The sequence below is a fragment of the Pelmatolapia mariae genome, linkage group LG15, assembly GCF_036321145.2.
Source record: "Pelmatolapia mariae isolate MD_Pm_ZW linkage group LG15, Pm_UMD_F_2, whole genome shotgun sequence".
Lineage (NCBI taxonomy): Eukaryota > Metazoa > Chordata > Actinopteri > Cichliformes > Cichlidae > Pelmatolapia > Pelmatolapia mariae.
Window position 1 is genome coordinate 6,864,681 of NC_086240.1, and position 119,918 is coordinate 6,984,598.

At 41.0% G+C, this 119,918-nt stretch overlaps 1 protein-coding gene across 2 annotated transcripts; it reads left to right on the forward strand.

The window, feature by feature from the left end:
- Window positions 1–3,888: 3,888 nt before the first annotated feature.
- On the forward strand, window positions 3,889–117,956 carry nkain2 (sodium/potassium transporting ATPase interacting 2). Of its 2 annotated transcripts, XR_010096371.1 has the most exons (8): window positions 3,889–5,296; window positions 59,024–59,161; window positions 61,177–61,257; window positions 81,617–81,817; window positions 100,435–100,495; window positions 109,419–109,500; window positions 114,003–117,038; window positions 117,071–117,956. XR_010096371.1 is itself a non-coding variant. In XM_063495825.1 (7 exons), exons 1-7 carry the CDS (start codon window positions 5,243–5,245, stop codon window positions 114,010–114,012), a joined length of 627 nt encoding a protein of 208 aa, XP_063351895.1. In that variant the 5' UTR covers window positions 3,889–5,242; the 3' UTR covers window positions 114,013–117,956. The 2 variants fall into 2 exon arrangements, 1 of the variants encoding a protein (XP_063351895.1); XM_063495825.1 differs by having other exon boundaries at window positions 114,003–117,956.
- The last annotated feature ends 1,962 nt before the right edge of the window (window positions 117,957–119,918 follow it).

Sequence of the window (119,918 nt, forward strand, 5' to 3'; positions counted from 1 at the left end):
CTTTTAAAGTTTAAACCCACTATTTCACTGAATCCAGATAAACTGATGGAAGAAAAGCTGGAACCTGATCAGTGGGCAAACACCACACAGTCCAATGAATTTTATTTTCCATATGATTGATTACCCTCTCTGAAACAGCAAGAAATCTTGAAAAACAAATGAAATCTTTCTGCCAACATGGGAAAGATATCCTTGTAATATTTTGTTTACCAAACCATAAAATCAAATTCAACTCAAAATTGTTCTTGCTTTTCAGTTTTGAGGAAAAAGTCATGCAGACTTTTTCACAGTAAAATTGGCCTTTTCCCGTAGTTAAAGTCTGATGATATTGTTTTTCTTCATTAAGGTTTAATCTTCAGATTATTTTTTGCTTAATCAAATGATGCCTCTTGTTTTGTTTGCAGGTTTAAAACCCCAAGATATCCCATTTCCAATCAGAGACAACAAAGAACACCAGAAAATATTCACATTTAATGAGCTGGAATCTGTTGGGGGTTTTTTCTTCTTTTTTTCACAGTTTCTGCAAATAATCGCTTGCTGATGAATTTGTAATTTATCTCCGGATTAACTATTTCACAGCTCCTCATTTCAGACTTTACTCTTACCTCCCATATCTGCTAAAATCACATATAAGATGTGTACACACGCGCAGGGGAGATTTGTTATTTACTCACCCCTGAACCACACGGGGGCCTCGCTTTCAGTGGTCAGAGCCTCTGTGGGTACAGGCCCAACTGGCCCCGTCCAGAAGGCTTTTCTAAAGAGCAGATGATGTGTGACAGGGAGAATTAGGAAGGCCGACTTCTACAAAGGCCTCCGAAAAGACACGAGGAAAGGTTGAGAAGGAGCTGGGAGCGGTTAAGAAATAGGAGGCTGACTATAAGCGAGAACCTGAGTGGAAATATTGGTGGATGGAGTGATGGATGACTAAGTAAGTAAATGATAAATAGAAGGAGGACTGGGTGGATGAATGGGTGGATGCCTCGACACATGGCCCCAGGGAGTCAGCCATTATACATGCTACTGTCACTCAAGATTAGAGGCATAATTAAACTCCTGTCCCACTGCGTGTGGCTGGAACGAGTGTGTGTGTTTGCATTTGTTTGTGCATGCTTGTGTGTACCTGGATGTGTGTGTGTGTGTGTTGTTTTGGGTGCGTGTGGGAGGGGCAGACTGTGACAGAGATTGATGGTGAGGGGAAGGCGGGCCATTATGTTGTCTAGCAAAAGGAGTGATAGCCTCTCCACCTCTGTGTCTGTTTAAACTGCTGGCCATTTTATAGGCGTGGCACAAGCGACCCCACAACACACACGCACGCACGCACATGGACACACACAGATTCTATAAGCCTTTAATTAGGAACAAACTGCTTATTTCGAGGAGCTTCTTGAAGCTTCATTTGGCTGCAGTTGGTAGCTGGAAAGCCTCTGCTGGATTGCACAGGCACTGTGAAAACAACACAGAGTCGCTGAGCAGAAACTAAGTGTCATTTATAAATTAGACAATCACCCTCCGAAGTGTTCACCCAAGGCTCTTTCCAACAATTTATAGATATTTGCGAGTTATTTTAATAAGCTACATCATTTTCCTCTCCCCTTTAAAATGTTTAGACTTAATAGCAGGTTATCAGAAAACCATTCAGACTTCAATTAAGTGAATGAAAAATGAGGATAAAATGATTATCTTGACAGCTCAGAGAGGACACCCGACTGAGAGAAAGAGAGAGAGAGCAGCTTCATTCACGATGATGGTTAAAGGCCATGCTCATGAGCAGCTGCACACCGACCAGGGCTACGTCTCTCTCTACATGTTTGTGTTTCAGTGAGTGAAAGAACCGCGCCGCTCCCCTGCCGAGCAGAACATCAGCCTCATCAAGTCCGCCGGGCGCAGATACAGCACGGGGGCAGGATGGCTTAGGCTGCCTTCAAAATAAAAGTCCAATAAATAAAACCAATGTTTAAAAACGGGAACACATAATGCACTGAAATTTGTTGTACTAAGCAAAATTTACTTGAATGATTTCAACTTTTAAAATATAAAACAGAATAAATTATTATAATTTTATTATTATAAAATAATAACAATAATTATTATAATGACGAAAGAGCCCTTCCGTATACAGTATGCTTAAAAACATAAACACTATACTGGTTTTAAATTTTGGACTGACCGAAGCTGATTAAAAGTAATTAATGTCTACGCTATCACAGGTACTGTATTATAATGTATTATCCCTGTTATCGTAGGGCACGGAAGTCAGAGTCATTTTAAAAAGAAGGTGACATGCAGCCCCCTTTGATCTTAAGCGTGCAAGACGAGTGAAACTCCATTTTCTGCCAGAATAAGGCGTTTTACTGCACATTTAATAAGATATCTTAATATAGGATAAAGAAGTGCGGCTTCAACAGCATATCTCAGTATTTCTACATGATGAATGTGTAAAATTGCTGAAAAAAGTTCTTGCAGGTCACTGCACAAACTGTCCCATTTTAAAAACTTTTTTTTACCTACAAATACTTAGCAGTATATTCACTAGAATAAGGGGGTAACAATTAATACGTTGCATTTTTAGGGACTTTATTTTTATTTTTTGTTTATTTTTTGTCTTTTATTTTTCCCACAGCTGTTGAACTGTTGTGAAAGAAGAAAATCAAATCTCACTTGGATCTGTCTTTATAAGATCGAATGGTCCTATACCCATGCCCAATGTATGCTGGTGTTTATTTTTTATATTATTATAAGGAGGAAAGGAAGATCAGTCCTTACAACATTTTATATGTAATATAAAAGGACAGTTGAATAGTGCAACATCCATGATGCACATCAGTATGATGTACAATAAATATGCAAACAAAAGCAAAGTTAAGCCATTGCATAATACATACTACAATACAATACAATATAAGGACAGCATATTTACAATACAAGATGGGGAAATTTGTTTTTATACTAAATTAGCCAGATGTTATTCACTCTTTGAAATTACTTGCAGTATCATTATTTATTCTTTCTTGGAAATACTTGATACGTTACCTACTTATTTTAGTGTATATACTGGTAAGTATTTGCAGGTAAATATAATTACATCAGAAAATACATAAAATTTCCAGTTAATTCTTGGGGAATTACACCCTTAGTCGCGAGAATATTATAAAGTGCTATTAGCCCTGATAGCAGCGTGGTACTCCACCTGTTTTATATTAAAAACACTTTCATGTCCAGTGAACTGCTGAGTATGCAGGTTAAAGGTTGGGAATAGGTCATGTGAAGGACAGACAGTAAACAGTTTAAACTGAACCCTGCACTCTTACATCACTTAGCACACACTAAGATACTGTTTGCTTTGTGCTGTTTGCTACACTTTAACTGTTACCAGTGTAGTCTGATATTTGCTATGCTGTTTGCATTTAAATTGTGCTTTTGCTTTTTTGATCATTTCGCCAATTATTAGAAAGATGATTTAAAGTAACTTAAATTAACTGACTATCTTAAGTATTGTAAGTAAGTATTTGTCTCCGACCAGGCCCATCCCTTTATGACCACAGTGCACCCATCTCCTGATGGCTGCTTCCAACAGGATAAATCATCATGCCACTAAGCTCAAATCATCTCAAACTGCAACTTCACATCATGGATGTGCAGCAGGTCTGTGATGCTATCATGTCAATCCAGACCCAATCTGAGGAATGTTTTCAGCACCTTTTTGAATCTGTGGAGAATTAAGGCAGTACTAAAAGCAAGAGAGAGGCCAACCTGGTAATAACTACGTGTACTTAATTAATGGCAAGTGAAAGTTTTGCCAATTCTGTCCACTTTTATTTTGAAAATCCCCACCGGAACAGCACCACTGTACCGAGGTATTTGACTTGACAGATGGCAGGCGGGAGACGCTCCTCTCTCGGCTGTCTCTCTCGGTCCGTTGGTCCATCCCGGTTCCCATTGTCTCCCCTGTTCATTCCTTGAAGACAACCCCGAGACGACCAACTAAACTTAGCCGTTTTTTTTCCCGCTCACACCACCCACTATGCTTTACGTTTGGAGACTTACCTCGACCTGAAATTTTACCCCTTCCCTCTGTATGAAATTTGGACATGCTCTTCTGTTTTCTTGTTTTTGTTTTTGTTTTGTTTTTAAAAAAAAAAAACATTGTATAAACGCGTTGGCAGTAACGGCGACAGCACCGACTGAAGCAACCATCGGCTAACGGGCTTGACAAGACAGCAGTTGTGTCATGGATCTGATGGGGAGATGAACTGAAGGAGGAGGAGGACTCATTAGCCAAAAAGCGCCCCCCGAAATCAGCTTCCAGCGGCTGTTGACACCTCACAACATTTTTATCAATGACCGTTTTCTCACTGGATAAAACACCACAGCTATCGGAAGATATAAGACAGGTTTGGGACCTAAGTGTTGGAGATTTGAAATAAATATATAAATAAATAAAACGCGGTGTTTGGTGAAGGATGTTGCCGCTACATGTCCGTTACTTCCCCTGAGAGGAGAGGAGCTCGCCTGTGTGAAAAGAGGCAGGGACCACTTTCACTTGTTTTCTCCACCCTACAACAAATTAGGCTGTTTCACTCACACGAATGCAAGTGGCTCTTAATCGGATTACTAAACGAGGGATTTAATCGGGAGGGGAATACATCCATCTAATCTCACCGTCTCCCTTTCCCCCCCCAGCCCTTCAGTGTCTTTAAGTGGCTGCTGCTGGTGTGCTGGACTGTGTCACTTCCAGTGTGCTCAGCGTTGTGATGATGATAGTGATGATGATGATGCGACTAATCGAGGTGATCGCAGGTGATGTCTGGACAAGTGCAAACTGTGTAGAAATCACTGGAAAGTCGCTGTAACCTCTGCTGGATGAATGAATGAAGGAGCTGGATCTGACTTGGTTTGTGTCACATGTATTGAAATGCAGCTGATTTAGCAGGCTACGAAAGTGCCCTCAGTTGCTGAGGCTTGGAGAGGGTTTATCTACATATCCAGCTCTGTGGACTTGAATCATCCCCCTCCCCAAAGGACGTACCGTTACGGGCTTAAGTAGTTGCCTTTCATTCTTTTGAGCTCCAGAGAGTACAAGGGGGGAGCTGGTACCCTGTCCTCTGAGCCCGAGAAGGGAGTGCTTCTACCTGGGCTGGAGGCCAGCCAGACGGCCCTTTGGGAGCTTTTGGATTTTGAAGGAGAGATCTTGGGGAGTTTCTGCTCCACGTGGACCTCCAGAGAGAGCCAGGAGGACATCATGGGGTGCTGCAGTGGCAGGTGCACCTTGGCCTTCATCTGTGGCATGCAGCTGGTGAGTGTTTACGTTACTATTGATCCTGGAAGGGGAGGAAAGTCTGGGTTAAATCTTTGAAAAGCTCCACAAACAGACAGGTTCTGATGGGAAAGAAGAAAAAAAGGCATCTTTATCTGGAAATGGAGCAGGGGGAGAGGTGGGTGGCTGGAGAGAGGGAGAGATGGATTACTCAAAGGTCACATTTCAGAAGTTAATAAAAGGTCATGATACAAGGAATGATGTGCTTTGACGAATATGAGGACTGAATAGATGAATACTGTTGCCTGGAGCTCTGAGGCTGTACTAAGAGTCCATATAGAGGGATTGATGGAGGTGGAGAGTGATAGATGGAGGCACTGTAGAGAAACGAGGTATGGGTGGGTGGCAGATGGATAGATATATGAAGCAGGTACATGTAAAGCAAAGAAGGTAAAGACCCATTATAAGGTTGTAGCATCAGATGCTGCCATTCTGTGTCTGTCTGTCTCCCGGTGTATCTCTCTTTTACACCATCTGTGTCAGTGGAAACTGGTGCCAGGCAAGACAACTGGGAGGAGGGATGGTCTGTAGGTGTGTATGTGTGCATACATGTGAGGAAGTGTGAGGAGCAGCACAAACAGTTTTATTAGTTCTGTCTTGTAGCTTCTGCATAATATGAGGAAAATTTTTCCCAGGAGCAGAACGATGTAATGAAGCAGCAAGAGCTGCCAAATGGTTTAATGTGGGTGACCTGCTGGTAGATCATGACATTTCTTATTAAACAGGCATAGTGGATAACATTTTTTTTAGGTAGCATGTGAATAAACATTGTTGGAATTCAGTTAACGTTTTTTTGTTTTGTTTTTTAAATTAAATTTTATTAGATTTTCAGGCTTTTTTAGCCTTGTTTTGGTTAGTTTGTGACAAGCTTGTTGCCACCTTGGTTTCTGTATACCACTATATATAGTCACTACGCATAAACCTCCTGTAAACTACCTGTGGAAACCCTGCTTTTGCATTTTAATATGTCTTTTATCATTTCGTAGTTTTATTTCTGTGTGTGTGTGTGTGTGTGTGTGTGTGTGTGTGTGTGTGTGTGTACAAGAATACAGTCTATTTGCCCAACCTTAGTTAAGAGGATACTATAGGAAATATAAATATAGGCTGTTGTTTCTTCGGTAAGGCTGTTCCACTGTTTGCATCGCATCTCTTTCAATAAAGTTGAGGGATATGTAAACATTTTTCCACTTGGTGTTATTGCAAGCATCTCTTGTACCTACGGCATCTGTGTTACTCTTGGCAGCTTAAAGGTATTTATTGTGAATTTCTAAGCGAAACAGTTAAATCCTACTTCTGGTTCCTCCCTTTATTCACAAAGGGTCGCCACAACAGGTAGCTGTGCAGCTTTGATTTGGCAGATTTTTACATTGGATGCCCTTCCAGACCACCGAGGGCTGGTGTCAGGAAGGGCATTAAGAACGTGAACAAACTTTATGTTGTAAATGACTGAGTGCTGTGTTGTGGTGAAGAGATATCAGGAATTTCTAGTAGGACCTGGCTGTACGTTCCAATACCAATTTGTACTAAGGTTGACTCGATAATAGAATTTCAATATCAATACCGATGCCCAAGACAATACTCGATACTTGATGCCACTTTTGAAACCAAAGGGAAGATTTTGACCCAGTCGTGCAACTGCAGAAGTAGCAGTGAAGACTCGATCAAAATCTTGAAAAAGTTAACTTGTTAATTTTCAACTAATTTCCCCAATTATAAATTTGATTTAACAAAATAAGTATTTAGGATTAATTTTAGAGATTTTACTTATTTTATAAATTATTTAGATAATTTCACTACAGACCATGAAGTTAAAATGTATTTTATATATGTATTCCTCATAATAAACGAAGGGTACAACTAACAGCATAATACCTACCATATGTAAGTAACTTAATTGTTGTAGAAGAAGAGCATTAAAGAAAATTTAAAGATGAACTTTGGATAAAGTGTGGTATTCGTTCTGCTGCAAGAATTATTCATCTTTTATCTAGCTACAGTCCACAAGCTGCTGCATTAATGGTTTCAGATGGATAATGTGGCCATTGGGTAATTGCTAATAGTTAAACAGGTAGCACCAACGTGTGTACCGGCTAGGTTAACATTCACAATACTTGTTTAATAATTCAGTGCTGTAAAACGGGAGCTTTACTGACCTCTGAAATTCCTCCTAAAATGTTGTTCACTCTTATGAACGTTAACTACTTGAAGGGGCTGCATGGGTGACTGTGTGTGAAGATCGGCTGGAGGAGGCAAAGACGGCACTGTTTGTATAGAAACCGTTCCAAAAAGGACAGCAGGACACATCTAAAACATTTAAACACTTGCTTGTTAAAATGCTGCCGCTTGGTGGTGAAAGTTTGAGTTCAGTTTTGGAGATTGTAATTAAAAAATGTTCCTTTAAGAATAAGACAAAAAGAAACGCTGTCACTTTCTCCAAACTTATTACTAATGGCTCCCTTTTAAGTCCTCAAACAGACTTTTTAAGCTGAGAGCATGACTTTAATTGATCCCCAGTTGTGAGAAAGTAGATGCCTTTACTTTTCTTTCTAATACTGTTATATTTAAGCTGCTCATTCTAGCTACATTTTAAAATAAAGGATTATTATTGCTACTGTACATAGTAGCTATAAGACAGCCACAGCAGAGCAATAATTCCAGGCAAAGATTCTCCAGACGCTAACCCGGGGAAATGAAGGAAATCAGTCCCTTTAGGCAAAGCGGTACCACTCATCACAGGATAAATCCTGCATTTTCTAAAGATTTATGAAATGTTGCTGTTAGAGGATCTCGCTGTGGAGCTTTTGTCTGCCGCGTGTATGGTAGCCAAAGACAGGCTATGATATAGAATGGGACAGTGAACACGCATGTGAACAGAAATGCATAAACATGAGGTGAAACGCTTTGGCTGTTGCAGCCTTTGCAGTCATGTACAGTGAGTGTGTGCAAAAGTAAAAAGCTATTGTGATGATGAATAGGAAGCTGTTAGCAACAGCACGAAGCACTCTGTTTTCAATACAAAAGGAAAATATAGAGAAAAAAAACTACCCAATTTACCATAAAGATATTATGTGCATGACCCTCTTTGAGCGAGCGTGTGCTTGTAGGCCTATTGTGCTGTGAAATAGGACGTTGCTGTGCTCGTTTCCATTCAAGTAAAGACAGTTCTGTAAGTGAACACGTCCGCAGCAGAATGCCGATGAGTTTATCAAATGCGGTGCACACACTGTACGCGAAGAAACACACCACTGTGCTGTAAATGGGGATGCTGTGTATTTCCCTGTGTGAAATAAAGGCCACGAGTGACTCTGTGTGTGTGTGTGTGTGTGTGTGTGTGAGAGAGAGAGGGAGAGAGAGTGCTTGTGAATGAGATGCTGTCACAGAGATAGTCATTGTGTCTAATGCGGTGGAACTAATGCTATGCCATAGTCAACAACATGTTTTGCTCTGTTAACCGTTGTAATAGCTAAGCCAGCTGATGAGCTGGAGGTCTAACACTACTGTATGTTTCAGCTTGGCCATGCACAGTTAGCATCTGCAGCTATTCGAGCAGAGGGCTCGTGAAGCATCACAAAAAGTGCTCATTTCCACTCTTCAAAGACATACATTTGAAGATATTTCATTCCTGCGGTTCCCTCACCAGAAGGCACGCTGCTCGCAGTCCTCTCTGCTGTGTGTTAACCACATTGACCACAGATTAAAGACAACCTCTTACCCTGTCTCAGACGCCCCCCTGTTAGAAGTAATTGTTTTTGCTAAGTGAGCCTCCGCCTAATTGGGGAGCTTGTAGAGTAGGAAGCAGTACTGGTCCAACCCAGTATCACGGCAAAACATGTATTAGACACAGCGCTCCATCATGTCTTTTTCAGGCTTTGCCTCTCCAAAGTGTAAAAGAAAACAGTGGACCGGCATGTCTGTTGCAAGTTTTGGCGCAATATCGGGTTGACTGGTCAGTGTGTCTTATGTAGGGGAACTGATGTCTTATGTAACTCCTAGCAGCAGTTTTTCCTCCTGCTTCATTAGCTAGGTTAATTGCTAAAAGCTGATGTCACCACACCTGAGCAGAGATCAATGATCCAGGTTGGAGATATGTCTACTTCACAGCTGACGTCAAAGCGTGCAGAGTTTAATTGATTCTATCAGCCAAATGTATATATTTGCCTGATTGTTTTCATTTGTCTTGCTTTTATTAGTAATGTGTAATTTAATGTCAGCAGTTAGTTCAAAGAAAAAAGTGTGCTGCTTTTCTGATAGCGCTTGGTGCCAGTCTAAATCGTTTTCTTTCTTTTCCTCACAGCCACACTTAGTAAGTAAAGCTAAAGGGACTATTGACTTTGGGGGATTGAATAAATGGTTATATTCTCAGTGAATCAAGTAACCTTTTAATCTAAAGAAAAAAACGTAAAATGTAATTACGTCCAAGGTGATGGCTTCATATCCCTTGATTTGGCTGCACCCCCCCCCCACCAAAAAAAACAACAACAAAAAACAGCAAAAGCTACAATTTTCTTTTACAATTACAAAAGAGAGGAAACAAGAAAACAAACGCTCTCTTGACAAAGAGACCAGCACAATTAAAAGTAATATACACTCATTGGACACTTTATTTTTTACTTTGTACATTTAAGTACAGTGAACTTGCTATCTTCAAGAAATTATTTTATTAGTTGAGCTTTGTGACATGTTGATGTTATCCTGCTGGAAGCAGCTATCAGATGGTACCCTGGTCACAAAGGGACGGCCATGGTTCCTTCATGACCGCCCAGGTAGGCTGTGGAATTTAAAAGATGATCAACAGGTACCAAGAATATGTCCCCCATACCATTACACCACCATCACCAAGCTGAACTGTCAGTAGAAGACATAGAGAATCCATGCTTTTGTGTTGTTTACACCAAATTCTGACCCCACCATCTGAGTATTATAGAAGAAACAAAGATTCATCAAACCAGGCACCATTTTTCCAGTCTTTTAATGTCCAATTCAAATATGGTGTAGCCTCGATTTCCTGTTCTTAGCTGTCAGGAGTGGCCGCAGGTGTGGTCTTCTGCTTCTGTGGCCAGCTACTTCAAGATTCAGTGTATTGTGCACATTTAGAGATGCTCTTCAGCATTCCTTGGTTGTAACAAGTAGTTATTTGAATTACTGTACCCTTACTGTCAGAACGTCTGGCCATTCTCTTCTGAAGGCAAGTCATTTTTTTCCTCCCAGTCAACTGACACTCATTGGATATTTCCTCTTTTTTGGACAATTTTCTGTAAACCCTAGAGACGGTTGTATGAGAAAATCCCAGCAGAGTGGCGGTTTCTGAAATAGAGTAGTCCGTCTGGCACCAACAGGTCACTTCAGTCACCTTTCTTCCCTATTCGAGTTGAACTTCAGCAGGTCCTCTTCAACATGTCTGCATGCCTAAATGCCTAGAGTTGGTGCCAAATGACTGGCTAATTGTATATTTGCATTAACAAGTAGCTAAATATGTGTATCTAATAATGTGGCTGTTGAGTGCATATTTATTCTAAAGACAAGAGTGGTGTTGTCATCTTTACTGACTAAAAAAAAGAGCAAATGAGAGACTTTCTCAAAATAAAGTCTTGTTGACTATAAAAGTGGCGTCCTAATGAGCCCGTAGCAACAGCGTTGTCGTGTTGTATTACATGCATAAAGTTTCATGGTGCTGTGAGCAAGCTGTGTTATAAGAGGAAGATCATACAGCTGAATTGAACAAAACAGCCATAGAGTACACACACACAAACACAAACACACAGATACATGCCATGCCACTGGTGACTCACTGCCTGTGGCGATGGTTCAGGTCTATGTTGCTATAACAGCCCACAGCAACCATCAGCTGCTGCCACAGAAGTGATGACTAAATAATCTAAGGGCGTGACGGGTAACAGGACTGCAACCGTGGCCTCCCACCATTGGCTGGTTCAGTCGAGCTTTTGAAGTCGACCGGTGGGTGTTAATGTTGATGGAACGGTAATTATGTTGTTGATGTGTACGTTAATTGAATTGAGGTAATGGAGTAAAATGATGGGCTTGTAATTCAGTGTAGTGCACAATTACAGTGAGATAATAACTGGTAATCCAGAGAAATGTAATTGATCTCTCAGACTGTCACAACAGGAGAACATTAACCTAAAAGAAATTTTCCCAGAAACTGAGGTAAGTGCTTTTTCTTAAAAAAATTCTCTTTTACATGACTGGAATTGCAGATACTAAGGCACATACCAAGATTACCTATTCAATCAATCTAATTAATTTGACTTTGATCTCCTGGCAAACTAAAGTTATTTTCATGTCTCCTTTATGAGGCTGTGGGACAGTAAGCTTTCAGAGCTTTCAAAGCTGAGCTGTGCGTCCCAGCACCTTAGAATTAAACAGCAACAAAGAGCAAGACATCAGACATAAAATATTTAACTGGAATTAAAATGTTGATTGTTGAATGTTGATGTCGGTCTGTGTGCTACAGCACCAGATTAGGGTTTGCTGCAGCATTCATTTCTTGTCTTTTTTACAGTAGTTACTGTAGTACTGGTATATTTTTTATCATCTTTTTCATTTTTAATCACCATTTGATTTTGATAACATCTCTGGAGTGGGTGGCACTCATAGGGATCATTTTCTGTGGAAGAAAAGTCATATGATGCATGAAATACCCATTTTAGCTTGCTGCAAACAACACCCATTTCATTTGAAGTTTTTTTTTTGAAACATTTGACCAGAAACACATGTATTTTTGTATAATTTTGCAACTACAGTTGTATATGGAATGAGGTTATGCAGAGAATGACTGTAGGCTATCAGAGGCAGTGTTTATCTTACCGTGACAGTACGATCATGTGACATTTCCACCACTGAGGGACATACTGAATAATTTACCTTTTAGAAGCTGCAAAATGGATGCAGAAATGGTATCTCAGCATGTGCACCACGTGTTTGAAAAAAAGTGACTTTGTAACCATCAAAACTCAGAAACTAGTACTTAACCAAGATGTTTTGGGCAAGAAAAAAACAGTAAAATCAAAGATGACATGTTGGAGTTTTATAGAACTCATTTTATCTTGAAGCTGGCTTAATAACTTCAGCAGAACTGGTTTGCAGATTGATATAAACAGTCAATTTCACTTCAGCATTGCAATTTGGCAAAAATGCTCTCCCACTCAGTTTGATTGTATCGTATATCCCATTTTTTTTATTAGTGATCTTTAGTTGCAACTATTTTGCAGTGTGCACCATCTCCTGCTGTTGGTTTTTTCAGCATTTTAAAGCAAATCCACTTTTAGAATGGGTTGAGTGTTCAAAGTGAACAGAGCTCTGCTCTTTGGCAACAAACAATCTTCAGACCTCCTTCCTCATCGCAGCAACTCAGCGAGATAAAAAGGCTTTCCTATCCTTTATGTACAACACTGCTTTCAACAAAGGCCACACACAATCTCAGCTCTGAGTCTATAGATTTTCTGTCGCTCTTTCTTTTTCACACACTCTAATTTGTCAGTCTCTCTTGCCCCAGGTCTCCATCTTTTTATATATGCCCACCCTCTGTGCGTATGTCTTTCTGGCCATTTTCATTTCTTTATCTCCACCTCCTCTCGCTGTCTGGCTCTGCTTGCAAGAATGCGGCCATCACACCTTGGCCAGGGACTTGACTGACAGCTCATTCACTGTATTTCAATAGTCTGAACACAGAGTAAGTCTTCACTCACTGATCTGATGAGGTAGTTTCACTGTGCCAAATCAGTCCCACACTGAATCTCAGTCCTTTATTGATCAATCCAAGCTGCATCTGTATGTTCATACATTCAGGAATGATAGTGTTCCATTCTGTGATTTTGTGATCTGTGATTTTCAGCTTAAAACTTTACTTCTTCATAACACTACAGTTATGTCTGAATCAGGTGACCCTGAACCTTACCTTAGTTATGCTGCAATAGGCCTAGGCTGATGGGGGCTTCCCATGATGCACTAAGGGTTTCATCTCCACTCATCTCTTTTCACATCACTCTGAATTTAATAATTAATTAATTATTTCTGGCTTGGCTCTCTTCCACAGTGTGTCTTTTGTCCTGTCTTCCTCCCCTCATTCCCCGAGTGGCAACAGCAGATGGCTATCGCCCCCCTGGTTCTGCTGGAGGTTTCTTCCAATTATGAGGGAGTTTTTCTTTCCCACTCTTGCCAAGTCCTTGCTCATAGGGGATTGTGTGATTGTTGGGGTTTTCTCTCTATTATTGCAGGGTCTTTACCTTTTAATATGAAGTGCCTTGAGGAGACTGTTGTTGTTATTTGGCACAATATAATGAAAAATAAAATTGCATTGAACTGAATTAACAAAGAGTGACATATTTCTAAACTCTTTTGATATAGGGTATCGAGTATGTCAATAGGTTTTTGCTCTTTCTAGTCTACTGAATGGTCAGTTCCATGTTGTGTATGCAAAGTCTGATTGAGTGCATTGTTTGAAGTCACACACTTGAACTAGCGGATTATTACCAGATACATAATAACCTATATAAGCTATCCCAGTCCAGTTAATGTGCAGACAGTATAATGAAGGTACAGACAGGAAAACAACAGATCAGTCAACCAGCACTAAGAAATAGTGCGTATATTGTGAGTATTTTTTGCAACCACGCAGAAGTAATTTTTCTGCTGTAAGACTTACATCTGCAGTAACTGAACTCTCCCAGCATAATTACACTGCTACTGACAGTCAACCTCACTAACAGATTTCAGGGCACTCTGCACTCTGGTGTGATACAAATTATCTTAGGTCAGACAATGGATCAGCTCTGTTCAAGCAGATATTTTTAATTACTCAGTTAGAACCTCCACCTCTTATACAGCCAAACGCTAACACCCAGCATATCTACCTCTCCCTTTCTTTGTTTCCAGCATTGATCTTCGCATTTGTGCTTACTTGCATCCACCAAATGCTTAATTATTTTAAAGGCTCATCCTTTAGACACCAAATCACCGCTTAAGCTATGAAGAAATAACATTAAGGCGAAAGCAAGGTGGCCTGTTGTAACACTGCAGTAGCTCCACCAGAATTCCAGCAGGCTCACCACCGCCTTCTTCAATACAGTAATAAATAATACTTTCTGTACTAGTGTAGTACTTCTATAGTGTATATGTACTATATAGAGCTGGGCGATATGACCCAAAATTCATATCTCGATATTTTTTAGCTGGATGGCAATATACGATATATATCTCAATATTTTTTTTTAAAGCCATAAGGTAAGAACAAAAAGAGAGTTTAGTCAAAGCTGTGTCCCAGACGTCACACAGGCACTTTTATTAACATACAGCGTAGATGTACATGAAGAAATTACTCAAAAATAAATTATCAGCATTTATTAAATAATAATGCTCCATAAATAAAAGAACACAATGTTGTTTTTGTGCATAACAAAAAGCTCACAATTGTGCAGTCAAAATGTAAACTAAAAGACGATGAGCATAATAACAAAGACAGATTTCACAGCTGCTCTGTTCCCAACTTCTACTGCGTGACTGACAGCCTTGAGTTTGAAATCCTCTTTGTAAGCATGTCTCTTAACAGGTGCTATTTATGGTCCTTATACACACACAATACGGTAATATTACGTTGAAGCACAGTACGTATCACTCCGCGAGGCTCCACTACGGTAGCCGTAATGCTCCGACAATCCATCAAGCGGTGCAGCTCCGTAGCTTACCAAAGTCGTACTAAAATATTTTTTGACAGATTGCTGAGCGCCGTGTACCACATAAAAACGGTTCGCGGTCAGTAAGCACAGCCAGAATTCATACATAAGGTGCACTGTCGATTTTTGAGAAAATGAAAGGATTTTAGGTCGTTAGCGCGGTTAGCTCGCTAACACGTTGACGCCGTCCAGCCCCACGCACGGGGCGATCTGCATTTACTCGTTAACGGAGATTTGCCGTGTCCATCTTGTCGCTGCCTGCAGGTGAAGCGATGGGGGAGGGGGAGTTGTGTTCAGTGAAGGAGAGGCGAGGCCGAGTAACGCAGCGTAGAGACAAAAATGGACGAAAGAGAGGCAAACTTGCGGCTCCACAAGTATAATTATAACGTAACATAGACTATATCGATATAAACGATATTGTCACATCTTATATCTCGTATGAAAATATATCGATATTTTTAAAAAACTCGATATATCGCCTAGCTCTAGTACTATTTTATATCTGTTTTTTTGCTTCAATCTTTACTGACCTATTCAACTGTCTCTCCACTTAGGTAGTCTGATGTTGATGAACTAACCTTCTTGAGCTGTAGCTAACAACAGTTAGCAACAGAGTCCCTTCACAACAGGAAGGTTTTGGGTTCAAATTCACTGCCCGACTCTGGCCTTTTTGAGTTTTCTCCATGTTCCTGGGTAGGTTTTTGTCAAGTTGTCAGGTACTCAGTACTCACAAAGGCATGCATTCTAAATTATCCATAGGTGTGAGCGTGAGTGAATGGTTGTCTGTCTCTTTGTGTTAACCCTGTGAAATATCCAGGGTGTCATGGTACCTGGGTCTGTGACCCAGAGTTTTGCGTTTTGGGAATGTTTAAGTGTTTTCTAGTTTGTTATCTTTATTTTAGTTATTATTTTGTATTTGTTGTTATTCAGGATTTCATTATTAAGTGTTCCCTGTCCTCTTGTTTCTGGTTTCCTGTTAGTTATTTGTCTGTTCCCCCAGTCTTGTTTCTGTGTCTGTTTGGTTCCTCTGCTCTTGCTCTGTGTCCCCTAGTCTCTCGCCTTCGTACTGTGTCTTCTAGTCTTGTGTCTGTCTCCTCCCTCCATTCCCCTTATTTTGTTGGTCTGAGTCTTATTAGTAGATGCAGATTAGGCACCTTGTGACTAACTTAGTTATTGTATTTGGTAATTCAGCAATAAAGCTGCATTTATGTTCAGTTTTGCCTTTGTACTCTGCATCTTTGGGTCAATTCCTAACTGCCTTACACAGCATCATGACACAGGGTGTACCCTGCCTCTTCCCCTATGACAGCTGGGCTAGGCTCCAGCCCCCCTGCGATTCTAAATTGGATAAGCAGTTGAGAAAATGGATGGATGCAGCACCATACTTACATTTTACTGAAGTTGTCAAAATGAATGTGAAATTTTAACATCTGGAATTTTAGTGCTGTGAAAATTAAAAAGAAAGTAATTTTACTCAAGTGGTGAGCACCTGGACTATAATTTTCTATTTGGTTGTTAATGTGGGACGAATCTTTGTGGAGCCATTCATTAGCCAAAGAAGTCTATTAAATAGCTGTCACCAAACAGTACATCATTTTGCAAAATTAGTTTAGTTCATTAAGGTTTGGACTAAGACCAAATGAAAAATGTGTGGGTGCTCTGTGGTGGTCTACCACTCATCTCTTTGCTTATGTTGATTTAAGGGAAGAAGTCTCGTGGACAACATAAAAGAGCCTTTTAATACTATTTACATGTTTCTTTTTGATAAATATTTTCTGAAAGGTTGAAACATGTCGCTCTGCTTTCTGTCTAGATTCTAAGCTAAAGCTATTACATCTACTAGTTTACTGAATAGCAAATATTTTAAGCATTATTAAAACTTAGTTCACGAGATGCAGACTCACTCAGCATGTATAGCAAGAAGAAAGTGGGGATTATACTCTGTATGTTACAGTTGCAGACACAGACAGCTGCAGGCACCACAGAGGCGTAGTCCTTCCTGTTATACTTCTTTGAAGTCCACTTGAAGTCTTCTCGAAGAGCGACTGTGTAGTTGGTGCATTGTACTTTAGTGCCCGTCTCCCCAGACAACTCTACGCAGTCATACAAACAGAGCAGCATGAATCACTCGGACACAAGTGGACCCTAGCAGCTTCAGAGAAACTATAACACCTCTGAAAGTATCTGTAGTCATACTCAAATCTTCTGGAAGGATGTACTACTTACGCACACCTGTGTTTTGAGCTAAATGCTAACACTAATATCAGCACAAAAACAATGCGTAGATACTGTTTTAAACAGGCCTTAGCATGTTAAGCGTCTTACTTTAGAAGGCTTTGCTGGATTTCTAAATTAAAGTCGAAGACTGTATTAATTGCCAGATTTAGATGAGAGTCTAATGCTAGTAGACCTGCGGGAGCAAGGTGCAGCCACAGACTGCGAATACATCACACAGGCACAAATTCCTGTCAGTTATTGTTAAATAACATTCAGGTGATGAGTCCTGATGATGTTGAAATTTAATGTTGTCGTCAGGTCCGATGTTCAATAGCCACTTGATGTCAAGTGTTTCCAAAAGAAACTGAAAGAAACACTTTCTCAGTCATAGAGCTGGACAAAAAAAATATAAACAGAATTATTGCAAAATAACTTTTGTCCAATAAAGAAGCAGAGCAGCAAACTGTGTCGAAAGCATGTTTCCACAAAGGCAGGTGACATCACGGATCACAGCGCCATTCTCACACAGTGCACAGCTCATTGTTTAGCCGCACAATGCAAGATGTTGGAGTCTCACGCAATTTCTCCTGCAACATGCCTTATGACAAAAAACAAAGCAACATAGTGATATCACAAATGCAACAGACTACTTTATTGTGAAAGTCATTATGCCAGTGAGCACAGTCGAAAATGTTGGATTTTAGCTGCTTAATAAAGCAAGTGACTCTCCTAACCAACTGGCCATAAACATTTCTAGCAACTTGTTCATGGTATACTCCACCTCTCACCCTACGACAGCTGGAGTAAGCTTGATTTATATCGAGATATAAAGTTGTTGTCATGGTAATTTTTAACAATTTCTTTTAAACTGTTCTTTTTCGATGGTGGAATGGGTTAATGTACGGCATACATCTTTAATAAATTAATGACAAGTTTGAATTTATTTTGGATTTTCTGTAATCCATACAGGATCTAATATATACACTGTGACTGATGTTTGGTTAAATGTCCCTCAGAAAGTTGCACCTCAACCAGAGATTTTTGGTTGCCATCAACAAGCTTCTGCCACAATTCTGCCTGGATATTTGAGCACTGTTCTTGGCAGGATTGGTGGAGTTCATTTAAATTGATTGGTTTCCTAGCACAGACCCAGCTTTTCAATAGGATTGAGGTCAGAGCTTTGGGAAGGCCATTCCAGAAGCTCTCTGTTAAAATAAAACTAGCATAAAATGACAGAGTTTTCATTTCTTTTAAATGAGCAGAGTTACAAATTCAGCAGGGGAATAAATAAATATTTCTCCCACACTATGCTGTGAAATCATTCCACCCTGACCAGTGGTAACATTAGGAAAAAGAACAGCTCAAAAAAAATGATTAAAATTACCATGACATTCATGACCAAGATGCGTGGATGTAAACTTCTGACCAAAACTGTTTGTAAATATACATATGAAAAAATTGGTTATTGTAAAAAGCAGGGTTCTTCTCATAGTTGCGAACATAACATGTCTTGGAGGCTTAAAAAAGGAGTGCAACACAATGATAGTGTATCAACTCACGTTGTCATCATAACAAAGTCTGTGAAAGTGTGAAAGAATGGCATCAGTAAAGAGTGAATTTTTTTTGTTCGACTTAGAAAAGCTGACTCAATCTATATTCCTCCACAGCTCAGTGGAGGCTTTAAATTGAACTCTTACACAGTTGGATTGTTTGTTCTATAGTCTCACTGATACTGACATGCATATTGTGAAATCACAGCTGCAAACCAAAACTGAAATCCACTGTGTGGTGGGTTTGTTGTGGACGTTCATGTGGCCGCACGCTGTACTATAGCACAAAATGTTTTTTACTGGCATTGTTAAAAACACGTGACATTTACTGTAGAAGAGTAGTGAGATGGAGGAGGCTGTTGTTTCTTTTCTTCACTTATTCTTCTTTTTTCATATCAACAGTGCTCATCACAGAAACACACTTGTCTCAGTTTTAATATTTTGGGGAAAGCATGTGTTTTCAGCAGTTTGGCCATCATTTGGTTTCTGTTTTGGTTTCTCTACTGTTGCAATGGAGAGGAAGACTGTCAGAGGTGCAAATTGGAGCTACAGCAATTTTATAAAGCTTTCAGATAAAACTGGATCATTTTACCTCTTTTGAATTTTTTGTTCCACTTTTAAAAATTTGAAAGTTCCAAGCTGCAAGAAAAACCTCAGTTAACCATTTTAATCACAGTGATTCTGATCTTCATCTAAGTTTATGTTTTGTTTTTTTATTCAAAGAGAACAATGGAAATTCGTCATTATGAGCACTTAAGTTTGTGCATCGTTCAATATGCTAGATTTAGCCGTACATGCTAATTGTCATCTGTAGTCTTTGGCAGGTTGGCGGCGTTTATAGACACTGAGGCAAAACCAAAGATGTAAAGCACCCAAGCATAGGTTAGAGATGAAAGCATATGATTGATAAAAAATGTAACCATAAAACATATTACAAATTGAACATTAAAAAGCACATACAAAAACTCACACACAGAGACAGAAGCCCATTAACACAAGTACTAAAACAAAAGGGGTTGATGGAAAAATAGACTTTTAGTGACACTACTTCAGATAAGGAGAAAATGTATTTGCTTCTTTGGAGAGAAAGAAAAATATTATGTTCCTTAATTCTGGGGATGTATTGTTTCAGGTATGTGTGTTTTAATTGTGACTTAATTTATCTAAAGAATTTAAAAGCAGATCAGAAAGAATAGAAATTAACAAATAATAAATAGATTTATTTGGCCAATTATCGGCCAGTATTAGCTATTTGCTATGAGTATCAATATTCATATTAGTTGATGGGTTAAATTTTAAAACGTAAAGAGACAGGAGCAAAACCTTCAAACATGTTATTGTGTGATTACACTGCATAGTCAGTCCACCAGAGGGGACTCCCCTGTTGGTAACTTGGGACGTGACGAACACAACAACCAGCTGATCCTAGCACATTCGAGTAGAGTGTAAACAAGTACGTAAATCACTGCACATAACAAATTTTATGGAAATCTGCTTATGTTCGTGTGTCTGAAAGAAAGAAAATATTGGCTAGTATATCAGCATATCAGATTTTTAAATGACAAATATTGGTATTGGTCATAAAAGTCCTGTATTGTTCATCTTTACTTTCGGTGTCTTTTTCAATCACATTAATAATTGCTCACAGTCAAAACGGGGTTTTCATCAGCAGTGTTGAGATGTCTGTATTGAACAACGCTCTACACGGCTTGACACAACATTTAATCTGGACTCAGGATTCTTGATTCCATAATATATTTTTAGCTCATTCCAGCCGAACATCTAATGAACTAAAATTAGCAACAGTTCATCTAAGCCGCTGCTGATCATTAACCAGCCGCAACTGGCCAGAATTAGATGCTTTTTTCCAAAGTTCTTTGGTAATAAAAAATCATGTGGAGAGGTAAAAAGCTATTTAGTGGCACTTAAACACGACAAACATAAAGTTGGAAACTGTACATCCCTTGGTGCTCCAATTATGATTTTTTGTACACATGCTTGCGTCATTGATTTTTTTCTTTTTCTTGCTTGATTTAGCTTAATTTATGTAGCTTTTCTACTTATGATTTGAGCCAGAGAGTTTCATAGTCATCCAAGACAAAGAAACACTCCAACTGTGAGTCAGCTATTATTGTCTGTAGGGAGAATGATTGGAAACTGTCTAACTGAAAGTCCTTAGTGTCCATTGTTTCCCTTGAAACGTACATTTTAATTCCAGGTTTTTCCTTTTTAAAACCAGAGGTGATTATTTCATACACGATACAAGAAAGACAGAGGCAATGTATCAAAGATAATGCGAGGAACAGCAAAGTTCACAGTGGCTCACTGCTGAGCACAAAACTAGTCTGCAATGATATTTATTCACATCACTCCTCGGCAAACAAATTAGTATGTTCCTTTAGCGCATGAGGAAAAACAACAAATGGTGAATAATGTTTAGAATCCTTGAAAGCTTCCTTTAATGCAGAACATTAGCGAGTGCACTTATAGATCTAGATTTTCAAAGTAATTGTCCAAACCTTTCATCTTAAATTGCAGCTGTGGAAAACACTAGGAAGGCCACTGCAGCCAGTTATACTGGATTGCTGTTGTTTCTTCAGAGCAATCTGGTGGCCAATTTCAATCTCCCTGCATCATACTCCTGAGTCCTGACCCCATCTTTGAAAATTGCCGCCGGTTTCATATCGACACTCAGCAGTGGCAAGCGAGAGGAAAGTGAGGCGGCGACAGGCAACAAAGGTCATGTACTGGATTTGAGCGAGCGATATCACAGGCGGGCGTGCCTGCTGAGCTGCCAAGATCCGTATCGACGGCGCTGGAAGCTGACCTTGTGCACGACCACCGCTGACGGATGAGCCGAGATGGTGTTTGGTCAGATACTGCAGCCTCAATATTTACACTCAGGCAGACAGACAGGCCGCCACAGACACTTGCTTCTCTGTGCTTCATTTTAAAGCGCTCCAAATTGTTGTGCTGCTGACTTTCTGCTCGTTGCTGCTCCGGGATTGTTATTTACCCCTCAAGGTGAAACGCTCCCCATTGTTCTCAGAGAACTCATATCCTGTTGATGTAGTTGTTGCTATTGTTGTTACCGTGAATCCTGATATTCCGCCTGCGCAGTCGTTTTGATCTTATTACATCAAAGGAGTGCTTGAATTATAATGGCGAGCGGCTGCAGAGCAATGCTTCCAGCTTCATTTCACATAATTATAATGTGGAGATACGACCGGTGTCAGATTAAGAACTGCTATTTGGAGAGAAAACAACCATATTTTCGGAGTGACATTGGTATTTGGTCGAGTCTAATGGATTTTGGGGGAAGTTGCTCTGCACAGAAGAAACTAGAGTTATCAGCGCTCAATATTTAGATGAAAAAAGGTGAAAAATCAGTTACAAGAAGGAAGTGATGAAAATTCAATTTAGATGTTTTCTTCTGCTTTCTACAGAAGCGAATTCTCTTTCTACCAACAATGTAACCATCCTTTCATCAGCAACAAACCTACTCCTGATAAAACATCTTGTTATATTGCCTGAAAGCTTTATCTTATCGGCTGCAGCTAAACCTCTGCTACGTCTTCTTTTATCATATTCACCATTTGTCTTTCCTCTGGTTTCTTATGCTGTTTCACTCTTTTCTTTCTCTGTGTCATTGTTGGCCTTGTTGTCTTGTAATTTTTCTCTCTGCGTCTCTCAATCTTTCTCTCAAGCTCACTCTCTCTTTTATTCTCTCTGTTGCTGCTCTGCACAGTCTCCCGGGCCATTTGAGTTGCTCAGGGAGCTGTGAAAACGATGTCTGTGTGTCTTTGAGTCTGCATCCTGTAGGGACTGCCTTTGTGTGTGTGTGTGTGTGTGTGTGTGTGTGTGTGTGTGTGTGTGTGTGTGTGTGTGTGTGTGTGTGTGTGTGTGTGTGTGTGTGTGTTCATATGCAGGGACGGAGAGGTAGTGGAGCGTGTTAAGTCTTGCTGTAGAAGCCTTTCGACTGGGATAAGGAGTCAAGGGAGGAAGGAGGGAGAGCAGGAAGGAAGGATGGTTGGATAGATATATTCATAGTGGATAGATGAATGTTTGTGTGCATGGATCGATATTGGTATGGAGGGATTGAGATTTGGATGAATGAATGGATGTAGAGAGGGCAGAGAGAGAGATGAGTTGGGGCAGGAGGGAAAGAACAGATGATAACAAGAGAGGATGGATCGATGATGTATGGATACCCAAGATATATGGATGAACAGATGATTAAGGAATGAATAGGCCTTTTAATAGTGCAGAGTTATTAGTAAAGACCATAGATGGCAGACAGAAAGCCAAATATGTTGTGCATTGACTTTGTTGTAATGGAGCAGATACTGTCTGGAGACTCTAATAGTAATAAGGCTTACTAAAGTTATATTTAAGAATAAAATCAAGCACTTTAAGGCCCTTCGTGCTACTCTGTACACCCGACTAGATAATGTATTTAAACGTGAGTAATCAATAAGTATTACTAAGAGCAGTGGTGGAGGAAATAAATAAAAGCAGTAATCAGAGTAGAAATATTATCATAGAATTAAAAGTCATGCAGTCAGGATTCCAATTAAAGACCGACTAGCAGGTTGGCAACCTCAGTAAATAAAATTATAAGAAAGTTAAACAATACCTAGATTTTTTAGAGAAAAAAAAAGTTTATATATGCATTAAAAAAACTCAGAGCTTGGCTCTCATGTTATATGAACTGAGTGCCAACTCGTAGGCGAGTGGTTGCTGGAAGTTGTTAGCAGTTGCTGGCATGAAATCAGTCACAAAGAGGTATACGTTGCTGCAACAGTTGCTTTGGTGGTTAGCAAGTTGCCGTGGATACCAGTAGTTTGCATTAAAGATGATGAGTTTTCTAAGGACTGTGGTTGTCACGATATTAGAATTTCAAATTCGATACCGATACCCATGAAAATACTAGATGCTCAATACAATTTTCGATACTATGGGGAAGCTTTTGATTCTATTCTGCAACAACAGAAGTAATGGCAACGAAGTCACATCTTAGAAAACATTTTCAACTAATAAACTTATTTTCAACTATAACTTAATTATAAGTTAGCTTTAACAAAATGAGTAGTCAGGATTGAGTTTAGAGGTTTTATTTGTTTTGCAAAAAACAGATGATTGCACACAGAGTGTAAAGGTAAAATAACACAATACCTAACATCTAAATCATTTAATAAATGCAGCGTTACTCTCATTGTGCTCACTGTGAAAAACCTCACAGCTGGCTTCAACAAAATAAGAAACATATTCTAACAAGTTAAGTAGAAAAGTTAAGTTTTTCATCTTGTCCACATCTGCCTGCAGCCTGTCTCTCATTCACTGTTCACACTGCTCCACATCACTCTGCAGCTCTTCACATCCTCAGCTCTGCTCTGGATTTCACTCTTTATTTGCTCGGATTAGTTCTCCACACTCTGGACTCTGCTCAGTTCATCTACAGTTACCCCGCTGCTCTGCACAGCCAGCAATCTGCCAGGTTCTTCACGTGTCCGTAATCCGTTCTGTCACGGCACAAAATTCTAGCAGCGTGCAATAAGTATTCTGCTCTTATCTAACTGCAGCCGGCTAGGCCCTATGTTAATGATAACAGACAGCTAAAATTGCTACCATGTAGTTGTTAATAGTGAAATGGCTAATGTTACCACGTGCACTGGTCAGGTTAGCATACTTCAGTGTTGTTAAAATGAGAACTTTACCGACTTCTGGAAATTCCTCCTAAAGTGTTCAGTGTTGTTACTTGTTAGTGAGGGGAGGGACTATGTGCCTGCCTGTCTTTGTATGTCATCGGGAGGAGGCAAGTTTACTCATTGGCTGTTGCTAATGAGTAAACTATCAGTGACCACAGCAATCTGCTACTAACCAAAGCAGTCACAATGAGGTTTTTGGTGCAGGCCTCCTAACCGAGCTAATGTTGTGTTAGGAGATAACAAAAATGGCCATTTACTAATAACGCATGGCCTACAACCATACGTGATGTCATAGAACATCATCTGAATTTTACTGTCTTTGTGCTGTATAATGTGTAGAACTTAATTAACTTTTTAAATTTTTATTTTCAAGAAAAAGTAACCTGCAAGTTAATCTTTAAGCAAAAGTTCAGTGTTATGATCTAAATACAAGTCAAGGATATGCATAATTTTCCTACAGTAACTCTGTATTTTATATTATATTTAATATTATTAGTCCCAATCAGGAAAATAAGTACCTAAAGTAATCAGATAAAAGAAGTGGTATAAAAAGTATTTGGCTCTGAATAAATAAATTAATGAATAAAAGGTTGAGCAGTCTCATACCCTCAACAGTAGAGCTTGTCAGCTAACCAGTTTTGAGTTTATGGTCAAAGTCACATGTGTTCAAATCTGATGTTGTATCAACCCATCTGCATACCCTAACCCAGGGGTGTCCAACTCCAGGCCTCAGGGGCCGGTGTCCTGCAGGTTTTAGATGTGTCTTTGATCCAACAAACTGATTTAAATTGCTAAATTACCTCCTCAATGTGTCTTGAAGTTCTCCAGAGGCCTGGTAATGAACTAATCATTTGATTCAGGTGTGTTGACCCAGGGCTATATATAAAACCTGCAGGACACCAGCCCTTGAGGGGGCAGGGTTTCGCTTTGATTTTCTCCTTTGCAGATGACACTCTGTTATTCTTCATAGTCTCCTTTTGGTTGTAAAGGTTGTTTTTATTTTATGCTATTATTTTATCAATGCCTTTGGAAATGGTATTTGCAGAGCTGCGGGTGAGTTTGACATTGTAGCGCAGATATTATAAAATGTATTTATTATAAAATGTTACAATGAGTACGTTTCACTAGGAACTGATTATTGAAAATGTCATTTGCAGTCTTTTTTCTTTTCTTTTTTTTATCACAGCAGCATTCAACTGTATCCTCTTCATTATGTGATTTTTCTCTCAGCAGAAATCCTGAACAAAGCTACAAGTCAAACCTATAATAAAGAACCTTAAGAAAGTGAGGTGATATTAGAACTGCAGTCTTACAATCATCCTCTTACACTTTAGAGGGTTTGGATTAAGGAGAAGTGATCGCAGTGAGAAGCCACAACTATGGTGTTTCAAAACTGAACATAGGTGAAAGAATAAAGATTAGTTGATTTAACTTATTTGTCACTATGCATTGTTCTAATGATTTTCCAATAAAACGGCATTTTTGAGCAATTCTTTACTAATTAACTTCCTACAATCTGAGTGTACAGGGTAAGCAGACTTGTTCAACTGTCATGACTCATTTGTAAATGTCTAATATTTTATGTTGAGACTTTCCTTTAATGTAGTAACTGACAGTTTGAGCGAGTGAACTTTATCCACAAACAATAAAACCAAAGGTTGGAAATAGACTGGGCAAGGCCTCCTGGAAAAGATCGTTTTGACCTTAGCTGATCTGCTAATGTTTTACCATCATTTGATCAATGTAGACTTTGCTCAGGTTAAGAGGCTCGATGCACAGAAGAATCAGAGATCATAAACCTGCCTACGTCTTTTGTGTCTTTTCATAGAATAAGAGACTGCATACATTTTCACACCTCCCTGTTGTGGCACACACAGATCAGTAGTGATGCGGATTGTTCTGTTCTTGTGCAAATGAAGTATTAATCATTCAGTAATTCTAAATATACAATGAACACATCTCATATGACTTACGCAATATGTGTGCCACTGAGTGCACCCAGTGTTGATGGGAAGGAGGTGGTTGCTTTAGGCAACTCGAGAGAAGCATTAGAAGCATTAAGGCTTTTATCATAAAGAGAATATCCCATGAATTCATTCAGAAAATCATGTAAATAAGAAACTATCTTAACAGGCAGTTTCACACAACAAAATCAGATCTTGCTCTTACTTGAGCTTTCTCCGAAGGGTGGCTGGCCTCTCTGTTAGAGATAGGGTGAGGGGCTCAGTCATCCGAGAGGGGTTTAGAGTAGAGCCGCTACTCTTCCAAATCAAAAGGAGCCAGTTGAGGTAGTTTGGGCATGTGACTAGGATGCCTCATGGAGAGGGACTACCCCCACAACCTGGCTTTGGATAGGCGTAAAAAAATGGATGGATGGATGGATGTGTTAATGGGTCGATGGGAGACTAATTTTAAGACAAAACCTCTGCCCATGTATTTTAGTGATGTTATCTCAGGGTTATTGCTAAATAGCAATATCAGTCTAATTTCTGGGCCAAAACGCCCCCCTGACCTAAAGTATAGCTGCACTGGGGTAAGCTCAGATGGGAAGTGGCCCTGTAACTGGGGGTGACTGAAGCCTAAGTGTTAAAGAACATAATGGAGTGGATGGGTGGATATTTCATACTAATTAACTAACATTTCATTGTTTAATCTTGCTTATCATTATTTAATTAACACACCAGCTATACACAAGTCTGATAGAAAAAAAACCTTGTAAAAACTACTTTTCTGTTCCTTGTGATTCTCATATTTTTCAAATACTAAGGCATGCAGATTGGTTCCATTTTGACAAGCACTTTTGTGATTTAAAAAACAGAAGCCAAAACATCATTTTGCATCGCTGATTCTTGTTAGCCTCGCTGTTTTTGTTGCATGAAAAATAGCACAGAAGTTTTGACAGGGGCTGTCTTATCTGATATGGGTCACATGTTTACTGCTGCCCGCCAAGGTCTTCTGTCACTTCTCCAAAAGCTGCCATTATTCTGATCTATAAATATGTTACTTTGCTCTTTGTTCTCTTTACACACAAATGAACACACACTGTCAGGCTGGGCAGACTCATATCTATGCCCTACCCGGCATGTACACACAGACATGCAGATGCAGTTTTTCTGTACTTTCCTCTGATATGGTAACAGTAGGAATCCAGAGAGTCTTCACACATGACTCCTAAAGGCACGACAGAAGAACAGTTTTGATTCAGTTTTGAATCCCTTGAAGGAACAGAGAGGCGTAATGTGTGAGAGCAGTAAGAGCACAGCGTGTTACACTTTCATCTTTACCTGTAATCATTTTTTACCCTCCACCACTCAAAACCCTCCTCTCCCTCTTCCTCTCTCTCTAAGTATGGATTGATTTAGTCTTATTACCTTACACACCTGCCCTTTGGTTTGGCTCCACTCGTCTCCTTTTCACATAGACACACACACATACCAACTACTGCCTTCTATTGCTCTTACTGTCATACCCACACATACACAAACACACTCAGACACAGTAATCAGATCCGCCAATCTCTTGTATTTTTGAATACGGCAGCTAAAGTGAGATACGGATACAGTGTCAGCTCGCAGCCCGGCTCCGTATCAGCATATCAGCCAAACTGCAGTCACGTCTCACCAAAATAGGAGCTCAGTGCGCTCTTGAATGTAACAGACATTATGGTGGCAGTAGTGTTCAGTGTCTCTGTGTGTGGGGGAGTCTTGTGTAGAGAGAAAATGTTAAATGACTCACATTACTGTTTTAGACCATCTTACATGTCAGAGTCACTTATACCCTCCCATCTTCCTGCCCTTAAACTTTAAGCATCGTTGTAACGCCGCTGTGCTACATCGAAGTTTGCCAGAGACAAAGACAGTGCAGTCATTACTGAGTTGTGAAATGTGAGGAGTTCAGTCCTTTTCTCTATCCCCAGTGTTCGGTTGGATTGGAGCTTGGAACTTCGGTTATGTGCTCTGGGTAAATTGGACAGCCTTTAGGGGTGCAGTCACAATCCATGATGAACTGGATGTACCAGTTTTCCAGTTCTATACTGATACCGTACCAGCAGTTTATTGATCGGCTTGCATAATTATTTATTTTAAATGTTTATTATCTCGTCGGACTAGAGTAGAAGTGGGATGGCATTGCATTCGGCAATTGCACAGCTTTCCTGGTAGAAGGCAACCTGTCTCCCAACAATTAGGGTCTGACTCAGATTGACTGCACACTCAGACAGATTGGAAATAATTGCCGACAGACATACTGCCAACACATTGTAATCAATCTGAGTCAGTCTCCTGCAAAACATCTCTATGTAATAGGGGACTCGACTCAGGTTGTTGCCAACTGGTTGTATTCTGGTTATGTTTATATAAGGTTGCCCAGTGCCTATGTCATTTTGCAGTTAAACCACTGTGCTGCTCGAACTGGATCACTGTTCGTAGAAGAATTTCCATTTCATGTTCAATTTAGCTTTTTTATATAGCACCAAATCACAACAACAGTCACCTCAAAGCGAGGTGAAGACCTTACAATAAAAGAGAGACAACCCCAACAATCAGACAACCCCCTATGAGTAAGCACTTGGCAAAAGTGGGAAGGGAAAAATCCCTTTTAACAGGAAGAAACTTCTGGCAGAACCATGCTCAGGGCGGGGTAGCCATCTGCCATGGCTAGTTGGGGGAGAGTTGAGAAAGACACGACAAATCTACTGTGTGAGGTGCTGAATGTAAGTAGTTAATATGAATTTCTGTTTAATGTGAATTTATCTGTATGTATGGAGCAACATTTTTTTTTATTTTCAACAATGTATTACTGTTAATTGCCATATTATCACAAACTGCTTGCATGTAATTGCCAACTTGACCCCAGTTGTCACAATCTGATAGCAGAATGCCATCCATCCATTCATCCATTCGCTTATCCTTGTCTGGAGCCAATCCCAACTGTCATAGGGCGAGAGGCAGGGTACACCCTGGACAGGTCGCCAGTCTGCAGCAGGGCTAACACACAGAGACAGACAACCATTCGCACTCACATTCACACCTGTGGGCAATTTCGAGTTACCAATTAACCTAACCCCACTAACTGCATGGTTAAGTTTGACAGCAGAATGACTCGATCTTATTGTAGTCTTCTGTCAAAGTCACTATGCAGATGGTCCCCCATCTTTGAAGCAACCATTTCAAAGGGAACATATATATATATATAACAGGTTGCTTGTCAGGATGTAATCCACGTCACATTTCGTATGGTAACCCAACAGGCTGTGCTGTTATTTTTTACTGAGCATAGTCTCAGTTATTTCCTATATTTACAAATTTTCCTTCTCACCTTTTTCCTCCCATTCTGCTCAGTTTCAGAGGATGTGATGGTATAGGCTGCTTTTTAAATATTTTTTATGTGCCACTTTTGGCAACAGATTCTTGGTCTGCTAATTGTGCACGCAGCTTTTGAAACCAAAGATCAAGCTGCGTACATATCACCGTGTTCGTTCAGTGGCGTTGCCAACATTAGCAGCTGCATTTAATGATAAAAAATTGTTTGGCTAAATCGTCTTGAAGCATGTCTGCCAGTGTGAGGTAGTTATTACACAGCCCGCGTCTTTGCACGTTGAAGCAGTAAATTTGAAAAAAGTTTCTCTGAAACACAAAAAACCCCATGGAGCGTACAAACATGAACACAAAGCAAATCACTACCCTGAATCCGACATAATCATTCACCGGGTCTGATGAAAGCAAGCCAATATCATTTGGCAATCTGTAGGCCTTTTTGCAGCGGAGGACATGATTGATTGAAATAAAGGGAGACGATGCGTAATGCCGACACTGTCAGCTGTCCAATCCCCAGAAAGGATTTTATGATTGATGGCAGGCGGTAGCTTTTAGAACTCTCACACCTCTGCACTGCACTCTCAGCACTCACGGTGATTACATCTGAGTGTGTGCGCATTTGTGTGTGTGCATGTGTGTGTCAAACGAGAGACACAGGAACAAGGGGAACAGAGCTGTAATGTTTGTGCGCCGGTTTGCATGTGTGGGGTTGATTACAGTGGCAAGTGCCCGTCTGCTTGCATGCATTTATATGTGTGTGCGTTTGTGTGTGTGCAAAGGTGACGGTGCAGGCTGTCCATGTGTGATTCTCTGATTGAGTGTGTGTGAGAGAGAGAGTTGCTGTGGAAACCTGAGTGCTGGTGGTGATAATGTGGGACTAAAGGAGGGAGGAAGCCAGTGAAGGACAACTGAGGATGTAGCAAGAAAAAAAAGTGGAATAGATGGCAGCAGGAGTAAGTCAGGTGCTGAGGGATGCATAAGATGGGAAAGACAAATAAATACGTACCAGGCAAGGTCCAAAGAAGAAATGGAAGGAGGCAAGGATGGATGGATGGTTAAATAAAGCTGTGGCAGACAGGGACAGAGGGAGACAAGGTTATATAAAAGGGAGAAAAGGACAAAGAAGCATGTAAGGATGAAGTGAGGAATAGATGGAAGTAAATGAAAACCTCGACTTTCAGCCATGAAAACATGGGTCATGTACTTATCGCCACCACTACTGCACCAGTCCTGAATCTTTAACTGGTTTCACACATTTCCACTGGGAGAAAGTGGCAAAAGCCTGACACTCGCACAAGATTTGTTGGGTTCCAAAGTTTGAACCACTGACATTAACAAATGATTCTGCAACCCACAAATACACAGATTTTCTTCATGTGGAAATTAGTATAAACTTTTGCTATATCACAGTACTCAATGCTTCATATTTCTATCTAAAGCTACGTAAACGTCACTTCTAAACCCAGTCTAAATGTGGGTTAGTTCTGAAAAGGTAGTACTGGTTCCACACTGGCATGCTGTCTATCAATAGAAGAGGTAACAGTAGAGGGAGGGGGAAAAAGGTGCACAAGGTGTGACAGGAAAAAAAGTGACATGTGGAAACGGAGGGAAGGAAACACTCATCACATCTTTGCAGGAAAAAACTAGCACGAGTGATTTCAGCAAAATGATGTTTGTTTCCCATTTCCTACAGATACTTCAACCTTTTATAGCTGTTAGTGAATGTTGCTGAGCTTTTTAACCAGCAGTCCCTTCAGCTGTTACATGGCCATGAGATATGCTTAAAAGTTAGAGAATTAATATTTCCCTATGTGCTGTTAAACAGAGCAAGGAATTTTTAACACAGCCTCACAAACATCTCCTGTGCAATCCCAGATCATTCTTCTTTGGCGAATCTCTCAAGCTGCTCCAGATTTGAAGGTCTTCTGGCACGAATCTTCTGTTCACCCCACAGATCTTCAATGGGATTCAAGTCAGGGTTTCATGCAGGCCAGTCAGTAACGTTTACTTTCGTCTTCTGGCGGCAGTTCTTCACCGGGTTACGTTTTGTGTTGTTGACGGATTGGAAGGCAAAGCAATGACTCAGACTGAGTTTACCTGCTGACTTAAAATTTTCACAAATCCTTCTTTCTTGGTGATTCATTCCAACTTAAAGAGCTTCCTAGTTCCTGACCTACTGAAGCATCCCCTCAGTATAACTGTCGCTGTAGCTGTCAAACAAGGTGGTGTTCTTTGGGTTGCGCACTTCACCCTTCTTTCGCCATCTCCAGCTCTAGCTTTGTCTCATCTGTCCAAAGGACATGCTTCTAGTCTCCTTAGCAGACCTCAGTTTGGCCGAAGGTGTCTCTTCTGCAGCAGTGGAGAATTTCTTGGTCTGTAACCTTGCAGTCTATTCCTGTTCAGAGCTCTAGTGATTGCCTTCTTTGAGACTACAGTCCTACAGTTGGTAACTCATTCACTAATATCTTAGCATTTGTTCTTCAGACACATCTCTCTTTAGTTTTCTTCCTGGAGTCTTCAAAATTGTTTGCTTGCTCTGCCAGGCTTGTTCTGTACTATGCGTCCTTCTCTAAATTTCTCGATGATACTTTCAGTATTTTCAGTTCTTGACACTTTGTATATCTATTCCCTGCTTTGTAAGCATCAATAACTGAACTATCACAAGTGATAGCTCAGTCCCTTGCTGAAGTTTCTATACTGTGTGTAAATTGGAGGTTAACCCTCAGTTTTAACTTGATTTTACAAACTCTCAGCATTACAAAGTAAAATCAGGTCACTGCTATGGCTCAGAAAAAATGTCATTTTTTTAGGGGGCTAATAATAATAATGAACCTGTTCATTTTTGTTTCTCTGTTATTGTGTGCAAACTGAAATAATTTATGTTTTTTAAAGAAAATTTGTATGTTTAGAAAACCTGTGTTGCTCTGTTAAAAAAGCACTTTGAAAGATTTTGACAGAACCTTTCCCAAGTAAAGTTAATGATTTTGTCCTGATCTGTATATAAATAAATAAACCATCCTTTAAGCTTTGTCTCTGTGCTGCTGTGTGTCCTCAGCTATCTGAAGCATTAACCTCCTTGGAGTGGCTCTTTCGAATGGCAGAAAGCTTGTAAAGGAGTGTCGATGCTTAAACACTTAATGTAACGGCTAAGCGTGTCAGCAGATTGATTTGGTAGTAAATGCACCGTAAATCTGTGTAACACCTGTATACTGTATCCTTACACAAACTGACTCGTGAAGATTCCCACACAAGCCGAGAAAGGACGTGTCATCATGTTCGTGTTGTAGACAAAAGACAAATAATCTGACTATAATTTATATGGCGCTCTGTATTAATGAAAGTTTGTTCACAGTCATCAGAAGCTGTTTCGCATAGTTAAGTTTTCAAGGTCCAAATAATTTTTTCTTTTTCTTTCTTTTTTTTCTTGTAAAATCGTTTTTGCTTTGTTCTTTTGTGTCATAACAGCAGTCAATTGAATAATGAGGCAAAGTTATGTTTTTACAAACCCTCAACATTATTATTTTAGATTTCCAGTCACCCCACCACTACACACACAAGCACATACACACACTCCATCTAAAATGTAAAATGTGATCTTCAAAGGCACTGCGAGGGCATAAATCATCCTGAGCTCTGTGTGTGGGTATAAATGCATCATTGCGTGTGTGTGTATTTGTGTGTGTGTGTGTATGTGAGTGTGGTTTTAGATGTAGGGTCAGTGGCAGGGCAAACTGCAGGATAATCAAGACCGCTGTGTTTATGTGTGTGGTTTTTAGCAGAGTCAAGAGGACACAGCGGGCTAGGTCAGATGTTATTTGACTATTATGTGTCTGTGTGAGTGAGTACACCTGTCAGGTCACTGACTTCCAAGGTCCTAGTGCCAGGCCCACATGCTGTGTACAGACACCTGTATGTGCAAGCTATAAGAAGAGTTGTGGGTGGTTTTCTTTTCCATAGCTTGCTGGCAGGATACAAAGAAACCATATCACACCACACTCAGATATTTCCAGCACTGTTACGATACAGTGGTAGGAGTAAATTAATGCAATTTTATATTAATATCAGTGTTTTCAGCATTAGGTTTGATCACACTGTGCAGAGAAGGTTTGCAAAAGCTCCACATCCATTAGGTTGATGCCATCACTTCACAGTATGAAGGTTAGATTCAACGCATAAGTATAAATTATCTAGAGGCTACAATGTAGCCAGCCGAAGTTCGCGATGGTGTTGCCAGCATTCATACCTGTGTGCTTTTGCCACCAAAGCACTAGCTGGTGCTGGAGTTTCTCTTTTCGAGTTGATCACTTCTCTTCCAGGAAATTTGAAAAATGGCACAAGTAAATGCTTAAGACAAAACAGTGATTAATGATGAATGATCCTCATTAAAGTGTCTAAAAATAGACCAGTGTTATACAGTATGTCATTGCTGTTGTTCTATTCCGAGTTTTATTCAGTGTCTTTCTGACCACCTGTCAGTAGCAACAAAATGCCATCAAGAATGCAAATTTTAGTGACCGTTAATTTACATACTGGTGATGTTCGCTGAACGTGACACGTGAAACTAACATAAACAGAAAATGTAACATCGCATTCATGATGATGAACATCATAAATGCAAAAATCAAAACAACTGGGATTTATTTTAAAAAAATTAATTTTTAAAGGCATACAGCCGTTAATGATTGCTGTAAGTGTGGCAAAGTTCATGGAAAGTTTTGTTCAGATTGGCCCACCCCTTAGGGAGGAGACAGGGTACATACTTTCATACATACATTACGATCATTATAGTAAAGAAGGGGATGATGCTTGCTTTAGTTCTTGTGTTGTAAATCTAGCAGATCTTTTTTCTTTACATTGGCATGCTTTCATCCCCTCCTAAAAGCCCAACTCACTCACTATTTAATTGAGCTTGAGCCACTGTGACCGGAAGAGAGCCAACAAGGTCTACCTAGAAGAAGTAAGTCATAACAAGGTTTCTGTAGGTGAACTCGAGGAAACCTGCTGTCACTTACCGGTTGTCTCCTGAGGTGGGGATGTCTCCTGACAACAGACAAAGCCTCCAAGTGTAAAAGCTGCCCTTACAGGAAGGGCTTCACAATCTCCACCACCTCCACTTCATTTCTTGTCATTTTCTTATTTAGTTTTCACTGAAAGTGTATTCAAAGTATACTCATAGTTCATGAAAATAGAAAAAAAAAAATTCAGCCTAATAATAGTTGAGTTTCACACATTATGCCTCTGAAGTTAATCTTGCTACATAACCGTGATCTGAGTAATGACCAAAATAATTGTAATTATGATTTTTTTTAAACATAACCAAGCTTCTGTGTTTTAGCACGCATAAAGTGAATTTGTTTATGTTGTTTGTTTAAATGAACTGATTTATATTCATGTGGCTTTCAGGCGCCAGAATCACATTACGTTAGCTGGAGCACCCAGAAAACATTGCGATCCGTTTTAGAGATTGTCATTTTAGAGACATTTTTCAGTGCTCAACACTCTGTGTAATGCATTTGATATAAAGCTGGTGTGAGTGTCTGTCGGCTGTAATGCTGTGAACTTTTATTCGATAAAGAAAACGGAGCACTAACCCAGCAAACTGAGCCTGTTACAGCACTCCGATCCATGCTTTTTACTCGTAGCATTTAGCGGTAACAACTTCTGCATTTAATAAACGTTATAATCTGTTTCCCAGCAGTATTGCAAATTAGTGATTCAATATTATTCAGACTATTAATAGTGGACACTGGGCAGTGTAGTGATCAGTGTGATGGCAACGAGTGTTTGGCAGCAAGGTTAATACCAACGTCATTACAAACACCCCTCCAACCCTGCTAATGATCATTGATTTAAAATCACTAAAGTTACCAGTCCCTTCCCAAACTGCCACTAAAATGAAGTGCTGACGCTTTTGTCATGCCATTAGTTAAGTGAAAAGCACACACGTAGGGGTAGAAATGCACACAAAGACAAGTGCCTGTCCTTTCTCTGTGTGTAGAGAAAAGAAATGCTCTTTGAGTTTTTGTAAGAGCTTTCATTCAGCAGACAGACAATGCTAAAAATGAGATTTTTGTTTTTGAAGTCTCAAGAGAAATGCCTTTGTGTAGCGGGACAGTTGAAGTGGCTAGTTGGCTTAAGGGAAGAAACACACACACGTGTATGCACACTCACTTTCTAGATTGAAGTGGTACACAAATTACATTTGGAGGACCACGCACAAAAAGTACAAAAGGCTGCAACTCGACACGCACACAAATACAAAAACTTTATCAGGGTTTAAGATCAGTTCCAACTAAACCAGTCATTTAGTTTTTTCTAAAAACACTATTCATACATAATTTAATGTTTGAGTACTGTATTATGTTTGCTTTTTTCACTGAAATGTGAGGGCTTATAATTACCTTTTAGAACGAACTTTTCTCACACAAAACCTCACCTGAAAACCTCGCCTTTTGCTGTGAAGCTGTAATGCTTGAGAAAAAGTAATTAACTGTGGTTGCTCGTGCTAATGAGCATTCTAAATTTTTTCATGACAGTTAGCCTTCTTTGAAACTTATAGTTATATAATATTACCTATATCATGTAAAGGTAATATTATTTTTTGTGTCCAGGCTCTTCATTCACCTGGTCACCAGGTTGACCAAGAAAACAGTTTTAAAACAGAGCTGCTGGATTTGAAACCAAACCATGATATTCTAAAGATAAATGGGAACCACTTTGCAGCAACGTGGCAACCAAAGACCACAGTATGTCAAAGACATTCAAATGATGATGGGCGAAATAACCACTGGCAACACAATGTGCGCTGGTCCTGAGTTAAACTCCACCAATGACAGCAAAGAACATCGCAAACTGATGTATGAAAGGGTAGTAATTACTTTAAAGGATTGCCTAGAAAGCCTGAACTATAACTTGGGACAATACCAGAGGTTTAGTAGTTAGTACCAATACCAGTAGAATTACATTATTCTCTACACCCAACAAAAATGATTATCCCATGTGCTTAAAATGTTGAAAGGTCAGTGATAGATCCTTTATTTAAAATGTTAACATTATGTTTTATTACCAACTGGCTCATATTGCCTTTCTTATCAAGAAGTTTAGGTGGAACTATTGCGGTAGCTGTAGCTTTTCCTGTGTTTTAGGCACAACATTTAATGATAGACAAGAACACTTTTGAGAAAAAGCCTCAATATATGTATTGCCTACGGTGACTAGACTTGTACAAAAAACAAAAAACTAAAAAACCCCAAAAAATATTCGCATTTTTTAATTTTTGGCTTCGCTACTAGCCACTGACTGCCAACGACAAAGCAAGTGAGTTACCAGGGACTCCTTAATTAACCAAATATCTAACCAAGTCATGGCTGGTTCCTAAACCCAATCAAATCATTATTTAACAAGTTGATAAGTTGAAAATTGTATTTTTGAATTAATATCATAGCTAAAATAATATCATAATATAAGTGAAGTGTAACTTGTTGCTTGTGTAACTCCTACTATGCAAACTAAGCTGCAAAATAATCCATTCTACATCCCCAAATGTCATCTTTTTCGGGCTTTAAAAGTGGAACCTATTCACTTGGACGTGTACATGGACATATGAGACCTGTCATGTTCACAGACACGAAATTAGTGTGGGAAATTTGTGTCCATGAACAAGAATCAGTATTTTTAAAGTGACTATTTTATGATCTGTGTTTGATTGGTCATGTCTTAATGTTTACAGGCATTTTATAAGCTAATTTATTAATGGGAAAAACAAAAGATAGGTGGCAAGCAGTTCAATAATGAAAACAACTGCTTGTGGCAACCAAAGAACAAAATATTTCCTTGATATTATGTTTTATATTAGTGCACTGAATTAACCTTGCTATGACTCAGTAAGCACCTTCAGTTTTGAATATATGCCAGCACCAGCATGAAAAAAAAGAGTAAAAAATAAATCACAGGTAAATTATGGACTGCTTGACGGATAAACTAAGTTTTCTCAGCCCAGCCCAGAACAGTAAACATGCCCTTATTTTAAAGTCTCTTTGGCCTCTAGTAGCACGTAACCCTGCAATGGAAACTTACAGAGGCTCCAGATTCACTGCATCATAAATAGCTTAAGTGCAATCTGCTCGTGGGTGTTTCTGTACGGTAAACACACAGACGAGCTTTCGTGTCCACATGCACCGGGAGCGAATGCTGCCTGGATGTGCTCCACTGACACTGAATGGGCGATCAGCAATGCGGCCTCAGTGATAGCAGCCTGGGTAATATTATGGAAATATGGCCATATTTTCTGCTTCATAACAGTGAGCAGGAGGAAATAAAGTGCCTGGCGCCCATTGATGCTATGAGCGCTGTGAGCACAATGAAGCTCATTTAAATAAGGTGACAAAGATGGCCGGCAGTTCATTGTCAGCTGGGACACTGCGGGTTCTTTTCATGTCTCCCATTCAGCCCGGGACACAAAGTTAATTTAGTTTTGGCCCCGACACAGACACAATAAACCGCACTGATGCTATTGTCTACGGTCTTACTGAGGCAGCTGAAACATTTTGGGACACAGCTTGTGTTTAAAACCTCTACCTGGTTATTTTCACGCTGCAGTCAACCCTCATATAACACAGTACAATAAACTAACACACGAGTCACTTCCTTTAAGTTTTATATATTTTTCCTCAAAGTAATCCTTTTTGTTACCAGTTACACACGCACACACACACACACACACACACACACACACACACACACACACACACACACACACACACACACACACTCATGTTACATTCTGCTTGTGTGTATACAGACATGCACGCCACAACCACCAATGATGTGGTTGATTTCATTCGGCTCCCATGAGGTTATTCAGAGAGAGGGAGAGGCCAATATCTACTTACCATTCTGTGTGTGTGTGTGTGTGTGTGTGTGTGTGTGTGTGTGTGTGTGTGTGTGTGTTAATGTGTTTGTGCAGTCTTAATGTTTCTTAGCCCGCTGGGCGTCCATCTGTGGGTTTATCTGTTGTCATTTCCACTCCCGCTTTGTCTCGCTCTCTCTCTCTCTCTCACACACACACACACACACAGACACACACACTTACAATACAAAAAACTGCACTAAACGCACACTTCATGCACTGCTCTCACTTTCGCTCACGCACACACACATACACATGTAGAAACCTGACAAAACCGGGTCTCATACAGTGAACCACACACGCTGCATGCAGACATGCACTTAACACACAAGTGCACACAAAACGAGAGCCCCTGGGTACGATAGAGGTTGCCTTCTAATACTCCCTATTTATCATGCAGCAGTTGAACTAACCAACACACATGCACGTACACGCACACACACGTTTTATTCTCATGAAAGCACTGCCTGCATAGATCGGCCATTAAGATATCAGAGTCTACGAAGGGAAAACCATTGGTGGGCTGATAATTCATTTACAGATTGACTGAGGAGGGATGCTACTGCATTTGTGTGTCTGTGTGCGTGTGTGTGCGTTGAATAGTGACACAGAAACCGATTAAGAGAAGGAGGGAATGAGGTGTGGGGTGAATGGAGGAGGAGGAGAGATGAGGAAGATGAGATAATAGAAGCAGAGGCAAGGAGTGAGAGAGGGGAGAGAATAAGAAGAACTCATGGAGGAGCAAGGGAGACAGAAAGCCAAAGAAAGTGGAAGCAGAATTGACAAGCTAAAAGCAAGACGGAGAAGAAAAGTTTGCGATAAAGGGAAGAAGAAAGAGTGAGAGGGGAGAGCGGGAGAGAGCCACCAGGAGAGAAGATAAAGAAGGAGGGAGAAGGCAATAAGCAGGGAAAGCCAATGCCATTAAGGAGCCAGGAGAGGAAAAGCAGGAGAAGAGAGCCATTTGCACAAAACGTACTCTTGACATCAGTTTGAAATTACCGCAGCTGCACAATTACCTTCAAGTTCTTCAGTGTATAACCACGAGATATAACAAGGAATTACCCCTATTGGTTCCCAAAAAAACCCAGCTAAACTATCATGATACTGGAGCAGTGTATTGGAAATATGATTTCAAATTTAACCTCATCGCTTCTACAAGTTGTTGTTTTTTTTTTTTTCCCCCCAGCTCTGTTGTCTTCCCCCTCTCTTATGTGCTTTTGTCAAAGTCAGTCCAGTTTAGATCAAAGCGGCAGGGCAGATAAAACATATTGAGATAAATCCGAGCATTTCACTCTTTCTGGTCTCCTCTGATAATGTCAGCGTTTCTTTGGTCTGGCCGGATCAGACAGAAAAAAAAAAGGCAATCTGACAGACAGTTAGAGGAAGAGAAAGCTTTCAAAGGGAGCTGCAGGAAGACAAACAGATGGACAAGGTTTCCATCAAAGGCCTTAAATTCAGTACTTAATAGGTAGATTAAAAAGGATAGAGCATCAGAAAGAGGGTGACCGGACTGGGAGTTGGGGAAAAGGAGGCGGACGGTAAAGAAGTGGAAGATGTGGGGGGAAAGAAAGTGAGATGGTTGGGGAGAAGAGACGGTGGAAAAAGACGGGACAGGTGCATTTATTGAGTTTATGTGTATAATATTAATCATAATCAAATGGTCAATCACGCTAAATGACTGCAAAGAGCTTCGGCTGCAACCTGCAATTATGGCTAATGACACATTCAGCTCAGGATCGGCACACGGCCATCAAACAAGCACACACACACACACACACACACACACACACACACTGTCATAGGCACTCAGACACACGTGCACTTGTTTGAGGCAGCCTAATGATATCTGATTGATAGTCTAAGAGAGAGAATGTCCCCCCCAGTCGTGTGTGCGCCTGTGTATCCATGCAGTCTGCCTACCTGTGTGTGTGTACTCCGACTTGCACAGATGTGCCGTGTGCACCCCTCTGATATCGCTGCTATAAATAACCCTCATGCTGTCTATATTTTGGGAATTGGGATCAATTGTGCCTCACAGTTTGAGATTAGAATGGGCTTTTTTTTTTTCTTTTCTTGGCAAGCTGAGCTAATATACATTGTTTTATCTGTGTTATCCTACACTGGGATTTACTGATAATGGGCACAATTTGACTGTTAAAAAAGGAGATGATGATAACAGAAGCAAGAGTGACAAAAAACGTTTTCAGCCAGACCTTTTTGGATGTTGTTTCCAGGCAAAGAGAGAGAGAGAAAGAGGGAGAGCAGCACCCAGCTGACAGAAAAACAAAAGAGCAGCGGCAGAAAGAGGCAAAGACAGAAGGGTGGACAGTCACAGGCAGAGAGGGAAGATCTGTTGAAATACCAAACTGATTAGTCGGTGTTTCTGACATTTAAATGCCACGTTTACATAGAGAAATGTTTCCAAGGAATATTAATCACTCTAGTTAATTCACGAGGAGATGTGAACGGGATCTGTGGTGCTCGTGGCAGAAGAGAGGGGCAGAGGGAAGGGAGGTGAGGAATGAATTCAGGCGGAGCAATTGCAGAAGTTAATGATATTAGCAGCAATGCTACAAAAATAGAAACCAAGGGGAAGAAGTCACAGAGTAGCTCATGATACGGTAGCGTCTCATTTCATTGCCCGCACTAAGCAAATGCAGCAATTCTGCTTGATACGTTGCATTACTGTGTGCAACTGAAAAGGAATAAGCACCAATGAATGTCCTGCACTGTCATCCACCGCCTTTGGTAATTTTGCCCCACCACTGATAGAAACTACTGCAATGTAAGTTGAGTAGTCAGTTGTCTGCTGCACTTCTTACCCATCATATTATTATTATTATTAGGATAAAAGGCCAGCAATACATAGAGGGGGCTCAGGTGGTGGTGTGGGTGGTCCATTGATTGCAGGGTTAGAATTTGGCCAGTGCTGGAGAGTCGCTGGACAAGAGACTGAACCCCAGTTGCTGGACAATGCTTGAATGGCTTTGTGGAAGCTCTGGTTCAAAGTTGTAGTTATAAGAAGTCCCACAGTAGAGTGCCAGTGCAGGTCTTTTCAGCGTTGGGAACGTCATCTTTCAAATCAGTGGTCCCAATGTGGAACAACCCATTGAGTTAACAGGTGAAATCATGTACTGCAGTCTATCTAAGAAACCTTTATCTTGACTGCTGGGATGAAACAGCTTCCCAGCAAGTGGCTCCGTGGCATCTTGTATGAAGTGAGCGAGAACCTGAATGTATTTCATCACTGAGGCACTTTGTCAGTGCCGCTCTGAGCTGCGAATAAAAAGTGACAAAAAGAACAAAACGAGGGAAATCCCCCCTCGGTGGTATTTCTGATGATGTTGCAGAAATATGATTTCAGCACCGTCTATCTATCTGTCTGTTTTTCCAATGATGTTCCATTTTGAGAATGTCAGATGTCCGTGGGATCCAAATTGCAGTTACAATTTGCTCAGGTGCTGGGGCTTATTACTGCAAATTAGGTGGGAAAATGGATTTTTGCCTGTGGGCTAGTAGTTACTCATCATATTTCCAGGTAGCCTGTCTTGAGCTGTAGTATGAAGATGAGTGACCATAATAACAGCCTACGAGTGCTCCTCGGCAGCGCAGCTTTCATTAACACACTGCCATCTTGATCCATCTCAGTTGTTCCACATGACACATCAGAGCACTTACATCGTGTTGCTAACTGGCTAACACTGCTCCCGTCCTCTTTTTCCATCTGTTGACAGCCACGGCAGCCAGATTTATAAAAACTGACATTATGACAGGCCAACAAAAGTGCAAAACAGATGAACCAAATGCATATAATTTGGACAAGAATCTATGAGTCGTGACAAGTGTTGGGCCAGTATTTTTAATGTGAGATGCTGGGCAGTCGTGCAGCACACTTTTATTATGACTGCTGGCCGTCTGTGACAGGTAAAACAGTTTAGTTTATCTAAACTGTGATATTTTAGATACTGCATTCATTCTTTGTGAAATTAAATCCCTCATTAAGCTGCAATAGATTAACAGTAGACTTATATAACCATAGTTGGCCATATAGTTTGAAATACTTACTCTTGAGTTCACAGTGACGCATGTTTTTGGGAACACTAATCATCGATTAATGGGAACCCTGGAGCCTGAAACGTACTACTACTGGTTTTTTTGGGCAGGTCAGAGCAGTGACATTTAAACTCGGTGTAGAAACTGCCTGAAGTCAGTGGTCTTGAACCTTTGCCAGTGTACTCGGTTTCTTGTGGCTTCTTCTGTGTGCACTGTTTTACCACCCACATTTTAAAAAAATATCTTGTTTCAATAAGGAGAGATAATTTGGAAGAACTCAACATATTTGATTTAAGTACAAAGCTTGAGTAATAAATTATTCGGCAATTAGACTCAGATGAAACTACGCAGCAGAGCGGAGTCCAATGATGAAGAAATAGGACAGCGCCCCCCAGAGTGCTGATGCTAATGGTGGGAGAGATGAAGCAGTTGGCGATGAGGTGGAGGTGGGGACAAGGATGATCACATGAATGAGCCTGAAAGGGGAGAATGAAAGAGGAGCGCTGAGATTTAAGGCACATGGAATAGGGGTTGATCGGCTTGCAGAACGTGTGCGAGAAAATGACTGATTGCCAGAAAAATGGTGAGAGAAATGAGTCTGAAAGCGTGGGAAAATGGAAGTGATGTAAAGAATAGTCAAGCAGTCCACACATCCAGGTAGATGAGTGACTGCAGGTCTTCCTTGTGCTACAGTTACAATAGGGAAAACAGTGCCTGAAAATTGTGGGACGACCAAAATAATTCCAATCACGCTCCAAGAACTTGTGATCTCATCTTGGAAATGGCCTCAAAAACAGCACATAAAACAGCATTCAGATGCAGTCAATCTGCTACTAGTTTGAGATTGAATGGGGTCAAAGTTGACATTAAATCTGTTTGTTACTAAGAGATTGACCGTGGTAAATCAATGAAAATCAAAAATTTCATTGTCCTCATAGATGTAAAACAGAAATTCCTCCACAAATACTGTCATAGTTGTTGGAGGATTGTGATTTTACTGCAAAATGACAACCTCAGCTAACTTTGCTTTTACATACCAAAATAATCAGAACACAACACAGATTAGTTACCTGATTTCATCGGCACAAACTAACTCAGATCGATTGCAATATGTTGTCAAACCTTCAGTAGTCTGTTTCAGAGAGGTTGCAGTCAGTCCGACTCAGGTTGCCTCTCACCAGGTAATCTGTGCCGTTACGTTTGATTGAATACCTTTTGCTGCAACTACTTGTATTTAGTCACCAGATGCATAAAACTTCATTGGGCAACCACTGATTTATCCTGGTCACAAGGAAGTTGTGGTTGCATTTTGTTGTTGTACACATTATGATGTCCTTTTTGTTTCTTGTAGCCTGTCTTTAATAAAATTAATTGATTAATTTCTAGTCTGTGGTCACCAGAGAAGACCTTTAAAAGACTAAAGAGGTGTGCACACAGGAAGAAACCAGAACATTAATGGGCGAGAGACCATGACCTGATGTGATGACCGGTAAAATAACCACTGGAGTTGCTAAGTAAGCAGGTCCTGAGTTGAATTAATAGAGTGATGTAGTGCAATTGCAGCAGGAGCCCTCTGCAACAGTTAATTGAATAAATGGAAGAGGATGGATGGTTCAATCCAATAGTGCGTATCAATACAAGTGTTGTACACTTCTGACTGACATTTGATGGCGTGTTGCCTGAGCATGGAGAGTCTGAAATGCCTCCTGGAGACCAAACTACCAGTTCTGAGCAAATCACTTCATATGTAACGGAGAGCCACTAATGTAAACCTGAGCACTTTCTGGCATGGAACACCCCCCCCCCCCCCCCCCCCCCAAAGAAAACCAGCATTAAAACATTCGCTTGGACCTGAAACTTTCTCTTGACTTTCATGCAGTGTCATTTCCGGCATCATTCCCAGCCAAGGAAATACGCGGACTTATTGTGTCACTTTTCGATGAAGGTTTGGACTCCTCCTTCAAGCTTTTTCTAGGATGTTATTTAAATGGTTGATTTGTACGCGCTCCTGTGAGTGCTGGCCTTTCACCCCACCTTCAGGTGTGACCAAACCGCTCCAGACACTTTTCCAGTGTGCCCAATGACATTCCACTGTATTCATTTCAAACTTTATGTGGCACTTAAATCTCTCATGTAACCATGATTATGATCTGTCGTCTTGGCTGTCGATAATATTTTGAATTCTTTTAGAAATTCTTGTGATCATTTTTAGAGCTCTGTCTGTAATAAGAGACGCACCAAGGCCTTGTAACACCAGTAGATCTCTGAGGTCATTGAATCAAGGTTTTCTGCTTGCCTCCTCGCTTCAGGCTCAAAGGAGACTTTGTCTTTGAAGTATCTACCTGTAGGCTTATGACCTGTGGATAGTGTATATATCTTTAATAAAAAAGAAACACACCCTTTTTTTGACTTTTCACCTTCTCAAAATGAAACAAGGGTCACAGTACCCACAAACATTGAGGGAATCCTCTCACAGGGCTGCTAAGCCCCAAACTTTCTACCAAGGAGTTCTAGCAGGTAAAAAGGTTCTGAAAAGGAGGGCTTGACCTGGTTCCTTTTTAAAGTTCGATAAATTTTTAAGAGAAAAGTACACTTTTTGTGCTGATTGGCATACTGTGGCCATTCAAGCTGATATACCTAATCATATAATTTAGGCTTTATTAGAAACCATTGCCCCTCCCTGAGTGCTGAAGGTTTCTTCCTGTTAGAAGGGAGTTTTCCCCTCCACTGTCACCAGGTGCTTGCTCATACGGGGTTCTCTGTATTATTGTAGGGTCTTTAGCTTACAATGTCAAAGTCCACAGAGGCCTACTGTTGTGATTTGATGCTATATAAATGGAATTGAACTGACAACATTCAAAATTACTAATAAACTAGGAGTCCCACCTACTTGCAGTGTAGCCTCTTCACACGCTGATAGTATTTTTCTTGTCTTTACTGACTAAAAAAATTGTTCTGCTTTCAGTTTCTATGATACAATGAAGTGTGTCTCAGGTGGAGACGGTGTTATTTTTTGTGTGTGTGATCAGTCTGCTTATCAAAGGTTGCGACAGACATCAGTGCTGCACTGTTGCATTTTTCCAGCTGCCAGATATCTTCGTGTTGTGATGATCACTTTCATTTCCGGCATTATAGCGTTAATGTGTTGGGTGGGAGATGTGAGCGAATCTCTAATGAGATCGACCACAAACATTATCCCTGCACAGTCTAATCTGTAGCGTTTCATTAACTCACTGTCATTCAGTGTTTGGGGAATAATTTTGCCTCACCTCTTTGTCTTTCCGCCAGTTTCTCCTCTGCTTAAAATCCTAAATCTGTTAAAAGTCCGTACTCCAGCAGCTTTTCACCCGAGTACCTTTTGAATGCTTTCAGAATAACTAGAATTTTTGGCAGGATCTGCAAAGGGATCCGCATCCCAAACTGTGCACCTTGGAGTAGGATGTGTCTTTGTGAATCAACTTCTTAGTGCATTCATGTCATTTACAGAGAAGTCCATTTGCACTTGGAGACACATTACAGTAATAGCCCAAATTTGTTTGACATGGGCCACTACACCCGTTTCGAGGTTAGCCAGGCGGCTAATGCTAACTACCGCCTGACTACCGAGGACAGTGACATCATCAGCGAGAGATCGACGATCAGCATCGCGGAGCATGACGTCCGAGCGGCACTGAGGAGAATGAACACAAGGAAAGCGGCGGGGCCAGACGGCATCAGCGGCCGTCTGCTGCGCTGCTGTGCTGACCAGCTAGCAGGTGTGTTCACTTCCATCTTCAACGAGTCCCTGGCGAAGTCTGTGGTCCCCACATGCTTCAAAAGATCCATCATCATCCCTGTGCCCAAGAACAGCAAACACTCATCCCTGAACGATTATCGGGCAGTTGCACTGACCTCGGTAGTAATGAAGGTGTTTGAGAGGCTGCTGAAGAACATCATCTCCTCCTCCATCCCAGACACCACAGATCCGCTCCAGTTCGCCTACCGACCCAACAGATCCACAGAGGACGCCATCGCCCACGTCCTGCACACCACCCTTAGCCACGTGGACAAGAAAAAGGGTAACTATGTGAGACTGCTGTTTGTTGATTACAGTTCAGCATTCAACACAATAGTGCCCAGCAGACTGTTCACAAAGCTGAGGGATCTGGGACTCAACAGCCGTTTGTGTGATGGGTGTTGGACTTCCTCACTGGCAGAACTCAGGTGGTGAGGGTGGGTAGGTGCGTCTCCGACGGCATCACCATCAACACAGGAGCACCACAGGGATGTGTCCTCTCGCCACAGCTCTACTCCCTCTACACTTCAGACTGTGTTGCCACCCATGGCTCCAACACCATTGTGAAGTCCATCTCCAACAACGATGAGACGGCCTACATGGATGAAGTGAAGAATCTGGCATCATGGTCCCAGGATAACCATCTCCAGCTGAACGTTGGCAAGACGAAGGAGCTGGTGGTGGACTTCAGAAGGAGTCAGCACGGAGACTACAAGCCCATTATCATCAGTGGAGCTCAAGTGGAGAGGATGCAGTCCTTCAAGTATCTCGGTGTCCACATCTCCTCAGACCTGACATGGTCTGCCCACATTCAGGTCCAGACCAAAAAGGCTAGGCAGCATCTGTACCACCTACGACAACTGAGGAAGTTCAGGGTCTCTACAGAGATCCTCAGGATTTTCTATACAGGCGCTGTGGAGAGCATCCTCACACAGAACATCACATCCTGGTTTGGGAACAGCTGTGTTAAGGACCAAAAAGCTCTCCAGAGAGTGATCCTTACAGCAGAACGCTGCTGCAGGATTGCTCTCCCCCCACTTCAGGACACCTACACCAGGAGATGCCGGACTAGAACAGAGCAGATACTGAAGGACCCGTCCCATCCTGACAACAAACTGTTCCAACTTCGGCATCATCCGGGCAAGGACAGAGAGACTCAAGACTCAAGAGGAGCTTCTAGGGGATAGACACACACACAGACACACACATACACACACCCGCCCTCTTACATCATCCATAAGTGACTGAGACAGGACTTTCTTCTACACACTCTAAACCCACCAGCACAATGTACATTTCAAATTCCTTTAATTTTAAATATGTTCATATTGTCTATTTTGTAAAATGTTCAGATTGTCTATTCTTATTTAAGTCACTTAATGTACAGAATTCACCTGCTTGCTGCATACAATGCTACTACTGCACAATCACCTAATGTATATAATATATAATGTTCTTCCTGGTTGTATGTAACGTGACTCAACTGTGGAAATATTTTGCCAATGTAATGTCCTTGGCTTGCATGCTCCAGTATTTCACTGTAACTGAAGATTCTCGCATGCTATTTTGGTATACCAAACAGTACATCAGCATTGAAAACAGAATAACAGCAATGGCTTTACCTTTGAAGACAAATTCTAATACAATTTCCATCCATTTTCTTAACCTTCTATCCAACTCAGGGTCACAAGTGACTGGAGCCCATCCCAGCCGGGATACACTGTCGACAGGTCGCAGATTCTAATTAAACTTTTCTACACCTTTTCTCTGAAATATGATCACCAGGAGCTGAAATACACACCCTGGTGTGTTTCTTAAGCCTCACCTCTGCATGTAAAGCTTCAGATCCACATGACGAAATGCTATCACAGAACTAAATATGAAGCCATATCCCCTGCTGTATTTTCATAATCTTATTCACCAGCTTCAAAAGCCCATAAGATCAGGAAATATAATAGGTGCACCTGAAGGCTCAGCAGTAGCTTAACACAAGTCTCCTAAAAGTTCAGCCAACTCATATAAAGGCAACATGTCACCTGTGTGAGTCACAGTCATGTTTTTCCAGTGCCTGTTTCCACTAAAGCGGCATGGCTTATGGCTATGGCCATTCTGCAGTGTTAATTCAAGTGGGACTTCCACTTGGAGTAGTGCATAGTCCATGTATGGCTGAGTGACTAAGGATATTATGGCTATTACAGCTATAACTGAACAGCTGTGATGACAATGAGTAGGCCTGAATGGAGGAAATTGGATATTTAATAGAGATTTTCACCTGTGATCATCATTGTCTCTTTCCATCACGGCTCCTTTCCCCTTCCTTTTTCTTTCCTCCTCTTCCACTCTTTTGCTCTCCCTCCCTTTCTTCGGATCACGACATCCTTTCATCTTTTTCCTTCTCCTCTGCTCGCTCCACCTTTCCCTGCCGTCTTTTCTCTCTCTCTCTCTCTGAGCTCTAAGTAGCCACAAATGGTCCCTAATAGCCTCCAATGGAGATGAATTGATCGTTGTGCGAACCGAATCGATGGGAGATTGCTTTTGCTGTACACAGTAGGGCACTGCGCAGGCAGGCCGCCTTAATTAAGTTAACAGTAAAACCACGAATGCTTCTGAGGTTTATTGCAAAAATAAGTTTCGGGTGATTAGAGAAACAGAAAAGGAAAGTTGTGTAAAGAAAAAAAGGACGTATTTGTTTCACTGTGTTTGTGATTTGCTTGGATGTTGCTACTCGGTCGTGATGCTCCCTGCGTGACTCATATATGTTGTTTCTGGGCATTTTCTCACATTTTTTCTCTGCCTGTTTATTTTTCTCTCTGCTCCATCCCTGCTGCTTTCCATACTGCCTCTCCTCTCTGCCAGCTTGTTCTCCAGCTTCTTCTTGTTGTCTCACCACAGCCCATCTGACCTGATCTCCTCCCCTTCATCCCTCTCTGCTTTCCTTCCCTCGCTGTCGTTCCTAATGGGATGAGCGGCAGAATTTGATCAGCAGGTTTTTAAAGGTCACACAACCAAGTGAAAACTGTCAGCCAAAGAGCCAAGGGAGCAAGGAGGTGAGGGTGGAGGAGTCGAGCAGGCGGGACAGGAAGGAAAAAATTCACGAGGAGATGGAGGACAGAGAGGGAGACAGTGGAGAGAATATGGGAAGCGAGCACGGAGGTGGGTGGTAGTGAGGTAATGGGGGGGAAAAGAGGGAGGAGGCAGATGAGGTAATTTGCAGTTTTGTGACATAACAGATCTGTTAACAGATGAATACATATTAAATATGCAGGAGAGATGAAGGAAGGAAGAAGGCAGGGAGATGATGATGAGAAAAGGAAAAGGATGGGAGGAAATGAGGAGATGAGAGCAAGGAAAGGGAGGTCGGGAAAGGAAAGACAGTGAGGAAGGAGGAATGGAGACATTTTCATTTCTCTCACCCAGTGCCACTCATCTCTTTGCTCAGTAACAGTGGGATCCTAATCACCTCTCCATCTCCTCATGCTCTCTCATCAGATCCCTCTCTCCATCCTTCACTGTCTCATTCTCTCTCTCTTTCTCTTCGTCTTGTGTTTAAGATAAAAGACACTCGTCGCTCGGCAGTGTCTCATAATAGTCACGCAGTGCAGATGTCCTCCTGTCTGCAGCGAGGCTCATTCTTTGATTTCCATCATCAAATAGACTCAACTCTTTCCACCTCACTGAAGACCCTTTCCTGCTCTGCCTCTCTACTGTCCCTTTCATCAGCTTCATATTTCTTTCTGCTGCTAATCTATTCCTGAAGTATTTCGGTGCGTCTTTGCCCTCACTGCATCTGCATCACCGTGTTGCGTATGTGTACGAGTGTGTGTGCGCGTGCTTGTGTGTGGCAGAAACAATTTGCAGCACAAATGAACTGCAGAAGACAGCAGAGGGGTGGAAACCTTCCTCTGTCCACACTGGCTTTGTTGAGGTTAAAAGGGTCAGCAGTTTCATGTTTCACTGTGTGCACATAGCGGGGACCCCCACACCCCACAGTCGCCGTATGCGTATGACATCATCAGGAGTGGGTCTGTTTTCCGAGGAGGCTGAGGAAGTGTGGCATCTTTGCACAGCTGCACCATCGATAAGTTGCTGACTCCACGTCACTATCCTCCACCAGCACTCCCAGAGGAACGCGCACAGCATCGTCAAGAACCACAACCATCCGGCACACACACTTTTCCTGCTGTTGCGTGTTTCGTGGTCCACCTCCATGAGGCATGACAAATAATGGGAGAGGCAAAGCTTTTACCAGTTTATTAACCAAAGAGAAGCAAAAACATATTTGACTTCACAAAGTGTGTTAGTCAGTAGTTGGATGGCTGAATGTTAAGTGGGTGGTGTTGCATAGTGTAAAAACTAAAGCAACAAGCCTAAAGTCAACTGAACTCATAGCATAGATGGAGAGTGAGAACAAAGCTGAATAAGCTGTGTTTTAACCTAAATATGAGGCTGAACTAGTTAAATATTTGAAGATGGAAACTACGTTGATGGTATCATTAGCTCCACAATTTGTTGGACACAGACACAACCTTTGTAGACTTGCCTCTGTACACCACCACAGTAGAGTTTAAATCAGTTAGTCAATACGTGATTGAAGTGCAGATTTTCAGCTTTAATTCAAGGGGTGTTACAAAACCTGTGCATTTATTGCTTAGGCATTACAGCCATTTTTATACACATTCCCCTGCTATGAGACTGTGTTGGAATACATCTTTGTTGGAGATAAATTTATGAATATCAGGAGCACGCCTCAAAACACGCCCCTTCCGAGTCTTATCTATATATGACCCCCCCAGTTCTACAAGCTGTTTGTTCTCGTTTATGTGCCTCACCCTCCCTCCCCTTTTTAATTCTTTCACTTCTTCGCTTCTATTTAGTACATGGGGATCTGCCAGGCCCGGGAGCCGCTACCAGTCCCCTTCGAGGCCTGCCCCAAACGGCAGCTCATTTCTTGATTAAGCCATTTGCCTTTATCTACTAAAAATGCTTCCAAACCTAAAATGAGGACGTGAGTCCAGCTAGTGAATAGATATTTTAGCAGATATGCTTTGCTTGTGTCACGTTACCTCATGGGTTTTTTCAGTCCAGTTTGCCAGTTTGCCAGGCTTAGCTTACCAAACAGATAGTTAAGTTAATTCATTAAAAAAGTAACTAAAGAAAAGAAATGGAAGACAATTTGAATAGAATGTTATGGTCACAAGAGAGATAAACAATTCAACAAAAGGCATATTTACTTCTACTAGATATGTCGGCAGCCAGTACTATTGACCGATACTAGCTATTTGCTGATCTATGTCAGCATTTGTAACAGCCGATAAATTAAAAATTAAAAAGGAAAAAAATGAATTGTGAGAAACTTCCTTTAGCCATGTTGCAAATGTTGACGTTGCCATCGTTTCTCCAACGGAGATAACATGTCCCTATTTACAACACCCGTGTTTGGAACGCCAGAAACACGAAAACCAGCGGGTAGTCGGGCAGAGCGTAAATGAGCGAATAAATAACTAAACATAGTAAATATTAGGGAAATGTGTTTATGTGTCATGTGTCTGAAAGAATATTCAATTTTCAAATCACGAAATAATGGTATCGGTCTTAAAAATCCTATGTCTGTCAGACTCTGACAGACTCTGTCAGAAGCACTATTAGTACAAAGCATTGGGATTTTATTCATTCATTTATTTATTTTTAGCTTAACACTTAGCGAGTGTATTGAATTAGTCCAGTATACAATAACCTCTGTTTATACATGTAAAAGAGTGGGTACCATTCAGTTTTACTCAGTTGTTCAGCTGATATTTGTTCATCATCATTCATTAGCAGCAGTATGATGCGTTCGGCAACACCACACAGTTTTCTGGACTTTACCCAGACTTCCCAGCAGCTCTCGACCTATGAACCTTTATTGCAGAAACCTTGCTTTGCATTCTGTGCATCTCCAGAGACCAGGCGGCTGGCAGTATTCCTGCTTTTTTTACACAATCAATCATTAGTTTTCCCAACCAAATGTCACATTTTTTTAAACATTCAATTGCATAATCAAGTTAAGAACAGTTGCTGCCAACCGTTCTACAGATTTGCTGTGACTGTCAAATGTTGCACCTATCTGCCTGTAGTGTTAATCACATCAGCCACAAATAACCTGCCTACAAAAACAACAATAAAAATCCACACGTTTATTGTTTCTGACACTTTAAATATGCACAGTTACCACTGGCCTGGAGTAACCTGGATACATGGATAGTGTTGCAGGTTGGGTATCTTTACTCACCACTAAAACCTAAATGTTCGAAACGCTATGATGGTTTTGCACCCCAGTGTGTGTGTGTGTGTGTGTGTGTGTGTGTAACTGACAGAGTTTCATTAACGGCGCTAATCAACGACAGGAGAGTAAATTAGCCGGCAACAGAGGTCACAGTGTCGTTTGTGGAAAACTGTTGTCGATGCCACCTTTCACCTCCTGCAGCTTGGTAACAAATAAAAATCAAGTTTTTTGCAAAGCTCCAAATCATTGTTTGCCACAAGCAGGTGATTGGTCTTTGTTACTTTGGCAGTTAGATTACTTTCCCTTTAAACGCAGCCCAGAATCTATTTTATTTTTTCTCAGGAATTTGGCCTCTCTCCACGTAAATGGATAGCAGGGGAGTGATAGATTCACTGTAGCTCTACTTAGACTCCGTCTGCATTTGGGAAGCTGATGCCAGGAAGAGCACACGCATCAGTCTATGCTAACAAAACAGTAGGTGGAATAAACATTCTTGGTCCCTGAGGGAATTTGTGCTGGCATTAGATAGATTGACAGAAGGCTGAATATAAAGTTGTTTTCTGTGTTTTGTGAACCATTGTTAAACAGAGAAATGGAGTACCCACTTTATTTTCCACGCATTCATAGATGCAAGCATTGGCTCTCCAGAGCTCCAAGTATTCTTATGTGCTAGACCAGAACATATTGAGAGTAATTTGCTGTGTCCACCTGCAGATTTACAATACATATGTACAGCAATTAAAATAACCCCAGTGTGCATGCATCCTCGGCCTAAGCATCGGCTCTGAAATGTCCAAATCTGTCAGCAGCATCAAAGCGAGCTGCATCTAATCCCAAAGGACCCGGCTAGCCAGCTTGGAGCTCCACCTGTACACCACTGAAGCTTTCATCAGCTGCACGTATCACAAAACTGCCATATCTGCTTACATGCAGGCCATAAACTGCTGCTGGGAACGAGGCTCCTATGCACAGCTCTTCATCTCCCTTCCCCCAGAGTTAAAGTTGTTGAAAAGCAGAAGAAACTCAAACTGTTTCTTCTGTCATACGATTCATGAAAAAGGATGCAGGCGTTAGGAGGGTAGGGAGGTGAGGGGGGGTGCTTACGTGTCTCCTTTCTGTCAGGAGAATTGAAGAAGTGAATTACAAAGGATGATCTACTGGGGCAGCTGATGTTAGTTGTTTTGCAGCTGAGCCATGTAATGAGAGTTTCACATGAAAAGACGAGTGCAGTGCACGAACAGATGGTCTGAATTTGAATATCCCTTTTATTGGTTCCTATATGAACCCAGGTTAGAGCAATAAACCCCGGCAACTGTTTTTTTTAAGTGACTGACAGTTAAACTATAGAAATTCTTTACTTCATTTCTCAGATTTTCTCCACTGGATACTCCTTTCTGTGACTTCTCTTACGTGTGTGTGTGTGTGTGTGTGTGTGTGTGTGTGTGTGTGTGTGTGTGTGTGTGTGTGTGTGTGTGTGTGTGTGTGTCCCAGCTGGAGTGAAGACTGTTTATATTATTGGTGATGAAAGAGGGGCCCCAAGAGGCCTCTATAATAGGCTGGGAGGCCTCTGACTTTTTATAATGGCCTGTATGGTTGTGTGTGCCTGCTTGTGAGAGAGACACAATTGTACCACTATATAATTGTCAATGGGAGGACACACTTTTACATAATACAGATACACAAAGAAAGACAGAGAGAGAGTCTATCCAAACATAAAGGCACTCACACAGAGAAGCACAGTCTCTCTCTCTCTCTCTCTCTCTCTCTCTCTCTCTCTCTCTCTCTCTCTCACACACACACACACACACATACACACACACACACACACACACAGTCTCACACATTGTTGAGCCATCTGAGCCCAGTGTGTCCAATAACAGCAGGTGCTGTCAAGTGCAAGCACAGCAGACCTGCCCTGACACAGAAACCCACACATGGATGGATGCACATATGTCAGCACGCCGCACACTCATTCATACACCTTCCTTTTCCGTGTAGCTCTCACATTCAGTAACTCATTTTTAAAACGACGGTCTGATTGGTGAAGTTTATGCACTGTTACGGTTGTAGTCATGACAGCGTGCCTGGTACTGTTGGGATGTTCCCATCTGTGCAGTGCCCATCAGCCCTACTTTATGTTAAATATTGAGCGTAAACTTTGGGATTTAAAAAAAAGTGTATTAAATATGCTTTTATTTATATATAGATATAAAATAACAGTGACCAATGACCAGCCTTCTGCTACAGTTTTACAAATATAAAATCAGCTTGAAATGTCAAAAGAACTATGATGCTTTAATGTTTAGTTGACATTTGATTACTTCTGTTTACCAATTAGGTTAGTCCTCACGCAGGCCTAGAGACAAGATGGTGACCACCTGGCAACCAATGGGGTTGCTAGGCAAAAATGAGGATTTGGTCATTGTTATTGTAAGTTATTGCTTAAACCTGCGTTTACACAGGCCTATCAGTCAGTAACCCCTGGCAACCACAGAAAAAACAACTGGTTGGCGAGCAGTTATGGGAGGATGGTGGCAGGTGCTAGATTGATGTTGTACCAAAAAACTCCCCAACTACTTGCTAAGTTTTAAAGAAACTGCAAAAAGTGCCTTCAAGGTAAAACTTGCACCTTTTGAAACACAACTGAATCACAACTTACTTACTTTAAAGGCAAACATTTTTCCGTTTCCCATTTGAGTTGCTCTTTTTCAGCTTTTCAAAAGTAAAAGTGACTGAGATGATCTGAGATTGACCAAAGTATATGTCAAAAAAGGCTTTTGGTGCAGCCAAAAATGTACCACGATGGGTTCATAGCCTCACGCTAGCGCTAGAACAGGGGTCGGCAACCTGCGGCTCCGGAGCCGCATGTGGCTCTCTAGTCCTTATAGTGCGGCTCCGCGTGGTTTGGGAAAACAAATTAGAAGTATTTAGCTGAAGTGTATTTTATTTATGTTAGTTCTTTTTTTTTTAACTTGTACTTCTAAATTGGAAGATTATTGCATTTATCGAGACTTTCAACCCCAGGTAGGCCAATTATGGATCTTCGGATCCACATTATGTCAGCAGCTATTCTCAACCGTGAACTATGTTAAAAACAAACACGCCTCACAGATGACAGCTTACAGTCCTGCGTAAAGATGAAAGTGACTTCGTACAGCCCCGATTTGCAGACGCTGTGCGCAGAGTTTCAGGAGCAGAAGTCCCATTGTAAACATATCACGGCAGACCCGACGATGTTTCCATGAACACGCTTTTCAGCATCTCTTTATTGACCACTTTTCACACACGGTTGCTGTACGCATACAGCCGGCTGTAGCTTTTCAGCTCACAGCCCAACATACACCAACAACAGCAGAGATGGCACAGACGTTAAGGCGGCGATTGCGGGTGCCGCTCAGGTGCGTCCGCCTCCCCTGCAGTGGCGCTGCAGACCTCGCCCGGCCACACACATTAACCAGGTAAAATACATATTTAGGCAGAATTTTGCAAATATCTATTTTTAATTTTTTAGCAGCATAGTGCTTTTTTTCCAATTATTTTTTAAAAGTCAGGTCAAGGCTCCAAAAGCCCAAAGGCGATATAAGGGTGGCGGCTCACAACAGTTTTTGTTTGCTACATGGATCATTTTAGTTCAGGTTGGTGTCTTTCCTTTTGTTATATTTCTTTAAGAGTTCAAAATGTGTTAATTACATAAATAAAATGTAACTTTCTCTGTAGCACTTCATGGATTTCATAAGCAACACACCTTAGTTGTTCACACAAAGCATAAAGGTAAAAAACAATATATACAGTGTTATCTTCATTTTAGATGTCAAAAAGTATTTGCGGCTCCCAGTGTTTTCTTTTGCGTGGAAACCGGGTCCAAATGGCTCTTTGGGTCTTAAAGGTTGCTGACCCCTGCGCTAGAACATTAACACCGAACAAACAAACAACCTGCCTACAGCCATGGTTACACAATCATTTGTATTTTTAATGCTTATATTAAATATCCTGTATGAGATACCTTTCAGCTGCTTTGTTATTCACATGGATTGCCACAGACAGCAGGTCTACATGTTTCATTTGGCAGATTTCTTTTTACAGCACATGCCCTGTTTGATGCAACCCCAAAGAGATTGGTGTCACGTCCGGGGATCTTTCGCTTGCTAGGCAAATGTGTAAACCACTACACTACACCTTTATTTGATGTACGAACATGTAATATTTTTATAATGGGTTTGTGTCCAAGAACACCCAGGCTTCGCTGCTGGTGTGATCCCATCTCAACACGGTCTCTAGCTTTGTCTGTAGTGCTGCCATATGGCTTAACATTAGGGCACTCTGAACTCAGCCGTCCAGAAATTTGCCTGCATGTGTGTGAGAAGAGAGCAGGTGTAAACAAAGTTCATTTTAAACTCAACGACACACCCATAATGATTCGGGACAGTATTTTGCAGCGTTGCAATGCTATCTTGACAAATTCTGTGAAGACAGACCACCTTTGTGTTACCTCCTGCTACAGTATTCATTTAAATGAGAGACAATAACAGACAGGCAGACTCACAAGCTGAAAACAATACCAGCTACACTGTCATGGCTGGTAATGAAGCCCTGGATTTGATATGTAAGTCGATGATGTGTAATCTCTTCTAGCTGAGAGCGTAGAACAGTAAATATCAGTCTCATTTGCACTAAATCAAGCTAATAATGGCATCCTTAGCTTTCATGTTTTATTTTTTTCTTATTTCTTTTTAATGCACACCTTTTCTTTGTCTCATGCTCTCTCTTTGTTCCCCCCTCACCATCTCCCTGTCCCTGTCTTTGTCTGTGTGCGTTAATATATTTAGCAGTGCCATATCATATGCTGTGCTAACTTCATTAACTATCTCAGCATGAGCCTACAGTGACTGAATGATAATAACCCTCACCCCCCAGACTCACTGGCTCTACCACACACACACACACACACACACACACACACACACACACACACACACACAGAGCCCTGGGAGCTTAACAGTAATGCATGTATAACTGATTACAGTTTACTTCATTATGACAAAGCATTTTATATTTTGTTATTATGATAAACGACCTCTCTAACCCCATCAGACCCATCAGTGAGTTCATCATTAAGAGTCCCAAATAAATCTGTGTAAAGAAGACAGAAAAATCAGCTGATTGAAGAAAGGGGGCGAATTAAAAAAAACAAAAAAAACCCAGCCATCGTTAGTTCAAATATTATATCAGAGTTAGGCTGCGAAATTGTTTTCTGCATTTAACAAAGAACCACAGGAAATCCTTACATTTGAGGGAGTTAGCCATGATTAATGACTAATGATTAATTTTCTGTTGGTCGACCAGTTGTTTGAGGTTTCACAGCATGTCTGCGATAATTAGGAAAAACGGTGCCGATCTCTATGCCAAGCTGTCCTTTTGAAAGCTTTAAACGGGTTTCTTCCAGTGTGGCACAGACATTCACTTTGGACTCAGAGGTGAACTGATTAGATTTTTGTGGTCAGAGGTCAAAAGACCAAGGTCCCAGTAATCTCATGTCCGTTGCTGTCTCGTGAAAGCGATATTCCAGGAGCAGCTGTAAGGGATTTAATTACATCTGGCACAAATGTTGACTTGGACTCAAGAATGAACGGATCTGAGCGTGGCGGTCAAGGGGCAAGCTCACTGTGGGCTTACGAAACATGTTTTTGGAAGTTTTTCAAGGATTAATGACACAATTTTCTCTCAAATGTCCAGACGGGTGAAAACACTAAGTCGGATCATTTAGATCCAGAAGGGCATCATCTTCACTGTGACATCGTAACATTGTGAAAAAACACTTTTATTCTCCAACACCATTACTTGGGAACAAAGGTCATGACCATATGGTCAGAAGACGGATTGATGAGACTACAAACTGTGGTGATTAATAGGTCCTCCTGGGGTTCAAGATGCTTGTAAAGCATGTGTTTTAGAATTTGTGGCTTTCTGTGGGTGAAGGATCACTAGTGTGGTGTCTACAACTTAGTGCATTTCCTAAACATAAATACACTTAATACCTTTTTTTTTTTAATTGAAAAGCCATCGTGGTTGGTAGAGGTGTACTACAACCATGCTGCAAAGCTGTAACTAGAGTTTTATGTCATTTCTGTCAGTGTTGGTAGTTTTACCTTTAACAGTCAAATGTTTTACAGAAAACATGCCTTTGTTTTCTTGCGTCTAATCTCACTCCTTTGCTTCTTTTTTCTATCAGGTCAGTGTGCTGGAGCGCCAGGTGATAGATTTCCTGGGATACCAGTGGGCTCCCATCCTGACCAACTTCCTGCACATCATTGTTGTCATCCTGGGCCTTTTTGGCACCATTCAGTTCAGGCCGAGATATGTCACTGGGGTGAGTTTTGCACTCAAAACAAGCATTTTACTTATACTCTGCTCTCTCTCTTTTTTAAAGCTGTATAACTTATATAAGTAGTATGTTTGATGTTTTCACAACCCTTCGTTAAAAAAAAGTTCCGGACAGTGAAAACTTCATTCATACCTGGGGAATGCACTATAAAATCCACTTGAATGGATAACAGAGAAAATTTAAACAGTTTGCATTAATAATTAATAAAAACACATCTGCTGGTGGATGCAAGATTGATGGAAGACCATGTACTGTATTTATTTTATATACCGAAGAGCCACTACATTAAAATTGACAGTTTGAGTGAATAACTCTGATCATCTCATCACAATGTAAAGCGTTGCTGGGAAATCTGGTTCCAGGCATTCATGTTGATGTTATTTTGACACGTGCATTTTGGTGAAACAGAGTTTTCACAGGGAAATATCCCAGGTGGATCCCAGCAAATTCAGCTGGTGGTGAAAAGCTCACAGGAAGTGAAAAGCCTACTCTACAGGCCTCAGTTAGCATGTTAAATGTTAAAGTTCATGACAGTACAATTAGAAAAAGACTGAACAAGTTTGGCTTGTTTGGAAGGGTTTCCAGGAGAAAGCCTCTTCTCTCTAAAAAGAACATGACAGTACAGCTTAGGTTTGCAAAGCTACATCTGAACAAACCACAAGACGTCTGGAAAGCTTGGCCAAATTGGGTCACGAAACAGGACAATGATCCCAAGCACAGCAGCAAATCTGCTATGGAACTGCTGAAGAAAAAAAGAATCAAGGTGCTGCAATGCCCTAGTACGAGTTAACCTGATTGAAATGCTGTGGCAGAAATTTAAGCGAGGAGTGCATAGATGAATGCTCGCAAACCTCAAGGCACTCGAGCAATGTTGTAAAGAAGAGTGGTCCAAAATTTCCCTCACAACAGTGTGAGAGACTGATGAAGTCATACATAAAACAATTACTTCAACTTATTGCTGCTAAAGGTGCTTCTACAAGCTAGAATTATGGAGTGTAATTAGTTTTTCACGGGACTGCACAGTGAACACTTTGTTTCCCATGTGACTGTACCGCCGTGTTGCAGACGTGCTTTTTAAGGGATTTAAAATACAATTTGATTATTAAAGAGTTTGAATAATGGTTTTAAACAGACATTAAATACATAAAATCTATTTGTATGGACCAATTTTAACCTCATTTTTCTGGCTTTTAGACTACTCCTGGGTTTTCTCCCGTTTAATTGAATAGCAAATCAAAAACCTGGAACATTGCTAGCAAAACTTTTTTTTTTAAACAAAGAACCCAAGGACCTAAGGCATTATCAGAGCCTGCACACTCCCAAGATCCCAGTCCAATCAAGCTTCTGTGGGATGTGCAGACAGAAGCCAAATGCAAAGCAGCTCCACCCCCTCTATACCAGAATCCTGGTGCCATCAGACTCCAGAGGTCCCATGTTCACACTCTAATAGGTTAGAGGTGGTGATGTGGCTGATCGGTATATATATTTGAAAATGCATTATTGTAAAAAAAAAAAAAAAAGTAAAAAGATGTGAACAGAGTGGGAGTAGGAAGAACTTTTGAGGAGGAATTAGCAGATTAGTGCAAAGCTCCCCTTCACATTGTCACATTGTATTAATCCAATCAGAAGACCTTCAAGTAGACACACAAGGTTTAGTAAGAAGATTCAGTTAATGAAAGAGACTGAAAGTTGTATCAAAGCTTGTAAAATCATTCTCACTTTCTTATAACTTGCACAAACACATACACACAACACCGCTATCCATTTTCTCTTCCTGTCTGGTTTGATTCAGGTGATCAGTTGCACTATTTGCAGTTGTTTCTGTTTCTTTGCATCTCAACGACATCAAAAGTGAAGCCTCCCTCTGTCTTTTCTCTCCGTCTCACCCAGTCCCAATGCAAGACACGAAGATGCATTTTAAATTCTCTAACAAAGGCTTGTCAAGTCTTGTCGACATCTCACTTTCCTCTCTGCGTATCTCTCTGCCTGTTTCTCCGCAGTATGCAGCCTGGCTCGTAGTTTGGATGACCTGGAACGTTTTCATCATCTGTTTTTACCTGGAGGTTGGAGACCTGTCCAGAGTAAGAACATTTTTCATTGTCAAGTCTTAATGTGCCAGCGTTAACACAAAAAAAGGCCCAAACTAGCAATGCATTGATTCTCTAAACAAGTTCAAGTTGCCTGCAAGTTTAATATATATTGTATTATACACCCAGGTTAGACACAGTGACTTGAGCCACACTGTTCATTTGGGTAACGTGTTCTCAAACTTGTTTACTTGTTCACAAAGTTTGAACGCAGCCCCATGAAAATGCATTCAGCCAAATTCCCTCAACCTGAATGAGAAAGGGTTGACCTTGGGCTGAGCGGATGACAGAAATTCAGCACTGTACTGCTCAGCAGAGACGATCACCACCAGGACCTCAGTCAAACTTCCGCCTCTGATGAAGCACCTCTCAACCATCAGATAGAGGGGAGGGAGCACCATTGCAAAATATGGATATAAATCTGATAACACACATTCAAGTGGTGTGGGGAACTTAATTATTATTATTATTTATTTTATTTTATTTTATTTTTTGCATTTAGATATGGCTTTGTTTACTCCCAGCATGCTATATGAGTCACACAAATATGCAGAAAAGAATTAACTCACTAAATAAGCCGATTATTTGTGAGGGTTTAATCAACCTTAAAACCGCCTGCCATTACATGTACGTTGGTTCCCCTTGTGCCACCAAGCTAGTTGTAATTCTTCTGGGGATGTCCTGCAGTCTCTGGCACCCTTTGGGTCTTGTGAAATATGGATTTTGGCCTCTGCGGATCGGGCTTGTTCCAGTGCATTTTGTAGATGCTTGGTTGACCGATTGATCGATTGGGGTCTGGCGAGGCTGGATGGTTTGTCATGTTTCTTGAGCTGTTGCTGAGCTTTTTCTGTGGTTTGCCAGGATATATCGTCCCGCTAGAGGAAGGCAGCAGCCATTGGGGAGCATTGCTATATGGAGTGTTGGGGTACTTTGAGTGCAACAGTGGTGAGATTGGTGGTATGTGCCAAAGCAAAGTGTGCATGAATGTCAGGACCAAAGATTTCCTAGTGAAACATTGCATTGTAGTGAAATGATTTCCTTTAGCCGTCAGTGGTTTGATTTTAAAATCACTATGTTGCTATTATGCACTAATAAATATTAGAGATGACTGAGGTTTTTCAAATTCTTTTTGATGTGTTTTTCAAAAGTTAGCCTTTTCTTTTTGTTGATTTAAATGCATATTATCAGCTTGGATGATTTATTAAGGCTAATCAGTGCTTCCATAAACAGAAGAAATCAGTTGATGTGAGTGCTGATTATTGCTGATTACACACTCGGGTGTGTGGCTGTTGAAAAAAAAATATTGCCTCACTTCTCTGTAATTTACTTGTTTTATTGGACAGTTTCACAACATGCTTGCTATCAGTTTAATATCTGACACAGGACTGCGGTTACAGCCGCCTCATACCATCTGTCTTAATCTGTTCTAATCTACATCTTATTGGTTTTTCCATCAATCATCCATCAATCAATGAATGATATGTGGGAGTACAGTTTCTTTTATATCTGGTACTTGTTGCATATACTCATACCATCTCTGCTCTTCCCACGCAGACACACAGTCTACACTCTCAGCCTTTTTTTACAATTTTTACACATTTCAATTTTGAGTTGAAAGTTGTCTAAAATCCGCCTTCTGTTTAGAAATCCAAATACCTGGGCGATAAATTTTATTCACCGCATCCGACAGTGGGTCAGTGGCTGATTGGTATATACCTCTCAATATCCCCATGGCCTAGTTTTAACAGAAACCACTGAAACTGAGAGGACAGGGGACTACTGTTTGGGTTTCGTTTTTATCACACGGGAAAAACGAGCAAGTCTGTCATTTTAAAAGGATAGAGTGGAAGGTAGAAACATGCGGAAATGGCACAGCAAAATAAATAATGTGGATCACTTTTCTTTGGGTTAAAATTATGAGTCTGTGTTCTGTAAGTTAAAGTCATTTAAAAGGCTTCAGCTCTCCTGACCAAAATCAACACATCTGGTTTCTAATGAGGGCAAAGCAGCCAGTTAATTAGCAATACCGTCATCAATTACCCACTGACCAATCGTACAGAAGCACACACAAACCAGATGCTAAACAGCTTTGTTTTTATGACCAGAACAGTTTGTACGTGCCTCAAGGACACATCCTCCTTGACCCAGTTACCGCAGCAGAGAAAACCACAAAGTCCCGCTTCTCCTCCGATCGGCTCCACCAGCTGTTATACAGTGTGAGATATAAATCCATCACCAACCATTCCGAGGCTTAATTTCTGACCTGAGGGCTATTATTATTCTGGTCCACATGTAAAACAAGTACAAGTCTGATATTGTTTCCACAGACGTACACTTCCAGTTTAAAACATAAGAAAACTGTACCCCCGCATTGTGAGTGGTAGTCAACGCCAGAATAACAACAAATTTGGCAACAGGCCTCAAAATTCTTTACAAAATTAAGATCTTAGAACAGCTTTAAACACTGGAAGTGATTTGCAGCGATGTGGTGAACAGTGGGAGGTAAATTATGCTCACTGACTTGAAGTGAGCAGGTCCCAACATAAACTTCTCTCAACTTCCAGCAGCCACTGAATCCCCAAAACTATTTAACTTGGATACTTCCATCTATACTGATTTATATTGGTATGGTTCTGTTTTGGACCCTCTCATCCCTTCTGCATTAACTGTAAATCTGTGCAAATATATTGTCTGTTAAAAATATTTTTCAGACTCATCTATCTTTAATGCAGCCGTGCTGCATTTTGTTTTTTAAGATTAAGCTTGATTTTTAAAGATTTTCAGATGGAAATAAACAGATCTGACCAATCAGATCACTGCATTTGGCAACAAGTGCACTCGTATCTCAAAACACTCACCTGTACTGAATATACAAATAGTAATATAATACTGTTTTACTTCAGACACAGCTAGACGCAGGTAAGGGTCAGTCGGCTTTGAAATAATTTCTCTGCCTCCTCAGATGTGGTCCCAACTCCGCCAAAGAGCTTAAACTACCCTGAAATATGTACAAAAGCAGCTCTGATATAACTTCAACTCCTGGACCAAACCATGAAATTCTCCCTGCTGCTTACTTCTCGGGAGGATTAGATGAACCCAGAATCTGTTTTTCTTTCTCTTGTTTAGAAACATCAGAACCAGCTCGTCTTCTTTCTGATGCTGGTTTGATAGCTTGGTGCTGACTTTTGGTGTGTATATACGTTACAGCAGCAGTCCCCAACCTACGGGCGACTCACAGGCCGGTACTGGGCCGCGAGAGTTGAGGCTTGGGTGTAAAATTTATGGTTTTCAGGGTTTTTACCGGTTTTTATCCTTTTTTTTTTAAATCGTTTTTATCGTTAACTCGGTTTCCCTGGGTCTTTTCCTGTGTGTTATGAATAAATCTTCTGTTTTTTGGTATTGTACTGGTTTAACTGGCAAAAAAGGTTGGGGACCGCTGCGTTATAGGAGAAGTTCACATCCTAAAAACTCAGAAATTCGTGCTTTGTGTGAATGGCCTCAGAGCAGGCAATGCACCTGCCCGCCTTTATATATAAAGGCTGGAGATGAAGGTGGGTTGCAAAGTGGACTGCAGGTGTGTAGAATAACCATTTCCACATGTAGAGGAGTCCCAGCTGACCTTTTAGCTGGTCAGCTGTGGGCTTCCTGGTCTATAACACTCTCCGGTTTAATCACCCTGAGGGAAACTAGATGTTAGCGCCAGATTTAATTGGATCCCAACCAGCAGCTGATAAAAGTTGATATAATATCATGACAGCCCAGCGAAAACAGACTTCAGGCTCGGATTCGAATACGAGTGTATCAATAATACATGGTTTGTACAGTATATTTACCAGAGAGTGAGATGAGTATCATGGTGACATGTTCTTTTCCTGCTGCCTCTATTTATGTATCACGCTGCCACTTGTCGGTATTTGATAAGGGTGAGGTTGGCACGCGCTTCAAGAATGCCATCATATAAATGAAATTTCTTTGAAACTCTCTCTCTCATTTGCTTCTCAATGCCACTCTCTCACTCAGTCTCTTTCTCTCTCCCTCCTCCTGCGCCTCACTCTCTCTGTCTCCATGTAAGTCATCCCTCCTCTCCCTCTGCTCACCCTATAATCAAGTCTTTTTCAAGTTGCTTTCCAAAGTCCCATGCTCCTCTTCTGTCTCGCACATCTTCATCTCTCGCCTCGTTCTTCATTCTCCCTCCTCCTTCAAATTTCTTTTGTCGAGACACGGGGAAACGTGGCCCTGTTGAGAAGGCACTCCTATTAGTGGACAATACAGGGCAGGGATTTGTGTACAGCCCATTACTTTATACACTCACACCATTACTGCGGGGTCACGGGACAAAACTGATTGTGACACGCTGCATTTTTCTTCATAAAAGCCATCTGGCGTCTCCAAATGAAAGAGGGTGACAGTCCTTTGATTTACGCTATGTTATCACTGACACTTGGATTTGTAATGTAGCTTTGATGTAATTTTTTTCAGCCCAACACTCAGTTTTATCCATTAATAGACTTGATATGCAGATTGTACGTTTATCAGCCTATCAGGGAAATAAGTGAGCGCTTAGGGGCCTGCCTTCATTTTATATATTTTTTCTGCATGATATGTTTTAAACTAGGGGAAATATTGCAGGCAAAGGCATCGAATCTTCTCAATTCCTTCCATGATGACAGATTTCATTTTAACCATGCGGTGCACGGCACACAGGCTGTTTGATGTTCTGCTAACTGCAAATGTTCTTGGTGTTTTGTAGTACAACAGCAGGAAAAGTCAGAAATATTAGGCCTGTAAAGGTATGGCATTTGCCAAACGCCCATGACATTTCTTCTTGATAAGGAAAGTAAACCCCCATGAAAGTGAGTGGAAAAGTAGGAGAGACACTGAGTGGTTGGGGTGGGTGGGGGTGGGGGGTGGGCGGTGTCAGTGTTTGTCAGCTCAGTTTGACGTCCTAAAACCAGGCAACCAGATGGACAGACGCTGAAAGAACAGGCAGATCATTATCATGACTGAGATTACGGCAAAGTGGGTTTGATGAGACATCATGACACTGAGAGCTAACAGGACATTGTGGGAGCATGGTGCACGTCAGCGATGACTCACTGACATTGTCCCACACATACAGACACGCACACACAAACACACAGCAAGCCCGTAAATCAAAGTTAGAGGGAACTCACTTTTTTATTCCTGAATTATTTTGAGCTTGACAGTTTGTTATTAACGGTGGGAACAGCAGTTGACAGCTGGCTTATTCTCTTCTCCTGGAGATTTCAACAGTATCACACAGATTTCATCAGCAGATTAAGGTTACCCATATTTAATGGAAATGCAGGTGTATCCAGCGTGTTTGTTTCATTAAAATCAATGCTGTGCCTCGTATAATGCTAGGAATCACTGAGATGTTACAGCCATGTTGGCTTTTTGAAGCCAAACTTTATGAACTTAAAGAGTGGAGTGCCATGTTATTGGCTAAAGTAACAGACTGATAAAATACTAGTATTTCCCCCAGTAAAACCAAAGTAGACGCTTTTTGGATGGTCTGTTCTGCACAACAAGCCATAATATTAGCCAAACAATCCATTAAAAATGCTCCAGCAGCACGCACACAGTGAAGAGTGGATGAGGCCTAGCAGATGCTGATAGGCTGCCTAACTCAATTATCCAGGTGGATGACCCCACTCAGAGTTGCTGTGAGATGAGAAAATGATTTATTTATTTTTTATTTTTTTTTGCGGGCTGTAAATATATTTTGAATGCTGTAAAGTTGGCCATTTTAAAATGGAGTCTATGGGCATTGACTCCCTTTTGGAACCAACCTCAGTTGGCACTCAGAGAAACTTCAGTTTGCCTCCTTTGATATGTTAGCTTTATTTTTTAGGCCTATGGGAAGCACTGATACTACAGCAAAAATTCTCCTTTTTATTTAACTAAACTGAACATCCTCTAAGTCTTCTCATTTATGTTGACCAAAGCTGACCTTCCTTAATCTTTCATGAATCTAGAGACAGCAACGGTTGCATTATTTTGTCTATAAAATACCAAGAAAAATTACATATTACATGACTCTACAGGTATCTGTTTCAGTGTGTGAGCAATCAAGCCAATGATGGTCTTTATCCATTCTGACCAATAGTAGCAAGTACCATTTAATACAATCTAATATTAGATTGTATTAGATGGTGGTATACGGGGGTATATTGGGGTATATCCCAAGTATATGTGGCAGAACACTGTGAGGAAAACTCAATGTGCAATAATGATCTGTCCCTAGTGGATATGCCTTTAATCCTCCAGACAGGGTCTAAAATTAACACCTGCGAGGACCAGGTGGGGTACGTTTTCCGATTCTTTGAGTAAATTTCAAAAGGTTGTCTTTGCCACACTAACAAAACGCTAGGACGATGTCATTAACTGTGCTACTGTGCTCTTCTTTCTGTGATAGAGTTTGGCTTTTTTACTAGCCCTAACCGTTTAGCCATAAACATAGCCAAGCAGTGAATATTAGCCAATCAGATGCAAAGAAGTGGGATATTCACACAGTACATCTTAACCTGTAGCCTTAGACTTATGTGAGCTAATTGGGGACATGCCCAGATTTTTTAGGGTTAGGGTTAAACAATATTATTCTTTTTAAAATATTAGTGTAAAGAGATTCTTAAAATGTAGAATGAATTATTTGTTACTGGACTTAGGAATTAGATCAAATTATAATGGCAGAGCAGCAGACAACACAGCACCACACCGGTCACAGAAGGAAGCTGCTTTCAGAACTTGACATTTCGCATCGTGTAAAATAATGCCTGACTCTTTGCCTGCATCAGGATTGTTTGATGCAGGCAAACAGTGCAAATGTGTTGAGGTTTCACAGGCAAGTGAGTACTAACCACATGACATTAACTTGTCCGCCATGTTGGACATGTGACAATCATGGTGACAACGTAGGATCAAGTGAATAAGGCACTACTCATTCAGAGACTGGTCTGCAGCCATCTGGCAACCATTGGATGTAATAGGAAAAATGAGTATTCCCCAACTGGATGCAAGTGTATGGTGGAGGTGGATGGCAGTTGTAGGGAGATGACTGCTAAAGTTTGAGTCACACAGGCCTACAGACCAGGCGGTAATCCCATGGCAACCATCTGTGGCTAGGAAAAAATATGTATTCTCCAAATAAGTGGCAAAAACCACAAACGCTATCTCTGAGTTAGAGCTGGGCGATATAAGATTTTTTCATATCACGATATGTTTTTTTCATTTCAGGCGATAACGATATATATCACGATATAAGCCAAATAACTATATTTGTAAGATTTAAATGTGCCGTTGCTCACAAGTAAAATGTGAAATAATCTGCAGCTTGTTTTGATTTAAATATTTATTTCCCATAATAAGTTCAACAGGGTAGATGTACTTAAGGAACATGAGACTTCAGTTTCAGGCAGTAGTTTGTGTAGTTTGCAAATATTGCAAACTACACAAAAGGCAGCCGCTAAAGCGTTTAAGTTTCAAAATAGAACCAATAAAACAGACTACTAAATTGTCAATTCCACTTAGAAACAAAATTTTAATTCTAAAAATAAATCTTAGTTTGTTTTACAGAAGAACAGACAAAATTGACTAACTTTTGTCAATATCAAATAAACTGAGAACTAAAAGGAAATTCTCAATCTCTCCTTGTTGTATAGCTTAGCTTTTCAAACAGTTTTAACAGTTACTTTAGTCTGACAAAAGCCAAATGACGAATTAGCGCTTTTAGTCAGAGATTGAGCATGCACCGGTTTATTGTATTTCCAGACTTGCTTTCAGCACAATTTAGAGTGCGCGCTACTCTGTTTTTTGTCAGACTTGAAATAGCCGAAATACCTTCACACTACGGAACGTCTATGGCCCTTCCGTTCGACAATCTCTCCGGCATTGGAACCATCATCGGTTTTTTCTTCGGTAACCTTCGCTCACGCTCTCGGTTGATTTTTCTCTAGTCGGCAAACTCATTTCCTCCATTACCCGGGCAGCCCGGATGCAAAAACAAATACACGTGCGCCTTGGCACTTGTGCTGTACGTAACAAGTCACGTGACGCGACGCTGCGGCTGTGATTGGTTCGGCTCTGCGCTACTTAATTTGGATTGGGTGTTCTTTTTTTTTTTTAAGAGGACAAGAGAGATGAGGCCTATCGCAATAGTTTAATTTTTCTATCGAGAAAAAGTTATTTCGCAATACATATTGTTGTCGTTCTATCGCCCAGCTCTACTCTGAGTTGTACTGAAACTTTGAAGAGTGCAACACAAAATGGGCATAGAGACCATTCGCCTGCAAAGTAAAAGTGGCACCTTTTGAAAACACACTGGCTGCAGCATAAGAGCTGAGGCACAACTTTTACTTCGCCATCTCTAGTTTGCATCGCACTTATTCATCTAGTAGTTAACAAATATTTACTGACAAATATGAAAACTTGCAGTCAACCGTGGTTATCTGCTAGCAGCCAGGTTTTTCGGTGCAGCACCATTTTTGCAACCGGTTTCACCCAGCAACAGCTAGCAACATCCAGGAAACACAGCAAGCCAGTTGGGGAATACACATTTTCCACTGGCAAACAGTTGTTGTATCACATCCAATATGGCAGACAACTCTTGAGCAATGAGAAACCTAAGTAGACAAACAGATGCATGAACAGCCTGTCACTTTAATCTTCAGTGACTTAATTACTTTTTGCCAGAGTCGGCACTTTGCGATTTCTGTGGAGATGCTAGTGTTAGGCTCTATCTACATGGCACATAAAAAACAGATAAGTAGAATTTTGAGATCCACATGTCTTTGGTTCTATTAATGCTTGTACTAATGAATGAATATTGAAATAATTTCACTCTAGCCTCTTTTTATGTTAATATTCAACTAGATATTTGGTTATCTAAAATCAGTGTACTGAAATAAATACGAATGTGACACAAGCAAGGCTGAAAAAAAATTACTTTATTGAGCTAAAAAAAAGACACGTGGCAGATGATTTTTTTTAACCACTCCTATTGACTGCTGAGTCAAACAGTTAATTTTAGACGCTGCCTCTAAGTAGACAGACAGTACACTGATGCATGTCTACTAACATATGTCAGCACGAGGCAGGTTTTTGTGTACAAATCCTAGAACAACACGCCTATGGATGTTTCAGCTTTATACAAGCTGATTTTCAGATGTATTAGAATTGCATATTATAAGCAGACAGTTTATATTTGTTTATGTTTAAATTTCTGCTAAATAACTGTGTCTGCCTTTCTGTGAAGCCTTTTTTTTTTTTGGCTTTTCTAACATTTGTGTTTGATAAAACTTTCTATCTAACGTGTATCTTTGCCTTCCACGAGGCCCCCGTGGAGCCCCAGAGGCAAGATAAGGTGTACACCCTGTCTTGACAGTAATTTGAGTTTAAGCCCAAGATTCATACCATATATCAGTCTGTCACAGTCCCATCCTTCCTGTCACTCGCTGCTGCACTATCTAATATAGCAGCAATGCCATAAAATTAATCTTTAAAAAGATTTCTGATGTGGCATCCCTGACAGATTTGGAGAGGAGCCTGTGGAGAGAGAGAGAGAGAGAGAACTGTCACCATGTTGCGAATGCACACTCGCATATTCACGCTCTCACACATATGCATGCACACTCTCAGACAGCTAAGTGTCAGAAAAGTCCACTGTGTCATATAAAAGATACAGCCACCCCCCTGGGCAACGCACAGATAGGGGCTCGTAGAGCCGCACACGCACCAACTGTCAGTCATTTATTGGTGGTCGGGGTGGGGAGGGGGTGCTGTATGGGAGGGTGTCCTGCGTACTTTTTAAATTCATGAAAGTGTGTGTGCACGAGGGATGCATATTTATGTATGTTTATGTGCATGGACTAAATCCAGACTGCCTTAAAACGTTTTGATTTCCACATACACAGTGAAGCAGCGACAAAATAAAACGTGTGGAGGGAAAAAAATTAAAGAAGGCCAAAAGTTTTGGTGACGAAAAGAAGAAAAGCGAGGCATCAGGGGTGAAGAGAGAGACTGAGAGGATGAGACATGAGAAAGTGTGATAAGAGCTGTAGAAGACGATGATGTGCTGCGAGATGAAGCCACAAGTGAATCAACGCGTGTCTTTCAACCGGGAAAAAGAGGTGAAGCAGGGACAAGGGGGAAAAAGAAGTCGAAACACGGAAAAAGTTGGTTCAACAAAACCTCTTAACAAGATAGGATCGCTTATCTAACAGAGGAGCAGGAAAAAAAGAAGAAAAAAAAATATCAAATGTGGCTTTCATATCAATTTCATATTAACATCAGATGCGCCTGTTGTCAGCATGCGGTGGGCTTTTTACTCTGGGATGAATTGCAGTAGAAATATGACAGTAAATCAAACTCCAAGCCACCCAATTCATTGCTGAAGAAAGTTGAAAACAGGTTTCCAGTTTCTATGCTAATAGTTGCATTGAGACGATGAGTGAGGGGATCCCCACACATTTAATCATAGGCGTTCTAGTTAAAACATCCACCCTGAGTCACTGAGTTAATCCATCTGCCCCGTCTGTGTTTGATCAATGGATGCATTTGTTGAAATTGTGGCATGAAATTGCTTTTTTTCCCCCTTCCCCATTCAACACATCTCTAGTGGGACATTTCTACCTCACCAATTCCACTGCTTGAGCCCTGAGCTATTATTACTGGTGATTCCATTTGATTGTTACTCGTTTTTACTGTACAGTTTCATGTGAAATGACCAGAGCACAGATTGGCTTAATGCCACAGTAGATAATGAATTTGATTGACTTGCCTGCTGCAGTCAAACTTGTCCCAGGGCCCGGATGGCAGCTTGTGTTATTTTCAAGTCTTAATGGATTTAGCTCAACTGTGTTAGTGATAGAGTTTGATTTCACTGTAAATGCTAAACTGCTAATCTGCCTAGCCTTCAACTTGTAATTTACAGTGTACTTCTTATCATAACATGCTCATAACCAAGAAAGAAGAACACATTTTTCCTACTTAGTTTTGTTGATTATCAGTCCATCGGGATTAGGAATGTATCTCGATGGCAGTACCTCCAAGATGGAATTTTGGAGTTGTTTTTGACCAGGATATGTCCTTCAGTGTGCATATTTAGCATCTATGTAGGACTGCTTTCTGCATTTATACAGTATCTCAAAAATGAGAAACACCCTGCACCAGAGTGATACTGAAAAACTATTTCATGGGTTTATAACTTCTAGACTGGACTACTGTAAGTCATTATTATCAGGATGTCCTGAAAACGCCCTGAAAAACCTTCGATTAATCCAAAATTCTGCAGTGAGAGTATGGACAGGGATGAGAATGAGAGAGCATATTTTTCCCATATTGCCTTCTCTTTATTGGCTCCCTGTTAAATCCAGATTTAAATTTGAAATCCCTCTTCTCTCTTCTCCTCCTCAAGCATAGATAAAGTCGGGTATCATCTCCATAGCAGTGAAAATGTATGCTATGCTTTTTAATGATACTGCCTAATAGATGCATATATACTGTAAACGGAATTGGTCTGAGCACGGAGCCCTGTGGAACCCCATAGTTCCTGTCCAGTTACATGAACAAATTGGAGTCTATACGAAAGATATGATTCAAACCACTGAAGCGCAGTACCTTTAATGCATACGGCATGCTCTAATCTCTCAATTGAACTAAATTGAATTGAATTGAATGCACCAGAGTCCGAAGCCATTTTTATTTTCTACCATTCAACATCCTGAAATCAGAATATGACAAGTTATTAACAAAAAAAAAAAGGCCTGTATTTGTATAGCACTTTACTTAGTCCCTATGGACCCCAAAGCGCTTTACACTACATTCAGTCATCCACACACACATGATGGCAAGCTACATTGTAGCCACAGCTGCCCTGGGGTGCACTGACAGAGGCGAGGCTGCCGGACACTGGCGCCACCGGGCCCTCTGACCACCACCAGTAGGGAACGGGTGAAGTGTCTTACCCAAGGACACAACGACCGAGACTGTCAGAGCTGGGGCTCGAACCGGCAACCTTCCGATTACAAGACGAACTGCCAACTCTTGAGCCACGATCGCCCCGTTAAAATAAACGTGCTCACTGAAATTTGCTTTAGTTACCCATATGTCTATGCAAACATACCATTACTCTTTTATCAGTAGGAAGTGCATAAAGTGTGTTATTTGTAAGCTTTCACTTGTACTGGGAAACATCATAAGTATAGCTCATAAGGTTTTGCTGCTAATGGCGAGTTCAGGTTAAAGTATTGCAGTGGGGTTTTGTTGTTGTTGTTGTTGTTTTTTTTGCAACCTCTCCAATATCTGTTTTTTACCTTCAAAACATACCTCTGCTTGCACACCAGAGAGGCTCTAGTCTGCAAATGAGCCCCTCTGTGCCCATCTGTGGCACAGCAGCCTTCAGTGTTGACTATTACTTGTGACATGTAACCAAGTTGTGTGGGTGGGATGTTGCCTGAGACCACCGAATGGTGGCTTCAGAGAAAGTGTGGGGGCTGCATCAGAGCCAAAGTCACACATTTTTAAAAGTAATTTATTTTATCGGGTGTTGTTAAAAAAATTCAAATAACATGAATCTCAGGACTAACTGAGATCAGTAGATGCTTTGTCTTGGTTTGACAGGGGACTTCTTCTTAAATATATGAGAGAAATCTGGTTATGTTTCACTTTAAAGAGTCAGATATTGTGCATGGCCTTGTAAGAGCCAAAACGAGCCCCTTACAGTCCATGGGATATGCAGAATTTGCATGTAGTTTTTGCATTCTTCTTTACAAGTAACACCTTTTCACTTCTCACACAGCAATTTGATCATTTTTTAATATACGAATAATGATTAGCGCAGCTTTAACAATTCAGCTGTTCTGTTTCCGTGTGAAAATATTGTTTAGGGTTTCTTTCTCCTTTTTTTTTCTTCTTTGTTTTGGAATTCACAAGTATAAAGCTCTGACAGGATTCTGAATTATTCCTTAAGGTGTGGCTGGATGAAATAGTTTACTCGCTGCATGATTCTCTTAGCAGCCCCTCCCTTTCATGAAATTATGGATTCCACCTGGGGTAGAAGCACTATAATTGGCCCACCGATCAGAGAGATTGAAGAGGTTAGAGTGACTTTGTTGAGGCATTTGATTAGAAATGGTAATAGGTTTGGTATGGTTAAGGTCAGGGTTATGATCTGGAACAGACCTCATCACTATCTACCCCCCAGCACACTCACACACAAACAATTCCCCCAAAACCCCATCCAATCTGATAGGAGAAAAGTGCTTCAAGCATTATGGGTTAAGGCCTCATCTAACACCCGTGGGAAATTATGGCAAAACAAGGCAGGGAGATGCACAGTGACTGATTATGTTGGTGTGAAATAACAGAGAGAGAGACACAGTGAGAGAAAATGACAGAAAAGTGGATACAGCCAGAGTGAGGTTCAGTTAAATAGAGTGAAAAATTGACTTTAGAGAGAATAAAGCTAATATTGTCCCATCACTGATTTTCTACCCTTTAGTGTGATGATCTGCTGATCTTTGTAGTGGCCTGCTGAGGCGACTGACTGTCTGGGTGACTGGTTTGTCTGTTAGACTGTCAAACCTTTTTATTTGCTACCAAACTGCTGGAGCTAGTATGGTATTTTTAGACTAGATAGAAAGCTACAAGGTAGCTACAAACTAATATACACTCACCAGAGTCTTTACTAAACACACATTGCTAGTACCTGGTTTGACCCCTTCTTGCCTTCATAATTGCCAAACTTGCTTGTAGCATTGATCCAAGAATATCCTGGAAACATTGCCAACATGGCCCATGTTGGTATTATGGTGTCACACATTTGCTGAATCCATAAATCGCCTATTCAGCCACATCCCAAAAAAGTTTTATTGGACTGAGATCTGGTGACTGTGGAGGACATTTGAGTGCAGAGAACTCAGTGTCATGTTCAAGAAACCAGTTTGAGATGATCTGAACTTTATGACATGACATATTATCCTGCTGGAAGCAGCCATCAGAAGATGGGTACACTGTGGTCATAAAGGGATGCAGGAAAATCCCAGTAGATCAACAGTTTCTGAAATACTCCAACAACCAGTCACTTCAAACTTGTTTCTTGCCCATTCTGATGCTCAGTTTGAACTTCAGCATGTCCTGTTGACCACAGCTCCATGCTTAAATGTATTAAGTTTCTTCCATGTAATTGTCTGATGAGATATTTGCATTTGTGATACAATCTACTATTGCTTGGGGTACAAATGGGAAAAATCTACTACTTTCACCCTCATCTCATTCTGTCCATTATCCATCCAGCCAGCCATATGATATTTTTCTGATTAACTTAGAAGAAATAAGTAGCCACATTTATTAAACTGGAAACTCAACATGCTATATGAATAAAAACAAAATATACTGTCAGCAACACATTGATTTTGGTTAGAACTGACTCTAAGGTATTCAAATTCATTTTAAAGGCTTATACTTTTCCTTCCTTTTCTTTTCTTTTTTTTAGTTGAAAATGTGAAAAATACAAAATGTAATTTTTTCCTGATTGCATGTGTTGTTATTCGAGTCGTTGAAATAGTCTCTGTAGTTTCATGTCACAATGGCAGCACTCTTCCGCTGTTAACTGTAAGACCATCAGAGGAACGACCACTCTGAATGGTTCACCCCCCCACCTCCCCTTTATCTCTTGGGAGATGAAGACAAAGGAAAATATGAAGGTGGGAAATTGAGGGGAAATTGAGAAAGACCGAAGGTGTGGGAGGGGGTTGGAGTGAAGAGCGGAGGCAGAAGGTGAAAAGTAGAGGTGGAGAGGAAGGTGGTGGAAAAAACAGATCTGGTTCATTGAAGCGGCACTAGCCCACAGTCAGAGACAAAGACCTGAGAGCATGAGTGCGTGATCCTTAACTAGAACACTGGAAATTATAGACTGTATGTGCTATTGCATGTGTGTGTGCCAGAGAGAGAGGGGGATGAGAGACAGGAAGAGAGGAGGAACGATATAGGGAGACTAAGAACAGCCAGAATGGTGCTTTGTACATGCACACAGACACACACACTGGGTTAGAAATATTAATACAGCTTCAGCCAGGGGTTTTGTTTAGGCTTGCAAGCCAAACAGCCCATTCATCACCACACAGATCTCAAGATTATTTTGGAGCTGCAGCTTCATCTTTTTACTGGGTTAAATAGTGCACTGATAAATAAATTCCTCCATATAAGTTCAATACATCAATGCCAGTGCACGGCTGCAATTTAATTGTTTTGTGTTCTACTGGTGAACATGGAGTAATCTTTTTTTTTTTTTGTCTCCCAGTGTGTTGAACAGGTTGTGAACTCTACAACTCTTAATATCTGCATTATTTATGGGTTTGGAAAAGTGAGCTTAATCTCTAATGTGTCACATTTTCTCCACCTGTGGTGGTGGAGCCTTGTTGAGAGAGCTCACTGCAGCTGGATGAATACAAAGGGGATAATACACTTTTTATTATTAGTCCCAGTCTGGGGCCGAGCTATATTAGAAATGCTGTAACCTTTGTGATGCACATGCACAAAATCCTGAAATAGGGCTCAATAGAAAAAAGAGAAAATTCTCTTTTTTGTTTATTTGTTTGTTTATTTTGGAGGAGTATTACTACATAATGTCAGTGATTAGCTTAGGTTACCATGTACGCGTAAAACTGAGGGAAAACAGTTAGCTTGGTTCCTTCTAAAGAAATATTAAAAAACATATGAAAACATAAAGCTCACTAATACATATGTCCTGTTAAAATTTTCTTAACTTAGATATTTTGTAAGGTGTTTTTTTTTTAGCTTTAGACAAGCTAGGCTAGCTATTGCTAATTGCTAAGCTAGTTAACCTTCTTCTGGCTACAGGAACCAATACAAGAACTAGCCAGGCCCATAATAGTATGGTAGCCACACTGAAGCACAAGATTTGATGGTGATGTGAAGGAGCTAATAAAGTGTAGAAACTATCATCTTTACAACAGTAAATATATTATACTAACTTAAAGATACTTAAAGCTCTATCAAACAGTATCTCACATTTTGCTTACAGTTTGCAAAAAGAAGAAATTAAAAAGATGTAATGGAGTAACGGACTTTACTGTGAGGTACAAGGAGAGCTAGACCCTCTCCCTCTCATTTCTACCCAAGATTACATTAATATTACAGTACAATAGAGCTCAAACTGACACCACTTGTTTAAGAATTATCCATTCATTTTTTTCTACTGATTTTTCAGAAAATCCTTCATATAAAGAGTTTTTAGCCTTGAACCAAGCTAACCAGCTGTGGGGTGAATCATGAGTAGAAAAATATTTGATTTGGGAAAAAAGAATCAATAAATAAAATAATGGAATTTTTTTTAAAAACGAAAGGTACAAGACAGCACTTGTAGTTACTTTTATTGGTGAAAGAACTGTTCGTCACATAATGAATTGCAAATAGAGTCCAAAGCGAACGACTTCCACCCTTCTCTGATTGAATCCTTTTTATCATCAGTGTTTTTTATGGTTAATGATAATACTGTGTTGTAATATCTTTGGATTTTTTTTGTGTTTGTGTGTGTACAGTAACACCGTGCCCCTTATGTGTACTAAAATATAGCTGAGTTATGGATGTGGTACTGCGTTTCGAGCCTGACTAGAGTCACCGCTCGGGCGGTTTCTGGAGTTTCACAAAAGCGACCTGCTCTTTGTGGGTTTGAACAGCCAACATAACCAATTAGAGAGGTCACTGTTTTATTTCAGGATTAGGTCGAGTAGTTGTTTTCTGTAGCACTATGAATAAAATGATTGATGTCACACGCATACTATCAATTCATAACGTGATATCTTATAGTAAATATGGTTTTGATGGTCGACCTAATTATGTGGCTCATAATTAAAAGCCCTTTTGGAGAATATTAATGGGATTTTTACTTCCAGAACCTGACTGCTGACCTCTATTTTGGGGAGGCAGCAGGGGGGACATTGAAATTTTGATGGCCAGGGGCAGTACCCCCCAGGCCCCTGGCCCCCCTTAACCACACCCTGGCTGCAGGCTCATATTTAACATACAGATATAGGAATGGTATCAATTTTCTCATCAGATTCTCACAAGGTCCAAAACAATAAAATAAAATAAAACTTTTCTTAAAATGTCTAAATATTCCATGTTGAATATAACAAGCAAGATTAACGGCTAAAATCGATTTCTGAGTGGATTCCATTTAGAATTAGACATGTCTCATTATCTTTCTCAACGTCAGTTTTCTAAAGGAAACATTTCATATATTTTATAATCAAAGCTAAAAAAAGTAAAGCTTTTTCCAAAATACTTTTTGTAAAATGTATTTCCCTTATCTAAAATTAAACACCGCAGCTCCTTCTGTTTGCTCATTCCCCGAGTGGTTAGCGATTTAGCCAAACTAATTTAGCCAAGCATCTTAACGCATTATTCTTGTCATGTCCATAAATGTTTCCTTCACAGAATGAAAAGAGTTGGCATCGCATCCTCTCGGGTCTTCATAAGATTTTGCCAAATTCAGCGTTTTAACGAGAATTACTTGTAATTTGAAAATGCCTGTTATAAAAGTACTGATGGATGATGCTGTGCTGGAATCATTATTACCTGTTTCCCCAGCATTTCAGCAGGTGTATAGAGTGAGAGGAGCAAAGGACGGAAACAAGGGGGGGGAGACGGAGGTGCGAGGAATGAAGAAATATAGTGAAAAAGAAGAAGACAGAGAGAAAGCTGTGGCGACGCAGTGACAGACACGGGGAGAGTGATGGCAGAGAGGGAGCAAGAGAGAAAATTAGAGAGATTTTACTCATTAAAAAGAGGAGCACAACAAGGGGAGATGGCATTAATCAGAGCTCTGCGCTAATGAGGCATTTACTCATTATGCTGAAATAGAGAGAGGCCATGGAAAGAAGAAGAAGAAGAAGGGGAGAAAAGGGGGAGGGGGGGTGAGATCACAATATAAATGAATGGAGAGAGAAAAAGAGAGAGAGCAGGAAAAAATTAAGTAATGGTACAGAAAGAGGTGACAGAGCCAAGTGGATGTGGTGGGAGGTTAAGAGGGACAGGCAAGGACAAGATAAGGTGGGATATATGGAGTAGAAACAGGTAATGTAAGAACAGGGTTTCTATTTAAATCTCTCTTTAAGGATTTATGTGCTTCAATAGAAGTGACTTTAAATGCAGACAGTGTACTTATGGGACTGTTGTGAGGACGCTATGTAGACTTTGTTTCATCTTCTTCTTGGGTAACATCAAACCACAGTAGGCACACTTTCTTGCAACAAAAACTAATACATTTTTTTCTTTTTTCTAAATCTGATTGGCACACACAAGAAAATCAGTTTTATGATGTTTTTTTTCCTTCTATATCTTAGTAAAAAGATTTATGGTGCTTTTAAAGAGCATTAGGGCCTCTCATTCGGCTAATGGCGAAGTAACACATGGACAGACGCCCGTGTGGTTCGCATGGTTGTCTGTTTAATGATCTATGCCTCCTCTTGCTAAATGGAGTCGTTAATATGTGCATTGTTTAATCCGAGACGACAATCACAGCTGATTCATTGTGCGTCTTTGAGGCTTTTAGAATTAAATGTAATGACGAGGAGCCTCTACAGACGCTCCACACTGGGCCCGTTTCAGTGTTGCTGAAATGACTTAGGACAGAAAATGTAAAAGTTTAGAGTTTGTTCCATCAGTGAGGGGACTGTTCATACTTATTTGGACATAAAGTGTGACAGCTGCTTTCTCTGTTTTAGGTAATTAACAAATCTGTACGGTATAAGGCAATCCTGCCTCATATGAGTACACGCTATCAGACTGTAGCTAGTGGCTTTGTGATGTTGTGTAGTTATGTAGGTAAAATGCTAACGTCAGCTGCTAGCACGCTTACCGTGTTCTCATCTTGCAAGTTAGCATTACAGTAAGTTGCCGTTTAACTCTAAACACAAAGTACGACACAACAGTGGTGCAGTTAGAGCTGGAAAGTTTAAAATCGAAGTGGCAGCGCAGTAAAGGTCTGCGAGCAAAAGTCATCTCGAGATGTGGAAACCTGCTGCTGATGCTAGAAGAAAAGTTAAGGAATCGCCAGTCATTAGGGCTCTTCCACTCAAATGAGTTTCTGCAGTTTTATGGAAATACATGGCAGTATGTGAAAAGATAATTAAATCTGGGTCAGAGCGGTATAGTGAATGGTGTTGCTGACATTTATGGAGCCACGTTGGCAGTGCAGCTATAAACCCCCACAGTAAAGTTAACACTCTAGCGACCCTACCATAAACCTAACCTTAAGTTTCAGATCATAAAAAATGACTTTTGTGTGTGTGCGTGTGTGTTTTTTTGGGGGGGGGGACCTTTTAATGTGTTTTAGTGAGTATTAGTGAATATTTATTCCTTCGTCCCATGATTAGCAAGGCAAAAATCACAGATGCTAATTACTGATAGGTTGATTCTGATTCTGGTTAAGTTTCCAAGTCATCATTGTCATAGTGATAATGATGACAGTGGATGAATGTGCATGTGCACAATTCACATCCAGGCCCAGGATCACTGGAATTACTTTTTATTAGGTACGCCTTGCTAGCACCAGATTGGACTACCTTAACTCTTCGTGGCACAACAAGTTGCTAGAAACATTGCTCTGAGATTTTGATCCATGTTTACTTGATAGCATCACACAGTTGCTGCAGATTTGCCGGCTGCATATCTATCATGTAAATCTCCCACTCCACCACATCTCAAAGGTGCTCTATTAGATTGAGATCTGGTGGCTGTGGAGATCATTTGATTACACTGAACTCATTGTCGTGTTCAAGAAACCAGTTTAAATGATGCTCAGCTCGTGCACAGGAAGAAAATATTTCCACTACGAAGCAGGATGGTTCCATGCTTTCATGTTGTTTATGCCAAATTTGCCCTTTTCTCATTTCTAAAAGATGGCTGTGTGGGAAAATCCCAGCAGATCAGCAGCTTCTGAAATACTCTGACTGTCTGCCCGTCTGACATTTGCAACCACGCCATGCTCAAATTCCCTTAAAATCACCTTTCTTCCCTACCCTGACGCTTTTGAACTCCAGCGGGTCGTCTTGACCATGCATACATGCCTAAATGCACTGAGGTGCTGCCATGTGTCTAAATAGACATATGCATCAATGAGCAGCTGAACAGGTATACCTAATAAAGTTGCTGGTGAGTGTAAATCTAAATCTTAGATCAAGCCTCTCTTCACCTTTCTGTCTAGCTCTCAGGGTGCGACACATTCAGACGGCCATTGCTTTGCTCCTTGTTTGTCTTCTGTCTGAGGATGTAATCAACCTCTTTCTGTCTGTCTGTCTCTGTTTGCCAGGACTCTGACCTTGTCCTGACATTTAACCTGTCCATGCACCGCTCCTGGTGGATGGAGAATGGCCCAGGATGCAGGGTGACGCCCATCACCCCTCCTCCCTCCTGGGCACCCGAGGACCACCGATATATATCTATATCTGGCTGTCTGATGGATTTTCAGTTTATAGAGGTGGCTCATTCCTCGCTGCAGATACTCCTGGCTGTAAGTACTTGAGATGAATAAGTACAATGCACTGTAATTTCAAACTCAAGTGCCTGCATGTAGTAGACATACTCGGGGTTTATTGCTTTAAGAGGCAGTCATGACCTGCTGGTACTGTAGATACAAATGTAGCAGTTTAGAACCGACTAAATTTGCCATAATTATGAGGGGAACATCAGCCAGCCTCCACAGGAAAAACCTAATGCCTGTGCACTGAGTGGGCCTGTGTACAGGTGGCTGCATTCACCTATGCTCAACCTGCAACTTCGCACCACGAAAACATTAAGGCTCTGTCCAGTGATAGCTGGTCAATACTGGTAAAGAGTATTTGGAGATAAGGAAATGGATTTAAATGAATGCAGCTGTCAACCATTAACTCTTCAAAAGTGTGTTAATCCTGTAATACCCAGCAGATTCATCCATTCCTTTTGCATTTGTAAACATTCTCATTATTATTTCCATAGAGTTCTAGTAAATGTGATATTTTTAATTGGGTTTGAGTCTTTTTATCACATTTCCAAACCCAAGCAACAACAGGAAAGAGTTTATGAATATTTTTCTGTCATTTCAGCGGTAGAATGATCTAGCTAGAGCTGATTAGGTCTGCTAGTGATCAACAAAACTCCTAACACAAGCAAAAAAAAAAAAAAATACAAAAGAACTTTTTGTGTATGTCTTAGAACAGAGGTCCCCAACCCCCGGGCCATGGACCGGTACCAGTTTGTGAGTCGTTTGGTACCAGGCCGCGAGAGTTGAGGCTTTATGGTTTTCAGGGTTTTTATCGCTAACTTGGTTTCCCTGGGTCTTTTCCCGTGTTGTAGTTGGGTGTCTTATTTTGAAATAAATATTTACGCGTTACCATAGCAACCAGAGAGCAGAGAGGAGAACGTTACTCTCAATGTTGTTGGCGCATTTCAGGAGGACGCTGCTAATAAAGTTACGCAATTACACAGTGAATTCGCGTTTATTATTATATTTACAAAATACCACAGTTTTTGCCTTGGTCGTATCATTTTATTTTGTTGTGTTTATCCGCCACACCTTAAAAGCCAGTTCGTGAAAATATTGTCTGTCATTAAACCGGTCCGTGGCGCAAAAAAGGTTGGGGACCGCTGTCTTAGAAAATTAAGTAAAATTAGTTAAACCATCATATTTAAGGGTGTTGTTAGATTAAAGTACATTTAGCCTTTCTTGTTGCCAACCATAAATAAATCTTTTTTGATCATAAATAATTACATCGTTCTTTTATTTGACTAAAAAAAAAAAAAATCCCAGTTATTTAAATTTGTGTCTATCTCTGCATTAGTTTACATGTGCAGGTAAGTATTAACATATGCGGCAATTACATCCTATGCTTTGTACTTTTTTTGTCTGTGTATGGATATGTGACACGGTGCTTTTAAAATTGCAGTTATTCAAATTATATTTGGCTATAAGTTGAACGTATTCTAAAGTGTACTACAGCCATGACAGCTCCTTTGTCTGCTGCAGCGGGTTGGACCTTTTTAGTACCTGTTTTAGACTAAAATGAGGTATCTAGTCTCCATTAAGTTAATAACTCATACCCTCATTAACATAGAATAGGCTGGATAAGCTGCTTTAGAAACCGTTCCTCTATCTCGGTTTTCTGCCTGTCTCTCTGTTTTATTTCATTTTTGCAAACGTGATAGTTTTCTTCTCTGTTTCTCTCTGCCCTCAGTATTTCTTCCTCTCCTGCACTGTCAAACTGTGATAATTAGGAGGATCAGAAGAGAGAACATACAGAGAGAAGTAAAAAGCGAGAATGAGGGAGGCCTGCCACTTCTCATATCAGTTTCCTCTGTACTGTAGCTCTGTTTGTACACATACATTCAAATAAGGAAGTGCGCGCAATAAACAAGTCAGAGCTTTAATGCCACGGCTGTGCATCATTACGCCAACAAAGAACAGGGAAAAGGTTTCGGAAGCGAGAGACTCTCCGTCTTTTCGGTTTCATTCTGCATCTCGCTCTCTTGCAGTGCATGACTGTCCCCTTCTCATGCCTACTCTGTGTCTCTCTGACAATCGATAGTGGTGCTTATAGTGTGGCTGAGTGCCAAGCCGCCGCACAGCTGTACCACTGTCTCACTGTAATTGGTGTGTTGAAACACTGTCATGCTCCATGAGCACAAACTCAACAGTCTGACAGGTTCACCAGGCGACCGCCAGCCTTGTTTAGTGTAATTGACTAAGTGTGGGTTAGAGTTTGCTTGAGTTACACCCTAAACTAAATGACTGGTCGTTATCAGGTTGATTGTCTGAATAACCGATGCTTGGCACATAATCCAGCATTGGTCTGTTGGTGTCCTTAAAGCTTCGTATTTATTGTTACTTCCTTTTCTGGCACAAAGGGTTTTTAACATGTGACTAACATTGTGAAAAAGGTGTCTTATAATCAAACTATATTGTTTTGCAAAAATCTAAATGGGACTAAACTATGGGCCAGATTTATGTATGCATTGCACTTGTGCAAACTGGGTTTTGACGTTAAAGAAAATTACTGTTATAAAAGAATCATCTGTATTTTAAAAAAAGAGCGCAAGGTTACATGTAAGAGATTTTTCAGACTGACTCTGTTGGATTTCTAGGAGCTCCTTTCTCAAGGGGCAAATTTTAAAGCAGAGAATATTTAAATCAAGCACGCAAACTGAAGCATTTGCAACGTGCAGTTTATTGCTAATTCTGCTGATATTTAACAATAAGAATGATTGTTTTTTTAATATCGTAATTAACTGACTGCTTCTGTGTTTAAAAAACAGTACAACTTTCTTAACTCAAAACTAAGCCACACCTATGAGTGTTACTTAGGAACTGCCTTCACTCGCCATTTAATAAATCTGGCCTTATATAGACAAAAGTACTGAGCAACCTACACATTACACCTAGTGGAGCTGCTACACTGCAGAAAACCAGGGCATGAAGCTCTCAGTGCACAGTTTCTAGGCTGATGTTAATGTCAGGGGAGCGTTGAAGGTTTTTATTTTTGTAACTTTACATGGTCTGATGTGGTTCCTTTTCAGTAATACCACTGTTGACTGTTGAATACCTGGGAGGAGAGATTTTACAAACTTATTTATTTCAGTGATGTCAATCTGTTACAATACCGCTCTTGCATTCAGTGAGTATATGGTATTGGGACTGAAAACACTCCAATTAGAAGATTAGGAGGTGGAATCTAGTACTTACTTCATATAGTGTTTTTTTGATAAATATGAAAATAATAGGCAATTAATTCTAGAAATAATGACTTGAAAGAGATTTTGTTTGATATAGAAAAACATACCCCAGTCTCCTGGGTTAAAGTCTTGTCTTAAAACCATATCCGCCATCCAAAGTGGATTATATACTACTTCTTTACTGCTAATAAACAAAGTGTTATTGAGTATCATTATGATCTTTTTCCTTGATGTTTATGGCATCTCAAGCTCCCATAACATTAAAGAGTCATTAACAAAAGGCAAGAGCATGAGCCAAAAGTTCAGAAAGAGTTGAATTACATTTGTATTCTCACCTGTTTTGTCCTAATTTATGACACATTGTTTAAGTGGCAAAGCATGTTTGAAAGGTGATAATGATTGGGCTGTGCATGGATGACTGGATGACATTCTACTGAAAAAGAGCTCAGAGGACCTCATTAAAGAAAACACCAAAAAATGAACATGAACTGGTTAATCTCATTATTTGCTCTTGTCAACTTTGAACTTACACACCACAGGTGATTGGATCCTGGAGCAACGTTAATGGTGCTGGATCAATACTAACAGGTAATATCTGACAACCTGACAAAAAGTGGTAATGCTTGTGTGTTCAAGAAATGAAGGCTCTCGTGTTTCGATGGTGAGGGGAATCTAAATGTAGACAAGTCTGGACAGTGTGCGGAAGACAAATAGCCACTGAGGCATTGCAGCTGTCAGGTTCTTCAACACTGCATGTTTTTGTTTGTCTGGGTGGTTAGTTGGGTATGTGATGGACTAGTTTGCTTTTCTAAGTGTCTCACAGCAGTTGGATTTTCGTCTCCAGTTTACTGACTTCATGTGATGTAACAACTGTGACCGCAAATCTATTTTAGGTTTTTTTTCCCTACAACAGATGAGAATATTTGTCTCATAAGAAACAACTTGTTCCACAGTCAGTCTCGTTGGGCTTTGTCCCATGGTTCATTTATTTCATAAAGTGTATATGATAAATCGTTAATTGGTTTGCTGCCTGACTTTTACAGTGAATTACTGTGTTAATTTCGAAGAGTGGACTAATTAGTTTTCTAAACTTTCAATTTCTTTACAGTTTGTTCCACAGAGTGAATATCAGCTGTACTGACGTAGAGCATAAGGCTTCTCCGGGGAGAACTGGAGCATGCTCAGTGAAATGTAGGCCTTCAATCCCAGACGATAGCACAGTGGGGAAATGCACGAGCGTTACTTCTTTAATTACGTTTTTTTTTCCCTCAACGCTATTGTACATCCTAATAGCACAAACAAAGTGATAATTATATTAAACAACATTATCTAAGAGGCTGTCTGCTGGCTCTGTGGTCTAAAGTGCATGCCTGCAAGTAATTTCAGTGATTAGCATAACTTCATCTAAAGTGGAGATACTAATCAGTGAAATCACCTACTGTTTTTTTTTGTTTTGTTTTTGTGATTGGGAGGAATGGCTGCATATAGCCTGGTCCCCACACACAGCTGAGTAACCCTGTCTCTGAGACATAATCGACTGATGAAAATTACCATTAGCTATGTCGGCTTGTTTGCATGTTACAACTCTGCACAGAGAATATGCTCAAATTAGGAGCACTTAAAACCAAGGATTTGATTTAATCTCTATTCTTCACTTTGAGAAAGAGACTGGGCATTTATTATTATCATGATGGACTTAAACACTGCTTTGTTAACCGTGTCCAACATGTAACAAATAAATACATATTAGAATTTATATTAACTGAATTGGCATTTATAAGTAACGTAATAAATGACACAGAAAACCAGATTTTAAAAAGTTATTTATCCTGTTTATTTAGACTAGTCTCATTTTACTGAGGGTTTAGAGACAATTTAGAGCAGGGATGTCAAACTTGTTCCCTTTCAGTCGATTCACTCGGTACAACACATAAGTATGGGATATCACGCCCTCGCGTGTCCTGGCTGAAGAAACCTTTATTCACGCCTTTAAGGCAGATGACGTGTGATGACACGCGCACGGCCCCGCCTGCACATATAGCCGCTGTCATCACAGTCATCCCTCAGTTCTTACGCTCTTCACCTCGCTGAGAACACCTCTGCTGAGTTGGGCTAGCTAGCTGCTGCTAGTTAGCTCCGTTGTCTGCCGACTTGAACTTACCTTAACTGCCCCTGTTGGTGTTAGCCTCCACCGCGCAGTTGGTGTGTAGGCTGCCCGCGGAGCGCTAATTTCAAGTTTTCCCGTGCAGCGTTTTGCTTCGCGTTTTGGAATGAACTCCAAACCGAAGCGAGCAAAGCAGAAATTTTCTGTTCGCCCCTGTCCTCAGGGATGCGGTTTCTCTTTGCACGACAGCGACCAGCACGATGCCTGCCCTGTCTGCCTGGGGATCGTCCACGCTAGGAGAGCGTTGACGGAGCCCGAAGCCTGTGCGTTTTGTCGCCAGCTCCGGCGCTCGACCCTGGAAAGACGGGTGACGTTTGTGGAAAAAGTGCTGGGACGCTCGGCTGTCGCACGGCATGACCCTCTCCTTTCCGAGTCTGGAGCCCCGGCTTCGTCTGACTCCGAAGACGAGGATTTTCCGGTCGATGTCCCCGCAATTAGCTGGGCTGACCACATGGAATATGTTGACGGGTTAGCCGATGACGAGCCGGAACCATGCAGGAGCGCTGACGGGCTTCAGCCTGGGTTGAAGCCCGCCAGCACTCCCCAGGAAGACGATGACGTGCTGGACATCGGCCTGGACATCCATGGTTTGTCGGAGGATGAGCAGGACAGCTCATTGTCGGGCCAATGTGCCGCCGCTGCCGCGCCGGTCGGCCACGATGACGCCTCTCTTTTCTCCCTGTTTCGCCGTGCTGCTTTGAAGCTGCAGGTGGACTGGCCCTCTCCTCCGCCAGCTCAGAAGCCGTCGCAGTACGCGGGTTTTTTCCTCCCACCAGAGCCCGCAACGGCCAAAAACTGCCTTCCCATGTTCCCAGACTTTGTCTGCGAGCTAACAGCATCATGGGACAAACCTCTGTCTACCCGCGTCACTGTGCCCGGCTATGGACAGTACATGGAATTGGACGGCGCCGAGGGGGCTGGCTTAGCTAACCCACCCCCTATGGAGCCGTCTCTGGCTGCTTATCTGTCCCCGTCCCATAACCATGGTGTCGGCGGCCCCGCAACTCTGCCGTCCAGGCACTGCAGATTCTCTGCTTCGCAGCTAGAGAAGATTTATCGGGCTCAGGCCGGCACTGCTCGCGCCATGAGCTCCGTCACCATTCTCCAGACGTACCAGGCAATGTGCCTGGCGGAGCTCGGATCGCTGGTTCCTGATGACAGCCCGCTGGCACCTCTTCTCAACGAGGTCAGAGTTGCCACAGATTACATCCTTCGTGCGTCTCGCTGTGCAGCGCTCTCCCTGGGCAGAGGGATGGCTTCGACAGTAGTGGCGCAGAGGCACCTGTGGCTGACCCTCTCTGACGTCCCGGATAGGGACAGAGCTGTATATCTGGACGCACCAGTGTCTGCGGCTGGGTTATTCGGACATTCACTTGAAGCCATTCAGGCTAGATTCGATCTGAGGAAGAAGCAGACGGAAGCTCTGCGCGACATCATCCCCAGACGTCAGCCGAAACCCAAGCCCACAGCTAGCTCTCACAGGCCCGCCGTTCCTCTGCCGACTGGCAAGAGACCGGCGCCCACTGCTAAAGTGGGTGTGCCGCCAGCGAGAGCACATCCTCCGGCCCGAGCTCCACGCCAGTCGGCCTGGAGCAAAGGCCCACCCTCGGGCCCCCGGCGGGCCCAGGAGGAAGAAGCCTCAGCCCTCCTAGCTGTGGTTTTGAGTGGAGAAGGGGTCCAGCAGCAGGGAGACGCTGTTTTTACCCCTCTGTTGCCGCACAAGAGGTGCCGCTTAAGTTCTGTTCAGGTTGTCAGCCCCAGAAGGCGCTGCACTTTCCTAACACTGTCTCCCAAGCACAAAACCCCTGCAAACAAAATGCCTCAGGTAACTCCCTATTCAGGTGTGTTAAATGTTCAGTGTTCCCGCTGTTTTTCATTGTTGTGCCCCAGAAAAGGTGCCTCCAACAAAATGTATGAATGTACATGTTTCCATGTTACAATCAATTAAGAGTGTTGTTTATTCTCAAACAATCACAAATGCTCAGCCTGCGGACAGAATGAGCCAGGTCAGGCAGGTGATGCAGTCCCCTGCAGACACACTGGAGGGGGGACAACGCCCCGCCGACGGTGCTGCAGGTCAGCCGGCTGGCTGCTCACTTTCTTCAGTGGCGCGCTTGCGCCCCCTCTCCGTGGGTGCTGCGAACCGTTGCCATGGGTTACCGGTTGCAGTTCCGGGTCAATCCGCCTCGTTTCCAAAGAGTCATAAACACGACTGCCAACACCGAGGCGGCCATGATACTCAGAGAGGAAATAAAGGCGCTATTGCAGAAAAGAGCAATACGAGTGGTCCCCGCTTCGGAGGCAGACAAAGGTTGGTACAGCCGTTATTTTGTTGTTCCGAAAAAAGGGGGAGGGCTTCGTCCCATCCTCGACCTGCGGGTCTTGAACGCGTATCTACGAACGTACAGGTTCAAGATGCTAACACTCAGACAGCTCTTGAATGCAGTCGGCCCTGGAGATTGGTTTGCAACAATCGATCTAACAGATGCTTATTTTCATGTGGCTATACACCCGAAACACAGGCAGTTTCTGAGGTTTGCATTCGAGGGCGTAGCCTACGAATACCTAGTGCTGCCGTTCGGGCTGTCGCTCGCTCCTCGCACCTTTACGAAATGTGCCGAGGCAGCGCTAGCGCCCCTCAGAGAGAGAGGCATCCGCATCTTAGCCTACCTAGACGACTGGGCTCTCGTAGCTTGCTCCAGAGAGCAAGCGGAGGCACAGCTGTCACTGGTGCTGTCACACATTCAGACACTGGGGTTCTCTGTGAACTTTCAAAAGAGCTCGCTAATCCCGAGTCAGCAGATTTCTTTCCTCGGTTTGGAAATATGCTCGCTTTCCAGCCGCGCACGTTTGTCGGAGCACAGAGTGGCCGCGTTTCTTCGCTGCCTCGCTCAGTTTCAGCTGGGACGCAGACTGAGTTTCCAGACGATATTAAGCTTGTTGAGCATGATGGCATCTATGATCGCCGTAGTGCCACTTGGACTGTTAAAAATGAGAGCGTTTCAACGCTGGACTCTCTCTCACCGTTTGTGTGCATCGCGTCACCTCCGGAGGAGGCTGCCGGTAACCGCGTCTTGCATGCTAGCTCTCCGTCCTTGGAGGGAGCCCAGGCTGCTGCATCAGGGCTCTCGGATTGGGAGGGTGTTGTTTCGCAAGGTGGTGTCCACAGATGCTTCCCTAAGAGGGTGGGGAGCGCTGTGCGAGGGTGCATCAGTGAGAGGGATCTGGTCCGCAGCCCAGCGCCAGCTGCACATCAACCACTTAGAGCTGTTAGCTCTAAAGCATTTCCGTCCAGTCCTGGAGGGCCAGCATGTCTTAGTCAGGACGGACAATTCAACAGTGGTGTCTTACATAAACAGGCAGGGAGGAATACGCTCTCTTCCCCTGTTGAAGCTGTCTCGCTCTCTGCTGTTATGGTGCAGTGTTCATTTTCTGTCTCTAAGAGTCACCCATGTCCCGGGCCACCTGAACCTGGGGCCGGACCTTCTCTCCAGGGGGGGTCCTCTGGTGAGAGAATGGAGGTTACACCCTTTAATAGTGGCTCAGATTTGGGATCTGTTTGGCAAGGCACAAATACATCTTTTTGCTTCCAGGGTAAATACTCACTGCCCCCTGTTCTTCTCCATGATCGACCACGATGCACCCTTGGGCTTGGACGCGCTAGCGCACCAATGGCCAGATGTGCTCCTGTATGCATTTCCCCCAGTGGAAATGATATCTCCAGTTCTAGAGCGAGTGCGTCGGCATTCCCTCTCTCTGATTCTAGTGGCCCCTTGGTGGCCCACAAGGTCATGGTATGCAGAGATAATCAGCCTGCTAGCAGCGAGCCCTTGGCAGCTTCCTCTCCGCAGGGATCTCCTCACTCAGGCAGGAGGAGAAGTGTTTCATCCGCGCCCAGATCTGTGGCGCCTTCATGCTTACCTGCTGAGAGGTTAAACTTGATTGCTAGGAGTCTGCCACCTAGTGTGATAGCGACAATTAAGGTTTATTTAGCAGCTATATCTGCTTGTCATATTGGCTTTGACGGGGTGACACTAGGTGCACATCCCCTTGCCATACGTTTTCTGAAAGGAGTTCGCCGGCTGAGGCCCGTGCTTAAGTCCGGTGTCCCTGCTTGGGACTTGTCTTTGGTGCTGGAGGCCCTTTGTAGCCCCCGTTTGAACCCATTGAGTCTGTGGATATGAAATTTCTTTCATATAAGACTGCATTACTTATCGCTTTGGCTTCGGCAAAGCGAGTGGGTGACCTTCATGCGCTGTCTGTGCATCCCTCCTGCACACAGTTCTCTCCTGATGGCCACAAGGTCGTATTGCGTCCAAATGCTGCCTATTTTCCCAAGATCATGCCTGCATCTTATAGCTCAATGGAGTTTGAGTTGCTGAGCTTTTGCTCCCCTCCTTTTGCATCTGAGGAGCAGAGGAGGATGCAGTCTCTTTGTCCAGTGCATGTGCTACGCACCTACATTGAGCGCACTCAGAATGTGCGTTTATGTGACCAGCTGTTTGTCTGCTTCGCCAATCCGAATAGAGGTAGATCTCTGTCCAAACAGAGGCTGTCCCACTGGATTATAGAAGCTGTCTCACTGGCATACAGCACCAGAGGTCTTGCTTTGCCCCACGGGGTGAGAGCTCATTCCACCAGGGGGATGGCAACCTCATGGGCTCTTTTTAAAGGGGTGCCTGTAGCTGATATTTGTGCGGCAGCTAGTTGGGCATCACCGCACACTTTTGTGCAGTTTTATCGGTTGGACGTTACAGCCCCTTCGGTGGCTCATACTGTCCTTTCTGCTGGGTCTACCACTCACTAAGGAAGTGGTGGCCCGATTCCGGTTCGGTGGCTGCTCTGCGGGGCGTGTATATATGTCCCATACTTATGTGTTGTACCGAGTGAATCGACTGAAAGGGAACGAATAGTTATGTCTATAACTTCTGTTCCCTGAAGGAGAGGAACGAGGTACAACACAAGGTGGCCCCACTGAGCAGTTTGGCTCGGTGAAGAGCGGCTATCGAACTGAGGGATGACTGTGATGACAGCGGCTATATGTGCAGGCGGGGTTGAGGTCTTTATCAGTAGGCAAAGCTGTACAACCTATACAACCTAGCCTTCACATTGTTCAAAGCCATTCAGTGGGCCGGACTGGAGCTTTTGCTGGGCTGATTCTGGCCCCCGCACCTCATGTTTGATACCCCTGATTTAGAGAGCTCACTGCTGCCAGACCAGTATGTCTACTGAATATCAGACTGGTACAGCACTGCTTTTAGGTTAACACTGCGCAATATCAACAGTCAGTTAAATATTTTGTGCTCCCAATTGTTTCAGAGTGCTGTGCTTGGCAGGTTCATGGCATGGTACCCAAAAAAGCTCTGTGAAAATGGACTGTAACTAGTAGTTTCAGTATGATCTATCAGACAGCCGTAGAGTTTTTCTCAGCCTACATCTTGTGAAAGTAATCCTTTGAATTACAGGTTATTTTAAGGTGGAAATTATGTGACATCATTGTCAGTGGGATCAAACACAATGACATGTTAGGGTCAAGCTGTATTCATGGGTCGTGCTGCACGTAACTTATAAGAACAACAAACTATAATCCTAAAAAACATATTGGAAATTGTGAAAACATAATGCAGAAATAGAAACAGAGTTACTAGAGCCAAATACCAGTAGGAAATCTGGCAAATAATGTGAATGTGATAATTAGATGGTCTCTAAAAACTCTAAGAAAAGACCTTGTCGCTATCCATGCACCGTGTTGTGCATGAAATTTTTTAGAAGTTTCTCATGTGACATCATGCACAGATTGTTCCAGAGTCAGCCTGTTTGCTTGGAACCGAATTTACTTGATCCTACATTGTCACCACGATGTCACCCTGCTGTAGTGGCAGCACAAAGTCCCATGACCGACAGAAATAATACCAAAATGGCAGCTTGTCCAGGGAGTAAACGGTGAGTGTAGAATCACAGTTGGTGGTTACGTGTCTGCAAAAGTCCAGTAAGAGCGTTGATGTCATTTTGGCCAATGTTTGTCTTTTTAGGTGCCTTGGCGAATAGTATTGGCAAACATGGTCCTCCAGGATGCCCTGTCTCTCACACAGTGCAGCAGCTCATTTGCTTTCTTCATCCAGTCTTTCATTCCGTCAGTGATGGTTTCTCTCCTTCCACCTCTGCTTCTTTCCCCTTCTTTCCTCCACCCTTTATAAAATGTATCATCACATTGCATTCCTGCTCTTATCACAATGTGTCCAAAGAATCCTCCTTGTTTCTATGTGGTCTTCTGACACAGTGTTCTTTTGGTCTTGTATGTATGATATTGTCATCCTCCTCCTCATGAACAACATCTCTGTTTTCTTGATGGTGTCTCTTTTTTTGGTTTTTGTTTTGTTTAATGTCGAAGCTTCACTTTCATACGTGAGGATAGGTATAATGTAGGCATCTAGGACTTTCTTTCTAGTCTTGAATGAAAATTGTCGATTGATTAAAATCTTTGTTAAGTCATAGAAACTCTTCTTTGCTGCTGCAGTCCGGATCATGATTTCATGGAGCGATCTTCTATCGCTGTTCACAGTGGTACCCAGATGTCTGAACTTGATGACTTGGTATCGTGTGGTCTGATGCTCTTTTGGCCAGTAGGTGGAGCTTTTTTATGTGTTGAGGAGTACCTTAGGTTTGCAGTAAAGTTGGTAGTGTACCTCAGTAAAAGGCAAACCACCTTTGTGACAACGAAAATCCAAAGCTTAGACCTTGCATTGAACTGAAGTTACCTCGCTAACTCCTGATTAGTTTTTATAGCTGTTGTTTGTTTGTTTTTAAAGATCAGAAAACAGAAATAAAAGATGAAGTGCAGTGTGTGGGAACTGAACATCAGCCAACCAAAGAAACCACGGTGCTCTACAACACTAATCCCATATTTGCTGAATAAGTAAGATCGTAGTAAGATCAGGATTTTGTGGACTTCTTTCAAAAACTATTATAAAGGTCAGTAACACTAACTCAGCCAGTTAAAACAAATTAAGTATTGATTAAAGCTGTAAATTTTCACTCCTGCTCTTGGTGACAAAATATAATACACCGCACCCTCTCCACACCCTCAACTCCCCCAGCATTTGTTTAAGTTTTAGAGGGCATCATCAGCACATAAATAGATTTAATCCAGTGGATGTGACATCTTCGTCTCAACGCAATTTATCTTCAGTACAATGCCACAGACAGCTGTAATGGATTCGCTCATTGGAGATGAATCCATTTCTCATCAAAGAGCAATACATTCACAACACAAGGCGAGATTAGCAGACAAATAGACAACAGCTCTATCGTTAAGATTCAGAATGAACACTGTGAATGTTATGAGAATAAAGCAACATGGAATGGGAGGGGTAATTGGTGGTGCTGGTCATTTATTAACCTGCGGATCTGCTCAGCTGGTTTAAGATCTACAGAAAAAGCACTGTGCTTCTACCAAATTGTTAACTCCTCTTCGTTTCCGGTGTAGAACTAACTGCGTCACTGGGAGACTGACTTATGCATGCACGTCCATGGCATCTGTCCTTGCTTTTCTAACAGGTCTCATCCCGTGATGATATCAGTGAATTATTGGTCTCAGGCCATGCAGAACGTAGAGTTTCCATCCTTACCGAACACCAGCTGCTTGACATTCAACTAATTTCTCCCTGCGCTCCGTTCAAAACTTCCAGGTGTTATCAGAATCACTTCTAAGGGAACATTTGGATCATCATGATTGTAGAAAAGTATGATGATTCACTTATCTTCCTTTTGTCTAATGGGATTTCTTTGCCTACGTAGCACACAGCAGCAATGGAAGTAATTTTAGCAATGCGGCCAAGATTTCTGAGGATTTTGGCCTGGTGAAAGAAAAACAAAGACCTGGTAAAAGTTCAGATATCCTGACAATGCACTGCCACTGACATTTACTTTTCCTTTGGTGCCACTAGAGGTTGATATTTGTGGTTTTCCATATCATTTCTCACCCCAGCTCACAGAACCTCTCATATAGCTGTAGACTCTTAGTGCAAGATTTATTAAGCAAGAGCCCGGAAAAAGTGCAGATGGAAGTGGAAAGTTCTTTGGGTGATCCACTACCATCTATGATCACAGATGGAGCTAGTTTATTCAAGTGATAACCACCAAAATCTAGCAGGAGTTTCTCCAATTAGCAGATTGTAAAGCAGACAGACCAACTAATAACACTTGCACAGCTTGCTACTTATAATCTGACAGACACAGCTAAGTGTTTGCTTAGGTTTTTGCTTGTGAACAGCATGAATAGAATGGTGGACAAAATCCTCCATCAGGGGTGTTTGACTCCTTCTCTGGATGAATCCTGACATCTTAAATTTCAGGATTTATACGTAGAAAAGCAGCTCCACTGCAAACAATCTAGCCATTTAAAAGGAACAGAGATATGCAGATATGGCTCTAAACATTTGAGCTACGAGCTGCCCTCAAACTGTTATTATGCACTTGTACTTATAACCACTACCACGGTGATGTCAATAGAAAATTAGGTAAGACATGATGTTTTTTTCTGTATCAAATAATGGTGCAATTAGCTGTAAATTGCCAACCGCAAACCTTGATATTCATGTTGTATCACTCTTCTTTCTCTTCTTTCCATGAAAGAGGAACTCATGAATGGGAATCTACAAATACATGTGCAGCTCACTTCACGTCTTTATTAAATATCATTAGTAAATCTTACATCCTATTATTTTGTACTTTGGGTTTATTTGCAGATTAGTAGTATTGACAAACTTCACACTTAACAATCACACCTGTGGGTAGCTGAGTCCAGGCCTTGCCAGATAATGGCATTTACCATCGCAACACCCCATTTCAGTTTTACTTCATTTAATAAATTAATTGAATCATTGTTAACATGGACTAATCTGTTATAAATGCCAAATGGGAGCCGTAAAACAAATACACCAAGAAGAAGAGTTGAGATTGAAAACATGCACGTGCATGTGTATCAGCCACTCACAGACACTGCGAAACTAGGAGGTGTAACTGCAGTGCAGGAAGGCCACTTTGCCATCGTTATCATTGCAAACATTTGTTCAGAACACTCTGTTCAAGCTCTGAAGGGGAGAAATGTTGCAGTCAACTACATCGAAGCGGGAAGAACATGCATATCTGACAATTTATCACCCATACCATTACTTTTCTCTACCTTGGAATAATGCCACTAGGTTTTACGGACTTACTGTTGCATAACTAACTACATTTGCAGTGTTTACCATGGCAACAGGCATTCGATAAACGGTATGTTTAAGAAATGGGATAAACTCCTGCCTCCTGGGATTGCATGTGCCCTTGTGCTCATAAAACCTAATAAGAATAAAGGGCTTCTGCTCTGAGTGAGGTAGACGGTGCTGTGCGGTGAAATGGTGAAGTTGTACAAGTTATTGCTTGTCAGGCTGATCAGGGGCAGGGATCCTGTCTGACTTGATGCTGAAGTGGTGCTTTTTCCATTTCCACTCGTCACACTGAACATCGTTCAGTAACTAGGAAACCTAAATCCACAGACAAAATGAAAAAAAGGAGCCAGAGTCTGTCTGAGAAACCTGGGGGTATAGCTCACTAAAAGGCAGAAAGCATGTACTGTGGAGAAGCTAAAACACCATATTTCTTTCTTTTTACAATCCCTGATGAAAAAAAAAGTTGATTTTAGAGAGGCCTAGTTTCTGAGAAGTAAAGATGGGCAAGGTTTTACCAATCTGCAAAAACATAGTGTCTGTCAGTTGTTGAACACTTTCAGAATAATGTTCCTTGACATAAAATAAATATGTGAAATATTTAACCATATAATGTACGTAATATTATCAAAAGATTTTAGAGAATCTGGAGAAATCTCTGTGCGCAAGAGACAAGGCTTAAAATCAGTAATGGATTTCTGTGATCCTCAGGCCTTTATCAACAACAGTAATGAGTCCCTAATGGAAATTGCTATCACTTGTAACTCACGAGTAAAGCCTGTATCTCTCATGGTATGGTGATGCATTAGTGTCTATAGATACATCTGGACAGGCACCATCAATGCTGAAAGATATAAACAGGTTTTAAAGCAGGAAATGCTCCCATCCAGTACTAAACAGTATACTGCAGCTAGTCCAACAGCATGGCTCTGTAGTAGAGTCCGGGTGCTGAACTGGTCGGCCCGCGATCCACTAAGCCCAGCAACTACTCTTATCAGTTCCCAGATGGTTACAGACTGTCAAAAAGAGGTGATGCTACACACTGCTAAACATGGCCCTGTCCCAACTTTTTCGAGACATGTTTAAAATGACCTCTTTTTTTCCTTAAAATGGTACATTTTCACAGCTCACACATTTGATGTGATTTCTATTCTTGTTTGTGAATAACATAGGTGTTTATGAGAGTTGCAAATCATGCCATTCAGTTTTTATTTATACACACACCTGTTTTGTAATTGTCTGTGAGTTGTATCTTACACTGACAAAGTGTTTCTAGTTGGTTGAATCCGAAAATACTTATAAGTCCTTTTTTTTAAATAGAAAGAAATAACACAGCACACAGCTAAGATATTTGCACTTTCAACATTTGGAAAAGGTGAAATACTTTGTTTAGTGAAATAAACCCTGCTTAAAATTAAAGTCTTAAAAGTAAATTAAGTTCAACTTTAACTATAAGCACTGAATAACCTGTCACTTAAAGAGAAGGTGCTGAATAATCTGTTGTAAGAGAAGAATTGAAATCATCAGAGTGTGTTTAATCACAAGCAGGAGATATCTCAGTTCAAACCCCAGAGATGAAAGCAATTGAAACCGATATCTGTGTATGGAATTAACGTTGTAATTTAAACCTTGAGTGTGGTTGTAAAACTTTTTTCTCTTGGTAACAATACAAGAAACCTGAATGCTGCAACCTTGAATGTGTGAGTGAGTGGGGGTGAAATACTACAGGCTAGAAAATGAAAAGACAAAATTGCCTTCAAGGAGAATGGCAGTGACATGATCCTTCTAGGCAGAGAGATGTGGATGGCTGTTGGCACATTTTAATCAAAATCTTAGTCAAAACTAAAAATGTGGTTTGGAAGTGTTTGGCCCTGCAAAACCTAAAATATTAAATATGCTATTTTCCAGGGTTCATGAGCAGGATAGTCCAAATATAACTGCAGGGATCAAACATAGACACACCCAGAACTCCAGCAATAAACAAGATAAGGAACACACATGCTTACAGCCCCATAGCTAATATTGGTGAACCCCAGCTATCTTATTTGGATTTCTTGACTTCAGGACAAGATATAATCAGACTTCTTGTAAACAGGATATTATGTTTATATGCAGCAAACACCAAAAACGGAATACTTGAGTTTCACGAATATTAACAGGATATTGATGTGCAGAGAAACGTACTCCGTCACAGCTGATCAGAATGTTCCCTATCGCGGGGCGGGCACGGCTCTCCGCTCCCTGTTCAGTCGCGCTAACACAACTGCACCCAAAAGTCATTTTCAGAGCCAATGAGCCTGCAGAAGAAGACAGAACGAGCTCCCGATCATTGGCGGAAAACTCCCTAAACTCTTCAAAGTCTTTTAAGCAACATTTTGACTTTGGAATGCAAAAGTCTGCTTCAAGTGAATACTAATATAAAAATTATTTCAAGCTGGATTGGCAGCAGACAGGAGACGCAGCCCGAGGTCGAGGTCATCCTAATCTTTGAAATGATGCTGTCAGTAGTACCGACAGCTGCGATGTTGTAGGACGTAAACTTATCAGCATCTTTGACCAGTGGCTATTTCTCATGGCATATATGCTGCACAAAGCACATTTGTTTTCTCATCAGTTTTGATCCCCCCGCTGATACCGGCAGCAGTTTCCGTCCTCCTGTATGTGGCTTAGCTTTAAGTAAATTCATCTCCCGCGCAGCGAAACACTGTATTCCTGACTCGTTTCCTTGTGTGAGGCAGAGGAGAGAGCGAGTACAAGGTGGAAGGAAATGGGATGTATAATGGCAAGAGAAAAAGGAAGAGAAGCTGGAAGGAATAGTCAGAGTGTGAGAAACGGAGGGGAGCTTTGGGAGCTGAACATTATTTAGAGTAAATGAGGTCAGGACCTTGAGATATACACTGAATCTCAAATGTAGCTCCTCACATTTGCAGCTAGCTGAGTGTTTATGCGCTTGTGTGTGTGTGTGTCTGTGTGTGTTGGCATCCGTCCATGTAGTCAATAGAATACCAACCAGGTCGATGTCATTTTCCCAACACTTAAAGCCATATTTCAGCAATAAAAGTCCTCTTTATTCAGGGTAATAGGTTAAATTAATGCCTCATACAAACACACGTGTATACCTATTTTTCCTCTCATCCCACGTTTTATCTCTTCCCTCCATCCTCTTCTCCTCCTCTGTCATCGCGGGGTAATAAGGTCACTAAAATCCCAACCTTACATCGACTGCACCTTCCTCCATCTTTGCTCCAATCGGCCACCTCCTATCGGTCTCCTAGGAAACAGACAGCCAATGGGAAAGCAGATCAGATAGCAAAAGGTGTTTTGCTGGTGTGGATTGCTGTACCACAGTCTAAACATAACCCACACGGATACACACATGTTTAATGTAAGCTTCTCTCTGTAACAATCACAGCACAGAGCTGCAGCATCCTTTTTTTGATTGTTTGGCCCTCATTATTTCCAGGTATGTGAATGGCTTCAAATGGACATGACATGATGAGATGGAAGACTGTGAGGTTCACCTCTTGGTTGTACGCTTACAAAGCCCTACCCCACAGCGGTGGTGTAAGGTTTTCATTCTGATGATAATCACAAATATAGCATTATCTGCCTTGACTTTGTAAGCTAGAGTCATTGCTTGTGACCGAGGCAATAGACGGCACATGTTTACCCACAGCATGACATTGTAGAGCAACAGTTGTGACACACTGGTGTTTTCTGTTAATAAATTGTGCATTAAAACAGTGTCTGTAGAGCTCTAAAACCATGAAAATTTGGGCTAACCTTGTGGTTGTCATTGAAAATATGTTTTTGCACACACACACACACACACACACACACACACACACACACACACACACAGTGCTCTATTTTGGAGCAAAATACCACAGCGCTGTTCCGCTCCACTTCCACCAACACCTGTTTTCTCTATCTGTTCCAACTATTTGTTCAATGTCTATCCCCTCACATGTTTTCCGCTTTCTCTCTGTGTTGCACAAAAGAGTGATGTTCCTCTGTTTTTTGTTTTTTTTTCCTTTTCTTTGTCTCTAGTTGGTGGGGTTTATCTACGCCTGTTACGTGGTCAAGCTTATTTCTGAAGAGGAGGATAGCTGTAAGTACACAGTCACACACCTGCAGTCACATGGTCATACACGAAAAATACCTTGAAAGCAAAATGATGTTTTTGTTTTTTGAAACTTACATAATCCTCTATTTAAATGAGTACTTTCATCTCTTTTTAAGCGTGTGCAAGGAATAAATGATTACATATGGGGAGTTACATTGAGATCCACAAACAAAAGTTAGAATTGATTCACATAAAAATATGCGACTTCTGAAATATCAATCTTATCAACATTCATTAAATACCTGCAGAATCGCATCTGCGGGATCCATATAAGTAGAGGGAGTTGCAAGTATTTACACGAGTTGCACAGCAGCTGTGACTTTATTAAATATTTCAAACTATTAATTAGCTCTAACATGGAGACAGGATTAGTGAGATTCTACCATCAGATTTAATTCTCTGCTTCAGACAGGTGAGCTGTCTCACTCAGAGTTTATAAACAACAGTCGTACCATTTGTCACAAAGCACACATCCTCGGGTTTGAGTACTGAGCCACATTCCAACTCCTGAGGTATTTTTAGTTTACTGTTTGTAAAATTCATAAGTCTTCTCAAAACAGAAGTAAAACAAAGTCCACGATACAAAACAATAAAATACAGGCAGCACAGAGAAAAACACAGTGAAACAGGCAGGTATGGAAACAGAATGACATGACGAGGTTTAATTGAAAGACAGGGAAATGTCACAGGAACACACTGAAGGTTACTGAGTGGAGTGGAAACAGCTGGGGAACAAGAAACAGGTGAAACTAATCAAAGATAATGAGACAGGAAGTAGACTAACCTAGAAATGAGACACAGAAGTCAGGAGAGTATCAAAATGAAAAAAGAAAGTGATTATACACAGAGGCTAAACCCTAAGACACATTTGACACAGAAGTATATAAGGAAAAGGGCTAGAAAAATAACAAGTATACAAAATAACCTCAAGCCAGAAAACAAATGTAAATACATGGGAACTGAAACAAAGTACTTAAGGCTACAAATACAAAGGAGCATGACAGTCAAAAATAAAAAAATATATACAAATAAATTATCAAAGAATTGAATGTTAACAGATACTCAAAACTGGGTCCACGACCAAGGATGTTGAGAAGAAATTACAGTTTTTTTGTTCTGTTGAATGGTTTAATCTGTTCTGAAATTTGTTTGTTTGTTTGAAAAGATTTTTTTAAAAACTGCAGCCATTTAAACTGAGGATTTTAATTGTTTCTCTGTCTGCTTTTAGCGTGTGTAGAAATCCAAAGGTTGACAAACCGGCTGTTCCTGGTTACGGTTGCTAAGCTCTGACTAAACTCTGTTTGGCAAGGTTCAGTGAGTGGTTGATTTCTAATATACTGGGTAAAGTTGCTTTGAAGGGTCAGGCTTCTAAAATAAATTCAATCTGTCGCCCTCTCACTACACTCCTCCTGTCCATCTTGTTTATTCTCTTAATAAAAAAAAGCAGAAGGTTTGAATGGAGCCATTGTCTCGTTGAGGGTCGTTACCACTACTTTACCTACACAAATTCAAAGTGAAACTTGTAGCCCACAGACTTAACAGTCGGGCTCATTCATTTACAGCAACATGCAGAGAAAGAGACGTGAGAGAACGTGTGGAGGATGAAGATAGCTGAGCACATTTCTGCTAGATCAAAGTTGCTTTTCATTCATACTGCAGGTCTCTCCCTCATGCTTCCCACTTTCAACCACCATCACCAAGCAACAGTCATGGAGGGAAAAATGTGTGGAGAGAAAGGGAACTAAAAGATGTTCATCAGTCAATTCACAAAGTATTTGTCTTTATTGAGGCTTTTATCGATACATCAATTCATTAATACAACCATGCTGATTTGGAATTGGGCTGCTTTTCCAGAGGTGACACTGACTACTATTTAGTAAGCGTTTTATGTAAGATGTGAGTCTAAAGTAGTTGCCTTTTTGTGTGGTGCAGAAGATGAAAATGAGGCACATCAACATGTTAATTCAGTTTTTGTTGCTTTTAAAATGCAGTGTGCATCCTTGTGCATTAACTTGAATGAGCCCATTTACCTGAGGCCATCAGTTAAGTTATTCCGTTAAAGTAGACGCAGCCTTTTTTCCCAAAGATCAATACCGAGGCATGTCTTATTCAACAGTGAACCATGGAGGCTGATTGTTAACGCATAAATATTGATAGGTAATAAATGCAGACTAGATCAGTGGAAATAGTTTGAAGCCTCGAGACTAGACACATTTTTCTGCTTTCCTTCCTGCCCTGAGCAGATTGGGAGTTGAGATTGAAGGGGGCAAATTTATCCCATCTGTTATAAAAGTGTGGGTCAGTACTGGGCCAGAATGACCTCTATGTTAAACGAGGTCACAGCGAAAAGCGAAATCATCATAGTGTAAAAATTAAAGAACAGCTGAGAGTAATGTAATGTTACATTTATGAGACTTTAAAGGAAAATAATTGAGTTTCAGGGGTTGTTTTTGAGAGGAGGTTTTTTTAACACTGCATTTTAATAAGCTCAGTGATGACAGTAAACCTAAAATGCCACTTTGCCTTCATCTCCATGTCTAAATAATTGATGTGCAACATTTAGTATTTGCTCTTTTGTTAACTGCATTTTGGCCGTTGGCTTTCGATACTGCACATTCCTCCTGATGCTGCACCCCAAGAGAGAGTTTGACAGAACTAAGCAGCAGACTTTGATGAGAGAAATGTGTTGCCATCACTGTGCTTAGTGGTGTGAAATGTTGCCAAAAACAAACATTCTTAGTTTTTAAGGTAACAAATCCAGTCCCTGGAAAAAGTTTAAATAACATTTACTCATCCATGAGTCATGTAGTCCCGTCTGAGCACATGTTTCTGTCAAAGTGCAACAGCTTTATTTTTTCACATTTTAGTGCCTGTTCTTACTTTTCATTGGTTTGAGCTGATAGGGCTCAGCTAAAAGATGTCAGAGTTCACAGTATTTTCATGCACTAACAGAGACTAAGAGAGAGATGTCACCGAGAGACTCTTGAATAGAAATCTGAGAAAATTCTGTAGTGGCAAGGATGGTAATTATCCCACCCTTACCTCAAAAGAGCAACAGTCAAACCAGGAAACCTGAGAGTCAGTTGTGCTGTTGTCATAAATTTTCACAGTAGTTTCTGCTATGTTGTGGCAGGCTTATGTACTCTGTCTACATGGCATTAGAGATGGCACGATACCACTTTTTTATGTCCGATACCGATACCGATATAATAAATTTGGATATCTGCCGATACCGATATGAATCCGATATAGTGTGTTTTTTAATCAATAAAACTGTTTTGTTAATATCTTGCTGTTTTTTGTATAAGTTCATACTCAAGTTAAAAAAAAAAAACACTAAAGCTATTCTATTATACCTGTATGCAAAAAATACACTGCACCCAAAATATTTCATAGTTCAGCAACACTGATCAACCTAATAAACTTGAACCTACTCCATCCTCCTTATTCTGGTATTTTAAAGAGTAAGCAACCTAACTAATAGGGTTCTAAAACTCCCAGCAAAAAAAATAAATAAATAGGGAACCACCCACCCTCCACCTCGTGATGCTTAATCGACGTAATCAACTTTAATTTGATGCAGTGTGAAAAAAAAGCACAGAAATCAATTATTTTTCAAGAATAATTAAATAGATTCAACATCTTTCTTCAACAGAATTGCAGACTGCACAGATCGTACCTTCCCAAAGGAAAAAGTACTATAGCTTACTAGGGTATATTAGACTTAATAGTTACTATATACAGTAATGGACTTCTATACATTTTACATCAGATTAAAACTTTGGGTGTAAGATTTAGATAATTATTTATTAAAAGCTAGATATTTTAAATGAGAATAAGAAAGAAAAGTATGCCTTTGTGCCCCCCTTTTTCCTGTTCATGCCCTATCGGCCCCCCTGGCTAAACTGTGCTAGACCCGCCCCTGCACAGTTACCAGCCGTCAGCTACGTAGAAAAGGATCCTGGTGTAGAAAGTAATATTAAATAAATTCTAACAACAGCTTATCAAGCTTAAACGTGCTGCTGTTGTTCAGCCGCTGGTTTCCTCTTTCTGGCGCAAAGTGGGCCAAAAACAAAGAAGAGACGGACTCGCGACAGAAAAGCCGATCAGCTGATCATTGATCAGTTTCATGATTGAAGTAGCAACAGGGGAGGGAGGGAGAGGGAGAGGCAGTCGCTCCATATATCAGTTGTTAAGCTTAACGCGGGAATGCTTTATAAACATTCAGAGATGAACTTACACACTTGCTTTACTTCTCTCTGGGATAACTTCCTTGGAGATGAAATGCCGGATTGCTAGCGAGGCTACAGATACACACAGCCGTTCTATCACGTGAGGCATACTGCTCCGACATGCAACGGTTATGAGCCGAGTTACGCCATGTCGCAAGTTTTTTGAGGTGCTTTTTTGATATTTAATGGATCGGATTACATTTTTTATTTCCCTCCGATATCCGATCCAGTAATTTACGTCAGTATCGGACCGATACCGATACGTAATATCGGATCGGTCCATCTCTACATGGCATTAGCCAATAATGGTTGGAGGCAAGCCTCCTAATAACCAAACTGTTGAAACTGTCATGAACCATTATAAATGATTGTGAACTGCATGGTGATGGCAATTGCGTCATTTAATTTTTTTATGTTATTTAGCTGTTGATTGGCCTTTTGGTAGCAAAGACAGGAAGTCTTTGGGTAACAGAATAGTCCTATATATATTTCTAGACAGGATTCATTGAGTGCCATATTTCCTCTCCTATAATGGCTCTGTTGACATTAACAGCATAATGAAAAAAACTCATCAATCAACACACGATGAGTGTAGTGGGGCCCTTTTCATTACTTATTTATTCATGAACATTTCACAGTAGATAGAAAAGCTATAATTTGAAACCATGTTGTAAAGGGAGTTTAACAAATCTGGGCAAATTTCACCTCCACATATTAACAGCTGACCCATACATTCATCCATTTTCTAAATCAATTATGATATTAAAGGTGATGGGAGCTGGAGCCTATTATAGTGTACACTGGGAAGGAGGCACAAGGTAGAGTCTCGCCAGGTTGCTAGTCTATGAAACTGTTAATGCATGTTGACAAATGCATTCACACTCACATTCACACCAACAGGCAATTTAGAGGTTTCAGTCTATCGAAATTGCATGTCTTTGGACTGTGGGAGGAAACAAGGGCACAGAGGAAATTCCTGCAGACATGAGGAAAACCTTCAAACTGCACACAGATGAGAGATAATAAACTGCATGGAAGATTTTAATACTTCTCAAGGGGAAAAATGCTATCAGAAAGAATCAGGATTCAAATTAAAGTCTCAGGCCTCTGTTAAAGTAGGGATAGGCAACATGTTTTGACAACCATAAAAACCTTTCAGGATATTGTAATTCAAGCTCTGTGTCTTTTTTTTAGTCAATCACAAGTCCTTGGGGGTACATTGTGGTGAAACAATAATTATCTGACTTTGAACTGGAAAAGCTGGGTTTGAACTCCAGATAAAGCATTGATAAATCCATCAGATTTAATATATAAAAAACGTGATAGTGATGCTAAGCAGTGAGTCCCAAATTTTGGCTGTGGAAAGTGGTACACAATGATCCATCCTGGGTGAATAAACAATCAGGGAGCTTGGTGGAAATGCGCCTTGGGTGAAGAAGTGAATACTCACTTAGGACCAATAATAATTTGAGTTGCTGAGAAAGCTCATTACCTTGATAATTATTCTGTGCTTGCCTGAGCATATGTGTATGAGTGTAGGTGTGCGTGTGTGTGCGCGCATGTGTATTAATCAAGATAGTAAGTGTTATCTGTCTCAGAGCTACTCAAATGTGTCAGACAGATTTTTATCAAACGCATTCGTACACACAAATGACATGCAGTTATGAATGAACACTTTAACATAGCAACAGCAACTTTTTATTTAACAGTCATCATAGAAATGTTTGACCAGTAATAAATGTAAAGAAATAAAGTTTTGCAACATTTTTTTTTACAATTCTTGAGAGAGTTGCTGATGTGCTTACACTCTTACTGGACAGTCTTGAGCCTTATGAATAACAAATCTGAATTTTTAAATTGGGTAGCTACAGCTTGACAGGCAGCACGCTGACAAGCTCAGAGGCTCCATTTTCTCTAGTGTTCAAAGGGTCGAGCATGGCAGAAACTCTGCTGAGGCTATTTGACTGCAGCATGAATCAGCAGGAAACCCTTACGGTTTACACCAGGCCATTCCTCCACAAAAGGATCCACACAAAGAAGGAAAGCTTCATGCACCAACAGAGGCTCTGTCTTGTCTTTCTGAACAGTCACAATCAGCTGAATGACCACCAGAAACTGTTCCATCTGTTTTTCTGTTGTGCATTAGGCTGATATTCAAATTTCTCATGCAGGCAATGAGAAAAAATTAAAGAACAACTAGTCTTACAACTAATTTTGCAAAATTAAGATTTCAAGTGAAATAAACTATCAAGAAAAGTATGTCATGCCAAATTCCTAAAATACTAAATAGCTTTTAATAGTAATCACAGTGTTAGATTTTCATATTCTTTACTGATAATGTAAAGTATGGTTGTTTTTAAAGTAAAAGTTATGTCTCAGTGTTGCAAGATCTATTAAATGGTTATTTTAATTTAACGTGAAGATTTAGTTCTGTGCACAGGCATATTTCAACTTTTTTTCTTTTTCTTTTTTTTTAAATAAAGGCAATTACAGTCTGGTTGTTAGGTCTAGCATCATTAGCCATTTCCGGATTGAAATGTTCCTCAACTTCCAAAAGCTGCCATTGACCATTAAAGCAGCAGTCTAAATTCTTTCCAATAATGATCAGTGTCTTTTGCAGCTGATATTGCAACAAATCTCAAGGCATGAAAATCAGGATTCATAGAGCCAAGACGATAGCACGTTAGCTTGCTAGTTAACGTCCAAACATTGTTTGCCTTTCGTCTTGTTCCCCTCTGCTCTCTTATCTTTCTTCTCACATCCAGCCGGTCACAAGCAAAATAAAGATGTAAAACTAAATATCAACAAAGTTTTGGAGGGTTACTGAAGTTAGTTCAGCTGACCGAAAATTATTGGCTAGCTACAGAGCTAGCGAATATTAAAACCACTGAGCCCCATCCAACACTTTGTTTCCACCACTGTGGTCTAGGGGTGTGAGTGTGGGGACCGGTAACAAATGGGTCCAGAATGGAATGAAAAGGAAACCAGACAGAGGTGTTCAGTATATAATATAGTTTTATTACAAATAATCTTAACTGAAAGAGCCGGCAACGCCGTTTTACCAATAACACTAGAAAAAGAAAAAGGTCGCAAGAACAAAGGACACAACAACCAAACAAAAAAACTCCACACCACGAGGAGGCACTTCCGGGGGCCCACAAGTCCACACTACTCACATGAAGCAGCTACTCTCCCCACTGCTCCTACAACTCCACGCCACAGGCAGGACAATCACACAGTAGGACCTCTTTCGACACCTAGAACACAATAAAGAAACACCAGAGAAATCACCACCATCATGCAGTTCTTCCCCAGCCTATATAACCTCAGGGAGGTGATGAGGCCAATGAACACCAGCTGTGTCCTGGGGAGAGCAAAGAGTGAGAACGACAAAGGGGTGGAGCAAGGGAGGAGGAGGCGGAGAGAGAACACCACACCCACACAAGGGGAGGTCCTGCTAGGGCCACACTGAAAAAAAGTCACAATTTCAAGTTACTGATAGATTATCTTGAAATTTTGAGTTACAGGCTTCCATACAATACAGGTGCGACTTGATACAGAAATTATATTTATTATTTCAGAACTAAACAAGTGATTACCTGTTGAGGCTAAAACTAGCTGCGAGTTAGCATAGCAAAATCTTTGAAACAGGAGAAATTTTCCTCAAACAAAGTCATCTACAGTTTAGTGAGTTCAATTTTAGTAACACATTATCTATTTTTTAAATGATTTAAAAATTATAATATTTTTAGTGATTAAAGGATGGCTAACTGTACATAATCAAATAATCTAAGTTGCTAAAAAAAACCACAAACTGCCTTTTTTTTTCTTTTTTTTTTAATATGGATTAACTAAACAATAGATAACATGTTGATTATCTGTCTGATAATTGTAGAGCTAAGCTTATTGGGTTGCATAAAGATTTACATCAATCTTCTCATCTAATGCACAATGCAATACATACATGCAATGTATGTATGTTATTATCTTAGTAATAGACATATAAAAGCTATCTGCCATAATGAGAGCTTGTTTTGGGAATAAAAATCCCTGACTATATGTGGTACTTGCTGTAAGATGTTATTTAGACTTGTTTTCTGCAGGTTTAAGGTAAATTCACAGCTACGTTTGGTCTATGCAGTGACAGCCAAAACTCTGCATTGTACTTGAAGTTATGAAATCTCACAGAATAAATAGGAATGTATGCTGCTGATCAAGGCAGGGAAGTATCCTTTTATGAGCTCTGCAACATCAAAGTAAAAGAAATATCATGGCTCCCTCTCTTCAAAAGTCCAGGCTTTCTGCCTCTGTGCGAGGAAAGCAACCACCTGCTGGCAGCTCCTCAGCTCAGGAATCTGTGGAGCTATCCTAGATAATTTAGGAGTTAAGCGTATTCTCAAGGCATAAATATATATCGCTGCATAAGTCTTAGTCTTGCACCTAAAAATAGATAGGAAATTTGCATTGCAGAATTTTCACTTGAAGCAGTTTCATGCCTACAATCCTGATTAGCAGGAGTAGAAGCAACAGAGATGGTGGTTCTGGTTCAAAATGTACTGCTGAGACCTCTGTAGGTGGAGTAGGTTTAAAGGCATGAATCATCTGTTGTGGGATGTTCCCACTTGATAACCACGGTGACATACGCTTTCTCTAATTGCTTTTGTTTCGTTGTGCAGTTGATTTTATAGGAGGGTTCGACTCGTATGGCTACCAGGGGCCTCAGAAGACCTCCCACCTTCAACTACAACCCATGTACATGTAAGTATGGGGACACTGTCTCTTTTGCAGATGCCTGGCTAAAATGCTTTGAGGTTAGTTTTATCATATGTTGTACCAACAACATCAGTGCCATGATCATTCCTCACTTTTTTAAACCCCGATAAGCTCTCACCCTCTAAAATTCAACCCCAACAGTCTGTTTAGGGACTCATTTTCATCTGGGTTTGATATCATGCGTTCTGCAGAGGTGGATATAGGCACGTTCTTGCTCTATCAGCATAAGGGCTTATCATTTACCAGCTCAAGGTCTCATCAGTTATCACCGTTGTGGTGCTTTTATCACTCCCCTCACAAATAATGGTGATCCATGTAATGAAAACCACTAAACCCTTGATTATTTTTGTGGAAGCTGTTTTTGATAATTAGCTCTTAACCATCTTTTCCACTCTGACTGGAACGAGCACCTACCAGAGTATCATTTTTGTCTCATGGAGTGGCCTTTGTTGTTGTTGCAAGGTTTTTCTTTTGCGTATTTGCAGGATAGATCCTAGTTTATATGGTAATTTCCCTAGACTCAAACTGTGGATTGCAGTTTCATCAAAATCCTCGGCTGTTCTTAGGCGGCGAAGCCAATAGGAGATCACAAGACGAGTCCAGGCTCAGACAACCGTGCATCAATCTCACTGTCTCGGTTTGTTGTGGGGAAGGCGCCGAGCGAACGCAGGAAAGAGGTCCACCAGTGTAACAAACAGCGAGGAAAAGTAATGGTGATTCCACTGATGTGCAGTGGGCAGGTTATCAATAACAGTTTTTATTAGAAAAGAGCCAGAGCAAATTAGAGAGAGAGAGATACAGATGGGCAGCGAGAGCGAGAGAGAGAGAGAGGTCAAGATGGGTGAGAGGCTAGTAGATGAAGAGAAAGAAAAAGAGAGAGGAGTGGCTAAAAAGAGAAACACAGAGTGATGGATGAAACATAGGACTAAACAAAGAAGAAAGGCAATAAAGGACCATTCTGTAGTTTTATATCTCCCCTGTGGAAGCCATAACACGGGTCATAAATCATCAAAAAAACCCTCCACACACACACACCTCCCCACCCAAGATAATTGCTGGAAACACAAACACACATAAACATACACACGAGAGCTGAAGCATGAGTACACACAGACTCATATGCAGAAACATCCAGACACTAGTTGTGCTCGTACACATATGGACACACAAACGTACTTTACAGTATATGCACACATACTGACACAAACATCATCAATATGCTATCATTGTTCTCCAGCTGTTGTCCCTTCAGTTTGGTGTTTATTGGCTCTGGCCAGAGGGACCAATAAAAAAGCATCAGCTGTACCATCCCAAAGGAAAAACACACAAACACACACCTACACACACACACGCACAACAGTCACCCCTCCAGCCTTCTGTAGAAATGTCTTTCTTTTTACAAAGAAAAAAATGACTTTTGTTGTTTTATGATAGAAAAAAATATACAGAGCTGAAACTCTTGGAGTGAATTTATTATACATTCTATTTATTCCTCATCTTTTTGTCTCACGCTAATTAGGGGTGGAAATTGATAAGAATTTAGCAATTCTGATTCCATTATCAATAACACTTATTTATTTGATTCCTTATCCATTCTCTTATTGATTTTCAGTGGGTTCTCATTGGCTCTGCCATTGCTAAGCAGCATATCAAAGACATTACATTCATGCAAATTGATTGCAGTGCCATGTGGTCAAATGTTTGTGCATGCTGGAGGTATTGCAGTACGATACTTAATAACTCCTAGAAGAAAATAATTTGTTACATTGCTTTTTACTCTGTAAAATGACCTGAAACACATTGTCCCAAAGTCTCTTTAGGCTACAGCCCCATACATCAACACAAACCCCTATCCTAATGAGAACACACATACAATCTTTCTCTTAGTATTTGGGTATGAACACAAAACTGGCGGCACTAAGCAAAGATGAAAACCAGCACAAAGACATTTTGAGAAGTCTGACTGCTCATCAGGTTGTTACATGTTGAAGTTCAGGGTCTGACAGCTGAGCTGGGGTTAGTATTCACTTGTCAGCTTTAACATCATTCTGGGTTCTTGGCTAGCTTAATGTTAGCATGGTCTCTGCACAGGTGCTTGCAAAGAGGTAAAGTTGTGTTAGCAGTGTAATGCATCTTCTTTCTGTTCTCGATGCAGTTTGCACTTTACCATCATGCTCTCATCTGTTTGTGTAATAGAAATAAAAGTAGTGTCCATATCCACGCTGCAGACTTTGCCGCTAATTTCCTCCTCCGACACACGAACTGAAATCAGCTGACTGTAGCACGAGTACAAGTGGAACCAATAAGCGGCATCGAGGCAAGCAGACTAACAATTAGGAACCAGTTCTTTACAAGAACTGGTTCTTGATTCCCATTCCTAACGCAGTTGACCTCGATTGCATTGTGGCATAGTTTTGAATGATAGGCTGTATCACCAAGAATCATCTGATTTCAAAGTGCTTTATTTTTGGCAGCGTTCACTTGTAATATTTAAAACACATTCTGTTAGAAAGAGGGGATTCAAGTTTTACGTGGTTGCTGGTAGGTAGCATAAGACCAGCAGTGGCTGCTGTGAGTAAAGTGCGCTGTATTGCCAAAAGTATTTGGGTTGAGGTCAGCACTCTGTGCAGGCCAGTCAAGTTCTTCCACACCAAACTCGCTCACCCATGTCTTTATGGACCTTGCTTTGCACTTGTGAGCAACCAGGTTGGAACAGGAAGGGGTCGTCCCCAAACTGCTTCCACAAAGTTGGGAGAATGAAATTGTCCAAGAGTCTTGGGATGCTGAAGCATTAAGAGTTTCTTTCACTGGAACTAAGGGGCCGAACCTGACTCATGAACAACAAACACCATTATCACCGCCCCATCAAATTTTACACTTGCCACAATGCAGTCAGACAAGCACTGTTGTCCTGGCAACTGCCAAACCCAGACTCATCATGGGATTGCCAGACAGAGAAGTGTGAGTCGAGGCTCCAGAGAACACATCTCTAATGCGCTAGAGTCCAGTGGTGGCATACTTTAAACCACTACATCCAACGCTTTGTAATATTTGTTATCCTTAGAATGAGAAATTACAAGTCTTGAGCCATCCACCATTTCTTTATGTTTTGCTAGAAAAAGAGGGAAAAGTTGGAGTGATTTACTGAATTGTGTGCAAACATACATGGGTTTGTACAATTCTAGCAACCTTGGTATAACCTTATTTTTAAACATTGCCTGATTTCGCTCAGGCAAGCTGTCTTGTATTTTTTTAAATTAGTCTTCAGGAATAACTCTTGAAGGCGGGGTTCACCATCATATACCGTCACTGCACACCAAGAAGGTCCTGAGTTTGAATTCTTCAGCTGTCTAGGGCTGTTCTGTGTGGAGTTTGCACGTTCCCCACGAGTTGGTCCTAGTACACCAGCTTCCTCTCATAGCCCCACATGCAGAGGGTTAGATTCATTGGTTATTCTAAATTGACAGGGTACACATTTCAGTGTGAATGGTTGTCTGTCTCTCTGTGTTAGCCCTGCAATAGATTGGCGACCTGTAAAGAGTGTAACCTGTAACCTCTCGCCCTAAAAGTGGAAGTAGATGGATGGATGGGTGGATGGATGGATTGAAAACACTGCACAGTGTGCTAAAATATGCCAAGTTTTCAGCTAAAGACTAGAAACTGAAGAAATGGGAACAAATAATGTGTTTTGGTAACAAAGTGCCTCAAGATGCATTTTAAAATGGTCTCTTAGCTAAGTTGTCTGTTATGTGTAGATACACCACTGGTTTATCACTTGAGTGAGGGGAGGTTTTTTGTACTTGAATGTTTCAAGGGTCAGTGTTAAAGGGCCTAACAGAAGAAAAACACTTGTCTGAAAATGGTCAGGTTAAAGAAATGGGCTGATACGAAATAGTGAAAAAGCAGCCACTGCCCAAAGAAAAACTTTTTTCAGAAAAGTCTGGAGAGCTGTTGCTCAAGAGCGCTCTAAAAAAAGACAAGAATGGATGGCTCAAGACTTTTGCAAAGTACAGGTTACACCGCTACCAAATCTTAGTCTTACTCTTACAGTTAGACATCACTGCATTAAAGATGATGTAATATGATTGCATTAATGTCAGATGATTGTTTTGGCAACAAAAAGGGGGTGTGGGGTATCACAGAGCCAGTGTACCCTTGAGAGTGTCAGGCTCTCTCTCGAGTGTTATCTTTCACAAAACACATGGGACAAGTGCTTATGATGTTCTCATCCAGCAACATTATCATGAGTAAATGACTAAGTCAGGGAGTGTACGGAACACAATGTACTGCTTAGCATTTCAGCATAAACCTCTTAACCTTCAGTGTTCTCATTTTTACTGAAGATTTCTCAGAGCACATGACCGTGTCACATACACTTTATGTTTTCATGCCCGCACCTTAAAAATAACTACTTACCAGTTAGAATAGAAATACAATTATTGGCACTGTTTTGGGTTTTCTTCATCTTCTCTTTTTTTCCCCCACAGGTCAAAATAAACCCAGAAGCGACTCCAAGAGTGCTGCCTTACCAACGATTCCTGCTTAAAATCCTGTTTTTATTACTCCCAACTGTCTTTTAACAAACAACAGAGACACAGACAAGTAGACAGGGAACAGATGACTTTCTGCGATTCAGCTCACAAATCTCCCCAAACACTTGGTCAGATGACTTCCCACTAGCCTGTCTTTCAGTGGAGTTCCTGATGAAACATTGGCCTCATGTGGCTCAGCATGGTAACTGCAGGACATTTTTGATTCCTTCCTCAGACCCGGTCAGTAGCCAGTGACTTGCTTCTCCCTTGTGCTGCTGGGCGTCTGCTTTACGAGGGAAACCGAAGGGATGCAAAGAGGCCACGGTCGACGGTCACGTGTTCCTGCGAGCTTCCAATGAGAACTCGTTCAATTTTCTGCTGTCAAAAGAGAAAAAAAAAACATGTTTCAGGAGGAGCGCTGGTTAAGTGTGTTGGTATCTAACAGCTCTTGCGCCTCACCAAAGAGTTCAAAAACCATCCCGTGCACACAACAGAGCCTGTTTAACCTTCTCTGGAACTTTTTGCTCTTTGTGCCTGACTGATTAACACTTGGAAAAGTCCAGCGAAGAATCTCCGAACATGACTACCGATTAAGGAATGTTAAACACCTTTTTTTCCTAAAGTTTTTTTTATTTTGTTTTAGTTATTTATTTATTTATTTTTGTTTTTTGGTGAATTTCATGATCTGGTTTTCTAACGGTGATGGCCAAGACGGCAGGAGTACACATTTTACTCTGGCAAAAAAATGTTGAATGTTATCCAACAGCGTTGATTTTACACACCGTCCTCTCATCTGTGCATGCGTACAGGAAGCAGACGCATTCACAGACAGGCGTTGAGTAATGTACATGTGAACGCATGCATGCACACAAACACACACACACACAAGCTTATAACAAATCTTAGCACTTCACTTTTCTTTTCTTTTTTTTACTGCTAATGTGAATCTTAATGTTTACAATTGAAAGACTGAACACTTGACTGACTGACGCAGCAGGTAGAGATGACCCACACTTCTTAGCTGCAGCATCCCAAAGGTCGGGGTGTTTTCAGCCATACAAGGAAAAAAACAGCTGTGTCTCTTGCTGTATAAATATTTCGTCTTCCACCCAAGACACATACAGAGATGGTAACAAAGACAGAAAATGTCACAGGAGAGCGACAGGTTCCCATCCGTCTCAGTGCTTGTGTAGACTACCCCATATCTGTCACCGAACAAGCGATTCTCTTTTTCTTAATTAGACTCTTCTTTTTTTTTTTAAAGAAAGAATGGCAAATCACCCTTTTTTGCAATATCCAGCTCTTTTTAATAATAATTCAAAAGCAGCCAAAATCTTCTGCAGGCAACACTTTATAGAAATGACAATCACAGTCAGAGCAGCCTGTCGTGTCGTGAATTGGCATTTTTCTGTCAGTTCAGGGAGCTGGATGTTAGAGAAGGAAACCTTCCCGAAAGATGGTGGTCACCGTCACTGGAGAACAGGGAAGCCTTTAAATGATATTCTTTGATGCATTATTTGATGTTTCGCCTTTGTGGTGAATGATGAAAGATTGAAAGAAACAAATGGGAAAAGCAAGGTTTGCCGTATCCTTGCACACCCTCGCCAGCAGCCTGATGAGGACAAAAAAAACAGAGAAAGACATTTAGCAGTTCTCCTCTTTCACTTCATTACTCCACTTTTAATGCTGAAAGTGCCAACTGTACCATCACGTAGACCTTGGTTTCAGAGAGCCGCAGACTGGGACCAATAATAGTAGGTCTCAAGTTTACTTTGCAGGGTTTCCATGAAAGAAAACTGATAAAAGATATCACAAATTAAAATTATATTGGCATTCTAGATAGCCAGCAGGTTTTTTTGTTTTATGTTTTATTTTTACTCAACTGACTCCTCCTGGAAATGTGACTGATGTTGCATTTGTATTGCAATCACTGGACCAAATGTTTTGAGGCCTTCTTCTTTTACTGAGAAACTCTTTTTTTTTCTGGTGGGAAAAACACTGGCTTCTCACAAAACAAGGATGGAAAAGGTCAGACTGTTTTCCTCAACAAAATTCGTCTCAAAATCCACCTTCCGCACCCCCTCGGCCAGTATCTTCAGCAGTATATCCATTTTGTAATGAAACTCCAGGGGTTCCAAATCGCTGCCCTGTGGGGCTCCGCCGACGGTCGCTCCGGAGAACAGAAACAGCATTTTGTGTGTTTGCATGAGGTGTTTCCCAAACTGTTGCATATTTAATCTCATGCTGCGTGTGACTAACTAGCTACTTAAAAATGGGAACTGTTTGGTTTGTCGAATGCTCCTCAAAAGCTCCTCCAAGAGTCCTAAATGTGAACTTTGTGGGGTTTTTTCTTTAAATAACACAGTCTGAAATGTCTGCTGAGTAAAAGGAGAAAAATAGCTACTACGATGTAAAACTATGAAATGTAACTTTGACCTTCTAGACGTTTTTTATTCACATGTGGCTGTGTTTACTGTTTTTTCTAGTTGACTAATACTGTATGATGTTGTGTATAAGTGGGACTACTATGTTTTACTTCTTCTAACTGTATAGTATATTTGAAATCAGAGCGTGAAAGAGAGGACAAGGCGGAGGGAGAGTATTAGTTGCACTATAGGCTGTAATTGTTTAATTAACTGGTTTGTTAGGCCTCAAAATTCACTTTCACTTCAACACATAATTAAATTAACTAATATTCATTTGTATTTGAACTGTCAACCAAACACGTGCACATGTGGCTTTCTGACAGCTTGGTTTGTTTTGCACAGTTCAAATCGGGAAACTGTGAAAATGTTCCATTATTGTGAAGCTTAATTGAACGAGATGGTCAGTTGCAGCATTATGAAATGACTTTATTTGAACTGAAAGTGGATTTTATTTGTTAATAAATTTGTCTTTGACCACGCTGTGTAATCAGTAATCTAGAAAGTCCTAATTTGGTACATTTAACAAGCGGGAAAGGATTTCTGAAATATAATGTGACTCAAGTGTGTGTGTGTGTGTGTGTGTGTGTGTGTGTGTAGGTGTGTGTGTGTGTGTGTGTGTGTGTGTGTGTGTGTGTGTGTGTGTGTGTGTGTGTGTGAGACCACATGTGGGACTGTGTACTTCAGTGCATTGTTTTCTATGTCATGGTGAACTATGCAGACTTGAACCCAGAACCTAACAAAAAGACAATACAAAAAACGCATGCTCTTCTCTGAAGCGCAGCGCCAATTTAAGCTGAAGGAAGAGCTCGTTAAAGGTGAAAAAACAGCAATAACAACAGTAATAATACATTTTTAAAGTAATGAGGAAGACAGCAGCTACACTGTTTGTTATTTATCTTGAAAGCTGTTTGAGCCCATTTAGACTTTGGAACAGTCAATAGAGCTTTTGTGTGATAAAAGAAAAAAAGAATTTGTAGGAGAAGAACTGAGCCAAGCCATTATTGTGTTGATCAGTGTAAATAAACATTCAATCAAGCCAGTGTAAAACTCTTGACACTGCAATAAAAAAAGCTACAAGATACTCTGTGTGGTATGAGATACCAGATAGCTGAGTTCTCTTAGATAATTGATTTAGGTGGAAATCTGTGCTTTAATTTAATAAAGCATAAATTCTGGAAGGAAATTGGTTTGTTGGAACAGATAATGTTCTGTTAGACGAGTGTTTAGAGAATGCAATAAGACATGATCGTCATATATTTAGCAACTATTTTCACAGTACAGCTTTACGGAAATGTGCCACTTACTGAAAGTGGGAGCAGAGACGTCCAGTCTTTTCTCTGTGGCTCTGGGTTGATTTGTTGAAGTTCACCACTGACTAGAATGTACCATGTATGTATGTTAGCGCCTTCTCTTTATATGATGGGTTTCCCACAGGTGACTGACTGTACATAAACTAGACATCGGGGATTAAAGTAGAGTGTGGAAAAGGAACGTCTGTACTGTGTCCTCTATTCTTTGATTTCTTTTAGACATTAGCAGGAGCTCAGATTATTCATCCCAGCTATATTATGCATGTAAATGATGGAGTATTTACAGACTGGGCTATTTCTGTGGACTTCAGGGTTTCTTATCAAGTATACGCTCACACTTTGCTGGTACTGGGTTGGACCCAATTTAGCCTTTGGCACTGCCTTAGTTTGTTGTAGCACAGCTTCAACAAGGTGCTAGAAAGTTTTGCTGCATATTGACATGCAAGCGTCACACAGTTGCTGCAGTTTTATCAGCTGCACATCCATGATGTCAACCTCCCGTTCCACCACATCCCAAAGGTGCTCTATTGGATTGAGATCTGGTGACTGTGGAGGCCATTGGAGTACACATCGTCATGTTCAAGAAACCAGTTTGAGATTAGCTGAACTTTGTGACATGTGTTATCCTGCTGGAAGCAGCCATGAGAAGATGGGTACACTATAGTCATAAAGGTACAGACATGGTCAGCAACAGTGCTCGGGTAGGCTGTGGCCTTTAAATGATGCTCAGTTGGTACTAAGTATGTTGGAAAATATCCTTCACAACATTACGCCACCAACAACAATCTGAACTATTAACACAAGGTAGGGTGGATTTATTATTTATTAATAGACAAATGACATTTGTCTATTGTATGAATTTGGCGAGCCGGTGTGAACTGTAGTATTAGTATTCTATTCATAGCTGGCCCAGTTTGGTCTTCTGCTGCTTCAAGGTTCAGTGTGTTGCTCATTCAGAGATGCTCTTCTGCTTACCCCGATTATAATGATTGATAATTAGGTTATTTTTGCCTTCATATGAGCTCATAGCAGTCTGTCCATTCTCCTAAGACCTTTGGCATCAAGAAGACATTTTCACCCAGAGAACTTTTGCTTACTTGATAGTTTATCTTTTTCCAACCATTATCTGTAAACCCTAGCAATGCTTATGTAGGAAAACTGCAGCTGATCAGCAGATTCGGAAATATTCAGTGCACCCTGTCATCAACAACTACGCCTGTTTAACTCCCACATGCAGTCAAAGCTGGGAAGCTGTTGTTCCTGTTCCAAAAAACTACAACAGTCATTTCAGCAGCAAATCAATGTTAAAGGAAGGAATGACACATATACCCACTTATATGGAAAAACATTCCCGGAGTGAGCAAGGCCAGTTAATTGTAAGGCTGAAGAAATGCTGAAGAATGCAAGTAGCTGAACTATTTTATACCCTGCACACTAGTTACTTTTTGACCTGTTTTGTGTAAAACAGCACCTTCCTGATTGGGTTTGAGGCCTTATGTAATAAGTGTGCACTTGTAAAGATTTTTTTTTCCTCTCTGAACATTGTTGGCATTCTCCATTAAAACCAATTGGGCACAACCAGAACAAGAAAACTAATTAGTGTGTGGCCCCAGCCCTGTGGCATTAATGAGAAGTTGTAACAAAGCTAACAACCCATTTTACAGGTACCCTACTTAGATTCATTTGAAAGTTCTACTGCATTAAAAATGTGTCCATTCAAACTGCTTTCATTCTTCACTTTTCCTGATGAAATGAAACCAGAGCTGGGTTTTTTATGAAGAAGAGAATTGTGAGTGTGATGCAACGAAGAGTAAGTGGTCTACAACAACTGCTATTGCTCGATTCTTTCTTCTCTGAGTTGTTATAATGATTTGCACAGCAGTACAAAGTGATGTATTCAGTTTCTCCTTGTAAACTAAGCTGACAAAGATTCAGTATCTTGCTCAAGGACATTGCCACAGCAGATACACAGCAATCTGAAGGTTTTTGTTCTCTTTCAATAAAATTTCCCAGAAATGAATTGCCCAAAGACCTCTTAGACTCGGGGGGAGGGGGGGGGGGGGGGGGATACAGACATTTTCTGTATTTTTTTGTATTACAAAAACACATTATTATAAATTAAAACACAAACCTTG

What these genes read in the sequence shown, in the direction of transcription:
- nkain2 (XM_063495825.1), top strand. Translation starts at nt 5,243, where the DNA reads ATGGGGTGCTGCAGTGGCAGGTGCACCTTGGCCTTCATCTGTGGCATG. An exon ending in TCATCTGTGGCATGCAGCTG is followed by an intron (nt 5,297 to 59,023) that starts GTGAGTGTTTAC and finishes TTTTTCTATCAG; the next exon opens with GTCAGTGTGCTGGAGCGCCA. An exon ending in TTCTGAAGAGGAGGATAGCT is followed by an intron (nt 100,496 to 109,418) that starts GTAAGTACACAG and finishes TTCGTTGTGCAG; the next exon opens with TTGATTTTATAGGAGGGTTC.